The sequence below is a fragment of the Protopterus annectens genome, chromosome 12.part0 (genome assembly GCF_019279795.1).
Source record: "Protopterus annectens isolate FY-2018-M chromosome 12.part0, PAN1.0, whole genome shotgun sequence".
Classification (NCBI taxonomy): domain Eukaryota; kingdom Metazoa; phylum Chordata; order Ceratodontiformes; family Protopteridae; genus Protopterus; species Protopterus annectens.
The window spans coordinates 1,570,505,149-1,570,649,327 of NC_056746.1; positions in this window are offsets into that span (position 1 = coordinate 1,570,505,149).

A 144,179-nucleotide genomic window follows, 5' to 3' on the forward strand; every position below is an offset into this window, starting at 1 on the left:
ATCATATTCATCTGAAAGATTTGAATTAAGAAACAATCACTGCGGGAAAAGCCTCTAGTAACCTTAATATGAATTAAGAAACAATCACTGCGGCAAAAGCCTCTAGTAACCTTAATATGAATTAAAAAACAATCACTGCTGGAAAAGCCTCTAGTAACCTTAATAGATGAGCTGGATGAGGCTGCACACACAAACCTTTTATAATCTATCATTGGTGATAGTATGGAATAAGGTCTTGAAGAAGTTTATAATCTAGCCTTGGTGATAGTATGGAATAAGGTCTTGAAGAAGTTTATAATCTATCCTTGGTGATAGTATGGAATAAGGTCTTGAAGAAGTTTATAATCTAGCCTTGGTGATAGTATGGAATAAGGTCTTGAAGAAGTTTATAATCTAGCCTTGGTGATAGTATGGAATAAGGTCTTGAAGAAGTTTATAATCTATCCTTGGTGATAGTATGGAATAAGGTCTTGAAGAAGTTTATAATCTAGCCTTGGTGATAGTATGGAATAAGATCTTGAAGAAGTTTATAATCTATCCTTGGTGATAGTATGGAATAAGGTCTTGAAGAAGTTTATAATTTAGCCTTGGTGATAGTATGGAATAAGGACTTGAAGAAGTTTATAATCTATCCTTGGTGATAGTATGGAATAAGGTCTTGAAGAAGTTTATAATCTATCCTTGGTGATAGTATGGAATAAGGTCTTGAAGAAGTTTATAATCTAGCCTTGGTGATAGTATGGAATAAGGTCTTGAAGAAGTTTATAATCTAGCCTTGGTGATAGTATGGAATAAGGTCTTGAAGAAGTTTATAATCTATCTTTGGTGATAGTATGGAATAAGGTCTTGAAGAAGTTTATAATCTATCCTTGGTGATAGTATGGAATAAGGTCTTGAAGAAGTTTATAATCTATCCTTGGTGATAGTATGGAATAAGGTCTTGAAGAAGTTTATAATCTAGCCTTGGTGATAGTATGGAATAAGGTCTTGAAGAAGTTTATAATCTATCCTTGGTGATAGTATGGAATAAGGTCTTGAAGAAGTTTATATGGAATAAGGTCTTGAAGAAGTTTATAATCTATCCTTGGTGATAGTATGGAATAAGGTCTTGAAGAAGTTTATAATCTATCCTTGGTGATAGTATGGAATAAGGTCTTGAAGAAGTTTATAATCTATCCTGTGATAGTATGGAATAAGGTCTTGAAGAAGTTTATAATCTATCCTTGGTGATAGTATGGAATAAGGTCTTGAAGAAGTTTATAATCTAGCCTTGGTGATAGTATGGAATAAGGTCTTGAAGAAGTTTATAATCTATCCTTGGTGATAGTATGGAATAAGGTCTTGAAGAAGTTTATAATCTAGCCTTGGTGATAGTATGGAATAAGGTCTTGAAGAAGTTTATAATCTATCCTTGGTGATAGTATGGAATAAGGTCTTGAAGAAGTTTATAATCTAGCCTTGGTGATAGTATGGAATAAGGACTTGAAGAAGTTTATAATCTATCCTTGGTGATAGTATGGAATAAGGTCTTGAAGAAGTTTATAATCTATCCTTGGTGATAGTATGGAATAAGGTCTTGAAGAAGTTTATAATCTAGCCTTGGTGATAGTATGGAATAAGGTCTTGAAGAAGTTTATAATCTAGCCTTGGTGATAGTATGGAATAAGGTCTTGAAGAAGTTTATAATCTATCTTTGGTGATAGTATGGGATAAGGTGTTGAAGACGTTTATAATCTAGCCTTGGTGATAGTATGGAATAAGGTCTTGAAGAAGTTTATAATCTATCCTTGGTGATAGTATGGAATAAGGTCTTGAAGAAGTTTATAATCTATCCTTGGTGATAGTATGGAATAAGGTCTTGAAGAAGTTTATAATCTATCCTTGGTGATAGTATGGAATAAGGTCTTGAAGAAGTTTATAATCTATCCTTGGTGATAGTATGGAATAAGGTCTTGAAGAAGTTTATAATCTAGCCTTGGTGATAGTATGGAATAAGGTCTTGAAGAAGTTTATAATCTATCCTTGGTGATAGTATGGAATAAAGTCTTGAAGAAGTTTATAATCTATCCTTGGTGATAGTATGGAATAAGGTCTTGAATAAGTTTATAATCTATCCTTGGTGATAGTATGGAATAAGGTCTTGAAGAAGTTTATAACCTAGCCTTGGTGATAGTATGGAATAAGGTCTTGAAGAAGTTTATAATCTATCCTTAGTAATAGTATGGAATAAGGTCTTGAAGAAGTTTATAATCTATCCTTGGTGATAGTATGGAATAAGGTCTTGAAGAAGTTTATAATCTAGCCTTGGTGATAGTATGAAATAAGGTCTTGAAGAAGTTTATAATCTATCCTTGGTGATAGTATGAAATAAGGTCTTGAAGAAGCTGACCTAGCGGTCACAAATCTGGGAGACTTCTTTATCAACCAACAAAGTTAGATTAGGCAATTTGACCAGTTTAATAGGAAACTTAGCAGTTAGCACTTGCAAAGTAACTGCAGGAGCAACATCATCTAAGTTTTGTTTTTTTCTTGGAATTAGGATCAAGACAGGAGTGGATGTACCACTCAGGCCTATACTTAAGTGACAGGCAAGGTCAACTGCTTCAGTTTCAAACATTCCATTGATGTGAAAGAGTTGTCAGTCCTGGCAAAGGGTTTTCTCCGTAAGAAAACATTTTTCAATTTTGTATGGTCCTGAAGAGTATTTGACTTAAACCATTGACAACAGTTTCAATTAGAAATATTGTGCTCCTATCTAAAACAAATGAGGCATTCAGTTTCTTTGCCTGACCTTTGGAGGAATTTTTTTCCCACACTTGTATTTTTTGAAACCAACAAGATCTGTAATAGTCACAAATCATGGGGACAGGAAGCTTAATACAATAACAACAGTAAAACCTTTTAAAATCTACAAAATATCAAAAAGAAGTTGAAAGAACAATGGCAAAAGTGTCAGGAAAAGGAGAAGTGATAGATCTCCTGCAATCTAGGAAGGAATACAGAAGGAATAAGGAAAAAAGTGTAAATAAAGCATTGTCTGATATGAAATTGATACCAGATGTGTAAACAAGACTTTTACAAAGTAACAAAGGTAACTTAGAGACCTAGTATATGAAAGTTTTACCATAAATATATTTTTCTAGCCTGGGGTTAGTTCTCTGGTGTGATTGGTCTCCTGAGTGATAAAACAGATCTTGAGTGGAAGGTCCTAAGGCAGAGCTTTACTGCTAAAGAGGAAGGATTGATTAGTCTGGAAAAGTTTTAAATGTTGAGCTGCCTAATGCCTGACTGCATTAATTCTCAGTTAAAATGATGGACCTCCTCATGCTAGACCCATGGCTGTTTTGAACAAATTGGGGCTGTTATGAGCAATATAATTTTGTCCAACTTTGCTTTTAGAAATAATACCTGAATTATAGGAATTGGAAAATAAAGCATGCATCTGCTCATCTGCATTTCATTCCAAGGAAACAAGTAAGCAGTCAGGCTCCATGGCTTTGCATGTAGAATTAGAGAACAGAACTCTTGAACCTGATCATTCAGATGAATTGGACAGCAAATAACTCCACTTATGGCTTACTCCAGAGAGTCAGAGATAGACAGTTTGAAGAAAAATATATGTTCCATTGCCATTCATTTGCTAGGAAATCTGTCTGCTGAGATTCTGAACACAAATTGTGATATTCTTGTAAACAGGCTCCTATTAGAAATAAATTGTTTTGTATAACCCACTGCTATATCTACAGAGCATGTATGCAAAGCTTCTGGTAAGACTTTAACCAGCTGTTTTCTAAAGTCTGTTGCTATATCACGTTACACAGTGGTGTATGCAGTGATCTTAAGAGGGTTTTGCTGAAAAGTGTCCAAAAAGTTTCCCATGTGCTTAAAGTTAATCTCATGTCCTTCATACAGAATAAAATACTTTTTTCCTTTGGAGACCAGAGGCTCATACTAACAGATTTATGAAACTGGCTTGCACACAGATCAGAAGAATGTACTGTCAAGTGCTGTTAAAAAGTTTGAGGAAGCAATGCTATATCTCATTGTCAAATTGCAAGGATTTCCCCACCAAATAAATTTCTTCTTTACTGAGAACCAGTTGCCTGGTTCTAGATATTCTTATTTTAATTACTACTTTTATTTAAACAGGTAAATGGAATGGATCACAGCTGCCCTCCCTTCAGCAGTGACCTAGATACAATAACAAATAAAAGTGAATATAAGTAGTTCTTTTTAAGAGGGCCAATGAGGTATGATTAGTATATAGGAAACCATTTGAACCAGTGCTCTGCGGTACTGTCCCACTATTATCTCTTCTCCCTGGCCATGTAGAAGGAAAACTTTCACCTGTGATCAATGCTGTATACTACATTTAAGGAGCACACTGCATTCTATGGCAAGATATAAGACTTATTGTAGTTTATGATTATCCCAAGAGTTTTAAATAGGTTTATAGTCACTAATATTTCTGGCAGCATCAGGCATTGAATTTGTGTCACAAGTAAACATTCAAATAAATAAGAAAAATGGTTTTGAGTTGTTTCCTCAAGTTGCAAACTCTAGAGCTAATTAAATGTATTGTAAATTCTTCTGGAACTTTGAGGGTCCAAATGGCAAAATTGCAAAATGGAGCAAAAACCTGGTAATTAGATTCTCAAACACTTCCTATGAAGAGATCTGTCTAATTGAGATGCAAAGGTCGGCATAATCCACCTTCGGTGCTGACATAAAGGAGTATTATTGTTCTTTAAAAGGCAGTCCAGTCATAATGTTACATCTGATCATCTTTGTAACTACAAACTTAGCAATACTTGAAAGCTTCAGCACTAGTCTCCAATTATTCTCCTTTTTGGGAACTAGAAAAAAATCAGGAATAAAAGCATTGTTCTTTTTGGTTTTGAGGAGTCCACTGTAGTGCCTTTTTAATAAAAGCTATCTGGCTAAGCTTGAAGTACCCCTCCCCCCAATGATCAGAATTAATGTAACAGAAGGTAGACTAAAAACTTTATGGAATAATCTTATGCAACTGCGTTAACAGCCTAGTAGTCTGTAGTGTTCATCTGTCAAGTTGTGTTGCAGAGCTGAAACCTGACTAGTAAGGGAATTGGTGAAGCTGGAGTAATCATAATAACAGTTTTGAGTTTACTGGGATTTTCTTTCCAGCTGTTGCTATAGTGTCTATCATTGGAAAGTAATAGGGGATGAGGATGCAGTCTGTTTCTTTTAAAATAATCTCTGTCTTACAATTTACTGCATCCAATACCTGTGTTTTCTAAGCAAGCACACATCTGCTGGTTTGTTAAATAAAGGGCCTGTAATAATTAGAGTATCCAGAACTGGTGACTTTAAATCTTTTAGATTAGACTGAGTTTTGAGCTATGCATGGCATGTAAGAATTACAGGATATAAGAGAGACTTAAGCTGTAGTCTGGAAGTATCCACATAATCATAACTGGACTTTTGCATATGGACTTCATTTTTTCCTGAAGAAGTCAGTTTTCCCATTTTTCTTTAACATCATATATGGAAGAGTTTGAGTATTCTCATCACTTATAAATGGATGAGATCTAGTATACAATCATATAAGTAAGATAATTTATTCCCCCAACTGACAGATCAGAAGTAAAATCTCTTGCAATATGTATTTAATACTGTAGATTCCCTGACAAATTGTAAGGTATAGTTCTTTTCTGATATTGGCTAGTATTCGATGAAATCTTGACAATGTCAGCTTTGAGATTATTGAACAAATCTATTCTGTATGTTGGTATCTTATGCAACCTCTCTGCATTTTTAGGAAAGAATATATTAGTGTCAGGATGCAATGACTCTACCTCTAATACGTTCTGAAATATTTAATTGTGCAGTGGCCTATTTGCTTTCTTTTAGTCTCATCACTTTACTATATTTTATCCTCACCAATAAGAGATCTCAACTAGGCCAACATAAATTCATTTCTGTCATTAACTGCCCTCTAAATTTAATATCATCAGGGAGATCCTGATAATTGCAAAGATGTATCATCATCATCGTCAATACCTGGATGGAGGGGAATCAGATTGCATCATCCAGATCTCCTACTATTCCTCTGCTCAGACAAAAAAAGGGGTATTTACCTTTTCAAGTTTCTTATTTATTGATTGATTAATTCACTGACTGGTTTCCATTTGTTAACCAAGATAGTCCAATTGGGCAGAAGTAAATTTAGAGCAACTGATAAAAGTTTGCACATTAATTAAGAAATTGATAAATGAAAAGAAAATATAAATGTATTTACTTAATATGATGAGATAAGAATAGATTTTATTAATAATTTAATGTATACAAAATATATGATATTTGGAGCCAAAATATAAAATTTGGTAAATTATCCCTAGTCTCAGTTTTAATTAGACTAATTTATTTATCATGAATTAATCTTAATATTGTAAGAAAATCATCTAGAGTTGGTGGATCTGCTAATGACTATTTCTCAGTAATTACTTTTCTAGCACAAGTTAAAACAATCCATAATAATGGAAATTGACATTTGTAATCATTAAAGAAATATAATTGTTATAAAGAATCATGTGTTTAGCAAGATAAACAATTTCTGACCATATCATTTGAGTAAAACCTTTAATTTCTTTCCAAAAAATCAGAGTGTTTTGATCAACAACATGTTGTTATTTTTAATAATTGTGTTCAACTTATTTGGTGTAAAGAATGTTCTATGAATAGCTTTCCATGTATACATTTTCCAGAAAGGAGATATAGAATTGGGGGATATAACTTTCTTAAAAGATTCTCTACTTATGTTAACAGTTCAAGATATTAAACACTTTTTTCTGTCAAAGCTACATACAGTAAAACTTTCACAGTCAATTGATCTGCCTAAAGTCCTACAGTATTTGTGTAAAGTTGTTTGCGATAATAGGAAAACAAATGTATTCATCCCATTTATATAATATTCTTTTTTAATATAAATTTGATTTAAATGATACATTTTGGATTTTTTTTATATCAAGGTGATTATGATTTATTTGATAATTCAAAGATATATTTGACTCATGATGCCATAACTATGATTTTGCATTAGAATAAGGATATTTCAGTGGGAAGAAGAGTAAATGCTGGTAGGTAGGAGAAGGTAGGGCAAATGTGGAAGGTAAGGACAGGTAGAAAAGTGTAAGTAGGTGTAGAGGACGGTTAGGCTAGAGGATAATGGGAAACAGTATAACAAAACAGGGAGAAGGGAGGAAAGTAGGAGAAGGTATAGAGGGTGGTTAGAGGATAAAGGGAAACAGTATAAGAGGATGGGGAGAAGTAAGTGTTAGCTAATTTAGAGGTTCAGAGCATTAGCTTAACAGAGGGTATTTAGGGACTGAAATGTGTGTTTGGAGAAATATAAAGTATAGCGAGTTAGTAAAGAGAGGATGTAAGTGGCACTTGACAACCCTGGAGCAGTAAGTTAGAAAAGACAGAGATAGGTATAAGATGGGTATTGATAGTGTAGAGATTTCCATAGTATCATTGATGACAGAATACAGTATACTACTTCAAGCTGTAGGGGTTAGAAGAGATCAGGTAGTATAGCATAATAATGAGTTGTGTTAATCTAATACAGTAACTACAGATAAAAGTACTGCCTTTTTCAGCACTGTCATCGACAACTTATGCAGCACCTGTATCAATCCAGACCTTAAAGCTGTGATTTTGTCTTCTCTTGTATTTCTTTAATGTACACACTTATGAAGTATCCTATAACAATGAATGTGAACAAAATCAAATTCTTTGAAAATGTAGGCTTAGACATTTCTTTATTAATCTCTGAAATTAGGCACTCTAGATTCTGCACAGGTTTAGTTAGTTGTGCATGTACATCAGAGTCAGCTGTTGAATTTTAAAAGAAGCCTGTATTGGCATAGCTATTCCCTTTTTGGATACCTTTGTGACTTACTTTGAGATCTAGTAGTAGAAGCCATGAAAGGTGCAGCTGCTTCCTTAAAAGTGGAAGAAGGCACACATTTTTTGTGCTTCCCTGTCAATGCTTCTTTTACCTAAAATTTCACAGTTTTCATCTACTTTTCATTCAGTAGAAAGGGGATTTTATTATATCTCTTTGTCAAAAGAGGGTAGGGACCTTAACAGTATTTTTTCTTACTTCACGAAAGTTTTTTTTTTTTGAATTTTGTAACTTGTTATCAATTAAATATGAGGTTATTGCTTCAAGTCTTCCTAAGCTTATAGAGTTATTAAGTTTTGGACAATGTTCACAGGTCTCAGTATCATGGTGTTGCCCCACATGAAATACGCAGTTAACAGCTTCTTAGTACAGAGGAGTAAGGTCATTATGTGTTAAGAAGCTGTTGCTTATAATCCAAAGTTTGATTCCATCAACTACCACTTTTCCTGCTGTGGGGACCATAGCAAGTCACTTAGCTAGACAGTGCTCTAGAGCAACTGGAAAACTGAAATAGGCTCCTCGGTGATCTCCTGGACCATATGCCATATGCCTAGCAACTACCTATGAGCCTACAAACAAGAAAATCTTTAGGGCTATTTTCACATACTTGCACATTTACTTATCAGTTTAGATGGAGAAGACTTCCCAACAGATAAGAAACATTATAGAGATTTTGGTCATAAATATATCTTAAACAATGTGAAAAACTGCTATAATAAGGCCAAATGTCTGACAAATGCCCCCCACAACAGACAGGCTAAGAGTTTCAAATCAGAGAGAGGAGCTGATATAGACATATACCCATTGTACTTAAAATTTTGTGGCACATGACAAGCTAGGATAAGAAAAATATGGTACCATCAGTATCTCTTTTAATGATGAAACTTTTCAGTGAAATTCAGCTTCAAAAATCACTACATGCTGTGGTTGAAGAGGGGTGCAAGCCTTATATGCCATCCATGGTGGAAGCTTTGACCACCATAGTCTCCTTATTCAATATAACCTTCTCTGAGATTGTACAACCAGAGAGCAGGTTAGGTAACTTCACTGAAGTAATCTGCCACTGACCTGGGTTTTCCAGAACTTTTGAATATATATATATATATATATATATATATATATATATATATATATATATATATATATATCTAGACACACACACAACTCACCTGCATAGAAGAACTATGCAGTTTATAGATTAATGGTTGGAATCATGTAGCTTTGCTGGTGAGTCAACCCAAATTGTTAGAATTCATAAGAAATAAATGGGGCAGATCTACCAACAATGGTAGTAACAAAATACCCCTAAGTGGGTAGAGGGCAGGAATTACTAATGATACTACGGAAAAAGTAAGCAAGTACAAGGGTGAGAGAAGAATCAGATTTTGTATAAAGTAGCAGACTAAGAAACGTAAATGTAAAATAGAGGAAAAAACAGAAACAAATAACAATAAAGTACTTAACTAAAGTCACTCGCGAGCACAGGGAAAAAACATGTCTCGCTAGAAGTGCCAAATGAGATCTGAGGCAATTGAGGGAGGTGCATTGTGGGTTAGGCAGTTGCTCCAGAGCTTTTGTGTTCGCCACAAGCTTTCAGATGGTCAAGTTGGATCCAAGGATTGGATCTGAGCCCAAAGGTTGAGGATAGAATGAAAATTGACCAAATCAGATTAATTAACTCACAAACATTCTAATGTCTCACTGGAACATTTCATGACCTACATTCAAATGCTATTGTGGCAAACAAGATCTGAGGTATGTAAGATGACTAGGGCATTATGGGTAACAGGAAAAACTCGAGAGTTTCAGTCTTCTACGATCTGGAAGAAGTGGCTGAGTTTGATCTGAGGACAAGATTTGAAGTCAACAGTTCCAACAATTGAGGAATGAATGAAAATGACCACATCAGATTAAATAATTTCAAATAACTTTTAACAACTTTTTAACACAGAAGTAAAAAAGTGATGCTGCCTTTTAAAAGTAATTAAAAGTCATATGACAGTCATTAAAAGCTCTTTTTTTCTTGCTTTAAAATGAATATTTTACAATAAAAGTACAGTTCCTTACATAAAAAGTAAAGTAGAATGTTTTCCCTAAAGATTACAGTTTAGTTGACTGTCAATCGGTGGCAGGAACACTTTGATGGGCTTGGAGCCCAAACCTGTCTTTTAGTCAGCTCAACTAAAGCTGACTAACAGTTTGGGAGTGTGGAAAGTGTCAGGACAATTAGTAGGATAGAACCCATACAGCTTAGGCTGCTGCAGCACTGAGCCATATGAAGAACATCTATACAGTTTTACACTAGATATGCAACACTTACCAAGAGAGGTTCTTTCTTGCTATCATTCTTGTAAGATCATTGACATAAACTGAATGGCAAAGTTGAGGCAGCCTTACCTATGCAGGCATCTTCTGTAACAATCACATCTAGAAAGTGTTTGTGAATGTGGATATATACAGTCCAATTTGGCCCAAACCAGTAGTGAGGTCAAGCAGTTACATAGGAATGAATTGTTGAAGTACAATATTAACAAAATGACCCCTAATCAACCTATCAGGTTTATAACCAGCTATGGACATAATACTTCTAGTTTCCTTGATTTGGTACAACAACACTGGGACATTTTGCTTGCTGATAAACGTCTGAATGACCTTTTAGGTGCCAGATGTCATTTTTCTTTTAGAAAAGGTTAAAACACTAGGCAGGCACTTTAATCATTACAAATGTAAGGTGCCATTAGATGGCAGTAAAGCTGTTGGATGTTTTCCATGTGGCCACTTTCATTTTGTAAACATATATTCCAAACCAAAGAATTTACCACTAAAAATACATCTCATATGTTTCATATTAATATATTTGGAAATTGTAGCATGGTTTGGGTAGTTTATTTGGTTGTGTGTACTTGTTAAGCCTTTTATATAGGTCAAGCCTCTAGACCTATTAGGCTTCGTATGTCTGAACATTTTAGTAATATAAGGAATAAATGTCCTACTAATGCACTATTTAAACATACTATCAGACACCCATCTGCTCAATTGCAGTTTACTATTATCAATAGGGTTTCTGGTAATAAAAGTTGCAAAGCTGGTTGGCATAATATATTAAACAAAAAGGAAAAGGCATGGATTGTGAGACTGGGTGGTCTTTTTCCACCTGGTTTAAATGAACACTTATAAACATTTTTTTGATTGGCTGATTGTGTTAATTGGTAATGCCTTATAAATATGGGGCTGTGTATTGCAGTCTGTGTTATGCACTGAAAAAGGCTTTTAGCTGAAACCGGTCTGTGGACTGTTATTTGACTTTTATTTAAGCCTTTTTTCCTCTCACACATGTGCTGACCCTGTTTGTTTTTTGGTTGCATTCAAGTTTTGGCCCTGTGCACTTGCTATCCCTGCAAAGGTTTTGGTTTTTGCAGAAAAAACAGAGGCAATATCACATTGGCTTTCACTGTGGTCATGATGTAGGAGAAAACAGAATGCTTCAATATTACAGCCTTCTACAGTTAGTTCAGGTTACTGAAATTGGTTTTGGCTAATAATCTCTTGCTGAACTCTATAACAGTCATCACTGTGGCTGACACAAGAAGAAAAGAAGTGACTGATAGCAACACGGGGATCATTCATACAGTGCAACCAAGTCTTGAATAGCAGTGCGCGTAGTATATCTAACCGAGCACAACTTTCCTATAATGCTGCTACTTGCACTGATCTAGCCTCTTTAGCTCAGAATTCCTGAAAATTTCTATTGTTTCAGCATTTTTATAAAGTCAGACCACAGAATCTGTAACTGTTGCCCTGTGATGCCAAAAACATAAGCATTCTGTACTCAGTCAGAAGACAAGAGAAAGTAACAACAGCTTTGTGAAGTAAGCCAGCACTTTCTTCTTCTACAGCTCAGAAAAAATGTTCTTTCAAGCAATATAAAGTGAATAAACATATAGACACACAAACATGCACACACACAAACACACACACACACACACACACACACACACACACACACACACACACACACACACACACACACACACACACACACATAAACATGATGGCAGGAAACTGCAGCTTAGTATGCATTTTTCCACCTCAGCCATCCTGTGAGTTGAATACATGGTATATGTGCCAGCAGGTGATGTCAAACACCAGACCAGATATGCTGCTTTCAGATGTCAACGGTATTTTAAAACTAAGTAAAGGTGAGCAGTGAAGTTGTCTGCTTTGTATGACTGCATCATACTTCACTTTCTAATCCATTTATTAAATATACATTTCAGAAATATGCATAAATTATTTAGAAAATACAGTGTCCCTGCATTTGTTACAGACTGTAACATAAAATATATTTAAAATTAATTTTATTGCATGTTGTTTGCAGAAGAACCTGCTCTGCCTACTGATAGAATTAGTGTAGTACCGCAATATTTTCTGTATTTCTTTCCCAACCATGCCTCTCAACTGTGCATATTTTTGTGTCATATTTTTTGGTCTGTTCCTCATAAAGTTTATGGTTTTCTGGCAAATCACTGAGGATTGAAATCACTAAATAATGACATGCATTTGAGTTTCAGACATCATTTCTTTTGGAAAATGCATGCTAACACAAAATCCTGTATTCAAGCAACTTTTTAAGTTTATAAGAGCAATATTTAAAATTTGTCTCTGTTTCTGGACCTTTGCCCATTATTGTAGGTTTTATCCAGATTTCTTGTGCTAAGAGGTTGAGAGGTATGCTCTTGACACAGATTTTTCTGCCATGTTCATAAGAAACCCTTGAAATATTCCAAATGGATCCAATATCAGAAATTGAAATCAGATTACTGTCCAAGATGCCAGATTAGTCAGAATCTTTAAAAGATTTGTCTGCAGAAACTGCAGGTGAAATCACTACAAGTATTATTTTCTGTAGGGAGCAGCCATGTGCACCCTTATAATGGGTAGTTTGCCACCCTTGCTTATATATACAACATGGGAAAAATAAAACAACAGGTAGTGATGACCTCTATGCAAACACATTCTTCAAGATAAAGATTTGATTACTTTGACTTCTCTTGTGTCCTTGTAGGTAGCAAACTACATCTGACTATGGAGATCTCCTGTTCCATCTACTTCAAAACATGATCTGGGGAGGGGGCGGAGCCTGAATGGCCATCTGAAGGCAGCACATTTTTGGAGCTCAATAAACTAGTATTAAATTCAGGAAATTATATATATATTTTTTCTAACAAAACTACTATAAATACTTAGTTAATAGTCTAAAGTAACTAATTACAAATTTTGGTGGATTTATACAATAAATTTTCTGTCAAAATACTCAGGAGTCTTTACACAGCAACTGAAGAGATGAGTAACTTGAAGAACACTCACTCTGATTTGACACTAAAAAAGGAACTTCAAATGGTGACTACCACATTACAAGAATTATCTATAAAAATGGATGATTTCAAAGTTAATCTACAAAATCTAAAAGTGAATTCTCAGAAACAAACAGAAGTTTTCAAGGAAATACTTCACCAGCATCAGTCAACGATAACATCCATTAAACGTCGTTATCTGACATAGATGGAAGACTTAAGGAAGAGGAGACACAAACAGAGTTTCTCTTGAAACAAAATACCTGGCTCTCCAACAAGGTAGATGAACTAGAGAATAGGGAGAGAAGATCAAACATCAGGATTTTTGGTCTACCTGAGAATACAGAGGGAAAGGACATTATTTCTTTCTTAAACTCATGGATACCAGAGGTTCTAAATCTTAAAGAAGGCTTTTAATTTGGCATAGAAAGGGCACATCGTGCTTTGGGAAATAAAATTTCAGCATCATCCTCTTCATCTATCTCTGTGCCACCAAGATCAATTATAATAAAATGTTTATCTTTTATCGATAAAGAACAGGTGTTAAAAACAGCATGGAGGAAAAGTCCTATGAAATATAATCAAAATCTAATAAGATTTGACAATGACTACACCACCAAAGTACTGGAACAGAGGAAAAAGGTGTGGCCACTAATAAAAATTCTAAAACAGAATAACATCAAAGCTCAAATAGCCTTCCCTGCAAAAATAAGGATACAGCACCTAAGTGAGATGAGAACCTTCAACACCCTGGAAGAAGCCTTTCAATTTATCAAAAATAACAACATCATAACCATCTCAGAAGATATGGAATGAGCATCCCCATCCCTGAAGAGAACCACTGATAAAAATAATTGGTCTGATGTCAAAAATAAGAAGCAGATAACTGAAAATATATTACCCACTTATGTGAAATCTCTCAAAGTATCAACTGAAAACTAATTACTAACAGCCTTTTAAATGGACTTAATGTGTTTCATAACATTCAGTTTCATACACATATATATTACTTGAGTAAAAGAAAAAGGTATGTTCTTATATTACTTCATGCAAAATTTACAATTCATAGCTATATACTACAAAAATTTCTATTTCTAACATTTTCTTCCCTTTCTTCTTGTCATACGTCTCTTTATATTTCTTCACATATAGATATCTAATTATATAGCTAATTAAAGTTTCCTCCTTTCTGTCTATAAGGATATGTTATTAATAAATATATTCTGTAGTTAAATTTACAAGTCAGTATTTCTTCAATTACAGAGTATTATTTCATAGCTCTGTAATATTTAATGTGCTGATTCCATGCTTTTATGTATATATAGTTGTTTGTTTTATTGGTATTGGAACACTAATAGTTGTTTCCTTGACTGCGTTGTGCCATAATCACTAAATGAAATTCCTTGGTAGAGCTGAAATGGTGCACTGATGTTGCAATGTCCTTGAACGTTATTACAGTTAAATATATGGTTATATTGTAAGCTTTCCACTCCAAAGTAAGAGAGAACTGTAATATAAATGCTATTATCCCACTAACGTACAGTAGATTGGTCTTTACCCGTCTTGGAAAAAAAAAAGTTCTGAATGTTTATATTATGAAAAGGTGGTTGTTCTTGGCCCTACCCACATTAAGGTGAAGCAGTGATTGAAATGAAGCTCGGATATTCATTTTTTGTCCACTGATGAGAGATTTCCGGTTATGCTCGATTAAATGGGGTTTCCGTGGTCTGTTGCGGCTATAAGTAAAGGTCCCTAGCTGTATTGTTAGTCGGGTAAGTCTAATACACAACAGAATATAATATGCTAGGTTTTGCTGATGTGTAATATGCTGAGCACTTCTATAGGAGAGTTACATAGATGAGGAATTAGTGCTGTTCATCTAGGAAGCTCTGTATGTTGGCAGGGAGAAAGAGAGGAGATTAGTGGCTTATTATTAAGTTTCATTGTTGACTGAATGCTGGAACATGAGGTTACTGGGTCTTAATTTCTGAAGGGAACATTGTTTGGTTGAATGGTGTGTACAGAGCCTGATGTGGAGACTTTCGATGGTGCTTTTCTTGGCTTACTTTGAATGATAAGTTGGCAGAAAGTGAATTGTTAGTGAAAAACGAGCTTCTAACAGTAAACTATTTGAGCGAGGAAACAGTCCTCAAGAATGCAATAAGAAGCATTTAGGTCTGTAGCTCTCACGAGCTATGTATTTAGTTATTTGTATACTTTAGTCGGATGTTTATTGTAGTCATAGCAACATGCGAGAGTTGCTCTGATTGGCTAGCAGCATGTGCATTCTTTAAAGAAGCAGGAACGTAAGTATTTAATAGAAACGAACTGAGTAGCTTTTTCTGTTTTGACCTATCATTTGAGAACATGATCCCAACACAGTTTGTCTGAAGTGTTTTAATAGAGTAAAATAATAAAACAATCTAACTATGCAGTATTTCAGAAACACATAATTTTATTATATACAAAATGTTATGTTCTACTGCTATGAGAGTAAATCTGCAAATACATCCTCAGGAAATTTTTACTTACATAACTTTAATATCTGTTATTATAATAAGAACAAGGATTACACATATGATATTGATTATTATTTAGTCACTTTAATATGATGAAGAATAAATACAAATGTTTGTCTGTTTGACTAAGATATGATAATCATCTGAAATAGATATTGTTTGCTACAAGCTTTCTGACAGAGGTTTTAAGTAAATTGTGTGCTTTTTTGAAATACTTTACTATATATATTTGAATAACTATATTGTTTTAAACAATTTCAGGAAATTTAATATTCATTATAGGTATTTATGTTTATATGATTAGTTAGTATTAATATATATTTGACTACATATAAACAAATTCTTCTGTTGCTGAATGTGAAAACACATAATAGTAAATTATTTGACTCCTTTACTATTTAAGAATGTATATATGGAGCTCCAGTGAATGGAAAAAGGAAGTTAGAGGGATAGTCCACCAGATGTATCCATCTGATGGACTAGGAATGTATTCTATTCCATGGTGGGCAGGTTTTAATGTACAAACTAGTTTAATGTAAATGTTTTTCTTTAGACTTTAAGACATTAATTAGTTTTGCCAAGCCTGACTTATTTCTATTGATTAGGTTAGAATTAACATCTTACACTGAGAAAGATGGATATTTACAAATTAATATATTTTTTACTTTATGTAGAGGAGATGGTTTCAGGAAAAATATAATGACTCCTCAAATACTTCTTTAAAATAACTAGGCATGGATATCTCTTTACTATCTTTAAATATAAATGGTTTAAATAGTCCTAATAAACAATCTAACTTATTAAGATATCTAAAGGTAAATAGTCCCCACTTAATTTTTTTACAGGAAACGCATTTTAAAATCAATGATAATTTTAGATGGAATCCAAGTGATTATAAAACCCTAGCATGCTCTAAATTTAAAACTAAGAAAAGGGGAGTAACTATATTATGGATAAACAATTCACTAAATCCTGAAATAATACATAAATATGTTGATAATAATGGGCTTATAGCGATAGTCATAGTGAAGTTTAATAATAGGTTGTGGACATTAGTTAACTTATACTGGTTTCCTGGTATTGGGATAGGAACAGTTAACAAACATTTAGATCAAATCATAAACACTTCTAAAGGGAATCGAATAATAGGAGGGGATTTTAATTGTATAACTGACACTTCTGATACTACCAATAAAAAAATCTCCATGTTTATCAGCTATCGCAAAACTACTAAAAAAATGGACTGAGTCATTAAAATTGATAGATACCTTTAATGCTATTGATAATAACTCCCTGTTATTCTCTCATCAAGACTATAGGTTTGGCACTCAAACCAGAACAGATAAACTATTTATATCACAAGACCTTCAAACCAAAATTACTTATTTCTCAATAATTCCATGTCCTCTATCAGATCACAATTCATTAGTTCTAAAATTACAAGTAGATTTTAAACTACTGACATTCCTTTCTAGAATTCCTTCATACATTACCAAAATCAAAGAATTTAAACAATGGTTAGTGAATTAACTTAATTTGTTTTTAGATATAAGCTACAATTCAGACGTAAATATAGTAATGGTCCAGGATTCACTAAAAGCTTATATTTATGGAAAAGCGATTGGTTGGTATAAAAATAAACTCAAAGAATGGGAATCTGAACTGCAAGAATTACAAAGGAAACTCACATTATATAAATCCAAAAAGCACTTTAATTTAATTGAGAATAAGAAGACAATAGAAGAATTAGACAAAATATATAATGATATATTAAATCATAAAACCAATTTAGCCATAGAAAGGTTAAAATAAATTATTATGCTACTTCTCCAAAACACCTACATAACTTGTCTGTTAGAGTTAAAATACAATCTAAAGCTAATTATATTGTTAATATTTTACACGAAGAAAAGCACAAGAAAGTCTCGGAAATAGGAGATATTTTAGACGCTTTCAGATGACATTACAGTAACCATTATAAAGATAAATATAATACAATAGACCATTCCATTTTAGGAAATATGATCTCTAATATTAAATCTATCCCTGATAGTTTACAAAGGAACTTACAAAAACCCATAACACTCAAAGAGATCATGGATAAAATCAAAGATAGTAAATCTGGTAAATCTCCTGGAATGGATGGATTAATTTCAGAAATGTACAAGTTATTTCCCAAAAACATAATCACCTTGCTGCATAAAACATTAATTGAAATCCAAGCCCATGCAATTATCCCCCCTTCATGGAAATACTCTTTAATTATACCCATTCTAAAAGAAAACAAGGATGCTAGTCTTTGCAGTTCATATAGGCCAATATCACTACTAAATAATGATTATAAAATATTTATGTCCATCCTAGTAAATAGAATAAAAAATCAATTAAATGAAATAATCAATAATGATCAAACTGGATTTATTCAGAATAGACAGGCACATGACAACATTAAAAGAATATTGACTTCAATAGATTATCTAAATAAAGAAAATATAGAAACCTTGATAATAGGACTTGATATTGAAAAAGTATTTGATTCCTTAAATTGGGACTATCTAATTAAAATTCTAGAAGCATATGCATTCCCTCTTCCCTTTATTACATTTATTAAAAAAGTCTATGAAAATAACAGCATATGTTAAAATAGGACTGTTTACTTCAGAACCTATAAAAGTTTTGAGAGGAACTAAACAAGGATGCCCGATGTCACCCATTTTATTTGAATTGACTATTGAACTATTGGGTATATTAATACGAAATAACCCAAAGATAAAACGAATAAATATATTTGATCAATATAACTCTAAGATCATGCTTTTTGCTGATGATGTACTTCTTACTCTATTGAACTCAAAAGAGGTCTTAGATGAACTAGATATTGTCTTAAAGAAATTTTATAAGATTTCAGGTCTTTGCTGCAATAACCAAAAATCTAAATTTTTATTATTAAATAAAAAAGGGGACATACAAGTAGACAAGAACAGTATCATAGGAACACAAGTTACAACAATAAAATACTTAGGGATACATTTGTATGACAATATACAAAATATAATGAAATTTAATTATAAAAGGATTATTGACATAATAGATTCTCTAATGAATAAATATAATAACTTATTCTTAGTGTTTGAAGACAGACTTCAACTGATTAAAATGGTTCTTCTCCCTAAAATCTGCTATATAGTACAAGCTACTTTGTTAATTCCTGAGAGATCCTATCTTAAGAAAATAACATCAATACTGCTAAGGTTCTTTTGTTATCCTAAAAGAAACAGAATTGCTTATGTGCATCATATAAGACAATGGGATCAGGGAGGAATAAGTTTCCCAGACATTGAATCATATATAAGAGCTACATTACTCAAAACTGTGATTGAATGGATTAACCCTAGTTATACATCCAATTGGAAATTAATATATACAACTATTGTATTAAATGAAAACAAACTTGCTAAAAATACTAATTTTATAAATAAGAATAATATACTATGGTATTCATTGTGTTTAAATATACAGTATAATTTATCTAAACTAACAAAGTCATATTTAATAAATCATTTATTCGATCACTTTAGAAAGTTTATAAATATGAACATGGAATTAAAGACTTGGTTCCCAACATTAATTCCCTTCAGCATTACTAAAAATTTTCCAGATAGAATCCATAGTGACGTATTCATCCATTGGGAACACGAAAAACTAATTTGTTGGCTCCACTACATTAAAATTCAAAAAGTCTTGGATATACAATATATGATGTCAGCTTATAATTTAAATCCTCATGAATGGCTAATGCTTCAGAATATACTGAATTTCTCCAAGGATCTATGTAGGATAATAAATAATTCATCATTCTCTACTACACCTAAATTTATAAGTAGAATATTTGAACTTATATATAATAATGAAATTATGAAGATTGGAACTTCTTACTTATATAATTTAATAACAAACTACAAAACATTACCCAAAACAACATATTGGCAATTTATTACTAGAGGATATTCGATTCAATTAACCCCAGAATATAAATCAAATATACTACTCTCAGTAAAATTAACTTCTAGTTCTCAGTATTGGAGAATATTTACCTGGAAATTCCTACATAGATCCTTCTTAACTCCTAATAAAATTTTAAAAATCAATCCTATTAACAATGGAGTATGCTGGAGATGTCAACAGTTTGATAAAGCTGATTGGTCTCATATGTTTATGAATGTATAAAAATTAAACCCTTTTGGGAAAATATTAATAATTTTTTGCAGGCGATCTATACAGATAAATTTGTCTTGACCAAAGCTTTGATTTTACTGAATATGTATGAAGATATCTTTCTAAATAAAGCTAATCTTTGTGTTCTATGGGCAATATTAGCTATAGCTAGAAAGTGCATGACAAAGAGATGGAAGTCTACCACAGTACCAGGAAGAGAAGAATGTTTATGTTTATTGAAGAAGTCGGCTTTAATGGAAGTGGAAACCAAAGAGTTAAGATTGTTTCCAGTGCCATTAACTAATAATCCTTGGAGAAAAGTATTGTCATTAATTGATACTTTACAAATGGACCTAACCTCCTCTTAAAAAAAAATAAATTCTTAAGTTAAATTTAATTATTTTGTTTAACTTGTTATCTTTCATTTATATGTCAGGCTGTATGTAAATATGTATATAGTTAATTCAATAGTTATTATGATTCTACATTGTAAAAGTATTTATTATTGCTGGTTGCTAATCAAAATAAAAATTCTTTGAGTAAAAAAAAACATGATCTGGGTTGTTTGCTCCAAATGAGTCACATGTGTTCCCTTAAGATGAAGTTTTACCCAGTAAGTAGGCTTTATTTGGAGTGTGCTTACAGGTTCTCCAGAAATATTTTCACAACTAGTTTACTGTTTAGGTGCACTGCATACTCTGAGTGCACTGTATGTTTTAGATAATTAGTTCAGAAGACACTATTTTGGACATATTTCTACAGACTTTTTGGAAGATTGTTTTCACCCTGTTTCTCAAATACCTATGGAGCTGTATTAGTGAACTAATATGCTGTAAGTTTGACTGAAGAATTACATTGAAACCCAGTATAACAGACATTACATATAAAAATGCATACAACTATTTCAGGCACAGGCATTTGCGTTCTTCTAACGTCCCAGTATACATCATTCCCATTAAAAGTGCCCAGCTTGTTCTTTAAAATATCTGAACTGGATTTTGCTTTAATATAATTTGGTAGTTTATTGGTAGTTTAGTCCATGCATCAGCTGCTCTCCCACAGAACCAATTACTACACCTCTCATTCCTAAGTAATAGCCTACATAAGCTGTTTGATGACTCTGTACTACTTTTTGATAACCACCAAACATTCTCAGAGTTAGTTGTCTCTAAATGCCCTATATACTTGAATAATGCCTCCTATTACATATATATATGAGACATGTACAAGTTCAGATATTTTAATATTTTGTATTAACATAAATTTTCACACCTGTGGATGCCTTTGGTATATTTCTGCTGTACTCTTTCCAATTTACTTGTGCTTGTTTTCTTATAAGGTTTCCATACTCTAGACTGGGTCTATGCAAACAATGATTTTATCATTTCTTATTTCCCAGACTTTAGTTTTATAACTATCACTAAAAAATTAGTTGATATTATAATAAGACACTTAAAACTGTATCTACCCATATACCCAGATCCTTAAATTAATCTACAGTTTCAATCATTGTGTTTTGCATTAAATATTCACCTTAATCTATACCTCCCATTTCTTTTATGCTTAATTGTTGATGTATTTATCAGCATATTATTCTCCTGTGCCCAAATGGTCAGTCTAGTCAAGTTATTTTGTAGACAATCCATATCTATAAAAGATGAAATTAGTTTACACATTTTGAAGTTATCTGCATATAGACTGTAGAACACCTCAGCTGAAAAAGATAGATTTTTAAAATCCTGCTAAACAAGTGTGGTATTCCAAGAGAGCACTGTGGGACACCCTGATTGTAACCTAGATTTTCACCTGTCCAGGTGTTATATGATACTTGCCACATCCTATTTATAAACCATGCAGATATCAATCTTATCAAGACTGCATCAATACCTAGTTGTACTAATATATTGATTAGTGTTCTGTGTGACCTTACCAAAGACTAAATTTAAGTCTGCATAAATTACATCACAGAACAATTTTTCATTTACTGTTATTATATTATAGAACATCATGTTACAGGTGGTTATAGATCTATTTTCAACATATACATGTTGATATATGGCTTCAAAACCCAACCATTCCAATTCTGACAATAGTTTGTCTAAAATAAACGTCTGCCATTATTTTTCCACAACAAGAAAGTAAACTTTTGGGTCATTAGATAACGCTGAGCTTGCCCTATTCCCTTTCCTTAAAAATGTATTTATCAAGTGAGTATGTCTCCAGTCTTGGGAAACATCCCCAGACTTAAGTGATATAGTGAATAACAGATATAAGGGCACTGTAAGTTCATGCAGAAGTGTTCTTGGGTCAGTATTACTAATTCTTTCTTCTTCTTCTTTTGCTTTATTTGACTCTAGTTTGCATAGTTCTTTTTTTCAATATAATCTAATGTCAGTATCTGAAGTTATCTGAATGTTATTAGCACAATTTATCACCCTCTTTGTGGAGCCAAGCTGTACTGCATAAGATTGTGTAAATATATCTATAATCTGTTGTGTTTGAGAATAAATTTTAGAATCTACCCCCATTTTATTAATTTGTATGCCTTTACTCCTACCACACCTTATGTATCTATAAAATATTTTCCTATTATGCTCAATACTATTTACATCAATTTTCTTCATTTTTTTCTGATCTTGTCAAACACTATGCCCCAGTTCCAAAAGACTTGCTCTAGTGTTTTGGAATCTGGTCCCTGTTTATAGATAGGCCTTACACCAAAGTAAGTCAATTGCACTGACAGCAGGTTTTTTGGAATCAGGGCAGACTTACACTGAGAGCAGCTCTTTTAGAATTTGGCCCTGTGTTTAGTTGGTGGGTCCAGTTTGTTTATTCCAACTTTCAAAGTTACAGTTCAACCTCATTTCCATTTCTTATATTTTTTCTCTCTCTTCTTAATTAAATAGCTTTTTTATTTTTTTGCAATCAAACTATTTCCTTTTAAAATGTGTCACATTCCTTCTGCAATTTGTTCTGTATCACTTCAATTAGTTTTACATAGTGACTGTCTTGCAGTGGTAAAACTTGATGGTCATTTCTTAGGAACACAAAGTCTTGTATGTTCTATTCCCTGGTAGGTTTGTTTACAATTTTCAGTAATTGTTGTTCCTGAACAAATGCTGTAAGTAATTTTACTTACAAATGTTGTTGAATCAATATTATTCCTGTCATGTTTCTGGTAAATTTCAGCCCCCAGCTATTAGCTATTATTTTCCCTCCCATGTTTCATATGCAATAAATACATGAATTCCTCTAGGTCACCAGCACTTGACTTTGGTGGTCTGTTCACTCCAATGATTCTTAATGGTTCCAGAGTTGTCTTTGTCACAGTTCCACAGTCTACAGTACTGGTATTATCACTGAACATGTAATAATCAATGTGTCATAACAATCTGCAGTCCCTATCACAACTCTACCTGATTGTTTTGTTAGAATATCTGTTACAGTAAAACATTTATACTCTGACAGAACTGGTTTACAGTTATTGTTCTTTAACCGTGTTTTCCAAACAATAACATCAGTCTTGTAAAAATGTAGTATGTTTTATTACCAGTGCTCCTAGCATTAACAAACAGCACATACATCAAAGTCTGCTATCTCTGAACTTATTTCTGACTTGGCAAACCTCCTGTCTTGTGTTAGTCAAATACTGCAATGTATCTACTGCAAAAATTCTCTTTCCTTGTCTTGACAATTGGACTCCATCTTGTCTAAATACAACTGTGCCCAGGATTAGGTTTGGATGTTCTTCACATTATCACTTTTTTAAATGCGCTATTTTTTCATGTAGGTATTTACTCAAAAAAATCCTTTAATTTACACTGACTTGACTGTCCTTTCTATCTGTGTTTTGTGAAAACTATGTCCTAACACCTGTATGAGCTCTGCTATTTGAGAGGGGTGTAAGTTCCCTACTAACTTTCAGAGTCCTTAAATATGCGATCATTTGTACCTAGATGAATAAACAAATGCTCCATACTTCCTTACGTTAAGGTATCCTCTCTGCAAATGTCATTATCATTTTCTCTAATAATTGAATGTCTAATTATTATTATATAATTTTGACCAGCTTTGAAGAATCTTCCACTTCTAATTCAGTAATGTCTGCTCTATCAATTGTTACAAAGGAATGATCTTCATCACAATTACAAAGGAATGATCTTCATCGCCATTAGACTTATACTGTTTTCACTGCTTATTTCATTTGCAAGCATGCAATTCTCATCCAGCTGGCTTTGTACTTCCACAACATTAACCATGTTGTCAACTTTGGTCTTCCTCCTCTTTTTTCTTAAAGTAATGTTCTTTAATACTTCCAAGTTCAATTTTCATTTCTTCCTTTTCACCAGACTCTGCCTCTTTTTTCGACCTCCTGTGCTGGAAAAACAATGCTATTTTCTGTAAAGCTACTGTTTTGTGATTGAACAATTTTATCATTCCCTGCAATCTGTGTGTTACATAAAAAAATCAATATAGTTTTTTAGCTTATATTCTTTTTGCATTATGGACATTAATCAATTTATTTTTCTTCCTAGTTATGTGTTGTAAACCTATCCCTTTCTTTCTTTTTCATTTTTGTTCAAATTGCTGAAAACTTGTATTCTGTATTCCAAAGTTGTCATCAGTAGAATTCAGTGACCTATACTGGACACTTCCTTTTCTAATATTTATATCACCAGGGCAGTCATTAATATATGTAACAACAATTTTCCAAGCCAAGTGCAATCATTCTCAGTAAGTCTAGATTTACTTCTACTAATAGTAAGCAAATAACCAGCTTTTCACGTAAGGAACACAAATCTCCAATGTTATCAGGTGTTACCTTTACATACATAGTACACTGGGGTAGATAATTATGCTTTAGTAAATTACTAATGGCATACTCGTTTAAGGAATAAATTCTCACCTACAAATGATAAAAAAAATTAAAAGATAAATCTAAATCAGTGACCACATAATTCAAAGTAATTAAAACAATTAATAATTTAAGTCAAAATGTATGAGGAAATCTCACAAACAATATTAAACCAAGTGCAATGCAAGCTAGACAATATTTATGTTACTTAATGATAAATTACTTATTTCTATATTTGATTTTGTGATTTTGCAGTTTAAATATTGTAATTTTATAACATTTTAATAAAAAGCTTTATACAAAAAAAAATAGGTACATTATACAAGTGGAAGTACGTAATATATAAAGTAGTCACTCTGACCTACAGCACCAGTTAATCATAAACCAATACCAATTGGTATCAAGATAAATGATAGTGTCCTCTGTACAGTCTGTGTAAATTTATAGCACTCTACACCCCCTAGAATGGCCAAAGTTTGCCTGTATACAATTGATCCCTTTCTTTCAACAGTGAAAATCAGAGAAAAAAAAAAACAAAAAAACAAAAATCAAAATAAATCTTCCTGTCTACAATCTAACCCTTTTTCTAACAAACAGTGAAAATCAGAGGAAAAAATAAAATATCAATCAAGATAAGTCTTCTCTTACGAAGCAGTTGGACAATAAATCACAAACCAACACTGGATGGTTTCAGATATACTCTAGACATTGGCCCCAACAAGTTTTGCTCTCTAGCTGGAAGGACTCCAAAATTGGGGCTTATACTCCCATACCAAACACCACCCAGCCTCTATTTTCAGCAAATCAAAAATGCAGGTAAATGATACCATTTTAAATTAAGCAGTGAAGAATCAGTGCATTCCTTTCTTATAATAATCTTGCTTCCACTTTCATTTTTCAATACATTCTGTACACCACAAGCTATTGTCCAAACAAAAAATGCTGACACACACAGAAAACAACTCAAAATGAATTCACTATAAACAATAAATATCTTTCTATTATTATGTCACCAAACTATAACATTGGATAGAAATAGCATAAACAAACCATCAAAACAATCTGACTAGGCTATTTCTGACCCTTGTACACACACACACACACACACACACACACACACACACACACACACACACACACACACACACACACACACACACACAAACATTATTGTTTAAGATGAAATATTTGCTCTTAGCAGAAATCTCTAAGAATTTTAGGTGTGTGTATGTGTATCTGTCTAGAATCAGCTTACATTGTATAAGGGGAAGCACTTCATAAAGTAGTCACCCTGGCCTACTGTACCATTTACCTTGATTTATCTAAATTTATCTTGATTTATATTTTACTTTTTTCATCTGAATTTTACTGTTACAATGTGGTGTGACAGCATTTTATTGTGACTGGCACAAATGGTATGGTAGGTCAAAGTGACTACTTTATGAATGACTTCCCTTTATACAGCATTAGCTGATTGTACACAGACATACCCCCTCAATGTCCTAGATGTCACTACTAAAATTCATCTTAAGCAATAATGCCTACAAATAACTATGCCCAAACATGTTTTGCACAGCAAGCCACAACCTCACCCAAAGAAATTATCTGGTAACATCTCCCACTCTTACTACTGGAAGAATAACTTCCTACTAATATGTAACTTTAATCATCAAAGCCTTTGTAATAAGATAATTAATGTTAATGCATGAGTACAATACTGTACCACAGACTTTTAAACCCAAAAGAAGTGGGGCGAAAACCCTGCATTGCAGATCAAGAATCCTCTCTTGAGTTACACTATTTACACCCTTAAAGACTCCTTAAACACTCTAGAGGTGCAACTGTACAGCATGAAGGCAATCTATGTGAAGCACCAAACAGTTACCACTTACAGCAAATAAAACAACATCATTATCTCAATAAAAATTACATTTTTAAACTACTAAAATACTATGCCTTTCCAACCTTAATACTATGCTCAGGGAGTAGAATTTTTTATACTGGCAGTACAGCAGCACATACTCTGAGTTTATACTACAAAGTGGCTTGAATGCACATAGAAGAAAGAATACAGACCCATAATTGCATACAGATTTGAGCCCATATGGTTGAAAACAGCAAAGCAAAGCAATCAAAAAAGGAATTGCTCTTTGACAGGATACACCCTTCAGTATTTTAAAATATAAACGTTGCTTGTTCTGTGTCAGACAGTACGAATTATTATTTTTTTGCTTCTTTCATCTGGGCAGCTGAAAAAAAATGAACAACACTCTATTGTGTAAGTTAGAAACTGCAAGAATTCCCAGTGATATATTTGAGGAAAAGTACAGTTGCGTAAATCCTACTTACCTGTAATAGTAGATGTTCAAACTTGACACTGACTCAGTAGCATATAGGTTCTGTGCCTGCACAAACCTGTGCTGGCAGCTTTCCAGAGATCTGAATCCCCTTCTCTGATTCTCTGTGGCAAAGAATTGGCTAACCCCCCCCCCCCCATTAGAGGAAGCCTAATCCCTGTCACAAAAGTCAGCTTTTCACATTTTTAGTGCTAAGTAGGAAGAGCCAGAACAAGTAAGAATTGACAGAAATTAACCAATTCACAACCAGAAAACACCAACACAAATAACCAAAGCCAACCAGGAATGCAACAAGGTTGGATACCATCAAACTATATGCAAAATAAGAGGATGATGGGTTGGTGCTGCCACTGAGGCAGTGTGAAATTCGGCTATCTATTCTTTCAGGTGCATAGGACTTACACAACTGTACTGTGTTCATCCTTTTTACTGACTCAGTGCTATATGGGTAGATTTCCAAGGTTGCCCTACCTGGGAAGGGAAAGGATAAAGATCCAGCAGCTCTTGGAGAATGGTCCTTGCAAAACCTGCTCTGGAACCTGATAAAGAATCTAATTTGGAATGTTTTGTAAAGAAATGAACAGAGGACCAGGCTGTTCTCTAGAATGTTTCTAGAGTCTACTCCGTTCCAATATGTCACCAAATAGGACAAGGATCTAGTGGAATGTGACTTAACATTGCCTGCAATAGACTTACCATTTATTTACCATGGTAGTAACAAAGAAAACACAATAGAAAATGACAACCAATGAGCGACCATTTACTGAGAGACAAGTTGACACTTCTTTGCTTCAGAATGGAAAATAAACAGCTATTCAGTTTTCCTGAAAGGTTTAGTTCTGTCAAGGTAGTACCTGAGCTGCCTGGGCAAATCCAGAATATGCAAAATCTTCTCTCCTTTGTTTTAGGTTCCAGAAAGAAAACTGGGAGATTGATGGCACAATTCAGGTTAAATTCAGAAACAACTTCTGACATGAAAGAAGGATTAGTGCATAGAATAACCCTGTCCTTGTGGAAATCAGATAAGGCTGGCCCACTATCAGGGCTTGCAGCTCAGAGACATCCACTGCAGATGTCAAAGCAATAAGCAAAACAGTTTTCCAAGTGATGAACTTCAAATCAGTCTGAAAAGCAAGTTCAAAAGGAGATAAGGTCAATTAATTAATTTATTTATTTTATTTTACATTTGTAAACCGGGAAAGTCCAACTGGGTACAGGTCCATTTTCAGTGGAGGCCTGGGAAGAAAAGCTTCAAATGTACAAAAACAAGTGTAAATACAGTGAAATTATTATAGTGAGTTATCACAAAACTGAGATTTGTTTAACGATATGTACACACAGGTACATGTTTTTCTCACATACACACAGCAAAGGTTGGAAGCAAGTAGCTGAGAAAGAAATAGTTAAAGATTTCATCTGAAAAAGGAAAACACATATATTAAAGGTGGTTATCATACATGGTGTAGTGTTAACTTTAAATCTTTCCAGTAGATGGGTGATACAAGAATTTTAAACAGTTAGAGAGTCAGAGTTTTATTCCTGTAATGAGGTTCTCATTTATGAATTATGTTTGAGTGGGGGTTAGTCAGAGTTTGTACAGGGACAAAGCCACTGCATTTTTATGGATTTCCTAAGGGATTTTTTGAATTGGGATAAGGAGGGGTCAGTGGTGAGTTCAGCAGGAAGTAGGTTCCAGTTTTTACCAGCAGAGTTGGAGAATAGTGATTCACCAGCTGAATTGTTGGTTTTAACAGTTTGCACTAGCAATTTTTTGGAAGAGCGAAGGGATTTTAGGTTACTGTAGGGGGTAATAATATTTTTCAGTATGGGTGTACTGTCTGGTTGGTAGAGGATTTTGTGAACAACTATTAGTTGGTTATATTGCAGTTGATAGGGTAGTTCAAGCCAGTCTAACAATTGAAGGTTAAGGCAGTGATGGGTTCTATAAGCTGATCCTGTGGCAAATCTGGCAATGTTATTGTAGCATATAGTTAATTTATTGAGGTTTGCTTTGCTTAGGTTTACGAAGATGGGTGAGGCATAAAGAAGGGCTGATAGCAGATGTGTACGGGCAATAACAGTTTTAGCAGATGGGGTTAGGAATGCTTTATTCCTGTATAAAGAGCCTAATTTTTTATTAACTGTTTTAATAGTTTTGTCTATGTGAGCATCAAACTTGAGGTTGTTGTTGATGATCACTCCCAGTAGTTTAGTACTAGGTTCTGGGGAAATGATGGTATTTACACAGAAGAAGGACACTGATAACACTGACTGGCACTGTTCTGTTATTACAGAAGGAGGGTTTAGTATATACACTTATACTGATACTTGTTTTAATGCTGCCTATGTTAAACTTTTTAAGAAGGGTTTTAGATTTGTCCCTTCATTTAAATTAGATGTTGGTAGAATTTTGATTAATTTAAAACTTTACACTAGAGCACTTAACCTTAAGCTGTTTTTTGTTAACAACAAATGTAACCAGAGAGACAATACTAGTTTTACTCTAAAAAGGAGTAGTACTTTTATACCCCACAGAACCCAATGATTTATTTGTTTGAGAGATTATGTGAAACACAAATCAGAAGAATATTAAAGAATGAAAAAATGACTTCTGATAATTTGACTTCCACTGAAAAATTTTGTCTTAAGGAATTAACTTCTACCGACAAATATAGGGTAATGAAACCCGATAAAGGGGGTGGGGTTGTTATTATGAGCAAAACAGACTATTTGAACAAAATGACAATAATGTTGAGTGGCAATACGATGTATGAAAAAGTGTCAAAACATGAAATGGAAAGGGCATATGTTAAGGTGGATTGGTATCTATATGAATTTTTGATGGATGGAGTCATCACCAAAGATGAATATCATTTTTTATTAGTGGAACATCCAATGACGCCATCCATTTTTGGTATCCCCAAAATCCATAAGGACATACACAATCCACCCTTTAGGTCCATAGTCTCTGCCAGGGGTTCAAAGACTGAAGCCATTGCTGCTTATATAGATTTGCATTGTAAGGGAACTTTAAAACATCTGCCTCATATATTAAAAGATTCCTGGCATTGTCTAGAAAAAGCTAGAGAACATTTTGTTGATATTGAAGATGATATGACAATGGTAACTATTGATGTTGTCAACCTATTCACAGTGATTCCTCATGACTTAGGTCTTGAAATGTTTGAGATAAGTTTGCTGAAATTTAGTGAGTCTAATAAGGCTAAATGCAAATTGTTACGTGAACTGATGGCTATTGTACTTGAAAACAATTTTATGTTTATTAATGGTGAATATTATAAACAAAGTACAGGTGTGGCCATGGGGGCTAGATGCGCCCCATTTATGCCAATTTGGTGTTAGCCTTATGGGAAACACAAAGTGTTTTTACTTCTAGTTTCTGGCCTAACATTGCCCTTTACTTAAGGTACCTGGACGACATTCTTATTTTTTGGAAGGGCAACAGAGAAATGCTTATTGAGTTTGAAAATTTTCTAAAAACGACATCTAGTTTTTTGAATTTCACTTTTAAGATATTTGACAACAATTGTGAGTATTTAGATATTTTATTCTATAAAAACATGGGCAAGTTAGAATCAAGTATTTTAGGAAAAAACTCATTCCAATTCTTTTTTACATTTTGATAGTTGCCATCCCTATTACCAGAAAAAGAATTTAGTAAAGGGACAGATGGTCAGATTTTCTAGAATTATTAGTGAAGACATTAATTTTTACAATGAGATTAAAATATTATCAGATATGTTTCTGGATAGAGGTTATCCATTAGAATTAATTGTTAAAGTTAGTGAAGAGATTTATATTAAAAGACATCAAATATACAAACCTATATTAAAGTATGGTTTTGACAACAGTATATCTAGGACTAATAACACTACTAGAAATGACACCTTTATTATACCATTTAATGATATATCACCCAGGATAGTTAATATAGTACATGAGACCTGGATAAGTATTCTCCAGAATAACGGTGACCTTATTGATAATTTAGGGACTGGGCCCAAGGTCACTTATAGTAGGGGATGAATCTTAAAGAACATTTTGAGGCAGTTAATAATAAGAATATGTTCAACACATCTTCGATGAGCAAATGTGGGGCATGCCATACTTGTAAATTTATTAATGATGGACCATATGTTGCGGTACAAAATTTTGGCAAAACAATTAGATGCCCAGGTCATTGTAATTGCAACACAAAAATGGTGGTGTACCTAGCTATATGTTCATCATGCCCAGCCTTTTATGTTGGCAAAACGATAAGGAAACTTCAAGAAGGGATAGTGGAACATGTTAGAGACATTAAAAAACAGAAAAATACTAGTTCTCTTTATATGCATAGTCTAAGATGCCAGAATTTTAAGAGATTTTTATTCTTTGTTATTGACAGAATTGTATACTACAATAATAACAAAGGTGGTGATGACAACACCTTACTTGAGGCTAAAGAATGTTTATGGCAATTACAGCTAAATGCAAGTTCTAGCCGTGGTATTAATGAACATATTTCTATATCAAGTATACTAAAGTACAAGTCTCAATTTATTTGATCTTGTATGTATTAGGTTAACATCTGATAATTTAATGTTTTAAATATTTTGTATAACAATATGAATTTTAATGTTAGGAAATTTTTTAATGAATGATTTTATGCTGGATTGTATAACAATTGTTTATATTTAATAATTATTTAGATTTATACTATTATCTAGATATTTATATATGTATTTTTACTTTTATTTTTCGGTATTACATATACATAGTTTTTGACAAGAAGGTTTTATTACATTTACAAATTAACAAGTTTGCACAAGTCCTGGCTGTTTATGTTCATTTTTGCTGATTGTACCTTTAAGAATTTTTAGCTGTGTAGGTAATAATTTGTTTAATTGTTTAATTGTTCAATTATCTAATTTACATAAGGATTTAAAAAGAGGTTCAACAGAAGGATTGTCAGTTGGGGGCATTGTTTGAGTTTTGTAGGCTGGTATGGGTGTTATTTGTGGGGCTGATAATAACAGGTGGGGTTGGACCTGGGTTAGGGTGGATGTCACAATCCACTATGAGGTTAAGTAGTAATCTAATAGCAAGTTTCTGGAGTTTTAATAAGAGTTTGTGGTAGTATTTAGTTCTAGGATTAATATATGAAGCACGAATGGGATGTTGAGTTTTTTCATTAGAAGAGTTTGATGAGAGGTGGGGTAGAGGTTGGTTAGAACTCTGTGGCTGATTAGTAGCATTGGTTTAGGTCCTAGGGTAGTGGGTGTCAGGGAGGGGTTGGTATTCATAGGCTGTAAGAAGATAGAGAATTATAAGTGGGGATATTAGGCAGTAAATAGGCTTTGAATTTGAAGATTTATTAAAAGTATGTGGAGGCATTGTAGGGGTATTTGAGTAATGCTTGTTTAAAATAGAGGTGGGGTGTTTATAATTATCATATAGTGAGAGACTGGAGAGAGTTGGAGTAATAGGGTCCTGTGAGTGATTGGTTAATGCTGATTGATTCTGATGAGTGGGAGTGGTGTCAGATAAGGGGGAGTGGCAAGGCGATAATAAGTGTAGGACACCTGGGGACGGGTGGGAATTGGGGGCAGGGTAGGGGAGCAGAGTGAGCCCACAGGGCGAATGGAGTGGGTAGAGCCAAAAGAAGAAGATTGAAGAGAACAATCAGTGGAGTGTTGAAGTCTGAAGGTAAGTGTGTTGAGATATATAATAAGGTAAGAGGCTTAAAAAATAAGTGGTTAACAAAGAGATTAAGGTTGTTATTGTTCTCTCTCACACTGTGGTCCCAGTATAACCATAGAAATATTTTCTTATATCAATCGCTCTGCTATAATCCCACTTATTTTTTAAGCCTCTTACCTTATTATATATGTGTCTATCCCTTCCTCCACCTTGAACCCTTAACCAGAACTGTGTTAGGGGGATTCGATGAAGAAGAGTTAAAGGGATTTAGAGACCTAAAGCTAATAGTATACAGCCACCTAGTAGGCAGGTGGGGCACTTGGATGCACTAATAGTATGGCGTCACCTAGAGGGCAGTGGGCAACTTGCATGCAAGCACACTACTGGGGATTCCTATGAAGCAAGGCAGAAAAGCTAATTCAAAAGATGGTGCCTTTCTACATCAGACTTTTTGATACCTCTGTAATTAAGCAGAAGTAGGTGGGGAGATGTGTGGGTTCAAGGTGGAGGAAGGGATAGACACAAACTAATGCAAGGTTGAGAGTCAGAAAAACTGGACTAAGCCAGCTGCTAAAAAGAAAACAGAAAAACCAAGCTAAGTTAATTGCAGGTCAGTGTGGTGCAGTATTTACCTAATAACTACAAATGTTATACTACTAATCTAGTACAGAGAGGGTAAAAAGACCACCACTTCTGCAGGGAAAAACAAAAGAAGTATGGGCTGTAGGTGCATAGGTAAACCTTTTCCAAGAGAAAGTAGTTTTAAGTAATTGACCTAAGAGTACTATAGGAAGAGAGAAATGGGGGGGGGCAATAGTGTGCACACGTACAGTGAAAGGGGAAACAGCTATCAGTTTGGAGGACAGATTAAATACAACTCTAACATACACTAGTGTAGCTGAAAGCACTTTAGTGTTCCACTGACACAGGGTCTAATAGTGCAGGACAATGAGACAGCCTTGGGTTGATTAGAGGTTGGCCAAGACACAGGATGTAACTTTTGCTGAGGGGACTGGAAGTAAAAAGGAAAAGGAGGTAAATATTAGGTCTGAAGTTTTAAAACACTCTGATTACCAAGTAACTGAGATAGAGAATGCAGGGGTGGATCGGCATACCTTATAAGAAACAGCACAATTCTATGAACAACACAAAATGCAAGGATAGCAGAGAAAAAAAGGTAACTGCAGTTGATACCAAGCTATTATAACATACACTACACTATTATGTATTGTTATAAAGGTTATGAAGACAAAAATAGTAACTACTAAGCTGCTACACACTGTTTAGCATTCTCCACTAAACGTTAGGAACAACAGTGGTATGCTACAGAAACACAAGTAACTTCTAAGATGCTACACACAATTTAACATTCTGCACTAAAAGTCAGTAATCAGTGGTGTGCTACAGAAACAAGTAACTACTAAGAAAACAAGTAACTACTAAGATGCTACACACAATGTAACATTCTGCACTAAAAGTCAGTAATCAGTGGTGTGCTACAGAAACAAGTAACTACTAAGATGCTACATTCTCCAGCTAACAGTCAGAACTAACAGTGATGCTATTCAGATACACAGAGTCAGTTGTATCCCTCGGAGGTTACAATAACTTCTACTCTAATTGCCAAACAGGTTACTGATCTAAAAGTACACATAGCAGGTGACACTATTCACATTATTGAATAAAGCAGCTTTTTACCTGTTATTTAAGTTATTTATGTTATTTAATTTGTTTCAATAACAAAATGTTGACATTCCGAAGAGGAGAAATTTGCTTTACTTTCAAAGGGGTTTCAAGTGCAACACCCCTTTCATAAATTGTTTGACCACAAAAAGAATGGAAGGGGGATCCATGGACAGGCAAGCTGAGATGGCAGCAAGACCCACCTTGACAGATGCATGAGATAAGCTATTGTTATATAGCTCACATAAATATTTCAAAACCATAGGGGAATACACCATACAAGAACCTTTGATATCATAAAGGCACCCCCTAGTAAACCTATTCTACTTGTAAGCATAAGATTTTCTAGTTGCAGGTTTTCTTGCACACTTTAATACCTGTTGTAAATCCTCAAGAAACAAGTGCTTAAACGATATCAAGACAGAATCATCTAGGGTGTCAGTAGCAATTTCTCCAAGTTGGGTTGCACCAGTTGCCCCTGACACTAACTAAGCAGATCCAGAGTATGAGGAAGCTTGTGGCAATTGCCCTTGGCCAATTCCTTTAAAAGGAAGAATTAACTTTGCCAAGGCAAAAAGGGGGTCAACACAATGATCCTTGATAATACTTTATGAATCTTCAGAAATACATTGGTTATCAGTGGAAAGGGTAAAAATGCATAAAATAACAATCCTGTCCAAGGGAATGAGAGCACTTCAGTTTTCCAAGCATGATTGCAAGGATGTCTCCAAAAGAATTTTTCCAACTGTCTGTTTTGAAAGGAGATGAACAGAACTACTTGAAGTGTTCCCCATATCTGGACCAAATCCAGGAAGACCACTGCTGGGTTCAACAATATTTTTAAGTACAACGGAATCTTTCTCCTGTGAAGTCTGGCCAGTGGTGTCATGAGGATCATTAATGCCATGAGGCCTAAAACAATGAGAAACTCTCTTGCAGAGGAAGCTTCTGGAAGAGAGAGAAATGCTCTGAACAGTTAGGACTTTCTCTTGTGGTAGAAAGGTCATATTTTTGTCAGGAAGATAACTTTTTGTGAGAGTGTGAGGGAAGATTTTTGAAGGTTCATTTTGAAGTGGGGAGCAATTGGAATGTGATGATAAGCATCTTTCAGATGTAAAGTCAAACTGAAACAATGGTCCAGAATAAGGGGTAGCACTTTCTGCAGGTTAAGCATTCTGAATTTTGGTACTTTCAGAAAGGTATTTAGGTATGACAAATCTAACAATGGTCTCCAGAATGGGTTCTTTTTGGGCACCAAAAAGATTCTGGTGTAAAATCCTTGCCCTTTTTGTGGTCCAGGAACTAGTTCTATAATCCCAGCCTGCAACATGCGAAGAAATACTGGGCAGAACAGATGTGACCGGTCTGGCAGACACATGCAGGATTTCCCTGAAGGAAGGAGGATTTTCTGTCCACTTCCAAAAGTATCTTCACTGCCTTATTCTCAACACCCACTTCTCTGAGACTATCTGTGGCCAGGCTGTTGGGGTGAGTGAAAGCCTTGGGGAAGGGGAAAGAGGAGGAGGGATAGGAGGAAGGAATGTAATGCCCTGAGTCGTGGCATAATCATTCTTTAGCAGTGAAATGGTCTTTTTTTGTGGAAAGGAAGCCGTTTTATTTGGTGTGGAGGCATTATCCTCCAGCTATTTCCTCTTGGTACCCTGACTCTTGCTAGGCTGGGATTTTTATTTGTCCTGCCCTTTGAAGTTGGACCCCTTGTAAAAGGGGAAACCTGGGAATATGGAAAATTCTATACACCCCATGCATCAATTTACCTCTCTCATCCCATTGTTTGAAAATCTGGGTAGCAGCAGGAGCAAACACAAATTCAAAACTTAAAGGAGTATTCAAAATCTCATTTTAAAATTCACAGAAAAATTCTGGTTATGCAACCAAGCATACCTTCTCAATACAACAGAAGCAGCTGCATTTCTAGAAAGAATGTCTACACCTACCGAGACACTCCTCAATGCATGTTTTAAAACCTGAGACACTTTAGAAACAATGCCATTCATGTAACAGTTCTGTACAGCAGGCAAAGATACTGCAAGGTGATCCAAACTGTAACTACATTGGAAAATAAATGTCAGCACAAAACCCTGATAATTTAAAATTCGAAACAGTAAATTACTAGACTGAACCAACTTTTTTCCCTGACATTCTAACCACTTGTCAATTTTATCCAGGGGTGTAGGGTTAGAAGAAGCCAAAGTCCTCTTTTTCAGAGTGTGGAGCTGGAGAAACAGCAGCTGGTTCAGCTGACAAAGGAGAAAAGAGAGCTGCATGAGCAGAGTACGCCTTGTATCTCCTCATAGTTTTTTTAGGAACCAGTTCACTAGGCAAAGAGGGTTTGCATACAGTTTTATAGACATCTTCTAAGGCCAGAAACAGGAAAAACATTTGGAATCTCATCCTCAATAAGATCATAAATTCTGCCAGTCTCTGGCATAGCTCCAGATTGCTTTCAGTCAAATACATCTCCAAACCTATGGAAAGCTGAACACTTGCTTAGGATTTTAACCTGTTCACCTTTCAAGGAATTAGATTAGATGGACTCAGAATGTTTACTACTGTCTGCCTCAGAGTCACCATTAAAATCTGCAGCACTAGACTGATCTCCAGAGAAGGTAGCCCCACAATTCTGAATAGGAGCATAGTCTCTTAAGATTAGCTGACTGCAAAACACTCTTATCAAAGGAAACTACATCAGCCCTTTACATGATAATAACCTGATTGTCTTTCACATGGTGATTTTCTGTTTCTTCTTACTATGAACAACACTAGAAGACAAAATATTTGGGGACAATGTATTATGTCTGGTGAGAGATCTCTTATCCAGGATCTCTCCTGCACCTAAAGAGTTTGTTTCTCACATTACTGGTAATGGAACAGCCCTGGTGGGATGTGTCTGTCCACCATACCGTAAAGGGCTTTGATGGGGGTCACATCAGAGGGTGATGGGGAAAAAGGTAAGAGGTCTGCAGGTTGGCTTAAGGCAACAACAGATTCACAAAGCATAGGCTGAAGCTTGTTTTGGCTGAGCATTTTTTCTTTCTAGGTGCAACTCGATTTGATGGGGGTGGGGTGGGGGCATCAGTATCAGGATCCATCAAGTCAGGGAAAAAAAACAGCCAGAATAATACACTGACACTATTAAGAGCTGAATAAGGACAGCAATAATGGAAAATATAAACTATGTCCCCATTCAGTAAATAAGTCTAAATTGCATAAACTTTAGTAGAAACCATATAAATTATGTTAAGCCTTGTTCTACAATTTATACAGTGTAGTAAACAACAACATACACAGTCACAAGTAAAATTCCATTTTTCCAAATAGTGACAAAAAATTTAATATATGCCCTTACATCAAATAGAAACCTTTTAAAACTGCATAGAAACATTTACTTAGAGATTCCTTTGTCAAAAAAGAAACTATTTCCATAGGAAATGCAAATAATTTGCAGTAAAATCACTATTTAATGATAAAAATTGCAGTATTAAATCAGTAGTAAATAACATGTATATGAAGAGACAAGTGAAAAAATGCTATTTTTTTTCATGTCAGAACTTCCAAATGAAGCAGATAAACAACAGAAGCAAGAAGCCTAGTATTCAATTGATATCGTGGAACTTAGAAAAGCCCTATAACTGCTTAAAAGCAGTATTACGTATACAAACAACCACTAGTAAGTTAGAATTCTGAAAGGAATTAGTAGTAACAATTAGCAAGAATATTAAAATTAAAAGCTAACACACATACACACACAAACAATATATACACACATACATACACACAAACAATATATATATATATATATATATATATTTTTTTTTTTTAAATAAAAAACTTCTTTCAGCCTGAGAAAAGAACTGAGCTGAAATGGTGTTGAGTGCTTTCGTTCTTTATTAGTGTCAAGAACTTCTTCACAAAAAACTGTAATGAGTGAGTACACACTATATGTGTGTGTGTGTGTGTGTGTGTGTGTGTGTGTGTGTGTGTGTGTGTGTGCGTGCGTGCGTGCGTGTGTGTGTGTGTGTGTGTGTGTGTGTGTGTTTTTGTGTGTGCGTATATTTAATAAAACAGAAATAAATGAAAAGCATATAATAATAAAGAGGAAGGGAAGATCCCAAAGGGATGTTATCTGGAAGATGTAATCCATCAGTGCAGGCTGCTGAGAAGATCCAGTTGTGTGATTCTTACAGCTGGTAGTAAAAGACTGAACAACTGACTTTCTCCCCTAAAGGGAGGGGCTTACCCAATCCCCTGTATTAGAGAATCAGAGGAGGTGATTCTAAGCTCTAGAAAGCTGCCAGTGTGGGTTTGTGCAGACACAGGACCAATATGCTGGTAAGGCAGTATAAGTCATGAACATCTATGAACTCACCTGACTGGTTACCATTAGTTATTATTCTAATAAAATGTGTCTGAGGCACACAGTCACTAAGGAGCCACACACAAGGAAAAAATAACATTAATAATGAGTGAACAAGCGCTTTTGTCCTGCTACAATACAGAACTTCTTCAGAGTAAAACAGTTAAAACATTCACAAATCAGTTTAAATACCATCTCTCATAAAAAAGGCACCAGAAAAGTTTAAAGAAATGTAGGCTCCCCAAACAAGAATCCAAAGTACATATCATATAAGTATCACTTACACCAGCTTGAAGAAATCATGTTCCAAAACTCAATATTAACATAGTAAAAATAGTATATATGTGTGTACAACTGTACGAATAGAAAGGGAGGTATATACACATCGTTTTTCACTCTACAGACAATTTAATAAGCATATTAGAAAACTTGAATCATTTTCTCATGAGGTGATAGATCGGTGTACCCCATTCATTACTACATACATCATATTACTGATAATGTTGAATACCTAAAAGTTATAATTATGCCTAAAGATATATATATATATATATATATATATATATATATATATATATATATATATATATATGCTTGTATAATTTTTATAATTTAGATGCTCTACTTTTTAAAAAGGGTTTGATGGAAACATGATTGTTTAACCCTGGGCTAGTAGAAGCATTTAATCTAAGCTGCCAGCATGTCTCCCTACAATAAAGCCAATTTTACCAATCACTCCCCCCGGGATCCATGTTAACCTGTTCTAAAATGCCAAATAGGAACACTGTGTATGTGGGTTGTATTAAAGAATGTTTAAACAAAGCAGTGCTGTTTATTTTTTCCCTAATGCTGTGCATGTGTTTGTAAATACACTTACCTAAAGATCTCTCCATCTTACCAACATAGAAACATGGACAATCCTTACACATGGCCAAATAAAAATCCCTCTGCTGTTACAATTACCTTTTAAAAAAAATTACTTTGAATACTGTTAACTAAAATGATGTTCTCTTTTTTATAAATATACTTACAATAGGCACAGCTACCACACTTTTGAGTTCAAATATTTCTTCTAGTTTCTCTTACCCTACAACCTCTTTGAATGTTTGCTTAAGATTTTTTCCTGTTTTAAAAATGAACTTAGGGCTCGTTCCCAATTTTTCAGTCATCTCGGAGTTAAACCTTAACATCTTCCAGTTGTTTGTGACCACATTCTTCACCATATTAGAAGCGTAATTATATTCTAACACTAAAGCTCTCTTAAAGTCCTGGTTTGGGTCTTTCTCCCTGGTAGCCGTTATCTTTAATTTATTTCCTAAAAGTGGTAGAAATTTTGTCCCCCAACCTGTAATGACCTCCTGTGCAACTTCAACCACTAAACTTTCTGGGTATCCTCTTTCTATAAATAAAGTAGATATATATTTCACCTCTTCCAAAAAATCATCAATCTTGGAGGTCATCCTCGCCGTCCTAACCATCTGACCTTTCACTATACTTTTTCAGTGTTTGAACAGATGTGCACTGGAATATGGCAAATAAGAGTTACTAAATGTAGGTTTCCTGCATATCCTAGAATTTAAATTCCCCTTTATAATGTCAGCTGTTGCATCCAAATAATCAATTTCTGTACTGTTGTAGTAGTATGTAAACTTAAAAAAATTGTGGCAGCATTCAAATATTCAACAAATGTTACAATGGAGTTTTCTGGTCCTTCCCATATGACAAAAATGTCATCCAAAAACCTCCTGTATCGTTTAATATATTTCCAAAATTCCAATCTAAATACGTCTTACTTCCCAGTGTAAAAGAACCAAATTTGCATATAAGGGGGTACAAGCTTCCCCTATAACATCTCTCCTAATCTGCTTGAAAGTCTCCCCTTCAGAATATACAAAGTTGTTCTCCAAAACCACTCTCATAAGGTCAACAAAAAAGTTCAGGTCTTTTCCTTCCAAAAATCCCATACTGATTAGAGCATCCAGAAAAAAGTCCAACCCTTCTTCCATCGGTATACACGAGAATAAGTCAATAACATCTATGGTTAAAAAACAAATTTTCCCAGTACACATCTCAGGAGTGAGGCTCCCTAAAAAATCCCAAGAATCTTTCACTAGATGTAAAGACTTTCCAGTTGTATGTTTTAAAGAGCGGTCCAAAATGGCTGCTATTTAATGTGTCTTTGAACCTTCACCAGCTACAGTAGGTCTATATGGGGGGGGGGGTTGGAATCTATGGTTGGTATTTATGAATCTTTAGGATGCCAAAAAAGGATGGTATCCTATGTTTTTCAATTTTCAAAAATTCACACATTTTAGGGGTGATCCTATTCTCTAACATAAGGTTTTCTAAGAAAAGATAGATTTTTCTATACGCAATGTTAATCTCATTTTTAAAAACTGAGACATAAGTTTGAGTATCTTGTAGAATCTGCAACATTTTATAGGAATAATCAATGGCATCCACCAAAACCATACCCCCACCTTTGTCTGGTTTCATAATTAGCAACTCTGTATTATGTACCAACTCATTTAAAACATCCCTTTCCTCTTTAGTCAAGTTGTACTTTCTATAATATTTCTTTTTGTAATATTTATTACCAGCTTGATTAAAGGAAAATGAATATAGGTCTGACATACACATGGCCTCAAATACTTGTAGAGCTAGATGCAAAGGTGGATTAAAAGTACTTAATTTCCTAAAAGGAATTTCCAAATGGGTATTTGGTTGATCAAATAACATTGCCAAATTCAATTTCCTAATAAACAATTTTAATTTGATTAATGTGTCATAGATATCAAACTGACCCATAGGTACAAACTTAAACCCTTTCTCAAAAAGTGAAAAATATTCAATATTTACATCAATTTTACATAAATTAAAAATGTGAAAATCTTTGTATGTGTGGATCACTCCATTAATCACTAAGACTACATCTTTGTTTTCCTCTATCTCTTGGCTTGTCCTTTCCCCTTCACTTTGGAGGTCGAAAAATCCAAGTCGTTATTGTCACTTAAATCTCCCTCCACACCCCCTTCAGGTAGCTCTATAATGTCCAACCCAACCTTTGGATTTAAGGGATCGGGGTTGTTCAACCCTAAAGGCTCTTTATTACACATGAAATGCCCATCACTCTTTTCCCCTACCTGTACATTGCCACTCTCATTGGAAACCAGTGAGCCTGCTTTTTCCAAGTTGTTAGCTCGTCTGTTAACTCTTCTCCATTTAAATAAATAAATAAGCTTTGTTCTCCTTATATTGTTTACCATCTCTAAAAATCTATTTCTGATTCCTGCTAACAATTTCTTCACATCTCCTGTCTGTTCTAACAAAGGCATGCTCGTGTATGTCTTTATAGTAATCAAAAAGCAAGTCAGTTTTAATTAACCTGTTTAGGGTTTCTGCCTCCCGCAATAATACCTCAACCTTTCTTTTACCATAGTTAATTGTAAGTTTCATAATTTCAAAACTAAAAGTGTCAGAAACATTGTTAAAATATTTTATCGTTTCCACATCATAAGAAAAAACGGTACTTTTCCATTATCGGGGCAACACTTTCAATGTGAGTGTTCAGCTGAAATCCAGAACCTTGACATGTCTATCGACCACATGTGTGTAAAAAATATTTGCCTTAAAAAAAATTTTCTAAGCAAAAAATGAAGTTATCTGGGTAAACTGTCCACATGGCTAGTTAACGGATGTGTCTTGCTACTGGATTTCAGCTGAGCGAACGTGTTGAAAGTGCTGCGAGAAATGCTAAAAAAAGTAAATAAATGCAGCAAACGTGGAAATCGTGGGCTTTCTTCATTTTTATTTCTGTAGCATATTCAATCATTATAATTGCCCTACCAGAAAGGAAAAATGAATGATCTCCCTGTACAGTGTCATCTTACTGTTAATGTCCTGTGTACAATACCCAAGTCACGAGGTGATTGGCTATCACAGGCAACACCTCCGTGCAAAGCGCCTGTCAGTCCCTTCCCCCACATTCATCTTGCCGGGCTGTCCTGAAAATAACATTAAGTATGACACAGAAAAGAAGGAAAATAAGGGACACTTAGCCCCCCAAAAAAGAAAAATTTTCACTGTAAAGTTGAGCCATTCACACTTTGAGACAATGCTTTAAAGTGTTCCCTTGTATATGACATGGTGTTTTTATTGGTAATTTGCTCCTGCTGTTGCTGAGCCCTGAATGCCGTGTATTGTCAGGTCTGTAAGGAGTTACTACAAAAATCATTTAAACTGGATAAAAGTTAAAGAGGAAAGATGTGACTTCAACATTTTTGAGACACGTGAACATGAACACCTAAGAGATGAACAGCTGAAAGATATGTAAATAGAATAGTATCGGAGCTTAGCAACCACTTTGAAGGTGTTGCCCCCGATAATGAAAAAGTACTGAAAAACCATTAGAATATTTACATATACGCAATCCTTGTGGGACAATTCATCTTTTTAAATATTCCTCCAAGTACATAATGTCCAAATTTACACTTTTTATTTTAAATAAAATATTTTCCAAGTCTCTAATAATGTCCTTTAAAGATTTCATCTGAACAAATTGTTCGTTACTGTGCACGTATTTGTTTTGTAAAGTCCCTCTTTGAAAAATGTCTTTCCTGTTGAAGTTATTAGCCCATTCATCAATATCATTAAAATTAGATTTTTAATTACCATTCCCATTCTCAAACTCCCTCGCATTGCGGTCAACAAGAAAAGAAACAGTACCTGTGTTTGAAGGGAGGTGTGCAGAGTCTATATTTTATGAGGATTAAAAACACCTCTCACATCTCCTGGGTTTGAATTAGAACCAAACGTCCCAGAAGAAAACAACTGGCTCCCTTGTAGGCCATGAAACAAGAGTTCTCTGATGGATCCATCCTCTGAAACACCAGCGGTCTTATTCACTTCATCCTCGGTCATTAGTGGGGCTGAAAAAGCACCCTGTCCACAGGGAATTGAACTTCCTGTTTGTGTAAAAAGCTCTACCAATCAGGAGAGGTCTCCTTTTAAGCTGTTAACTTCTGAGCTTAATTCAGCAAAAGCCTTAAGGATTCCAGGGTCATTGGAACTGGAAATAGAGTAGTCTGGTTGACTTACTCCTTTGAATCCCTGCTGAGCTGCTATCAGAAAACTGTTTGCCCATTCCCAAACAAAATACCGAGCTGTAAACCAGAGAATAACCACTGTAACAGCACCAATAACCAATACAATGTGGCTGAGTCACACAGTCACTAAGGAGCCACACGCAAGGAAAAAATAACTTTAATAATGAGTGAGCAAGCGCTTTTGTCCTGCTACAATACAGGACTTCTTCAGAGTAAAACAGTTAAAACATTCACAAATCAGTTTAAATACCCTCTCTCATAAAAAAGGTGTCAGAAAAGTTTAAAGAAACATATGCCTCCCCCCCAAAAAAGAATCCAAAGTACATATCACATAAATATTACTTAAGTAAACACCAACTTGAAGAAATCATGTTCTAAAACTCAATATTAACATAGTAAAAATAGTTTATATGTGTGAATAACTGTGTGAATAGAAAGGGAGGTATATACACTTCATTTTTCACTCTACAGACAATTTAATAAGCATATTAGAAAGCTTGAATCCTTTTCTCATGAGGTGATAGATCGGTGTACCTCATTCATTACTACATACATCATATTACTGATAACGTTGAATACCTAAAAATTATAATTATGCCTAAAGGTATATGTAGAGATATTGAATATTATTTGTATACTAATTGTTTGCATTGTAGTAATTCTTATATTTCTTTAAATATCTAATATCGAAGCAGAAAGGCAGTAAACAAGGCAGTCGTTCAATCCAAACTATTTAACAGTTAGGTTAGCACTTTCGTGCCTTTCAAGGCACTTCATCAGACATTTTGAAAACTAAAACCATTACAACTTAAAAACCATCATGGTGGTAACATCACCAACTCCCTGATGATGGTTTTTAAATTGTAATGGTTTTAGTTTTCAAAATGTCTGATGAAGTGCTTTGAAAGGCAAGAAAGCACTAACCTACCTGTTAATAGTTTGGATTAAACGACTGCCTTGTTTGCTGTCTTTCTGCTTGGATATTAGATATTGGATCTGTACAGTTCCATGCAGTTTTGCAGAGGCGCTTAATTCCCGGTGTTTTGAGGAGTGTTTGCTGGATTTCTCTAAATATCTCATCAAGTGACACAGACTGAACTGCATAGCCTAATTTGAAAGCTCACAACTATATGACAAAAATGTTGCTGGCAGTATGTGCGTTGCTTGAACAGTTACCAAGATATTGTAAACAGTTCGTACAATATTACAAAACTGATATTACTGTTTAAGACCTACAATTGAATGAATGCAACCACTGTAAAGATTAGTGCTGAACAGCTTGTCATTTACAGTTTTCTAGTAACACTTACAGTTCTAGAGACATGAACATTTGTTTGAACTATAAGAGCCGGGTGGGTGCACATGAGACTGCTCATGGTGAAGGACAAGTCTCTAATGGCTCCTTGCTTAATGCACAGCAAAAGATCATTTTATTGCCAAATGACACTTCAATATTAACATTAAAAACCAAAGCAAATCCTTGCACCAGACAGACAGTATAAACCACACTAATAACTAAAAATAAAATACTGTAACATAAACAGAGCTGCAACCAAAACTAAAATGATAATTATTTTATGGAGATATTTAATACGAATCAAAGTCAGGACTTCATCAGAATAAAATACCAAAATAGAAGTCAAGTACTAATAAAAATTGCATGATCAAAGAAAGCTAGCTGCTAACTACTTAAAAACACATTACAACAATAAAATATAAACATGTTACAACAGTGGAAAAAGTAAAAAAAACAGTGGAAAATAAAGCTTGTGTATATTTAATATCTATGCATAAAAATGCTTGTTCTAGAAACTGCTAGAAGCAAAGAATAAGTAATTACAACTTTGCAGCACACATTTTAGTACCCCGGGCTACTTTACAGTTTTATTTTTGGTTATTAACTTTAAAAAGCTACATAAGACCATCCAAGTTATGATAGTAATTTAATTTATGTACCTTGGAGCGCCCAGTGGGCCACTTTTGGGAAGCAGAACTGGCGCTGCGGGATGAACCGAACGCTGGGTTAAGGAAGAAATATGTAAAGGATTTGTTTTCGTGCATACCTAAAGCGGATGGGGTGACTTGATTTAAACAGTCTGAATAAATACAGTCAATTACAGTGGGACAAGATCGATATACTTTTCAAAGACCTTACCAAAGCTTTCAGTCTTATTGACCAACTCTTGCTCCTTCACTCCTTCCAAGAAACTGAAGTTAGCTCCAACTCTGTCACCTAGTTAACAAGATTTCTAAACAAACAGGTATTTCAGAGTTAAAATAATCTCATGCCTATCACCTGAAGCACTTTACCGAAGGAGGGCCCCAGGGTTCCACACTCACCCCACTGTTGATTTTAGTCTATATTAACAGACTACCCCTAACATTCCTAATTTTCCCATCACTCTTTATGCAGATGACATGGTTATCCTTGGTTCAAGTCCCTCACATTCAACTATTCAAACCTAGCTTCAGTCTGACTTCCACTCCCTTACATCTTGGTTAAACAACCATAAGCCACTCATAAACACATCAATATCAAAAAGCATGATGTTTAGAACCTCACAAAAGCTGAAAAATCTCCTAAAAATCTCAGTATCGCAGATCTCCCTAGTGCCCCAGTAAAAACAGTCATGTCCTTTAAATATTTGAGTTTACAACTGGGTCTTTCACTTAACTTCCATAACCACACTGAAAACGACAGGAAAAGTCCAATTCTCTTTGATTCTGGTCCTAGAAAATATCTCTTCTCTCCAGACCAGCTACAGCTGCAATATGCAAAGGAGATCCCCTTGCTCAGCTTGAATACAGGCTCCCCATTACAGTCATGACCTCTAAAATACTCATACACTGTACAGTCTATTGAAAATAAAATCTACCAAATCATTTCCAACTCTCCCCTTAAGGAACACCACTGCACAACCTCTCCAAAGACAGATGGCTCCAAGACTTCTACAGAGCTGGGCTATTCCTATGGTCTCTTCTTTTCAAACTACTTCATTTAGAGGCCTTCCTGCCTCTTGCTGCCAACCTCCATAATAAAACCACTCCCTACAAGCTCCTCAGCCTCTCCCAATTAACTGCCACACTGCAGATTCTCCAAGCCATGCCGCACTGTACCACCCACTCCTGCTCCTTTCTTGCAATCCATCCCCATTCAAGTAAAAGACTTCTCTTTCTCCACTTTCAAAGCACAACCAAAAAAGGACACCTCCATCAAAAATCTGATGGCAAGCACTTTTCCACTGAACACATCACCGACACCCCACCCCTCCAAATACTCTTACTTCAACTCACTGTTCTCTCCTGCTGCTTACATCCCATATATATACTACTAACATGTATCCACATTTATTTTTCTACTCTAACAATATTTGCTCATTGTTTCAACTGTCATCAGGCTTCTCTACATTCTGTGATTACTCCATGTTTGTGAAATAGTTATGTTTTATTTATTTTTATTTATTTATTTATTTTTTATTTATTTTACATTTGTTGACCGGGCTAGTCTAGCTGGATATATGTCCATTTTCAGTAGAGGCCCTAGGAGATAAGCTCCAACAGTTCAAATAAGGTTCACATCTACAGCAGTACATATTTAAAATGCAAATACATTCACCGTAAAGAAAAAAAAAAAAACATTTTAGGTAGTCACACATTTATAAAGTATAAAAAAAATGCAAAATATTTGACTAGACTTAGTACAATTACTAATGAAGTTACAATTAAATGTTCAGAAAGAATAATAGCTAAAAAGTACAGTATAAATGTAGATAAAAGGAAGATAAAAAGAAAGTAAAATGGAGTAGCAGTTGAGTAATACATCTAGTAGTAAAACATGTCACTTTTTTGAGAATACAGTAATAAGTAAGACTATGATGGAGCGATAGAATAGTAGTTGTTAAGATGAAATTATTGCAGAGATGAGAAGGTAAGGTTGAATCAAGTAACAAGAGCATGTTGGTCAGTCAGATTTAGTACAGGGGCACATCCAATGTGTTTTGAGGAAGAGCTTAAGTTTATTTTTGAACAGAGTAATAGAGGGAAGTGTGGAAAGTTCGGAGGGAAGTAGATTCCAGGTTTTTCCAACAGTATTAGAGAAGAGAGAGTCTCCAGCTCTATTGTTTGATTTATTAATATTTACAAGAAGTTTTTGTGAAGATCTTAGAGACTTTAGGTTATAGTAGGGGTAAATAAGGTTAGATAGGATGGGTGTCTTGGCAGGTTGATAAAGTATTTTATGGGCAATGGTAAGTTGATTACATTTCAGCTGCTGCTGTAATTCAAGCCACCCTAGATGCTTTAGATTAATACAGCGGTGTGTTCTGTAAGGGTTACCTGTGGCAAATATGGCTATATTATTGTAGGAGTTTTCTAGTTGCTTAAGGTTATTTTTCGACAGATTAGTAAATATGGGTGAGGCATAAAGAAGGGTAGAGATTAGATGGGTGTGGGCAATAGTTATTTTAGTTTCAAGAGTGAGGAAGGGTTTGATCCTATAAAGAGAGCCTATTTTTTTATTAGTACTTTGCAAAGTGTTGTTGATATGGGTGTCAAAGTTAAGGTTGTTGTCTATGGTGATACTTAGCAGTTTGGTAGTAAGATCTTGGGATATAAGAGTACCATTATTGGATGTTACAGTGAAGTCTATTGGGGGAGATTTACTGGTAGGTGTAAAAAGGAGAAGTTTAGTTTTTATAGGGTTTAGTAGGAGACAGCATTTTGTAAACCATAGTTCTACAGAGTTAAATACGTCTTGTGTATGGGAGTGAAGTTCAGATACAGAAGTGGCTGAGCATATAAGTGTAGAGTCATCCGCGTATTGTACACATGTAACTTGCGGAACTACTTGATGAAGGTCATTGATGAATATAGAAAACAGGAGGGGACCCAGTATGGACCCTTGAGGGACACCAATATTAACAGGTAGATGGGTAGAAAGAATGGTGTTCCAGAGCACAGCTTGATGCCTGTCATTTAAGTAGGACTGAAACCATTTTATAGCTAGTATGTCAAGTGACAGAGATTTGAGAATGTTTATGAGTATATTGTGATTTACCATGTCGAAAGCCTTGGACAGGTCAATGAAAAGTGCAGAGGAAAGCATGTTAAGGTTACAGTTTTTGTTGATGGTATCTATAAAGGAGAGGAGGGCAGTAGTAGTGCTATGGGAAGGTCTGAAACCATGTTGGGAGTTGGAAAGCAGGTTATGATGGAGAAGGTGGTCTAGCAATTGCCTGTGGATACATCTTTCCATAATCTTAGATAAAGGAGAAAGTAGGGCTATGGGTCGATAGTTGGAGAGTTCAGTGGAGTCTCCCCCCTTATGAAGGGGAATAATATGAGAGACTTTCCAGAGTTTGGGGATGTATCCCTCAGTAATGGTTCTATTGATGAGAATGGAGATGGGGTAAGCAATAGATTTAGTTGCTAACTGTAAGTATTCTGCGGGTAGTTGGTCAGCAGAGGGAGTGCATGGTTTGAGTTTCCAGATAAGGGTGAGAATGAATGCTGTTGGGACAGGTTGGAAGAGAAGTGGAGGTGGTGGGTTAGTGCCAGAATTAGATATAGTTACGTTTTGAGGAGAGAGCTGACTGGCAAGAGTTTGAATTGCTTTGGTGAAAAAGGTATTAAAGGCATTAGCAATTTGTTTGGGATTGTCCTTGTCAGTGCCTTGTGGGTTAGGTGTGATAGATTGACAAGGATGTAATAATTGATTAATACTTGCCTAGAACTTTTGTGATTTATTATGGTGGGTCTGTTGAGATTGTAGGTACTAGTTTTGTTTATCGGACAGTATAACTTTTTTGTTTCATTTCTCAGTTGTTTGTAGTTTTGAAGGTCAGCAGGATTTTTAGTTAAGTGTGATTTATTTCAGTATTTATTTCTGAGATGGATTTTTTGCTTAGTTTCCCTAGAAAACCAAGGAGCAGATTTATTTCTTATCATAATAGAGTGGGTAGGAGCATGGTGTTTGAGTATGGCTAGGAAATTAGCATTAAAGTAATCAATAGCTTCATCTAGAGGAAGGTGGTTTAAGGGGGACCAATTACATGCTCCAAGTTCACTTAGGAATAGATCCAAGTTGAAGTTTTTCTTGGTTCCAATTGTCCTAAATATGGGTTGAATGGGTGGATTGGTTTTGAGCCTGATAATGTAGGTTAGTGAGTGGTCGCTTACGTCATCAGGGAGGGTTACGGATTCATAAATCTGGGGTTGATTATTAATGAGTATCCAATCTAAGGTGCTTTCTTTCTTATTAGTCTTGTTTATTCTAGTAGGGGAGGTAATAGTGTGCGTAAATCCATAAAGATTAATATGGCTAGTAGGGTACTTGTTGTTGTAACATTTCCAATCAATGTTAAAATCACCTAAGATTATGGTTTCTTGGGGAAAGTTTTGAGATAACCAACAAAGGATGTTTTCGATGGTAGTAATGTTATTGCCTGGAGGAACATAGATGCAGATAATATAGATAGATTTGACTGAGTTTAGCTGAAGCTTGGTAATAAGTATCTCAGCATTTGAGTCCTGAGGAGGTCTTTGGTTGAAGATGGTTATTTGAAAATCAGATTTGAATAGAACTGCTACTCCACCACCTTTCTTGGCTACACAATCAAGACTTAGGATGCTGTAACCAGGTGGGATACCTTCATTGTCTTTAGTTACAGGTTTTAACCAAGTTTCTGTTATACAAATAATATCAAAGGAGTAGAGTTCCAAGAGAGCATGGAGTTGTGTTATTTTATTATTAATGCTACGTATGTTGAGGTGAGCTATTAAGAGTGAGTTGGGTGTTTTTTTAAGTAGGTGGATGGCAGAAGGGTTTGGGGTTGATGAGATCAGTGGTAGTGGAGGTGTTAGGACCAGGGTCTGGGTGAATATCTCCATCCTTTAGGGAGATGAGTAGTGTTAAATATCTAGTGTTAGTATATTTACTGAGAAGAAATGGATATCTCCTGTTATTAGGGAAGTTATATCTAATGTGGATTGTCCTATGGTATTTAGGTAGTAGATAGCTGAGTGTGGAAGTAATGTTGAAATGGTCAGTGTGAGAGGCTAGTGAAGAAGAGGTAGATTGTTTAGTAGGGTAGAGAAATTGTGAATATATTGGGTGCTCATAGGAGGTTAGCAGGTATGCTAGAGTTAAAGGAGATAGAAGTGTGAGTATGAGTATCTTCTGTAAGAGGACTAGGGTGAAGGGTTTATTCATTGCCATGGTAGATATAAATTATTACTATAGGTACAGAGGTAAAGTAGGTGTGGTAAGGAAAGGCAAAAAGGGTGTGGTGGGAGAGATATAAAGTGGTAGAAGAGAGGTGGAAAAATAGAGAAGATTGTTTAATGGAACTGTGATGGTGATTGGTGAAATGGAGAAGGGGTGTGGTTTGATAGGTATAAGCGTAGGACCACTGGGGGTGGGTGGGATTTGGGGGTAGGGTAGGGGAGTGGAGTGAGCCCACAGGGCAAACGGAGTGGGTTGAGACAACTAAAGGAGAAGCTGGAGAAGGAACCATCAGAAATGCAGGTAGCTAGAGGTAAGTAAGGTAGGACATGAGTGGGAAAGGTCTGAAATAATACAGGAGTCTAACAAACATAAGATACAGGAGGGTAGATACTGTTTCAGCACAAGGTGAGTAAGAGGAGTAGCAGGTCAAGACCTTAAGGAATATAGTGAAGTTACAGAGGTAAAACAGGGAGAGAGGCAGTGAAAATTTGATAGGATGAGGATGAAGAAAGATAATAAGTAAGAAAATATAGTGAAGTTACAGAGATAAAACAGAGAGAGAGAGGCAGTGAATAATGGATAGGAGAAGGGTGCCACCTAGTGGGCAAATCTAGTATTGTAGGAAAGTATGTGAGGGGACTAACTGGTGAAGAACTGTGGAAGATGAGATAGTAAGAGAGGGTTATTGTAAGTGAAGAGGTATATTGGCTGTTGGGTAGATAGAAGGGAGGGGTAAAGGCTGCTGGTTGCTCAAGCTCGTAGCAAACTTTGGAGCCCTGATGCAAATAGTAGACAGAGGACTACTGTACAAGTGGGACTAAGCCCATAACATAATTTCTTCCTTCCTTGATAGAGTGCGCAGAGAAAAAGAGGCAGGTAGATGAGGCCACTGGAGTTTGGATAGGGTTCTTTTATCACCGGGTAGGTTGTGGCTATAGCAGGATCAGGACAATGTTGAGCTGGGTACTTTGGGGAGAAAGGGAGACAAATGTAGAGGAGAGAACAGAGTTAACATTCAGCAAGTTTCTAGGCAGTAAAGCTAGCAGTAATAAAATAAAACATTTACATTCAGACACAGTTAATAATAAAGTTAAATGCAATTCTTATAGGCATTCTAAGCATGTGCCTAACAAATTAATAGGAATAGCATACAAGCTAGGTGCAATAGAACTAAAATTAAGTGAATAAGGTCAACAATAAAGCATATTCAGGCATTGGCTATAAGTAATAGTGTAACATAAAATGCTAAGGTACAATGGATTTTCTTTCCTTTTATCAAATAATAGTTGTCTTGCTGGAGACCAGATTAAAAATCCCCAGAAAGAGGTAGGATGAAGGTTGGGGGCAGACCCAGAGTCAAACCTTAATATAAAGGCAAGAAGGGAGTCACCATCATCTTAAGTAAACAAGTAAAGGAGAGATATAGGCTTATGCACGTTCAAGCTAGAACCACAATGTTGGTACAATTGCAAGCAGCCGTTCCAGGCTGTAATCAGGTAAAATAAACGCCCACAGCACACTCAGGCTAGTTTCATATGTGAGGCACTTTTACATCTAGCCGTACCAGGCTGTGAGCATGTAATAGAGATTTCCAGAGTGCTTTGATTAACTCCACATGGGTGGCATAGTTGCAATTAGCCGTATCGGCTAGAATAGCACTAAAAACACTTGAAACTGGACAATGCACCAATATATCACTAATTAAATTGCAGGAACAAGTGTTTGCTTGCAAGGCAAAATAGTTTAAAACCCAACAGAATGCTCAGACTAGCTCCACGTGGGTGGCACAGTTTCCATTAGCTAGAATAGTGCTGAAAACACTTGAAATTGGACAATGCACCAATATATCAGTAATTAAATTGCAGGAACAAGTGTTTGCTTGCAAGGCAAAATAGTCTAAAATCCAACAGAATGCTCAGACCAGCTCCACGTGGGTGGCGTAGTTTCCACTAGCCGTGTAGGCTACAATCACAGTACTAACGTGGAGTAGGACAAACCACCGACTTATCAGTTATAGAATGCAGGAATAGTTGTAAGCGTGCTATTAACAGAAGGAGAGACAACTGCTACAACTAGGCATTCAGGTTATCACCTCCATAGTTCATCTGTTAAAGCAAACACGCTAGGTGAATGGGCACCGAATTACTAAACAGTTTCAGCAAAAGGAGAGTAGACCCAGGTATTACAATCAGGTTAAAGGACATGGGGCTAAGAGGTAGCTTATATTTAAGGCTTCACATGGGTCGCATAAACGATAACCAATTACATTCTTTGTTTAACAGTAACATAAGATATAATAGTTTTAACAGTGGCTGAGTGAGAAGAAAACCACCATGTAACCTTTACCATTTTCTCAAATATAAAAAACAGGAACAACAAGGCGAAGTATTAATTCTTTTGTGAATTTTTTCATCCAGGCTCTGCCTGCAAATTGTGAAAAGTATGCTACTCAGATAAACAAACAAACAAACTAATAAAATAATAGTACAGACAATTCTAAAAATTCTGACAATAAAGAAATATTGCATCCTGGCCAAATATACAATTCCAACCTCTCTCCAAACAACAAACCAGTTGAAACTGCCATATCAGTGTTTCCACATTCACTTTAAAACCAGTCCCTACAGCCTATATAAAATTAGTCTTAAGCAACCAGAAACTATGGTCCACATCTGCATATAACCTGCTAAGTGCCTATTTTAAACTGGCAGCTAATAGTATTGCCTATCCAGGATTCCCATGTCCCATCCCTTTAGAAAGAAATCTCACATCATCCTTCTCCACAAAGGTGATACTTCTACAGATATTACAAACTTTAGACCCAAAGATATCTTATCCAAACCCTGACAAAAATGTAAGAGAAATGTTTTCAAAAGTAACTATTAAAATATCTCACTCAGGAAAAAACTCCTAACCCCCAATGCAACATGGTTTCCTTCCATCTGATAATACCCAATACTGCACTTTCTAGCCTTCACAGATACTGTCAACAAAGCCAGGGAGAGAGGTAAACTACCATCCACCGTCTTCCTAGACCTATCAAATACCTTTGATACAGTTTGTCATAGCAAATTCCTATTTCAGATGTCCTCAGATAAGATTATCACCATCTACCCTCCAATGGTTCAAAAGCTACTTGAGTGATAGATGTCAAACAGTGAAACAGCACTCCACAAGTCTCCATCCTTAGCCCCTCCTCTTTAATTTCTCACCAGTACACTCCACACATCTGCCCAACAAGGTTTGATAATATAGTACTCAGATGGCTCCACACTCATATGTTCATCTGACAATCTAGCACATCTCCAACAAACCACTCAAGAAGCTTTCACAGCTACAGAAAAATGGCTCTATGACTCGCAACTCAGGCTCAACCCGAAGAAAAACAAGCTATTAGGTTTCTTCCCCAAATCACTTTCTCATGAAAACCTAATTTCAAAATACTCTCTCATAATAATATTGTTATCAAAGTCACCTCTCACACTAGACACTAGGAGCGATAGTGGATGACAACCTTAAATTTGACCTGCATATACAAAACTGAAGAAAACAAACCACCAAAAACTAAGCATGCCCTACAGAGCCCAAATCGTCCTCACTACCACTGCTAGACATACAATTAGCCTATGCCTACCACCCTCCTTCCTTCCTTCCTTCCTTCCCTTCTCTGTGGTACTGCCATCCTCACAAACCTCAAGGCCACTAAAGGCAACACGAATAATGTTATAAAGTTACTAAAACTATCAAATTCCCCTTAACAAACCCACATTTACATAGCACTAAAATGTCCAATGATTAGAGCTATCCTACCATTCAACATACACACAGCTACTTTCCACTTACAAAGTCATGCATTACCCCTCCACATGTCCTGCACTAAATACAACTCTGTACAACTATGGCCCTAATCAAATACTACAGTACAACGGCCAAAAACCTCTTACTGTATGTAAAGTGACCATGTCCATCAGATATAGGTTATACTCTCACTCTGTCACTAATTCATGAAACTCTATACCCATATCAGTTAGGCCAACTCTTTCCCTTCAATCATTCAATGCTAATCTAAAAGACTTTCTATTTAATACATGGCTCTGTTTCTGCTCTAGAACAGGATAACACAAGTACTGTTTTAATAAAAAACACATTTTTCTAACTACACTCTACCCCCCCCCCATTCTCACTCACTCTTCCCTCTGCTCAACCCTTCCTTGTTAACTTCACTCTGTCCTCCATTATCACTCACCCCTCCCTACACTCACCCTCCCCTTATTCTATTTTTGCATTCTAATCTCTCTTCCTCTCAGTCATCTCTCCTAACCTCTCCCCATCTTCTTTTCTCTTTTATCTTCCCATATTCCCTGCCTTTATAACTCTCTCAATTGCCCTTTCTCTCTTTTTTGACTTCTCTGTTCTCTCTTCTGGCTTTATTTTCCCCCTGCCAGATGTAACTTTATACATTATCCCAACACATCATATAGTTATTGTGCATATCAAAAGAATGTTTGTTGTAGACAAGGTTAAATTTTAATTATTTATCATGCAATTACTGTACATACCAAAGCTGTGCTCCTATACTATACTGTTTATTTCTTAGCCAATGTTAAATTTCATTGATATGTACTCATGTATATTTCTCTGATATCGTTATTGCATAGCGTTTGGAGCTTTTCTGCTTGGGCCCCCACTGGAAATGGGCAACAACCATTTGGACTTTACAAGTAAACAAATGTTAAATAATAAATAAGTATATAAATAAATTAAATAAGTAAGTGAGTAAATAAATAAATAAAATGAACAGTAAAAACAGAGCCTCAAACTGCCCCAAACATCTAAGTTTTAGATGCTTGTACTACAATGACAGGAATCCAATTCTGAGACATGCTACGGAAAAGGGAGCAATCTCCAGATGACAGGCTACTAGGAGAAGGTAACACCTGACAACAGTGCTTCCCTTTATGTCAAAAGAAAATGTACATTTGTATAAGTAAACTTATCACAACAGTAGGTGTTCAAATGATTACTACCCTTATAGCCTAAACTATATGGGTTATATCCCACACAGGATATAACAGACAGACAGCTTTCAAAGCTTAAAGAGGACCTTAAATACACCTAAAGTATTTCCCAGTTTGAGCTGAGCAGAAAAGAAAACAGTAGTTTTGTCACCAAACCCTTCAGAGCTTGCATGCCAACTCAGATAGAGTGGTTAGAGCACTGAAACAATCAAAATTAAAAGAATAAAGTTAGGAATCCTGGAAATAAAAAGATACCAAAATAAGGGGGAAATACAGAGGGTGTGGCTACTGCAGCAGCAATCATTTGAACATTTACTGTATTTATTGTTATGTCAAGTTTACTTACCGAGCTATACTATGTTCTTCATATTGATCATGCTGCAGTAGTCTTTGCTATATGGGCAGATTACAATAGTTTAGACTAAATGGGAGGAGTAAGGATGATTGTCCATGAGTCCCTGCAGAATAGTATGAGGAAAGACAGTCCTGCACCTGAAGAAGGAATCCAATTTATTTTGTTTTGAAAAAGTATGAATAGACGACTAGAATACTTCTAGAAGCCATCCCTTTCCAAAAAGTCATTGAAGAAGCCAAGACCCTGGTAGAATGAGCTTTGACCTATCCTGGAATTAACTTGTTCTGCAGGGTATAACAAAAGATAATAGTATGAAACAACCATTTGGAAATAGCCTGTTTTAACACAGGCTGTCCTTTCTTTTTACCTTCACAAGAAATAAATGAATGATCAGAGTTCATAAAAGATTTTGTTCTGTCAAGGTAGACCTGAGCTGTCTGTGGACCTTGCAACTCAGATTATTCTTACAGAACCTCAAGTCAGCCTGATAAGCTGGTTTATATGCAGCAAGAGTTACTTTTTCCAAAACAAAATTATGATCCCAAGGAGAAGCCACCTATTTCTAGAAGGCTTGATATGCAATACCCTTTTCAAAAATATTTTCACATGAGAGTCCATTGAAAGATGGGTCTCCATGGACAGACATGATAAAATGGTTGACAAATGAACCCTGAAATGCCAGAGAATGTAACTCACACAAATAATACAGAACCACAGAGCCCAAAACATAGACTGATCTCCAAGCCTCATGGACCCACAAATGAGCAGAAAACAGATAATAAAATAAAATAACTTTATTGAGCAAATGTAATAAATACCAGTTAAGTGCTTTCGTCCTCGAGGGACTTCATCAGAACTGGATATAAGCCTTCCCCAACATCAATAAATAATGGTAGGAAATGGTCACATGGCTTCATCAAACATTTAAATACTTAATTAACAATCAAGAAGAGAAGTAACAAGTACATATACCTTAAAGCAAACCTGTGTGTTCCAAGTAACCAAGACTTACATTACTTATTCAAGTAATCTTTTCCTTACATACAGTGAAACTTTTTTTCAAAAGGATATGTAAACTGTTAAATATGAAAAACATTTTATCAATCACGCAAACATAATACAAATAAAATTAAAATTATAATGAAATAAGATCATTGTAGTGTTATAACTTAGCAGCTTAAAGCTTTAATGCACTCTGCAAGGAAATAGTGTCATTCATTTCTGGGGGATTCACTTATATTTAATCTCAACTGCCACAAAAGTTCTTTGTCTGTTCCCAGGGACCACCCCTGGGGTTAGGCACTACTTGTTCTACCACAAAAATTAGAATGTTTTATTGCTTTTGGAGACTAATCTGTGTCTGTACACATCATTAGAATCATTTTTGGCATTGATATCATAAAGGTGTTTTTGCATTCTGGCCTTGAGTGTTCGTTCAGTTTTGCCAATATAAAAACTGAAACAATGGTCACAGAATGCGCAGTACAAAACACCCTCGGTATTACAGTTGTAATAAGAATTAAACTTAATCTTATATCTTACACTGCTTACAAAAAATTTGTTCCCCTCATAAGTAAACCTGCATTGCTACTAAGACAGCATTTAAAATAAGCATTATCCACATGCAAGTTTTTGAACTTAGTCAACTTATTTTCGAAGAGTTCAAGTGAAGAATCAAAAGTCTTACTGTATGAACCAGCTTGAATGAGAAATAACAACTCATGGTTCAATGCTGTAAAATGAAAGTTTTGTGCCATATTGCCAGCTCCCACTGAACACACATCAGACCCAGAGGCTCATAAATCTCAAATTCTGGTAGCTGTTCGTGCTTCAGACTCTTCCCTTGGAGCATTACCAGAATTTACTTCCCTAGTCTTGTGCCACAGATGTATAGCTAGGGCATGCATTGGAACCAGCAAAGTTGTTGGATGGCAAGGACAGTTACAACAGCAAGAATGAAGTACAAGATATGAAAATAGTTTCCTTATGAAGTTTGGTCAAGAAAGTGAGATTATTATGCCACTTATACACAGGCACTGGGAAATAATTTTACATGAGAAGCTACTAAGAGACAAGTTAGGTCGTAAGCCAACTTTTATTTGTTCAAGAAATCTTAACATCAAAGAGAGGCTTGAAAGGGGTGCTAGGAGTACCACGAGGAATAGGAATTTGGTTAGGGTTGGTACTGGTAGATGTGGTGCCTGTCCACAATGCAGATTTATTTATGAGGGGGAAGTGAATTCTTTGTAAGCAGTGTTAGATACAAGATTAAGTTTAATTCTTATTACAACTGTAATATCGAGGATGTTTTGTACTGCGCATTCTGTGACCATTGTTTCAGTTTTTACATTGGCAAAACTGAAAGAAAACTCAAGGCCAGAATGTAAGAACACCTTTATGATATTAATGCCAGAAAGGATTTTAATGATGTGTACAGACACAAATTAGTCTGCAAAAACAATAAAACATTCTATTTTTTGTGGTAGAGCAAGTAGAGCCTAACCCTGGTGTGGTCCCTGGGAACAGACTTTAGAGTACGGAGAACTTTTGTAGCAGTTGAGATTAAATGCAAGTGAACCCCCAGGATTGAATGACACTATTTCCTTGGAGAGTGTATTAAAGCTTTGAGCTGCTAAGTTATAACACCACAATGATTTTATTTCATTACAGTTTTTATTTTACCTGTATTGTGTTTATATGATTGATATTTTTTATATTTAACAGTTTACATATGCTTTTTTAAAAAAAAATCACTCTGTGTACAGAAAATATTACTTGAATAAGTAATACAAGTCTTGGTTACTTGGAACACAAAGGTTTGCTTTAAGCTATGTTCTATGTACTTTTCTTCTTGATTGTTAATTAAATAATTAAATGTTTGATGAAGTCATGTGACCATTTCCTACCCTTATTTAATGATGTGGGGGAAGGCTTATATTCAGTTTTGATGAAGTCCCTTGTGGATGAAAGCACTTAACTGGTATTGATTACATTAAGTCAATAAAGTTATTTTATTATCTGTTTTCCACTTGTTTGTGGCTCTGTGAGGCTTGGAGGTCAGTCTATGTTCTGGTTTCAGTTTTATACACTGCATTGGCTATTCCTGTTTTATCAGTTCATAGATCCCTAGAGACACTAGCCCTGAATGGGTGCTGGTTATTGCACTGACAACAGCTACAAAATCATTTTCCTTTTACTAATTAATGATTTTCTAGTAGCAGGTTTTCTTGCCTACTTTAGTACCTCCTGCATGTTCCCAGAAAATAGGCTAAAGGGTATTAATTTTCTGTCATCAAGGCAGTTTGGGGCTGGGATGTACCAAACACTCCTGGTCCTGTGTGATTAGGTCTAGTCTGTGAGGAAATCTGTGATAATTACCCTTGGCTATTTCCAAAAGAAGGGAGAACCATTGTTGTCTGGGCTAGAAGGGAGTCACCACAGTGATCATTAGAGAGTCCATCTGTTTCTTCAGAATGAACCTGGATATTAGTGGAAAGTGTGGAAAGGCATAAAGAAACTTTCCTTTCCAAGGAAAACAAAAAGCATCTATTTTCAATGCTTTTGAGCAAGGAGTCCTGAAACAGAATTTTGTCAATTGACTGTTGTGATTGGAAGCAAAAATATCTATTTGAGGTTTTCCCCTTAACTGGATCAATTCCTGGAAGACCACTGATTCCATTTCCATGCATGAAGGCCTGTTCTGGGCCTGTTCAGCTTTTGTGCCACACAGTTTTGCTCTGCTGTAATGTAAGATATATTAAAGTTATGTGCTCACCATCACTATGCATCTGTGTTGCTCTTTTCATTCTTCCTCAATGTATGGGTTACAGATCTGACCTTGGATCTGATTCGGTCACATATCACAGACTTATGGATCCAACTCTTGAGCTCCTGCCTCTGCCCATAATGCCCCAGCCATTCTACAGTACCTCAGATCTTGTTTGCTGCCATCTCACACAAACATGGATTCTCTGTCAGGAACTTATTGTTAGACTTTTGAGAATTGTGAGTAGTTTTTCTACTTCAATAACATTATCTTCTATAGTTCTATAGTCTTTGCTATCTTCCCTCTATGTTTTTCAGGTTTATCAGGTTTTCCTCCATTAGATCTTCTTTCTAACTATCATTTCTACCTTTGTTGGTAGTCTTGTAAGTTCCATTGTTGGTACCTATCTCTTTTTACTTTGCCTTTCTACCCTTTTTAACAGTATCCTTCCTATCATTGCTGGTAGCTTTTCTGTTAAAAAACATTGCTGTTATATATTTTCTTTTTTTTTCTCTACTTAGGTAATTATGGCTCAGAAACCAACTGGCTTCAGAAATGCACTTCCTCTGGGCACAGAATTCCAAATTCTGATGCCCACAGAGAGTACGTTTATTGTCTTGGAGTGACACATCTTTCCACTGATTGTTGTATTTGTGCCCCGTTCAACTCTAGAGCAATTTCTGCTACGAGAAACAAACTGGTTCTTAAGCGACTGCTGCCTCCATCTTCCTTTTCTCTTTCAGGAGCTCAAACTCCCAGTAAACACTCTAAGACTTATTTGGAGCCTCCTAAAAAGATCCAAAGAACTTCGGCTCTGACTTCTTTAGATCGTAAAAGAAAAGCATCGGATCCTAAATCCTCAGATCTGACTGTCATATTGGTAAAGTCTTATAAACAGCTCTCAGATCAAAAGACCTCAGATTTGACTATTTTATCTTAGTCTCCACAAACTCACTCACTAGGGTTCACAGTTGATCCAGTCTCCCCTCAGTTCCATCCCCCCTTTCTTCAAACTATGCTGAGGAGAGAATCGAGGCCACAATTCACTACCTCATCCATGAGATCCTCCAGAAGTCTTTCTGAGGCCTATATGGATAGGATGATGAAGAAATTCTTCAGAGCTCAGATTCAGATGGGGTTACTTTGGCTTAGTCTCACAGTGGATCCATGAACTTTCCCTCCACCATCCACGCAGTCATATCTCCTTCTCCAATCCATCCTAAGGCTTTGGAGCCCTCAGATCTGTAAGTCCCAAGAGAGTTGGTGTTGGATCCGAACACAACCAGGTCTTTGACTCCTACAGTCTCCCTGACTGGTTCTGCACCTACTCCTTCAGATCTGGATGAGTCCAAGCTCTGAAGTGTCAGTGTTAGATCTAAGGGAACAGGGTCAATTCCAATGTTGTTGGAGCCATCCTTGCCTCTTAGAGCTTTGACACTAAATAGCTCAGGCCCTGCTCCCTCCTTGAGGCACAGATTAGGGCAGGGTTGACACTTGGCTGCTTTGGAGGTTTCAGCCCCAATGTGGCCAGTCAGAGCTTCTCCCAGTTCATTTGCTTTCAAGGTAGTGGAGAGGGCTTTCTGTCTCTCCCAAGAGATCTGATCTCAGTCTCTTCCCTGGATCCTATACCTATCCCTCCAGTGGGTCTGAGCTCTGATCCCATCAAACTCTATTCAACTGAGACAGCCGGTACCAACTAGAGTCCAGACAGCTTCCCTACAGGAAATCCTCCTCTCTTCAGATACCTACTCAGAGCATCACACTGAGGAGGTTCCCCAAAAGAGAGCATACAAAATGAGACATATAAATTTCCCCCATGGAATGTCTCACAGAGAATACTGACTTTGAGCAAGGGGAAGGTTCCCCCAGATCTCCACCAGATGACATCTTATTTTGAGACATTCCAGAAATACTTCTCCAGAGGTGTCAGTCATTCTGGAAGCTTTAAATTCTTGTCCATCTACATCTTGGGTGACTCCCCTGGCAGATGAGTTTATTGACCTAGTCTCTCATCAGGCATGGAAGGAATAGGACACTGTTGAACCAATTCACCTATGCCCAGATAAAATTTTGGCAATGCTGAAGGACAGAACGTATTGGAGCAGAGGAGTCACTCTTGATGCTATGGCTGTGGCAGCAGCCACAAAATGGAACTAGCTGAACAGAGCTCCTCTGTCTGTCCCCCAATCAAGAGCCAATGATGATGGGAAGATTTGGGAAGTGCATATTTGTTTCAGCAACTGTTGCTCTGAGGTCCTTGAATTATTTAGTGCAGTTTGCAAGGCTGCAGAGGAATTTGACCAAGGAGCTCTCCAAATCCGTCTTGGAGTCTATGTGTGTAGAAAATTATAGGAGATCATCTACACAACTGGCCACTCTATTATCAATTTTTATTGTCCATGAGGTTAATATCCCATGCTGTGGAGGGTAACTTATGGGCTGCCGGTTTAGACATTGCCATTAGGAGGCACTCCTGGATGCAGTTATGCAATTTTGCAAATCCTTTCAAGTCTTCTTTCATCAATGCTTCTTTTGATGGTACATCCTTGTTTGTCCCTTTTGCCAAAGAAATGCCTTCTCACGGAGAACATGAAGAAAAGACCCTGACTGCCATAGGGATTTGCTTTTCTACCCCTCAACGACCCTTTTCACAGAATCAAAGAGGGGGCAAGGAAATAGGGTTCTGTAAATCCCAGGGATTTTTCCAGGATTCATGTGGGAGCAACTCCTCCAGTGGTAGAGAGGGGTGTTCAAGTGGAAGACACCATTCTTGTGGCCGAGGAGGCCCATAAAACCAGGGTTTGTGAGATTCCTTTCTGGATAGACCCTTTCAGCACTCCTGAAGGGTTGCCTGACTGCTCATCTCTGAAGGCAGTTGAGGGGCACTTGTCTTTGCACCCAGATGTCTGGGCTTCTAAAACAAAAGATTTTTGGATACTAAAAATAATATCCAGAGGTTATTTCATACCAATTTTCCAGATTCCCCCCCCCCGTCAAAAGAAGAAAGCTTCCAAATGTCCCACCCAGTCAGATAGAAGCTTCAGCTCAAGAGATTCAAATGCTGCTGGAAAAATGAGTCATCGAGGAGGTTCACCAGACCAAAGAGGATTTGAAACTTACTCAAGGTTCTTTTTAGTGCCAAGGAAGACAGGAGACCTGAGACCAATTTTGGACCTGAGCAATCTGAACCAATTTGTGAAGAAGTCAAAGTTCTGAATGGACATAACTCAGTCCATCCTGCCCTTTTTGTGCAAGGATGATTGAATGTGCTCAATAGATCTTCAGGGCATGTATATCATGTTAAGATGAAAAGATGCTCCCAATGATATCTGCATTTTTGGCTGGGGGTTAGTCACTATCAGTTCACAGCCCTGCCCTTTGGTCACAGCACAGCCCTCAGGGTGTTTGCCAAGTGTATGGCAGTACACTTGAGACTGCTTGGATTCTGAGTGTTTCCATATTTAGATGATTGACTCCTCATTACCTCAACCAGGCATCTCTTAGAACAGTCCAGGACCTATTTGCTCCAACTTTGTCAAAGACTAGGCAATGAGTGTGTGGCAGTGGGTGATCTCATCAAAATGCTTTCTTATGGTAACATATTTCAGGGGAATCCAACGACTAGTTGACAAACTCAGCAGGTCCATTTTATTACCTCATAAGTGGTCTCTCAAACAATCAGTGGCGGAGATTTTCTATCACTGGGGCTAACCTTTCTGCGATTTCTTTGTTTATCCTCACAAGTGCAGCAGAAATTTTGCTCTAATCCTCCCTCAGGGACAGTCACCAAGAAATGCTCTAGTCCATGTTTGGCCCTCTGGTCTACTTTATGCCTATCCCCTGATACCTCTGAATCCAATATTCTTACAGAAAGCATATTGGTTGAAGAGTTCAGTTATCCTCATTGCCCCCTTCTGGCCTCACCAAGTGTGGTTCTTCTTTCTTTGCACTTATTTTCAATATCCACCACTGGACCCCAGTCCAGACATCTCTTGCACCTCTCAGGGATGAAGCATACCAATATTCCAGGCATCAGACTAACTGCATGATTTGTCCAATTCCATTAATAGCTAGACAGCCCAGGCTTTCCTCCCTGGTTTCACATATACTTTTATATTCCCAGAAAGCTTCTGTAAGGAAGATCTACAAAAGTAAATGGAAAAGATTTTCAATGTGGGATCTTAAGAAGGAAATTGACCCTTTTACTGCTCCTATTTCTTCAGTTCTAGAATTCTTAGCCTCTCTTTTTTAGGACAGTGGTAGTTTCTCCACAATCAAAGTACAATTAGCAGCAATATCAAATTTCCATTCAGGAAAACGGCTTCTTCTTTAGCTTCTTCCAAATTGTGCAAGGCTTTTTTAAAAGATACCTTCTTACTCATGCCCCCAGTGAGAGATACTTCTCCTCCTTGGGATTTAACAGTTGTGCTTCAGGGGTTCACACAAAACCTTTTAAATCTTTAGCCAAAAGTGATTAAAAGTTTTTGGGTTGGAAAACAGCATCTGTATGGAGAATTTCAGAACTCCAGGCTCTGTCATCCAAACCCCCTTACATTGTGTTTCACAAAGACAGAGCTACCTTATGAACCAACCCATCCATCTAACCAAAAGTAGCCTCTGAAATGAATATCAATCAAACAATTCATTTGTTTGTTTTCTTCCCTAATTTTTTCAAATAGGGGAGAGTACATGTCACATCTTTTAGATGTACATAGACAACTACATTTTCATCTACACAGGACGCAGAATTTCAGGAAATCTGAACAGGTGTTTGTTTCATTCTCGATGAACTGACTGGGATCACTGGATTCTAAAGTTACTCTGGCAAAATAGATTACTGATTGCATTTCTTTTGTATATACTCAGCAAAGCCTCTCCCTATCAAAGCCTTCTAAGGCTCATTCAACTCCATGGCCACTTATTTTGCCTTCTGGTCTAGAACTTCCATTGATTATATTTGAGCAGCAGCTATCTGGTCTAATTCTCATACCTTTATTATGCATTAAAAACTAGATTTGACTTCTAGAAGCAGGCCTGCTTTTGGTTCAGCAGTTTTCCAGAATATTCTTCTATGAGGGCCATCCAAGATTTACGTATCTGGGTACTCTTTCCCATACGTTGAGGAAGAATGAAAAGAACAACATCAAATCTGTAGAGTAAGACTGTGCTGAAAATATATATTCCTGGTTACCATGGCTACTCTGCACAGAGGGTATGATCTGGTTCTCCTTTGTTTGTTTATGTACAACATCACTGTGGTGTTGTCTGTAAACACTTGTAATGGTCCATTGGACCGTAGATAATTGTGACTGTTGACAGCATTGATAAGTGCAAACATCTCTTTTACATTCATGCATTTTTTTTCTTTTTTGTTCCAAAGACCCTGCACTTTTATTACCATAGACACTTCTCCCCAAGCAAAGTCTGAGGCTTATGTTTTTTCAGACTGTGTTGGAAATGGCACTGAAGAAAGGAAATCCAGATGCTGGTATATTTGGTGTCTCCATCAAAGAATTTCCCTTTTCACAACCCCCAAAACTGGAATCTGTAATGTCGAGGGGTGTTGATGTCGCGATCATGCAGACTTTAGATAGTATTACATTTTTCTCATATGTACTCCTGCCAAAGTAATCGTGAGAATTATAGATGCCATGAGAACTTTAGTGTTACATTTTTCTCATGCAGAGTCTTGCCAGAGGAATCATGAGAATTATAGATGCCATGAGACCCCAAACCCTGAGAAATTCTCAGGCTGAGACAGAAGTCTGGGTGGAAAAACTCAGGAATAAATCTAGATACAGATCTTTTTCCTATGGAAGAAAAGTCCATTGAACTGAGGTATCTACCAGACATACACAAGAAATAATCCTATGAAAAGGAATTAAAGAAGGCTTTTGTATCTTCTTCTGGAACCCCAGTCTGTGTAGGAGATCATTCATCCAAGTGAGAGATTCCTGACATTTTGAAAAAATTCTGAAAAAATAAGCAAGCTGTCTTAATAAGGAAAAATATGAATACCTTGCAATCTGCAGTAGGTTACATCTACCATAACAGTAGATGTTCAAATGATTACTGCTGCAGCTTCCAAAGCTTCAGGGCACCTTCCATGTGACAAACCCAGCTGAGCTGCCTGAAAAGCACAGGTTTGAATGCTAAGTCCTTCAGAGCACTCATACCAGCTGAGAGAGGGAGACTGAGCCCTTAGATGACACAACGAGGAGTAAAAATAATATATATATATATGTGTGTGTGTGTGTGTGTGTGTGTGTGTGTGTGTGTGTGTGTGTGTGTGTGTGTATATATATATATATATATATATATATATATATATATATATATATATATATATATATATATATATATATATATATATATATATACACACACACACACACACACACACACACACACACACACACACACACACACACCCTGACATAATTGAAAAAACAAAGGATGATGGAGGTAGGGACTAGCTGCTGCAGCAGTCATTATTCAAATATCTGCAGATATGGTACGTTTACTTACACAGCTGTACTATGTTCATCATATTGATCACTGCTGCAATAGCCTTAGCTTCATGGGTAGATTACCCTAGCTTGCAAAATTTGGGAGGTGGAAGAGGAAGTGTTCAAGAGTTCCTGGATACTGGTCTTAGCAAAGCCTGATATAGACCTAGAGAAGGAAACAAGCTTGCAGTGCTTTCTAAAATTATGTACTGGGGACCACGTAGCAGCTTCTGGAATATTTCTAGAATCCAGCAATTTTCAAAAAGCCATAGATGAAGCTATGGTCCTAATAGAGTGAACCTTGACCTTGCCCCTGAAGAGTTTTGTTGAGGTGAGAATAGCAAAAGGTAATAGCCTGAGAAAACCATTTGGAAAAATTCTTAGTTTAGACACTGGCTGACCTTTCTTCTTCTTACCTTCACAATAAATGAACAATCTGAAACAGTTTGTTCTATCAAGATAGTATCTGAGTCACCTGTGGCATTCTGACATACTGAGTATCCTTTCTCCATCATTTTGGCTTCAGGAAAGAAAACAGGGAAATGGATAGCTTTTGCTTAAAGTAACCTCATTTACCACTTTAGGATTAAAAGCAGAATTAATTTTTCAAAGAAGCCCTGTCTTTGCAGAAAATGAGATAGGACTGACTCACCATAACAGCTTGCAACTCAAGCACTCTTCTTGCAGAGAGTAGAGCAATCAGTAAAACAGTTTTCCATGTTAAGAACCTCAAGTCAGCCAGACGAGCCGCTTCAAAAGGATGAAGTGTTAGCTTGTCTAACACAAATTTAAGATCCAAAGGAGGAGCCATCAGTTTTCTTGGAGGTCTCCTATGCAAAAGAAACTGCTTTCAAAAACATTTTCACATGAGAATGCATTGAACATGCTGAAATAGCCAATGAATGAACCTTGGTGAAGGAGTAAGAAAGGACAAAGGATAGTAAGTCACGCAAATACCATAAACCCAGAGCAACACTAGCCCTGAATGGGTACTGGTTATGTTACTGGCAACAACAAGACATCCGTTCTCATTTTCTAATACATGATTTTCTAGTAGCAGGTTTCCTTGCACATCCTCAGTAAACAGGTATCTAAAGGGAATTAAGACGTTATCATCCGGGCAGTCACTTGAAGTTCATTGGGGTTGAGATGTATCAAACAGCCCTGTTCTTGTGTGAGTAGGTGCATTCTGTGAGGATGTTTGGGGTAATTGACCCCAGGTATTTCCAAAAGAAAGGGAAACCACTGTTGTCTTGGCCAGAAGAGAATCACCACAATGATCTTGGAGGATTCCTTCTAAATCTTCAGAAGTACCATGGATTTTAGTAGAAGGGGTGGAAAAGCATCCAAGAACATTCTTGTCCAAGGAATGGAAAAGGCATCTGTCTTTCAGGTTTTCTTGCATGGAGTCCTGGAGCACAATTCTACCAGCTGATTGTTCAGAAAAAAGGTAAAGAGGTCTAACTGAGGAACTCCCCACAGACAGATCAAATCTTGTAAGACTCTCTGATATAGTTTCCATTTGTGAGGGTCTGTCTTTATCCTGCTCAGCTTGTCTGCCACACAATTTGGTCTGATGGGATGTAGAACGCTGGTAGGATGAAATTGCGCTGTAAAGCTATATCGCAAGCCAACATGGCTAGCCTGCAATGGGGAGGTAAGACCTGGTTCCTCCTTGCTTGTTGACGTACCACATGACTGTGGTATTTTCTGCAACAACTTGAGGAGGCCCAGAGGACAAAACATGATACAGGGAGTTGAGTGCCTTGATTACAACAAGCATCTCTTTATATGTATATACTCACATTTGTCCTTGGTGTCTTCAACACCACACCCATTTATCCCTTCTGTTACTGCTCCCCACGAAAAGTCTGATGCGTCTATGGTGACTGACTGATTTGGATTGGGGAGGGGAGAAGGGGACATCTTGATTTAGGGATATTTGCTATCACCACCAAGTGATTTCTCTTCTGATAAATCCCAAAACTGGGATTTGAAAAGATATTGGGTGTTGGTGGTGGGGCCTAAGAGATGTCAGATATCATTGTATCTTTCTCATTTGGAGTTTTTCCAAGATTATCATGAGAATCATAGGTTCCCTATTAGAAGACTGAAGACATATTCTTTCAAATGCGTCTTGGTTGAACTCAAAAGCCTGAAACAGCAAAATATCGAAGCGGCTTTTAAGCAAATTCTTTCCCTGGGAAAGAATTTGCTTGGCCGCTTCGTTACTTTCCCATTTTTGACACTGTGTCTCGGAGTTGGTATATTTAAGTAGGGGAGGTGTGGGGGGCAAAGCCCCCTACTTAATGTAATGTTTAAAGTGTTTTATTTATTTATTTATTTTTGTTGGAACAGAGATTTTTTTTCCCTAGGAAAAAAAAAATCGCTGTTCTGACAGTTCGAAATTGTAAGCTTTCACTTACATAGGGTTGATTAATCACCGTTTGCTTTTTTAAGCATTCAGTGATCTAATATAGACCTGAATCATAGATGCCATGAAATCCAAAATCCTGAGGTATTCCCTTGTAGAGACAAAAGTCTGAGTGGAAAACCTTAGACACAGATATATAGAACTAGATAGAGATCTATTTTCTCTATGGAAGAAAAGCTCTTTAAACTGAGGTGTCTAGGAGACACCCAAGGAATAAAATTTTGTGAAGTAGTTGAATGTTCTGTTGGAATCTCATTTTGTGTACGAGATCTCTCATTCATGTGAAAGATTTCTGACACTTTGAAAAGCACAACAAAGCTAAGCAAGTTATCAAAATATGGAAAAATATAGATATCTTGCAGCATGCAATGAGCTATAACTGGAGCTAGGCACTTTGTGAACACTCTTGGCGCAGTGGATAGTCCAAAGGGTAAGGCAGATAACTGACAATATGATCCAGACATACAAAACCTTAATAAATCCCTGAAATCAGGATGGATATGAATGTGATGATAAGCTTCTCTTAAATCTAGTGTTACCAGAAAACATAAATGAGGAAGAAGAGGTAACAGTATGTGAAGTGACAACATTTTAAATTTGTGCACTATCACAAATTTGTTTAGGAAGGAAAGATCAAGAATTGGTCTCCAAGTATTTTCTTTTTTGGCACCAAAAAGCATCCTTTAATAAAAACATTTCACAAACAAGGAAAAAGGAACTGGCTCTTTTCCTCACTGAGGCAACATATGTTGAAGGATTGGGGGGGGGGGGGTAGAGTGGTTTGGTGGATGAACAATTAACCTCAGAAAGGAGTAATTTCCTCCCACTGCCATCTGTATCCTTGATGAAGGATCTTCAGAACCCATTTGTCTGAAACTGTCTGTTGTCAAAGACAGAAGGGAAGATTCAGACTTTATGGAGGGGAAAAGGAACTGCCAGGGTATGTGTGTGTGTGTGTGTGTGTGTGTGTGTGTGTGTGTGTGTGTGTGTGTGTGTGTGTGTGTGTGTGTGTGTGTGTGTGTGTGTGTGTGTGTGTGTGTGTGTGTGTCAGGGGGTGTTCCCTTAAATAGTCATTCTGACTTGCTGGACTGTAATTTGTTTTGGGAAGTCCTATCTTCTTTTTGGAACCCCTTGCCATTGTGTCTGTTTACCAGAATTTTACTGAGATTGTGTTTATTATCAAAATTGAACAAGGCATCAGAGATTCCCTGGAAAATTTGGAAAAGAAGGACTAAATAATTTGAGAGATTCCATGTATCAGTTCACCCATCTCATTACACTTTTTGATAACCTGTGAAGCAGAGAAACCAACCAAAAAAACAAAAACAAAAAAAAACTAAATCGCTACCCAAAGAGAGATTTAAAATCTCAGAACACAGCCAGGCAAACCTCCTCTAAGCAGTACCAGAGGCCATAGCCCTGGAAAAAGTATTAACAAAGTTATGCAAACACTTTAAACAGTGAGTTGTGACCTGTGATATGGAAGAAACTAAACAATTTAAAGCAGATTTTTCTTCACAAGAAAAAAAAAACTGCAGATAAAACATTCATCATACTTTCATAATTAATAGGAATAAACTGGAACCTGACAATCCAAAATTCTGAAAATCAGAGTTACAGAAGCATACCATCTTTTCCCATACTTATCAAATACTTTCCCATCTTTGTCAAAAACTGTGGGATTGGCATTAACTACATGATTAACAGCAGTAAGATTAACGAAAGCTATAGCTGCTGGGTCAGGTTTGGGATGAGTGTATAAAACTTAAAAGACTGAGGAACTTTATACAATCTATCTGCCTTTTAGGGGTAGCAGTCTTACTATCAGAAAAAATGGAGGTAGTGACACACACATTCTCCAATGTGGACATGACACCACTAGGGGAATGTGTGAAGATTCTGGAAATTCCTTCTGTTAACAGCTCATAGTATTTAATTAGAGAGTGAGAAACCTTGTCTCCCACTGAAAACACTGGCATGTGATTGAAATAGTCTCAAAGAAGGAAACCACCCCCCAACAGAGAAAGTTTGAAATTGAGCTCTTGTCTTCAGTCTGAATCAGAAATCTGAGGAGAAAACTCAATATCTCTCCCTTCATCCTCATCTCTATATTCAGATTACTGAACCTTTTCATGAAATGAGGTATCCTCTTTCTTTTACCGGAAACTATGTTACAAGAAGAATTAATAGCCTGAACTAAATCCTGAGCAGACCCAGTACAGTACAGTACTCCTCTCTAAGGAAATCTGAGGAGGAGTGGATACATGTGTAGTTTTCTGTTTCTTTTTGACAGGAAATATGGGACCAGCAGTGTTATTAATGACGGAAGCAGCTTCCCTTAGGATGGGCACAACATGCTGACAAAACAGGGAAGCCTTCCCTGTTTCCTCTCCTGGGACTACAAGAGTGGCTCTCCTTTGTCAACTAAGGGGACCCCGACCTCTGCACAGGATGTGGCCAACCACCAATCCATAGTGGCTGTAGATGCTACACCACAGGGATTCAGAGTAAACGATGACTGGTGTGAGGCACAACAAATGACCACAGTAGAGTCACCCAACTATGGCTGTGACAAATTACTAGCCTGTAGTCATGGCAAAGGCTGTTTGCATAACTTTTTCTATTTTGGGCTGGAAGAAGGACCGACCATGAGACTGACAGATTGTTCAATAGTGAATCCAAAAATTGTGCCTCTTTCCCAGGGAAAATAAGCAGCAAATGACAATAAAAACATAGGGAGGAATTTAATAAAGCCTACACAGTCTTTTTACCATGTAGGTGTCGTGCCACACTGCTTACACGAAAGTAAGCAGATTTGCAATCCAGTAAGCACTGCTAGGCGGCACGCATGCACGCACCAATTCAAAAAGTTCCATGGCATGCTAAACCCTTCATAAGCAGGTGAATCTTATGCAAATGAGGGAGGTGGAGTGATCCAGCAAGCAAATAGGCAGCCCTGCAGACCCTGCGTCAGTGTCCATAGTGTACATGGAAAATTTCTGTTTACAGGAACGTAGACAGTCAAAAGGGACTGTAAAAATGTAGATAGATGGACAGAAATGGCATACCACACACAGATATGAGTGAAATTATCCTTTGTGTGTCTCAAAACAGAAAATATGTTAAAATATATTTTTTTATTTATCTGGGCATGTTTGCAGACCATGTTGCAGTGTGCAAACATGTCTTAAAAAAAACGTGGAAATAACAAAATTAATATTATGAGACAGAAATGTATTACAGGACCCTGCATGTAGTATCTACAATGGTGCATTGGTGCTGTTGCTAACATGGTAGGGCTTAGAAGCATGTAGTTTCCAGGTTGTGAGCATGGATCCCTATGCAAATGAGATGGAGCTATTGAATAGCATAATGGGGTAATCGTGTCTGTATATCTCCTCTGTGTAGGCAGAAAACCATGTTGCTGTCCACACAGGAGGTAGCTGACATCAGGAGAGGGTGTGTCCAATAACTACTAAGCTGACTGGAGCTTAGCTGCACCTGTTTGTGCAGCATGCCACTGTGCTAAGCGTGGAAGTCTAGGGTGGGTGTGCACTGACTTTTAAGCTTTGTTTACCTACGGGGTGCATACTTCCGCATGGTTGTGTGGCACTCTGCTGTGTTGAGCATAGAAATCTGGGGGGGGGGGGTGTCCACTGACAGCTAAGCTTTGTTTACCTACAGTGCGCATATTTTCACAGTGCACCACATTGCTGAGTGTATCTAAAAGGAAATGATGTATTAATTAGTTTTTACCCTTGTTTAACTTAAACTAGGGCCATTAAATGATGTTAATGATATACTAGGCAGGTGCAATGCATCATAGGTAGCCAATCACTCAGGCACCACCTACAGTAGCACACTATAAAGTATGCATACATCCTACAATCTGATTTTCCCCGATGCTCTGCACCATTGTAGTACAGATGTGGGAATTTTAACTGGGAACACTAGGGGCTGCTGCAGGTCTGCTACATTTGTTATGTGGTAGATGCTGAAGTCAATGCTGCTGCTGACAAAAGGCCCTGGCGAGAAGAAGAAGAGTGTTCACGCCCAGGGTAACCTTCCAGGAGCTACATGAACTGGAGATTGTAGAGTGCTACAGGGTGGACAGGGACATACTACAAGAACTCACTGAGCTCTGATGCCCTCAACTCAGACCCAGAGCCAACAGAGGGGAACCCATCCCAGTGGAAACAAAGGTATGTGTAGCCCTTAGGATAATAACCACAGGTACCTTCCAGAGACCAACTGGGGACATGATGGGTGTCTTACAGGCATCAGCATCTAGGGTACTCCACCAGTTCCTGGACGCCATGCTACCACATCCCAGTGAGCACATTTATTTTCCCTTCACCCCTGAGGTGAGAGCCAGCAATATGGAACACTTCTACCATGTAGCACACTATCCATAGGTAATGGGTGCCATAGATTGCACTCATGTACACATCAAGGCATCACCCAGTGAGGAGGGTAGACTCTACATCAACCACAAGGGGTATCACTCCATCAACTGCCAAGTCATGTGCAATGCCCAGACAGACATAGGTAAGCAGGTGGTGTAATGTATAATGTTGTCAATGCACGTATGGACAGGGCACATTGCAACTGTTCATAGGTTCGCATATGTAACTGCAAACAGCCACATATGGCCATACTGGTAACTGTACACACATAGCTAGGACAAAAACAATTCTCACTGCTAGGATACTAGATGAACGTAACAGTATGAAGCAAAATCACTCTGCAAGCCATAGATAATGTTCAACACAAGCCTAGTTTGTGTAATGCACAAGTACTGTGCCTGCAATCACATATACAACAGACTTAATCTGTGGCACATGAGATAAGTACTGTGATCTGTAGTGTATAAGACTAGCTACACCTGCAAATGGTTATGCACTTTTTGGGCCTGTAACTTGCTGCTGGCTTCCAAACTGCCCTCTTCTGCAAGGCCTGATGATGTCAGCCACCTTAAGACTACCAGCTGACAGTTTAATAGCAGGCATAAGCCATGGTGCATGCAATAAGTACTGTGAGCTATAGTGTATAAGACTAGATAGGTAGAGGTTCTAATCTCACTCCAGCCCACTCGGTGCATGCGTATATATATATCCATATGCCATGACCTTGGCAAACTAGACATAGGTAGGTTTTACAGTGTTTTATTTGTAGTGGGTAATGTGGCCCTCTAAAGGACTGACCACAACAAGGCCTGCTTATGACATCAAGCATAATATGTCCTAAACTGATAGTACTAGCAGACATGAGGTGTGTTGCGTGCAACACTTACTGTGAACTGTAGCATGTACCATCACACAGGTAAGTGTTCACATCTACATATAGCCAACATGTAATACGTGTGTGCCTTGGCGTACCCTGTACACAGTGACTGGAAGTGGTGCTACCCTCAATATAGCCATGTTTTGTGTGTGAGCCTGTTAGAACATTATACATCATGCTATGGAACCATAGGATGTTTGAATTGAACTAGAATAATGGCCATACAACCCTCACAATTATAGACATCATCATACCTGTAGTTAAAGGATCAGCACATATTGCCACAATCCAAGAGGGACACAGGCAGATGCCCTGTGCTGAGATGATGGTCACCCAGCCAGACAGATGGCATGTGTTGAGGTGCACTGAGGTGCTCTTTGTGCCATTAGGCAGGGTCATGTTCCAAGAGTGTGCTTCAGTCTGCTAGACAAACCTCTCCCACAAGCATTAAGTACAAATTTCAAATACTAGGTTAATGTCCATACACTGAGTCATCCATCTACTATGCTACACAGCCAATAAAACATCATACAACTTAAGGTGCACAAATGTATGTGGTGTACTCATGACAAATACCAGCATACAGTATCTGTCAGTAACCATTACAAGTGGCATGGCAAACCAAAACTGCATTACACAAGTACATGTTAACTAATATAGTCACCCTCTGCATCAGACACATAGCTTCATTTCCCTGCATCAATGGCGAGGATGACAGGGATGTGGCACAGGTATCATCACTTGCACAGGGTGTTGTGTGGGGGTGCAGTAGGCCTAGGCTGGCCCAAACAGTAGACAGCATGTGTGCATGAGTCAGGAGGCTAACATATAAGATGGACCATGGAGAGGTGCTGTGTGTGTCTGTTGGTGACCTGCATGTGACAGTAGTGTGTGTATGAGTGCATGTACACAGACAAGCTCAGTGCTAGCACTACATGTGTGTATGTTGGACAACTTTGGACCGTATGTGGTAGAGTGACAGTTCACTGTCTATGGCCACGGACATGGGAACTGGCTTGGCCAGGAATTGCACTGGCACCTCCATGCCCAAGGTCAGAAGTGGTGCTAGTACCTGATGGTGACTGCTGTCTGCTGGGACTGTGTCCCCCATGGGACTGCCCAGGACCATGAGCCCATGCCCTGCCACATCATATTGTGGACAACACACTCTCCTCAGTAGCACTGGATGTACTGCCACTATGGGAGCGTGAGTGTGCACGGCCATGTGGACTCTCAGCAGATGGGGTTGCTGACCTACATTCATCGGTCTGATGCTCAACTGCAACCCCAAGTTCCAGCACAGATAATGTGCGATCCAAGACATACACTGTCTCAGCCCACTATCTGTCCACTGCATCAGTGAACCAATCCAGGGTGTCACCAATGCGGTGGAGGCAGCCATGGATGTCAGACTGTGCTGCATCCATAACCATAAGTATACATCTGGTGATCCACTCAGAATGTGCCTGTGCCTCCATGATGACTCGAAACATGCACCGAGTGACCAGTGATGTGACACCTGCAACAGGTGGTGGATGGACAGCAGGCCTTCTACAAGCACCTCTGTCAATCTGCCTGTGTGGGACCTCACCAGCTCTCTGGCTATGGCCAGTGTTTACACTCACTGGAGCCATAGTTGCCACACTCTCCTGTTCAATGTCCCCACCCTCTGACTGTCCAATATCTGTGGCCTCCAGGGATGGGGTATGTGTGGGCATATAGACTGTGTGCATCAACAATGGGGGCAGAAGAGGGATGTTTACCTCTGGAACAGATTCAGCCTCTGAGACCCCCACCTGTGCCTCAATGTGGCCACCATCATCATCAGAGACATTGACATCAGTTTGTGTAGGGGACAGACACCAACCCCCACGGTCCCTTACAATAAGAAAGAAAAAAGCAGTACATTAATACCTGCATTATTATGTATGTAGAGTCTCCAAGACTCATAACAATGAAGACCCACAACTGGATTAGGGGTCAAGCAACTTTCTTCTCCTCTGTCGTTCACAAAACACTTCCTCGGAACAAAATTCAAATTCAACCCAGGACCTTTATAACAATCACTTGAAGTAAATCAAGTAAAACATACATAATTCATGAAAGACAACAAAAGGGGAACACATTACAGGATCATATATGTGGATGTACACTAGCCGCTGTGATGCAGTGATTAGGGTTGTCGCCTCACAGCAAGAGGTTCTCCCGTTCAATTCTTGGCTGGAGCGCCTTCTGTGTAGAGTCTGCATGTCCTCCCCATGGTCGAGGGACGTTAAAGACATGCAGGTAGGTGCGAGCGTGAATGGGCATGCCTTCATTGAAGGTTGGGCATCGGGCTGGCAACTCAGCACCATATATATCCACTGCCAATCATGAGTGGACCGGAGTTCCACTCTGGTGACCCCTAACCGGGAAAAGCCGAAAGTCTATATGTGGATGTACACTATGTACAGATACTGCAAGGCCAAACTGGCTGGCATTAACCACTGCTTGCTCACACATGTCATACTCCATGGTGTGCAAACAAACAAAGTGTGTGGATACAACTGAGATAGTAGTAATAGTCAGGTATTCCCGTGTGTGCCATGTCAGATACTGCTGTATTATCATGCACCCAACACTCAGGTCTACTGTGGTGTGTCCCCTATGGGCAACCCCTCAATAATATGTCATATGAACAATACCACATGAATATCAGAGTGCTATTACAACCATTATAAAGGGACAATCCAATGAGACCAGTGTGCCACAATGACAAAAGACAATGCACCCTTGAAGATTTGTACATCCTGTGTAGGTGTAAGACAGCAGAAGGTCACTGACATGTCATTATCACATGTCTAAGCCAGGCTTAATTCTGTAATCACAATTCTCCATAAGTCTATTCATCCATCTGCAACCTGTTGTACACAAAGACATTTACATACCTGTTGGAGTGCAGTACTCCTCTGTTGATATGTGGTGATAGTATAGTTGTCACAGTCACGTGCTCTGTGTGAGGAAGGTCTTATGCAGAATGGTTCCCCATAGCCAGCTACTTGCCTTTTAAACATGCTTCCCAGCAGTAGGTGATTACCTCTAAACCAATATGTGGTTCTGAAATGCTAATTGCAGCCAAAACTGCTGATTTGCACTATCATCAGCCAATGACATGGAACCACTGTAGAATATATAAGGCCTTCATGTAGATTAACGCCCCTTTCTGATATGTTGTGCTGGACATTACTGGCATGAGGAGACTACATCGTTGCAGAGGGTAGGTCTGCAGCAGACACCTTTGCATAGAGATGGGTGTGCTACAGGCTGCAGCTACTGCTGCAGATATTAGACTGAAAGAGAGAGTGTGAAGACTTTGGAGGACAACAAGCTGTAGGAGTAATTGTGTGAGCTGTGTCAGCCTAGTTGTAGAGCCAGGACCAGACTGAGAGTGCCCTCTACACTCCAATGAAGGCTTGTGTTTAAGGTAAGTATGTTAGGCAACAGTATCAATAACAGAGTACTAGGCAACATGTTTGGTGTGTCCTTGAGCAAGATGGGGTATATACATATGGGTCTATGTGACTTGGTCGACAGTTCATATGATCGACTGTTTATTCGGTCGACAGTTCATTTGATCGACAAGCATTTGCCCCCTTCCCCAATGTTGTGTGACCCTGGAGTTGATATATATAGTTAGGGGGGGGGCACAGCCCCCCACATTGGAGGGTGTGGGGGGTGAAGCCCCCCACCTAAAATGCTTGTCGATCAAATGAACTGTCGACCAAATAAACAGTCGATCATATGAACTGTCGACCAAGTCATATAGACCCATACATTGTGTGTGTGTGTGTGTGTGTGTGTGTTTGTGTGTGTGTGTGTGTGTGTGTGTGTGTGTGTGAATATGTCCACCATTTGGTCATCTGCCAGGCCATGTATTACAGTCTGGTAGTAATCTGCAGTATGTATGAGGGCAGTCCTTGTTACAAGCAGGGACTTCAAATTTGTATGTTCGTTATTCAGCTGTGGTGATCTGCACTGTGACTCTGAAAGGATTGTGTGGTGTACTCTGATATTAGTGGCCCTTATTTGCAGTACCTGAGTTGACATTCTCTGCGAATGCATATTACTGCATGACGTGACAATTTCTGCACATATACATTTGCTATAGGGATATTTGAAGTGTGTTCCTACCTGCAGGCCTTTGACTTCCATCAGTTAAAAGCAGTCAATTCATTTGACATGCATTGTGTGGATAAAGAGGTGCATTGCTGCACCTGAGTCCCAGAAACACTCCTATGTTTTCCATGTAGTTTTATTCAAGTTTGTGTGGCACATGACACAGCACAGCTACTCTAAAATACTCTAAGTGACTGCAACTTGCAATTACTATGTCTTTTTTTAAAGCACCTATTTTAAGTAAGAGTTGCGTGGCATGGCAGATTAACACTGATCTACAGGTGCAATGGTCTAGGGTTCAAAACATGGGTCAAGTGTTTATTTGTAAATGTGTAATAGAATTTTAAAGACACATATTATCAATATAGCTCTATTTAGCTGAGCTTAGCAAAGCTGAGCGATGAGGCGTGCCATGCAGCATCGGGCTAAAAAAATATAAAGAAAAGAAAAATGGGAAGATAGGACAGTGGTGAAATGGGATGCAAGCAGGGGGAAAAACATAGTGAAAGGCAGGTAGGGATGTGCAGAATGGGTGTAGGAAAGAGCCATAGCTATCCTTTTCTTGCAGAGCAACAAGTGTGCACTGTATGTACATGGATTTGAACTCTCAGCCACAGAGTGAGGGGTGAGGACAACATAACGGGTTCCTATTACATTGTCAAATCCTTGAAACTTCGAACTGAGAACATTGAACTCAGATGTTCGTAGTTTCAAGAATTTGAACGTAAAAAAATAAATAAATAAATAAACCTAAAACCTACCTAACTGTTGCAAGCAGGGGGGCAAGCCCTTCTGCCCCCCCCACACCCCCCGCTCTTTCAATATACCAACTCCGAGATCGCAATACAGTGAGGAAAGGGAAGATTTCCCTTTACCGCACTGTAGTGTGATCTCGGAGTTGGTATATTTAAAGATAAGGGGATGGGGGTGCAGGGGGGCTTGCCCTGCTTGCAAGACTTTATTCTGTGTTTTTTGTTTTTATTTATTTTTTTTTAGTGTTATTGAAGTTCTGACACTTCGAACATAAGGGTTCAACCTTATGGTATTCGAAGTTTCAGAACTTCGATAACGTAATAGGAACCCCAAAATAACTGTGTTGCCAAGCCAATTGGACCAAATTACTTGTGTCCAGTGGACATGTGGGTGAAAGGGAGAGCTATATATTGGGCAATATTTTTGGGGGGGCAGGTGCCCATTTCTTTTTTAAGGTGTGAGTGGAATGTTGGGGAAGGGAGATAGGTATGTGTGGGGTAGGTAAGATAGGTAGGTGAGGATGCATTTGCAGACAGACGAGACAGCAGACAGGGGTGGTGTATGACACATAAGGGGGGTGAACATCTTGGAGAGGGAGGGTGATGTGGAATCCAAGTCCCATGTGCCTCCAGATGGCAGCATTGTGACTCACATCCCCACCCATGAGACTGTCGGCATTGCTCCTTCACTGCCTGAGGGTGGCAGTGCTAGTGAATAGGCACTGGGGCAAGGATTCCCCACCAGGTCAGCCAGTATGCCCTCAATCCAGCGCAGGCAGTGGTCAAACCCATGGTAGACTATCCTGCGCAACAAGACCAGCAGCTCATCCCGGGTGACAACACCCCCTTCACCACCATTCCCAGAGGAACGGTACTACCTGATGTTGCAGGTAGTGCAGGGGCAGTAGAAGGGGCACTACCAGTCTGGGTCCCAGATGAGCTGGGACCCATGGCCGGTTGAGGCAAAGTAGCAGGATCAGTCGGAACCGGCCTACCTTGACGTGAGTGATAATTGAGGTATAGCAATAAGTTGAGGTTAGTTATGAACAAATCATTGTTAGTATTAACTGCAGAGAACATCCTTTTAAATAACCCAGATACATAGCAATCTATATTATGTGTGACACAACATGAAATAACAGAACAGTCAGTATGTTAACAGCATGCCAGTAACAGTTAAAACATAAGGGCTTCCACACGGATATTTTAACAATATATACTAATATGAAATCATAATATATAACAATAATAAACCACATTTCTCAAAATGTAGTTATTGTAACAAAATATGTTAGTAGTAAACCATAATAATAAATTACAATAAGAAATACATGAAGATAATGAGTAGGGAGAGAGGAAAAAACAGTCCATTAGTGACATTGCAGATTATGTCCCTGAAAAGCAGTACTAATATTTACTCTGCAGGTGTGTATTGTCAGTTTTGTGTACAGTGACTACAAGTCTCCTATAGGTGATGTAGCACATACATACCACTCAAGCTGTTTGCATGGGACAGTATGGGCCAAGCAATAACAAATGCAGGTACACAACTAGACAGAACAAATGCACATCATGTGGATGTATATAACTACCAAGGTGTTCTGTAGGTGGATTTGGTAATACTTCGCATTTCAGGTAATCATTTCTGTGGTAATCCTGTGACAGATGGATTATGCAATATTAAGCATAGTACGAGAAATTGTGACAGTTGAGAGGCATGTTTGTGTACAGTACATAAATTAGACAGTTGTCATACCTTAGTTGCCTGGCATGGGAATAGAACCCAAATAGCTGTGACTGCAAGGGGCATCTGCAAATAATGTAATAACTGACTGCAGCAACATAGTACGGACATGCAAGAAATATAGAGATACTGGAAGTAGACAGATTTATTTATGAATCAACAATGCTGGTGAACACATTATTTTTATTGATTTTAAAACTCTGAAATCTAAACACAATATCTGCTCATAACATGGGCTACCTCGTTCATATACCTTTTGTTCATGGGGAGAGAGAAAAAGTGAGCATTATATGACTGCTAGTGGTCTAGAGATAACCTGGAACCATACTATGAGTTGAGCAATACAAGTTACAGGACATTCTTTTTGCATGCTAGAACTATTACAGTGGAATAATTGACTGTATTGACAGTAAAGCACACATGCATGGAATACAACCATAAGGCATATATTAATACAGCTTTATTTTAGTATCAAAACTGCAGGTGAACACTTTTTATTGGTATTGCTTTGAAATATTTGTGAAGTCCACACACCATATCTGCTAATAACATGGGCCACCTCACCCATATACCTTTTGTTCATGGGGTGGGGGAAATTGAGAGCATTATGTGACTGGTAATGGCCTAGAGAAAACCTTGACCCATACTATGGGTTTAACCATACATGTTACATGACATTCTTTTTGCATTCTAGACCTATTACAGGGTTAAAATTGACTGCACTGACAGCAGAACAAACATGCATGGAATACAACTCAAAACAGCTTTATTTTAGTATCAACAATGCTGGTGAACATTTTTGTTTTGTTATTGCTTTAAAATATCTGCAAAGTACACACACAGTATCTGTCCATGGAGTGGGCTACCTCACCCACATACCTTTATTACCTGAAGTAGGAGGAACAGAGAGCATTTTGTGACCGATATTGGCCTACAGACAGCCTTGGACAGTACTACAAGTTAAGCAATACAGTTTGCAGGCCATTAGTTTGGCATTCTACAGCTATTACAGTGTTATCAATGCTGTATCAATGCATACAGCTCTACAACAATGGTTATAACAACACAATCCTGTTGAACACCATTTTGCTTACTGTTATTGGTATTATTTATTGTTTCTTGAACTTCAGTTGTTATTGTTCATGTATTCCACTACAACTCTAATTGTCTATTTATTGCACTACAGTTTTTCTTGTGTATACTTTATTGCAGTAAATGCATTACTCTTTCTCACTTATTGCACTATAGTTAGCATACTAAATCTGTACTTACCATGTTCAAGCTGCACCCTGGCCAGGCACCCGCCATGGGACTCGACATTGGAATCCCTCTCAGCTGCAGCTGTTGGGAGAGAAGCACACCATTATGCATACCAGTTTTTCAGACATTCAGCTTGCATTTTGGTAAGACAGAGGAAGACATACTTACATATTTGTGGGGCATTCTCATCTCTAGCTTCTTGGAACCAGGTGTGCAAGGTTCCCCTCTTTCTCCTTTTCAGGTCTTCATAATGGTGACAACACTGCTCAACTGTGCGGTGGGATACCAGTAACACTGGTGAGTTCTCTGGCCAAATGGTCCCAGGCCTCTACCTTACATTCTGAGCCCCAAAATCCACCCTGTATCAGCTGAGGTGCATGGTTTTGTACCAGGAGCCCAACCATGACTCTGGACTCCTGCATATCCCACTTCTGCACCCAAAAGCACACACTTTTGCCAGCACTGCCTGCAATACCAGCAGTTAATTGAACTCTAATGAATGATGCAGAATTCCCGCCTATTGGACTTAATATAGGCTGTTTTCCTGCCCTTACACATCATTGAGCAACATTAAAAAAGCACTGCATTGCTTAGCACCACACAAACCAACTAAGCAGTGCTGGGCAGAGAGAAAACTCACAGAACCATGGTTTTAGTGAAGTTTAGCACTGCACAAACATTGGTAGCTGTTAACATGTTTATGCACTGCTTAGCATGAATAAGCAGTGCTTAGCAGAGTGCAGCAGTGCCAAATTTCACAAGACTTTTACTAAATTATAGAAAAATAGTACATTCATTTACAGACATATTCTGCCTGTCATGGACTCGAGCCCAGGATCTACTATGCACAGGGCTATAACTCTACTCATGTAGCTAGTTGGATGTTATAAAAACTGGTATACCTTCACATATACTTCTAGGCTACCTGTTAACATTGCTGAGCATTGTGCAGCTTCACAGAAAAATGCTTAAACACACCTATACATAAATAATTAATTACATTTCTATTTTTAGATGTCTGGTAGGTGTCGGCTATGTATGTATAAGCTCCGCTCAGCTCTGCTGCTCTCCATGCTGCACAAATGGCAATTAAAAAAAAGAAAAAGAAAAAAAATATATATATAAAAATGTAATTATCATAATTAATTACATCCGGTTTCTATTTTTAGATGTCTGTCAGGTGTCAGCTGTCTATATGTGAGCACAGCTTAGCATTGCTGTGCTCCATGCCACCCCTCATAAACATGAAGAAAATAAATTATAATAAAAATGATATATTATACATTTGACATACTTCACAACATTACAACAGTGGTTGGGAGCATTACAGGGAGCCTCACACTCATTTGCAGCCATGGGTAGCCACTAAACCTCTCCCTACACTGATTCAATATCCTTGTTCCTCGACTCTCCCTCGGCAGCGCGCCATCTTTAATATGCATGGTGCACTGCCAAGGGGGTACCGTGGCTGTGTACACAGATATATTCCATGTAGGCTCTACACAGTGCCTACACGGATTTTATTAAATCATGGGAATAGTCTTTAAATGCCCCTTTTTTCAAGGACAAACAGCAAAAGTACTTTAAAACACTTTACCAGCCCTACAAAGTAAAATAAACACAAGTTATCCACATAAAAAGTTTTTTTCAGTTACCTTAAACAACTTTTGAACTGTCAGGGGGAAAATAGCACTTCCATTAAAAATACAGTACAGTCTCATGATAGTCTGTTAAAACAAAAACTCTTACCTTTAAAATAACTTTCCTGAAGTAGAAAGTATCAATAATAAAATTATTAAATGGAAGTTTTTTTTCCTCAAAAAGTACTTATCTGCCCAACAAAGTGTCAGCACAAGCCAACTGTCGATCTGCAGTGATCAGTATGATGAACAACTAAAGCTACAGGCTCCAGCTGCTTGGTCAGGTTTGGGACAAGTGTAAAAAAACTTGCCCTCAGGAATGGGCCCAACATTCTGATAAAGGAGGGAAGTCTTTCCTGTTTCCTTTCCCTGAACCAGCAAGAGTGCCTCTTTCTTGCCCATTTGGAAACCCAAAAGCTGGTCCATATTGGCTGTGGGTGCTAGACCACAGAGATTTGGGTAAAAGATGAATGGTCTGTGGAACCAGTTCTGGCCACAGCAGTCACCTACCTGCATCTTAGGCAAAATGATAGTTTGCTGTGGTGGCAAAGTTTGTTTGATTAACTTTTTTCTTTTTGTGGTTGGAAGAAAGACTAATTATAGGACCATTAGACTGCTCCATGGTTAAGATGAAAATGGTGTTTCTTTCCCAAAGAAAACAAACAGAATAAGCCAGTAAAAATTTAAAGTCACATTTTTCACACAAAAACACAGTAAAAAAGCACATTAAAACACTTTCCAGCCTCAGAAAGTAAAATAAACACAATTTCTCCTCAGAAAATACTTTTCAACTACTTTAAACAATGTTTAAACTGACAGGAAAAAAAGACAGGAAAAAAGTGAGTTCCCATTTAAAAGTACAGTTAAGTCTCATGATAGTCTGTTAAAATATAAACTTCTAGCTTAAAAACAACTTTCCAAAGCAGGAAAGTACAATAAAAGAGCGCATTTTTAATATGGAAGTTTTCCCCAAAGGGAACTTATCTGCCTTGGCCAAGCAAAGGAACAGCACAAGCTAAACCAAAAGCCTGCAAAAGAGCATTTTTTTCAATGCTAGGAAAGCCCTTTCAGGTGTTGTACCCAACCTTGTCTTTTCAGTCAGCTTAACTTGAGATGACTAACAGCTTTTATGCATGGAAGGTGCCCTGAAGCTTTGGTAGCTGGCCGGCTGTTATATCCTTATAACCAATGTAGCTAAGGATACTGCAGCACTACTCAACATCCCCTCTTGGGGAGGGAGTCCTGAAAGGTCTTCACTGCTAGCAGGACTGCCCTCATCTCCAAGATGTTGATGTGAAACCTGTAGAATGCCATTGACCATGTGCTTAGACCAAGCTTCTTTTTGAAATCCCTCGACCCCTAACCCCAGAAGGGAGGTGTCCATGGTTGCAGTGGTTATCAGGAGTCAAAAAGTCAACTCCAGGTCAAACACCAAAGAATGGTCTCTGGGCTGAGACCAAAAGTGGTCCAGCGGGATCAGTGCTTTACCACAATTAACAAATTGTATGAATAAATATAAATAAATGTGATGTCTGCTTATTTGTTTGAGTCATATGGAGAATTGAAGGGGTTGATGCAATACTGACCTTTGTACAAAGAGGGTCCACTGCAACACTTTCATGTAGTATTTTGCCTGAGGTACCAGTGTAATGGAAGCAGCCATCAATCCCAGTAGATAGAGAATTAGCCTTGCAGGGGGATTTGAAGAAGGCAGGACCTCAGAAGCTTGATGACAGAGAGACAAAACTCTTGAGTCCAGATGTTTGGCAATTTAGGATATCATGTCCAGGTAGAACCCTATGAATTCTGTTGCTGGAGTTGGTGCAGTGCTCTGAATTAGAAATGACCACCCCCCCAATTGAAAGCACAGAAATCTCCTGGCCTACCTTGCTATATTGACATGGTGGTAAACATCCTGGAGGTCTAATGAGCACTTCTAGTCATCCTTCCTTAGAAGAGGCAGAATGGACTGTACCATGACCTTCTGGAAATTTGTCTGTTTCACAAACTGGTTTAGGTGACTGAGGCCCAGAATAGGCCTGAGGTCTTGGTTATTTTTGGAACCAAAAAGAATCTTGAATATACTTTGGATCTGTGCTGATCTGGTGGGACCTCCCACATGACTTGTTTTTCTAGCAGCTTTAAAACTACTTCTGCTGTCAAACTCCTCTGACTGGGTGGAATGTCAAGAATTCTCTTTTTGCATGTTGGGGGAAAAGCAAAGGGAATAATGTAGTCTCTGGTGGTAATCCACTACACCTAAGAATCTTGAGTGATGACTAGCCAAGCATGGGAATACAGAGATAAGCACCTCCAACTGTCTCCAGACAGCAGCAGTTGGGTGACATTCATTGCATAAAGGGACCTCAGAACTCTTGATTCTGCCCCTTGGATGACATCCACTGAAATTATTCCCCCTCTTCTTCAAACAGTTTTGTAACCAAAAGTGTCCTAGGAAAAATTCTGAGATTTATGAAACCACAGTTTCTAAAATGTTTTGTGTGTGTGTGTGTGTGTGTGTGTGTGTGTGTGTGTGTGTGTGTGTGTGTGTGTGTGTGTGTGTGTGTGTGTGTGTGTGTGCACATGTGCATCTGTGTCTGTGTGTGTAAAAAAGTATACTTATGGGGTGCAGAGTTTTGCTCTTCTGCTCACTACAGGTGAGCGTATCTTTGAGCTTCAGACCAAAGAGTGTTAAACCATTTAAGGTAGCATTGATGAAGGATGTCTTGAAGCTCTCTTTAAAATCACAGTGATGCATCCAGGTATTCCAGGGAATAGCAATGCCACTGCATATTGCTCTCAAAGTGCCATCCATTGCATCGGAGGATAAATAGCTGTGATTCTACAGTTTTCTGTACATCAGCAAAGAAATTGCCTGAGAGGGAGTTGAAAAGTTCCTTAGCCAAGTACCTCTGGAATTTAGTCATGTGAGCTAGACAGATAGTGAGATAGATGTTAGCAAACATCAGTGAAGAATAAGTCCACTTTTCAAATTTGTCCAATGCCCTGGATTCCCTATTAGGGGCATGGACAGAGATGCTGTCTTCAAGAAGCTCTCTTTTAGTGTCTGCTGCTGCCACCATGGTATCTACAGGGAGGCCATTGTTCCAGTGCAGCCTCTTTCTAGGAGACTCAAGAATTGTAAGTGGTTTTCTGGAGATCAGCTCCACCATGCCAGGTTCCTTCCAAGCCCATTGTGAGACCAAATCAATAAGCTCATCAGTGGGTGGGACTACCCAGGAAGTAGATGAGCCAGGCCCAAAAGCAAGTATGAATACTGACTCCTCTTGGGAGGGGGGACATCAGAAGACTAACACCCTATTTTCTTCTTCAATTTGATGATATTTCTAAAGGCGATGTCTTCCAGGGTGGACATTGGGGACCTCTCCCCTTCTGTGAAGTCAGTATCTTCAGTAAGTGACTCGAGATGAGTCTATTTGCCTCCTTTTGCAAGAACATTTTCTGCAGCTTTCTTTGGTGGGAGACTCTGGAGGAGGCTTGGAATTGGAGAGGAAGCTTGTCAAGAGAGGACCCTCAAGGTTAATCGAGGTCAACTGTCCCTGTCAAATAGGATGCATGGAAGGTACTGCCAGATTTTAAGGAGGTCAGAGCGGTAACAAGTGCATGTGAGGAGACTACTGTCTAGATCTGGAGAGGACCCTCTCAAATGCTATAAAGATAAAGATAAGACTGGCACCAAGAAAGACATCCTAGGATAACAAAGACCCTAAGGGAAAAATGTCCCCAGCCACAAACTCAACTTGGCTCTGAAACTGACAATGGAACTGAGCTGTCTGAGGCTGAAGCACATAAAGTTAGAGATGGTTCCAATAACTTTGGAGTTGAGTTCAACTCCCGTACTTCATCCCATACCCCTCAACTCTGAGACTCTTCACTATCCAACTGCACTGTAGTCAAAATGATAAGGGAAACTGTTGGGAGTCTAAGCAGAACACACTTTAGGCTCTGACAAAGTTTTTTTTTTTAATTTTATTTATTTATTACATTTGTTAACTGGGAAATAGTCCAACTGGGCCAATGGCCCGTTTTCAGTGGAGACCCAGGGAGAAAAGCTCCAGAAGACAGTACATCATTTACATTTGATATTAAAGACAAGGACAGATATTAAAAACAATGCACTTAGTTACAAACAAGAACATATTCAGGTACTGATTTGAACATAAACTACAAACAAAAGTGTTACTTAAACTACATATTATACAATTGAAAGTTAAATAAGAAAACTTTGTAGGATTGTACAGGCTTGAGATTACAGAGACCAACAGTGCAAAATAATGAATACAGAGTATTTCCTGAATACATCCTCTACAAGTTGATGCTTGACAAGTAATGTGGGGTTTTACAGGCTTGAAAATTACAGTGTCTAGTGGTACACAATTATGAATACAGTGTATTCCAAGTGATGCCAAAAAGTAGTAGGATACTTGGCACTATAGGCTCTGGACCCACAAGGTGGACTAGAGAAGGTGTAACCAAAAAGGGTGTTGCTTAGGCCAGACCCAGACACCTTTGTGGAGAAAGCACTTGGAGGACCCCCCCATCTGAATCTGAGTCTGAAGAAATTTCCTCAACTACTGAAACAATGGCAGTGTTTAAACTTATCTCTCTCCTTTCGGTATATGAGTCTTATGAATTATTTTTCCGAACCCATAGAGAATCAGTTAAAAAGAGAAGTAATTAAACTCTATGAAGAACTGGTTGACATGATTGAAAATAATGTTCATTCTGCATTACTAAGTGACACATAAGATAAGATCTCTATCTTTGCACTGAACTTAATAGAAATTAAAAAAAGAAAGTTTGTGTGTGACTTCCATGATTTCCAAAGAGGTGATGTGTTTACTTGGCCAAATTCAAGATGAGTATTGAATGAATAAAAAACCTCCCAATGTCAGATCAATTGGGAGCAACTTTAACAAAACACTGAACATAGGAAGCAAGGGCTTCATCAGACTGGCTACAAATGAGGAACATAAAACTACCAACAAATCTTCTAAAGAATCATATAAGCTGAATGATACCTCAAATACCCCTTCATATACATCAACAAAAAACACAGAAACCATAGTGGATGTTGAAATTGTTAGTGCACTAGATCCTTTGGATTTTACAATTTTTCAACAGAATTTTCACAATCAACTGGACCACTTCCCCCTACCTCTGAAATGAAAATGAAACCTGAGTCAATGTGGATGAAAAAGAAGCAACACCATGGAGGTAAAGTGAATGAAACTAGTATAGTACAAAAAATAAATAATATTTTGTTTAACTTATCCAATTATCAGTTAAATGATTATGAGCTCCAAGTTTTAAGCAAAGGTCTTACATTTGTACCAGCAGCTAATAATGAAATTTCAAACGTTTTAAGAGAATTTAAACTGTTTATTAGGAAATTAAATTTAAGAATTGCCTTTCAACAAATGCCTAATTCTTCATTCAAGGAATATCATAGAAACAGTAGATATATTCCTATAGTAAATAATGTTATACTGGGATATGAAAAGATGATTGAAAAGGATTTGTATGAACTTTATTATTCTAATTTTAGAAACAAAGGAGCTTTTCATAACTTAAGTAAAAAAGAATATGATGCTATACAATTGCTTTGTGCTAATGAAAATATAATTATTACGCCTGATGATAAGGGGGGAGGGGCTGTTGCTCTGGACAAGCTTTGCTATTTTAATTCTATGTTAGCATTGTTGAATTCATCTATTTGTGTATTACAATGGAAAATGTTAAAAGAATACATAATAATGTAAGTGAGCAAATTTTGCACGAGTGAACAAAACCATATTTCAAAAGATGTGCTTGAGTACTTGCATGTTGAGACAGCAATTGTCCCCATTATTAATGGGATACCAAAATTACACAAGTTCCAAGTAACCCACCATTACGTCCAACAGTATCATTGAGGGGATGGATTATGGAACTCCTTTCTTAAGTACCTAGAAGGTCAGTTGAAACAGGTTCTAGTTACATCTACTACTATTGTTAAGGACAGCACAGAATTTTTAGAACAACTCTTGGAATGGACAAACTTGCTATATTGTTACCCTTGAAGTAGATTTGTTATTCACATGTATTCCTAATAAAGAAAGTATTGATATGATGAGAGAATAATGTCAGAGATAGTCTTTAACAAACAATGTTTTTTCCTATCTCAGCATAAAATATATAAGCAAGAAAATGGTGTTGCCGTGGGTACACCCATGGCAAACATATATGCCAACATAGTTACGAGTTCTTGGGGAAACTAAAACATTGCTATCATCATTTGAAAACTGATTATTCTAAGAATGTGGTGTTCTATAAAAGATTTCTGGATGACTTTTTCCTGTTATGGGACGGTCTAATCAACATGTTAGATGAAATTGTTTCATATTTACAATCTCCAGCATCCTTTTTGAGATTTAAGAAAAATGCACAATACAGTGGAAAAACTTTTTAGATATTACATTAAAGAAGAACATGAAAGGTGGGTGTCAAAGGAAAAAACTTCAAAGACCAATACACATAAGGTTCAGTTAAGGCACTTTTAATTGACTTGCCACAAGGAGACAAAAACATGCAAATACAAGGATTTGTGTAACTACTAACAGTAAGTATGTTCATTCTTATACTGTTTTACAAGACATGGCCTTCTAAGCTGACGTAATCAAACACAACTTTCAGTATTGTTCTACAGCAGATGTTACTCAGATATTCTGCTGACATGACTAGATTTGTGAGAAACTTTTGAGAAAAACAACCTGGCCTTGGTGACCATTAATCTGTTTACAAGCATCTATTGTACAGTGTTACATTTCAAAGTACATTTCTAATCCAGATACAAGCAAATGCTGATTGCAGTTCATATTTTCAAGCAGGCTTTGTACTAATTATCTGTAACTTCTACAGCTGTGTATTTTCTCATAGCACAGCGGAACTTCTGGTCTAAGTTTCATACAAGTAGTATTGTTCTATTCATTATTTTCCTAACGCAAGCAGAAATCACCTGCTTCTCAGTAAATTTCCAAGGCACAAGCAAGATTTTAGCTAACAATACAAGGTCAGAAAGCAACTGCAGTTTGTACAGATTTATGCAGTATGAAATAGAATAAATAACCCTTTTCAAGCTCTAAATGCACTAAGCATATTGCTAATACACACATTAATACATATTTTTCTAACATTTCCCCCCTATTAATACTTTTATTCTACTTTCAAAATAAGCATAAACAGTTTGTTTTCTTTTCCTAACCTCTTCCACTCAGGATTTGTAGTTAAGAGAGTCATTCAGTTTAAACTTATGAAAGCATTTTTTAGTCTTTTAACAGTTCTTCAAACTCAGTACTTTGATATAAGGTTTCAGAAACTGAAATGTCTATAAGGTCTTTAATCAGTCTTTTCATGCGTGGGGATACCACAACAAACACATACTCCCAGTAGGAGCATACCTACACAAATGGCAATCAGGATGTTCATTAGGATGGTACCCCACCCCCAAACCATTTCTGGAAAAAGTCCGTCAGTGGGTTTGGGCCTGGTTTGGTCATAGCCGACACTTGCTGAATTACCTCAAGATGATTGTCTATCTCGTGTTTATGGTCAGGAACATATGAACAGCATTCTTCTTGGATTAAAGCACAAGTACCACCTCTCGCCGCTAGGGTGAAGTCGAGAGCCATGTGGTTTTGGAGCACTACAGTTCTCATAGCATTCAGTTCATCAGTCACCAATTCAAGAGCAGAAAAAGTTGCGTTGCTCATTACATCGAGAAGTTTTGACAGTTTTCTCAGCTCCTAGATCGATTTCACTGCTCCATATGCTGATGATATGCCTGCCCACGATATAACGCTATCACTCAAGTCCATGTGTGTCAGTCCTTTGCCTAGAGAGTGATGGTCTTTCCAACACGCATCGATTTGTCCCACTGGATTTACAGGTTTCTTGACGACTTCCCAGACATTTCATATTTTTCCATGAGGCAAAACTGCAGTGTTTCGTATGGCCGGAACCAGGTAACCCAAAAAACAACTGCCGGACCAGTTCTCAGGTAACCATTCATATGCCTTTCTGCCACACACAAAATAACAGTCCTCTACTTTAGTAGTAACCTTACTATGAATATACACTCGCCCTGCATGAAACATTTTTCTATCAATTGTAGACAGCTGTTTATAAAGAACAGAATTATGTTTTACTTCATCAAGTGTTTTGTGCATCAATCCAAGAAATTAATCATAGTTTGTATTACAATAAAGATCTACATTGTTGCCTTTAGTGTAACATTTATAAGGAACAGTCACATTGCAATTGCTCCAACCCACCTGAACAGTATCATTTTTATAAAAACACACAGTTCCCTTTTGTGGAACAGACAAGTGCAATGCTATTTTATCTTGTGATGTAATAGTTGAGGTATCATAAATCAAGTTCTCCCAGGTCTCATTGACCCCTAGGGGGACCGTAGTCATTAATAACACCCCCCCGTATGCTGTCGGCAAAGCTGTGCAAATCCAGCAATTTGAAACATTGAAAGTCTCAGCATACACATATTTAATTGCCTGGTAAGTGTTAAAGTTTGGATGCCAGTTTATGTGTAATGCTTCACGTTTATTCAGTTCAGTCTGTGTGGGTGGGAAAAGAAAAGGCCACAACAAAAAGATTATTGTCACTAATGCAGTTAACAGGATGATTATGCAATACTTCTGAGGAAAGGGTTGTTCTGCATTCCTGTTTCTTCTGGATTCTATAATTTTTGCTCTTGACATGCAACAAGATTTTTGTCCAGTTTAAAGTTTTTAACTAATTTACAGTGCATCAGGTGGATCCAGGAGGCACGCTCCATGATTTTGACTGCAGTAGGTGTTGACAAAAGCACTTGATATGGACCTTCCCACTTCAGAGATGCCCAATTCTTCTTCTTAACTATCTTCAGCCAGATCCACGCTCCAGGGGGCACTGCCACTTCTGATGGTCTGGTTCATTCTTTATCTGAAACAGAATTTAGCTGCAGCAAATGTTTAGAATTTAAGAGGTTTTGCATATACTCAGCTAATGTACTGTCAGCTTCCTGGTCTGCGGGCATGAGAAATTTCCACTGAGGTATATAGTAAGCCCTTCCAAAGAGTTTTTCAAAAGGAGTCAATCCTTTTGCATTCAGAACAGTTCTCATGCTCAACAGTGCCAGGGGCAGACAGTACACCCTGTTTCTCTGTGTTTCTGTTATTAATTTTCTTAGCTTACTCTTTAAAATCCCATTATGCCTCTCTACTAGCCCTGCTGATTGTGGGTGATACGCACAATGATTTTTTAGAGAAATACCAAAATGTCTACTTAACTGCTGTATGGTCTGATTTACGAAGTGTGTGCCGTTTTCACTGTAGATCCTTTCCGGAATGCCGAATCTAGGGATGATTTCTTTAACAAGAACTTTGGCCACAGTCGTAGCATCTGGATTTTTAGTCGGAAAGGCTTCCACCCATCTGGAAAACATATCTACAATGACAAGACAATACTTCTTATTTTCACATTTATTCAACTCTATGAAATCCATACAGATAGTATGAAATGGATATGGTGGTGTAGAGAAACTCCCTTGCTTGGGCTTTAACACCCCTTGTGCATGATGTTTATTACAGATGTGGCATAACGAACAAAATTTTTTAGAGTAGTTTGTAAATCCGTGTGTCGTGAACACTTGGTTCACCAGCTGTACCATCCCCCCTGTTGAGACATGGCACTGCCCATGGCTCAACAAAGCTGCATATCTAAACAAATTAGACGACAATATCGGTTTTCCTTCTTTAGAGATGTACAGCCCCTTTTTGAGAATTGCTCCTCGTTTTACCCATCTTTGTTTTTCAGTTTGCATAGTAAGTGTCTGCATTGTCTTTAACATTTCTAAGTCTAAAATCTCAGAGGGTTGTAGTTCCTCATTCAAAAGAAATACTTCTGAAGCTGCCTGCTTTGCAGCTGTATCAGCTCTCGCATTACCTTTTGAAATCCTGTCCTGTTGCTTGGTATGAGCTGTGCATTTACAAATAGCTACTTTCTGAGGTAACTGAATAGATTCTAAAAAATCTAAAATAAACTGTGCATGATTGATTGGTTTGCCAGTAGATGTTATCATTCCTCGATTTTTCCACTGTTGCGCAAAAACATGTACAGTAGAAAAAGCATACTGGCTGTCAGTAAAAATGTTCACACATTTACCCTTTGCTAAGGTACATGCCCGTGTCAAGGCAATCAATTTTGCTGCCTGTGTAGATAAGTTGTGTGGTAAAGATTTTGCTTCTATAATGTCTGTGTCAGAAACTACTGCATATCCTACTAGGTTCTGTCCTGCAGGACCCCTTTTGCATGAGCCATCCACGTAGTATGTCACCTCGGCATCTTCCAAGGGAACATCTGTAAGATCTTTTCTAGGCAGTGTCTTTTGCTCAATCACCTGCAGGCAGCTGTGTGGTGTGCCATCTGCAGGGGTTGGGAGCAAGGTAGAAGGGTTCAAAGTCGTACATCGTTCAATTGTCATATGAGGTTGGCTCAACAATATAGTCATACAGGAAAGATGCCTAGCAGGGGAAAGATATGCTACCTTCTCTTGCAGTAAAATAATCGCGACTGCATGAGGCACTCTCAATGTGAGAGGGTGGAACAACACTACTGAGGCTGAAGCCTGTACTGCCATTGCAGCTGCAACTACTGCTTGTACACAGTGAGGTAAAGACCGTGCCACTGGGTCCAGTTGTGATGAATAATAAGCAATAGGGCGTTGCTTGTCCCCATGCTGCTGTGTTAACACTGATGTCATATAACCTTGCTTACAATCTACAGTTTGGAAAAAATGTTTATGATAGTTTAGTAATCCCAAAACTAATGAGGACGCTATTAATTGTTTTAGTTTGCAGAAAGCAGATTCTGCTTCTGGTGTCCATTGTAATAAATCCTGTGCTGTCATAGGCTTTTTATAAATCAGGTTAGTCAACGGTGCAGATTCCAAGGCATAGTTTGGAATCCAACTCCGACAAAAATTAGTCGTACCCAGGAAGGACATCATTTCCTTCTTGGTAGTGGGTTTTGGTGCTTGCAAAATCGCTATTTTTCTGTCCTCATCTAATGTCCTACCTTCCTTGGATATTACATATCCTAGGTATTTAACTTGTTTTTTCCAAAGCTGCAGTTTATGTTTGCTTACTTTATGTCCTTCAGTGGCTAAAACTTGTAATAGCACTATGGTATCTTCTTTACAAACTTGCTGGGTGGGGGACGCCAGCAGGATATCGTCAACATAAAGCAAAATCTGACTACCTCTTGGTGGGGTAAATCCCACCAAGTTGCTTGCCATTTCTTGTGAGAATATTGTTGGACTTTCACAATACCCCTGTGGTAGTCGCGTATATGTATACCTTTTCCCCTGAAATGTGAATGCAAACCAATGCTGGCTGCCAGGGTGTATCGGTATTGAAAAGAACGCATTGCTGATATCTACCACAGAAAAATATTTCTGTTGAGGTTTTAAATCATTCAACAGGGTGTGTGGGTCTGGCACCGTAGGTGCCCTTGGCATTACTGCGTCATTTACAACTTGTAAATCTTGGACCATACGCCACTCTCCATTCGCTTTCTTAACAGGAAATAAGGGTGTGTTACATGGTGAATCAGGAGATTCCACCAGCACCCCTTCCTTAAGTAAAGCTGCTATAATAGGTTTGATTCCTACCTCTACATCTTTTCTTAAGGGATACTGTCTCTTTTGTAGTCTAAATGCTGACTTTGGCGTAATAGTAACTGGTTCTGTTGTACGAATAAGTCCTATATCTGATTTTCCTGTTGACCAGAGATTTTCTGGTATATTCTGTAAGGCATTTTCTTTCTCCTTCAATAGGAGTGCCAATCAGCTGTCCCTGCTAGACTGCAAGTGTACAGCTGGGTGGGTCTGAGTTATCCAGTTCAGCTTCTGCATTTGTATTCCCTGTTCTGACAGTTCTAACTCTGTCTGTTTTTCCCATCTAATGACTTTTTCTCCTAAGTCTACCCATTTTACATTCTTGTCCTTAGTTAAGCTAACATGTGGTAATCGATTAGATTTATAGAGTGCAAAAAACTCCTGGTGCAATGAACAGCTGGCTACACTGTTCCCTTCTGTGTCCCAGTACAGATTACTTAATATCAATGTTTGCACGATTTCTAAACAATTCTTGCTCATATTCCTTATCAGGTCCTGGTATATTACAATAATACAGAGTACAGTGCAACAAATGCTGTTTATCAATGTCAAGGGAGGGGAATTTGCTGATGGCTACGTTCATCAACTCTTCGGTCACCGCCCCTGGACCAGTCGTAACCAAGTCCTGGCTGTACCAATAAAACATTTCACCCTCCAATTGCACTGCAAAGGTATCAATTTGTCGCTGTGCTTCCATACCCTGCATAGTCGGAACTACTACTAAACCAAATAGCTGCATAAGGTATCTGCCCAAGAGGTTTACTGGGCATTTTGCAGATACAACAATTTTACTTTTCTGGGTCAATCCTGAAACAGGATCAGTTATCACAATATCATGGGAGAGGGGCTCTCGATACAGCTGTCCATTAGCTGCTTTCACTAATATGTAATCAGGTGACTCTGAATTCTCTGGCAGTTTGGAGGGATGTACCAGGGTCCATGATGCCCGTGAGTCACACAAGAATCTGACTTCCCTCGATTCTACCAGGAGTGTAACTTCTGGTTTCGTGTCTGCTAAATAGAGCTCTACGCTCAATAAAGCCAAATCCAATATTTCATTTTCTTCACTATCCGTGACTTCTTGCACTTCCTCTATTTCTTCTGTCACATTCTCTACTCCCTCTATCACATACTCATTTGTCCTGTCTCTGCTATCCCCTTCTAGTGATTCCTGACTATTATATAGTCAGTCTTCACCCTCCTTATCCTCCGTGGTTGCCTTCTTATTTTTCTTGCAATCCCTTGCCAAGTGTCCCTTCTTACCGCATTTAAAACATTCACCCCTTTTCTTTCACCCTTCAAAGTCCTCTGATCATTGATCAGATTGTTTGTTTTCCTGGGCATTTCTCTTGCCCTTTTTCCCAGACTGTATTACATATACTTCTGCTCCATCTTCTACAGAAAATACTTGGGCTTTCTTTTTCTTTTTGCTATTAAAATGCCTTTCGGCATGCCTAGCATATTCAAGCAATGACTGTAACCTGCTTGTACGATGATCTACCATGTGTTTTGTAATAAAACTGCTTATGGGTGCAATACTGCCTTTCAAAAATGCATTCTTTAACTACTGCTCATATGGGGAATCGTGTGTCTGATCTTCAGGAACCTGCATTCCACAATGGTTATTAAAACATTCTAATAGTCTGGCATAATATCAGTCAATAGCTTCACCTTCCTGTTGGATGCATTGATTAATGCAAGTCCAGTCTGCCCTAGGCTTCCATTTCTCAGAGATTTGGTCTGTAAGACCTTTCACTCTGTTGTCTAACTCTGCCCTGTATGTGGGAGGGGCTTGAGCGCAACGTCACAGGGATTCCAGTCGCCACTAATCATGTGCCAATCTAGTCCCACAATTTGTCTGACTACTTTTTCTACCTCTTCTCCATTTAAATTATAACTCAGCCTCATTCCTTGCAAATCTTCTAAGAACTTTCTAAAATTAACTTTTGGATGGGGAATTCCCTCAGTGGCTTTCCGGATGTCTTCTGGAGTCCAGGGTCTATACACTAGAATAGTTGGGTCCTGACCTTCTTGCCCTGCCTGAGGATTAGGCACTTCTATAAGTGGGCATATTTCTTCTTCACTCATAAATCATGAATTTCTACCCATTTGATATAACTCAATGTCCCCTTTTGAGTTTCCTGCCCGTGTTCCAGACCTGGTCTCAACGGGATCTCTAATAAACGGTTTCGCTTTTGTAGTTTCTCTACTTACAGTGACAGCAGGAAATCGCAGGGGTGGACTAACTTGTTCACTTGCCTCATATTCTGGTAAGGGAGGTGGAGGGGCTGACGCTAATACTAAGTTATTGTCCTCCTTATCTAAAAACATTGCTTTTGAATTATTACTCTTTTGTTCCCTTCGGTTTACTTCCTCAATCCACCTGTGTGCCTGAGGAATTCCTAATTGACGTTGCTTTTTTACCCGACCTCTAGAATCGGTTTTAAGCTGTTTGACAAGTTTGACAAGTGAGGATTTCTCTAGTTTACCATCAAATTCATACTTATTAACCCATTTTGAGTAGTATTTAATATTATCAGCACGCTGTGACTGCATGTATTTCGCGTCTTCGGTTAACAGCGGATTTTGGGATCGTTTTGTACAATTATTATCCATTTTGTCCTACCCTTTTAATCGTTATGTAACTCCTTATTTTTAATGTGGTACCACAGATGTTTTTATAGTCTCTTCAGAATGACTGCCTACCTGCTCTGTTTCCCTGATCTATGACAAGACAGTAATCTTTCTGTCCCTGACTTATAAATAAAAATCTTAACAGAACAAATACAAATCTAGCCCCTGACCTAAAACAGAAAATGAAGGTAGATTCACCTTACCTGAGCCTTCATGATTGATCACCTGGTTCAAGTAAACCCATCCTTCAGTCGCAGATCAGAAAGTGGCTGGCCTCTTTTGTACGACAATTCAGTCGGAGGGCTTTTCAAATAAGAAGAACTGATATGGTTTCTTCCCCGTACGGTTTCAAGCCACCTGGCCTGTGATCTGAGGCGAAGTGAGGGTTTCTGGTCCGAAGGACCAATCTGTCAAAGGAAAAAAACTTCAAAGACAAAAGGCACTTTTAATTGACTTGCCACAAGGAGACAAAAACATGCAAATACAAGGATTTGTCTAACTACTAACAGGAAGTATGTTCATTCTTATACTATTTTACAAGACATGGCCTTCTAAGCTGACGTAATCAAACACAACTTTCAGTATTGTTCTACAGCAGATGTTACTCGGATTTTCTGCTGACATGACTAGATTTGTGAGAAACTTTTGAGAAAAATAACCTGGCCTTGGTGACCATTAATCCATTTACACGCGTCTATTGTACAGTGTTACATTTCAAGGTACTTTTCTAATTCAGATACAAGCAAATGCTGATTGCAGTTCATATTTTCAAGCAGGCTTTGTACTAATTATCTGTAACTTCTACAGCTGTGTATTTTCTCATAGCACAGCGGAACTTCTTGTCTAAGTTTCATACAAGTAGTATTGTTCTATTCATTATTTTCCTAATGCAAGCAGAAATCACCTGCTTCTCAGTAAATTTCCAAGGCACAAGCAAGATTTTAACTAACAATACAAGGTCAGAAAGCAACTGCAGTTTGTACAGATTTATAGAATAAATGTGTTAACCCTTTTCAAGCTCTAAATGCACTAAGCATATTGCTAATACACACATTAATACATATTTTTCTAACAGTGAGCTAGAAACTACATTATATTTAAAAACAGTAAAAAGGTGTACATAATTAACTAAGAACAGTATGCAGCCACAGTTCATGTTTGACTGCATTGTTAGGAACCAAATGGCACATATAAGTAAATGAAATACATAGGACAAGGCTCTGAAAATAGTTAGAACTAGTAGTAAAGGATTTTTGTAATAACGGTTGTAATAGAGAAGCACTGCAACAATGTTAAGAATAGTATTTTAAAAGACAGAAACACAGCCTTTCAACCTATTTTTTCACATACCAAGAAAAAATTAAATGAAGTTGTAAAGAAGAAACCTAAGGAGACTAGCTGCAGATATATTCTTATGGGTCTACTTCAGAAGATTGAAAAGCCAAAAGACTGAACCTCAAAAGACTGAAAATTCAAAATACTGAATGATGGAATTTGCCCCATTTCCACTATTTTGTGATCTTGGAGTTATATATAGTTATAGTTAGCAGGGTGTGTGGGTGGGAGCACAGTCCCCCACATGAGGGGTACAGGGAGACTTGTCCCAGCATTTAAAATGTGTTCAGTATTTTGAATTTTCAGTCTTTTGAGATTCAGTATTTTGGTTTGTCAGTCTTCTGAAGTAGATTTCAGTCTTTTAGGATTCAATCTTTTGGTTTGTCAGTCTTCTGAAGTAGACACGTTCTTACATATGACTATTGGACTAGAAATATTAAACAAATTATCAAGAAATATTGGCCAGTGTTGTCTCAAGTTCCAGAACTGAAAGAGATTTATGAATCATGCCCTGCATTTAGCTACAAAAGAGATGCTACATTAAAAAATAGACTTTGTTATAAAGAACAAGTGAAACTGACAGGACCAATAATCAATAAAAAAGGGACATACATGTGTAATAAAAGTTCTTTTTGTTAAGTACGTATACACGGAGAAAACATTTATGCATCGAGTAACAGGTAATATATTTTATATACAAACATATAATTGTGATAGTAGGGACATAGCATACATGGCTAAGTGTTGCAGGTGTCCTGCCTTTTATCTATAAAAAAAAAAAAAAAAAAAAAAACAACCAGAAATTCAAAGAAAGACCCCAGGATTCATGAAGCTTGCGCCAGGTGCAGGTGTAGCGTCGGTGATCTAACACCAAATATGACCACCGAGCGATTCAGGTGTGAGCTGTTTCCACATGCACTACCTGCGTACGCTACACCTGCACAGCTCCCAGTGCCTGTATGCTAATCACCCCATGAGCAGCAGTGTAGCATGCAAATGAAGGTATATAGTGATTCAGGAAGTGGTGCAGGCATAGTATAAGCATGCAGAAATGTAAACCGAAAAAAATGGTTTACATTTTTCAAACATAAAATCGGAGTCATGACAGCGGACCAAACTCATCTATTATACTGTTAATATATGCCAATGGCTAAATATGTAGCCATTGGCATAAAACAACATGCACAAAATATAGGTTCATAGGTTCATAGGTTGGTACTGGGCTATCTGCATGAAGCCATATATTAGCCCAGCCACGTTGTGCGGTATTCACCGCCCCTTTAGTAGTTCCCTAGACCCTTGTACTAGCAGCTAGTACCCTAGGCCCCTATCTAGTAGTGCTGTTGGTGTGATCCCCGGTGTGAACTTTCTGTTACCCATCCACTCATCAAGGTTCCTCTTGAAGAGTGATAGTGAGGGGATCTGTCTTATGTAGATCGGGACCCTGTTCCATAGTAAGGGAAGTCTCTGCGAAGGGAATCTATCCCTCCAGCATGTACTATTCATTGTTGTGTTGAGGTTTATATCCCTAGAGAGTGTAGCTCGAGTAGATTTGGTTTTGCTAAGATGAAGCATGTTCAACAATTCTGGGTACAATATGAAAAAGAACATTTATTATTATGCCCACACTAACGAGAAATTAAAGCGCAGGGCATCAGTGTGCAAAGGGGATTGCAAGGAATATAAAAAAATATAGAATAAAACTGCAATGAAACACATATCATGATTTCCCCATAATAGTCAATGGCAGGCATGCTACACCATACTCATGGCGCAAGGGTTGCTAAGGGGCAGTGACAGTGTTATGCACAGTAGCTAGGAATTAGTAGGCAATGCCATGCAAATGAGAGGAGTAATAGTGAATTGCAGACTCCCCGCTGGTGTAAGGATGCACAAAACAGTGTAGCATTATAACACCAAGGCGAGCCCTTGAGATAAAAATTACATCAAGAGAGGGGTGTGTCGTCATTGCTGTAAGCACATTGGAGCATTGCTAAACTGGTTTGCCCCTAGCTAGTTAAAGCTGCAGGATAGGGGTGTGTCGAATTGTTCACAGCTATGCTTAGTGGAGAGTACACAAGGTAACTGAGTATGCATGTGAACAGAGATGAAAACACGTGTAAACCCAGTAAACGGGTATGCGCATTGTGCATTACAGCTGAAACGGGAAGGATATAGGAAAGAAATAAGGAAATGCTGCAGCAGTGAAACTGGAGTACAAATGGCTAATTAACACTTAGGAGCCTACAGTGGGCCATTGACAACAGCAAACAAGGCTGTAAGCAGCTACCTGCAGAACAGGGAAGGGGAGGGGCTGTACTGCAAAGAAAACAGCAAAGTGTCAAAGCAGAACAAAGGCGAGCGATATGCAGTATATCAGCTACAAGGCACAATTCGCCATGACTGGGTAGGGAATGCACAAAACAAGAAAGATGGCAGGTGTATGCATGCCTGATAATAGGAGGGGATTGTGGTCTAAAAGTTATTTAAAGGGCAACAGAGTAATCAAGGCAGGCAAGTAGATCTCGACAGTAAAGGCCCCACACTTGCAGTACTCATTGCAAAACCCATAATTAAGATATGCAGCAGCTGGAATAGTTCATACACACCCACATACATCAGCAGCATCCATAGAACAATACTATAAAGTTTGAAAGCACCTCACACACATGTGTGTATTCCCATGCACCCTGTACCAGTGGTGTATACAGACGGGGAACTTTTATTATGTACATGTTAGGGGCTGCCATAGCTTTGATCCATCAGCATGTGTTGAGACTGAAGGTGGTGTGGAGGACGATGCACATGACCACCGCAGGCACCAGAGGAGGAGGAGAGTGTTCAGACCCAGGCTAACTTACCAGGGGCAACATGATCTGGAAATAGTAGAGCATTACAGGGTGGACAGGGACACCCAACAGCATCTTGTGGAGCTGTGCCGGCCATGCCTCACAGCCAGAACAAACAGAGGGGAACCCATCCCAGTGGATATGAAGGTATGTGTAAGCCTGAGAATACTAACTACAGGTACCTTTCAAAGACCAACTAAGGATATCATGGGGATCTCACAGGCATCAGCATCCAGGGTACTACACCAGTCCCTGGATGCCATGTTACCACATGCCAGTGGGTACATATACTTCCCCCGAACACAGGAGGAGTTGGTCAGCAACATGCATCTCTTCCATGTGGCAGAATACCCGGAGGTACTGGGTGCAATAGACTGCACGCACATACACATCAAGCCACCACCGGGTGAGCAGGGAAGGTGCTACATATACTGCAAGGGATACCTCTCCATCAACTGCCAAGTCATGTGCAATGCCCAGGGGATTATCATGGATGTGTGTGCTGGCAGCCCTGGAAGCTATCACAACTCCCACATTTGGCATGCCTCACAGCTGTATCAATTAAGGGGACATCCCAAATGGCCACCTGGTGGGGGATGCTGGCTATGGACTGGAACCGTGGATGATGACTCCCATCAGAAATGCACACACACCCATGCAGGAACACCATAATGAGGCACACGCACAAACCAGAATCATCATAGAGTGTGTGTTTGGGATGCTTAAATCATGGTTCTGTTGCTTGGACATATCTGATGGAGCCTTGCAGTACTCTCCAGGCACGTGTGCCCACATCTTCATAGTGTGTGCCATGCTACACAATATGGTCCTACGGAAACAGCTGCAGAAGGGGCAGAATGGTGAAGGCCCTCACAGCCCACCACCATTGCCAAGGGCCCTATAGGCACAGAGGTACTCAGACCACGAACACCCTGAGTCAGCCCCAGTAGGCAGACAGAGGCGTGCCCAGTATGCCCATGTCTTGGCAAAGAGGGAATGTACAGCACACACACTGACAGTGTAGGCACCTAGGGACTGACACCCTTCTCCACCTGCACACACAGTAAAAATGGATGACACACACACAAGACTACCTGTAAATTGACATGTATAGGCAGTCTACTGTGTGCATCCAACATGGGCAGCCCTCAGCTATTGCACACACAACAGCCAGTGGCACAAGGTAAGCCAACACCTGAACAGTAAACTAAGCTAACCGCATATGCAGATACTGTATGTATAGATTCATAGGCAGGTACTCGGCCAACTGCCAGAGGCCATTCATAAGCCCAGCCAAAATGTGTCAGCATTTCCCACCCCATTGAGTCATTAACCATCCCTATGTGGAGCAGAGCCGATGGCGGGATCCCTGGGGTGCATCTACCGTTCCCCATCTACCCTTCAAGGTTTCTCTTGCAGAGTGTTAGTGAGGGGCTCTGTAAAATGTCGATAGGGATGTTGTTCCAAAGTATGGGAGTGTCTGTGACAGGAAGCAATCCTTCCAGCATCTTCCGGTTATTGTTGTGGCAAGGTCAGCTCACTACAGTGTGTGGCTCACTGTGACATGGATTCCCATAGGTGGAGCATATCCATCAAGCCAGAGGTCAACATGGCTGTGTTGGTCAGTGGAGATCATCTCTGGGTAAATGAGGTGCCACTGAGTAAAGCAGGAGTGTATCCAGTCCGGCTACATAGGTCATATGTTGGAGGCCAGTATTCCCCTTGATGAGGTACATTTGCGGACCCCCCAGCTGTTGGACGTGTAGTCTGAGGTACATCCCACATGGATCATTATACCCTATGATGGGACTGATGAGTGTTGAGTAAAGGGGCACTATAACCCCAGTATGTCTAGATGGGAATCCTTTAATAGTCAGATGGCCTACATAGAAGGATGTCCTAACGACTGTGGAGTTATGATTGTCACAGGGGAGATCACTATCTACCTTAGTCCCCAGATACCCCATTACCTCATTTGTATTAAAGAGGCCGCCACTCATGTGTTAATATGTGGGTGCCAATTCCACTATGGAATGACCATGCAGTTAGTGGCACTTGGCTAGAGGCCGTGTCAGTGACACCCTGTGACATTCTCTGTGAGGCCCCCTGAGGGATGTCCCTGTCAGCTGGACTATCAGTCATGGCTCCCAGTTTGCAGTCATTGCCAAACATGTTATGCCGTAGTCCACCTGTATTTGCCTGTACATCTGAGACGTATATGCCAAACAGTAGGGCTCCCAGGACTGAGTCCTGTGGGACACCAATCATGACTGTTCAAGAGTTGGACCTGGAGACCGCTAGTCGTACCATGTGGGTTGTGTGTGTGTAAGCCTGTTGGCAACCCAACCTGTGATGTATGAGTGAATGTACAGGCTGGTGTGTTTATCAAAAATACCTGAGTGGGGCATGGTGTCAAAAACCTTGGTGATGTCCAGGTAGTATGTGTGAACCACTTCCCCTGTCATCTAACATCTTGGTGACTGTATGTAAAGTGTAAAACAGGTTCAGTAGGCATGAACTGCAGTCAACCAAGCTGACCTGGGTTGGGTCACGTGTCCGACGGTTACCAATGTCATTGTTAATGAGTGCCATGAGGATGTGAACAATACCATTGCAGACCAGGCTAGTCAGGCTTATGGGGTGGTAGTTACCATGGTCAGTTGTGATTTCCCCGTGATGGAGTGGAATAACCATTGCCATGCGCCATTGTATGGGCATGTAGCCTGTGGAGAGGCTGAGGTAGGAATGCATAATTAGGTGGGGGGCAGGTTGTCATGTACAGTTTGCAAGATGCAGTCTGGGTCAACATCTGCCTCCACTGATGCTGTGTTCTGCTGTTAGAGAGGGCCATTTCCACCTGTGTGTCTCTGATGGTTGGGATACTGTACATTACGGGTAGTGTTATGGGCTCTTTAGGGGGTTAAGTATGCACCGCATGTATCTGCAAGGATGTTGGCAATATCAGTAGGGTCAGCATATTCTGTGCTATATTTCACTGCCACAGTGCGAATCTGAGTGTCACCACGTAGATCCTTGACATAGCCAAAGAAGGCTTTGTGGTTATCTTTCAAATCATTGCATATTCTCCTGCTGATGTTAACCTTGGATGATGTCATGAGAGACCTACGTATCATACTAATAGTGGTCACAGATGTCAGCCCTTTGTGGCATTTGCTGTGTGCCTGGAACACTGCCCTACATCTGTAGTATAGCCTGTTTATTACAGAGGTCCACCAGAGGTCCTTGTCTAGGAGGAGTGAGTCTTGGTTTACCAGTGATGGCACAATCCATACATCTGTGTAGGTGCCTATAGACTGCATTTTTAAAACTGTCTGTATCTGGAGCAGTGTTTCTCCTTAGTGTGGGGGCTGTGAAACCCCCACCTCTGTCACTAGTAGTGTAAATGTAGCTGTAAGAAAGGTATACATTGTGGTATCCATGGGTGGGAGAGATGCTAGGGTGTGGAAACAGTGAATAGTTCATGGTCAGATCTAACCAGTGACCGGTAAACCTCCACTGTGGTGCACCTGTTGCCCATGTTGGTGATGACCACATCTATGGCTTCCACCCCACGTTAGGAAGGTTACCACCTGATACAGGGCATATGAGGTGATACATTCCAGGAAGCGCTGGTCCTGGAAGTGAGTACTGGAGTACGTGTCCCAGTTAATGGTATGGTAGTTGACATCGACCAATGCCAGGGTGTGTGCTAGGACTGTTGTGTTCTCCATTGTATCCAGGTAGGTGGAGTGGAGGTCCTGGGTCATGGAGGGTGATCTGTAGCAGGCCACATTCAACATTGTTGTTGTGGCTGATGTTAGCTGCACATGGATGATCACAGAGGTATCATGCTGCCCCACTAACCTGGAGGTGTAGGTATCCCTGATAAATATGGATACAGCTCCTTCATGTCTGTCAGTCCATGTTCCGTGACTGAAATGTGTGGTATGGGTTGTAGTCTGGTAGTGCTGGTGTGCTATCAGGAACCTTAAGACAGATTGCAGTTAATGCACAGATGTTGATGTTGTCCATCCTGAGGAGTGTTGTGAGTGCATGAATATTGTGATCACAACCCCTGGTGTTGAGTAGCATAAACCACATTGAATCTGCTATTGTGATGTTTACAGAGCTGGTATTCACCTTTGTGTCTCTCCTAAATAAGGCACCATGTGGGCGCCAATAGCCTTGGCCAGTATTCCAAAGTGTAAGGCAGACACATTGGCCGGTATTGTACAATTGCATGCATGTTCCCCATCTGTGCTTGATTGTCATCTCCCCTGTAGGTAACCTAGTGATAAGCAATAGAAATCCTTAACCTTATACAAGTCTTATAGCTTCCAAAATAGGCATTTGGAGTGACTAAGTATCAGTGTTCTGTATGTATGTGCTGTACTCAACTGTTCCCTGACTACATGGTGAGTTCACACTGTATATTGTGATCTGAAGACCTGTTTATTCGCATATTATGGCTGCGATGGCCTGCACGTTAGATGTGCACAGATAGCTTACTATCTATCTGCCCAAAGGCAATTAGAAGCATAGCAACAGTGTGTTGGCCTTCCCCACACCACTGATGAAGTAACTGAGCCTCTGTCAAACATAGCCAATGAAGCAAATCCAGACAGAGTTGCAGGAAGCTGTGGAAGACTGGGGTTGTGGAGGGTGATAGGGGCACTTGCTGATCTAAAGAGGGCATGTTAATGTGGCAATTCAACACCATGCAATTCCCCCAACAGGTCTTGCAGCTATCAAACTGGACAGGCTCACCCACCCTCTGGCTGCATGGTTCTGAGAAACATGATCCCAGGGGTGTATAGTCTATTACACATTCACACAACAAGGTTTCCCTTGAAGTGTGTCAGTGAGGGGCTATGCCTAATGTAGTTAGGAATGTAATGTATTGTCTCATGGTACATTTGTTAAATGTTATGTCATGAGTACGTGAAGCTCAGTGAGTTAGGGGGCTACCACCCTTTGCTTAGCCTAGCTTACACATAGAAAGCATCTAAATAGGAAATAGGTGGAAGCAACGTTAATGTCAACAGTGTAATGGTTACAGCATCCGCATAGTATCTGTGCATTCGAGGTTACAATCCCGATAAATGCCGGGATGTTAATCATGTGCAAAAGTATACCTTAACCACAGCTTGTAGATATAGGTAGTAATCGTCTGTATAATAAACATTCGAATCACCCATATAAATCCATGTGTGCAGGAGAGTACAGTCAACAGAGAATGTAATGTCGTGACAGCACATAGAGAGAAGTGATGTCACTGACAGGTATATATCTGGAGTAGTTAGCGGATGTGGCCATGTTTGCGCGCACAGGTTATATGTCACAACATTTGTTTATCTGTGTTTAACCGCTGCTATAATGTCACACAGACACTGTTAAACATGCCTACAACTGGGTAAATGAGCCTTACTCTGCACTAAAAACATTCATAAAGCATCACGGGTGTCGAACCCTGGACCATGCACACTATAGGCATGGGACGTACCACTAAGCCATCCAAGGTGTACACACCTTTCATGGTTCTGAAACTACACCTTATACCATATGCATTTCACTGTAATGATCACAAATGGGACAGTGGCCTTGTGAACATATGTACAGTACATGTAATGTACTATCATTTGTGAACCAATACATTCCAGTCTAGAGATGCATTACTGTTACAAACTAATACAATATATATATCTATATATATATATATATATATATATATATATATATATATATATATATATATATATATATATAGATAGATATATGTCAGTGATGTCTGCACACATATATATATGTGTGTGTATATATATATATATATATATATATATGGGCTCCATACAGATTCCCGAAAACATTTTTCACCAAATGATTATCGGTGGGGCATATTAACGTGAAAGTGCTTTTCACTGAAAAAGCACTTTCATGTAAGTATGCCTGTTCCGGAGATCGCACTGTGGTGCGGGTAAGGGAAAATCCCCTTTTCCCCACTGTAGTGTGATCTCGGAGTGAGCATATTAAAGTAGGGCAGTGTGGGGGGTGCAGGGGCAATGTAGATTTTATTTTTTTTAATGCACTTTAACGAAAGCGCATTTTGGTGAAAAGCGCTTTCATTAAAGTGTGTTCAGTGATAATGGAGTCAGCCTTTTGCACTTTCGTGCAAAAGTCCTAGATCTATATATATATATATATATATATATATATATATATATATATATTATACAGTTACAGCAATATCCATATATATAAGCATCTATGAACGCACTTCGTGACACAGAACCACTCCAAAGGAATTGGAGTGTACACAAAACACATGTAGCTCTGGTATCATAACAATTAATATTAACCTAAGTCACCATAGAAGGGGTGGTTGTTGTGTATGTGAAGATTGGGGTGGGGGAGGAATGATAGGTAATGCAATCATGCCTCAAGGAGGGCCTGGATCGGATGTCCAATAAGTGAACTGGAGGGGCATACATGGAGTATGGGGACAATATAAAAAGGACACAAAGCAAGAACCATTCTCATTCATAACACACCCTGTCATGTCACATTGCAAAACCTACTTTTGTAAACATATGAACATTAACATGTATCAGACAAATGTACACCAGCTGATTGTCACATATGTTGTCAGTAGTGAGGAATGTCTGTAGTACAATGTATATTCTCAACACCATAACATTTGTGCATATCTCAGATGCCATAGTGGTAAGGTCAGTGACTGTGGTGTTGATTGTTTCTAGGTTCAAGACCTGCAAGGGCTATTAGGTTATTATGAGGGCCAGAATAAGGCCTTTTGGATGCAGGTGGATTAAAGCACTCTTAAGTGGTTGTAAGCAGGTTTCCACGTGTTTGTGCGATGGTGAGTGGCGCTGCTACACGGTAAACGGAGAAGTGCTTCACACTTCTGACCTTTGCTTAACGTCGCGCAGACCACAGGCAAACCTGGTCACAACCGCATAAATGTGCGTTATTCACACTTTCACCACCAGTGCCTACTCTGAGAGGTAAAATGATAACACCTTCCAGGAGTAAAACCCTCACCCATATACTCCATCCTCCAATTAACCTAACACTAAGCTACCTGGGATGTACCTACCCCAGATGTGTATGAAGACAGGTTAAAACACAAAAGGGAGGAATGTGTTGAAATAGGACAACCCGCCATGTATCCAATTATAGGCATACGCTCATATATATATATATATATATATATATATATATATATATATATATATATATATATCTAGAGAGAGAGAGAGAAAGAGAGAGATACATAGAGACATGTCGATATATACAGGTCTACATATATATGTAGATTTATAGATAGGTTAGAAACATCAACACATCTATGGAGGTACAGATAAACGTACGCAATAATGTATATATCTATATACATATACACACACAAACACACAAACACATATATATATATATATATATATATATATATATATATATATATATATATATATATATACACACACACACACATACATACATGTCTGTAGACAGCATCTGAAGTGGTCACATCTGAGTATAAAATGGACCATAGTAGTCACACATTCGGACCCCCCTCAAACAATATGAACATAACATAGGAAGAGTATATGCCAATATGTTATTACAAATATGTTCTATGGACACAGTCACCAGCATAACTGCATTGACTGCAAATATCCATGACAGAATTACACAGACAGCTTTCAGTTTGCAAATCTTTATTACATTCCGATGTATTGCTAAAAGGATTCAAGGACTAGCAGTACCTGCATGCTATACAGGAAGCATTTAATAGTGCCTTAATGAATCTGCCTGCAATTACCATAGTATTAGTCCACTAAGGGATAGGTATTCACATAGGGAAAGAACACCTACACACATATAGATATTGTATAAAAGGGGTTCCTACACACCTGCATGTGCTATGTACACCCACCAACATCTACCCCACAACCGAAATAATTACATCAATACATACTGTCATACCGTAACCAATTATGCAACTGCTGTACAACATCTGCTGAAACCTTAACATACCTGGACACAGACACACTAACATGGCCTTATGTGAAATAGATGCCGTTATACAATTGAGTAGCTGCTGATGTAACAGGGTTTGTATGAACTAATCCCATTTCAGAGGGTTAAAAGATCCGTACACCAGGAAGTTTTACAGAGTACTGATTATAAGCACAGTATGATAGACAGTAACACCAAACGAAATATGTCTGGTAAGCACACTATACACCCCCTAACATTATATGCATAGCTATGCAGCCTTGAGCTGGTCAAACAACCTGGCCAGACTGGCACATATGCAGAAGTATTAGGTACAGACAAACCCTGCACAAATAGCAATGTTCAGAAATATAACAGCAGTACTCACATTTAGACCAACTCCTCCAGACATTACACACAATATATTACTGTTTATCTAAATACAGCTGTTGCAATGGATTCCAAAAAAACCTCCACGCTGTCTTCATCACAAGTAAGGCAAAGGGACAATGCCCAAGTGGAGTACTCAGTTATACTCCACTGTAGCCATGGTATTGGCTAAGGCAGTAGCAGCGCAGCTGATGTGCATGTAATCAGCTACTTAGGAACACCAGTTTGCCATCAGGATAGCACATGTTACTGATCTGTAACTATAAAAGGTTGCCTTGTCACACATTCAAGCTATCTGTATCTACCTGTAGGACAGTACAAAACATGGAAATAAGAAATGAAAATGAGTAGCACACTACTTAACAACGCCTCCGATTAAGAAGACGGTATGTATAACATGAGTATGTTTGTGTATGTAGTATCTGTACTGTAAGAATTACAGTGTAATTAATGCATATAGTGGAAATAGCTAACTTGTAGTGATGTATTGTTGAGCAGTAGTAATGCTTGTAGTATTCTATGTGTGTACTGCTGTAAGTCACATGGCACACTCCACATACACCACAAGGGATGCTATGGGCTTTGAGCCCACCATTTTGCTTTCATCCGCTGTCAGAGTCAGGAGTGGTCCAACAAGTATGTGCTATAACAGAGGATAGTATATGTTGTTATATTATAACAGTTGACATATGTATGGGAGTATAAGCAAGATGAACATGTGAAAGGTGGGCTTACAGTGCAAATATGGCATGCATTGTGCGATATTGTGCCAATAACTGTGTAATGTGCAGGTGTCTAGGCAGATCTGTATTCTATTCTACATAGCAGTTCTGATATGTTATGCAAACAGTAGTTATGTCTATTGGCAATTGCAATACTCAATGACAGGATACATAGCATTAGTAATCATCTGACAGGTTAGCAGCATGATAGCAAAGATAATTGGAAGAGCCAGGTAACTATCCATGCACATAACACATGTAATATCCAACTTGCTCCTATAGTTTGCAAGCAATAACAGCTGTGCATGTATACATGTTATGCAAATGTGTAGTGACCTTTGTTACAGGGCTGGGCCAAATGGCTATGTGCACACCTACATAGAGTGGATATTAACAGTACAGACACACTGGTTGAACTACCAGGTTTGTGTAGCCCAACCTCTCATTGCCAACCTAACAGCCACCTGCACATACTGTATGCAAAGTAGTGCACAGCACTGGTAATGAAACAGGTTGCACATCATTTTAACTCCAGTGCAACATCTACAGTAGGAGTGTAAGATGTAGGAGACAGCTGCCCATGTGTAATAGCCGCATCATAGGTGATGGCTCACATTATCTGATTATATCCTGATCATGTTGATAGTGACATCAGAGCCTATTGATACATGACTCAGTTTGGGGAGTGGGTGTCTGTGCCCAACAGAGCTCATAGTCCTGGTGGATATGTGAGTATACATCCAGGGAAGGAAACAGACCTGTAGACACATGCATCATCTGTAATCAACTAACAGGATGTGATGTGCTCCTCAGAGGAAGTTCACTGCCAAGGGTAGCTACACTGTTTCCGTAATAGCCAGTGTTGTCATGTCCATAACACAAATAATTACATGTGAGCATCACTGTCTGTAACATCTTCATAGGCAATACGTAAACTAAAGACAGTAGTTGGTACTTGTAGTACTGACTGCTCATACAGGCATGTCCACTAGTCAGCTACTGGTGTCTCCTAATGTGAGCTTTGTGTATGCGGCCATCCTGGGGGAATGTAATCTTTATGCCATGTACACTGTCAGACACACCTAACACCACGCCCCACACATTGTCTGGAATGCAGCTACAGGGGTAAGCTGGATGGCAGCCCAGTTTACAGCCATGACTGGACTGGACAGTCATGAGGTGTAGGTTAACACATGCAGCTCATCAACACAACCAGCACATACCCTTACCAGAACACAGTAAGGACACCCACACACACTTCTGGTAATCACACACATTCACAAATGCATCTAAGTATCTGGCCGAACAAGTGACCCCCCCCAAGCAGGAAGAGATAGACACCGATATACACAAACTGTATGACATAGTATTGCATAATTGTGCCACACTTCTGAACACATGATTGGAAACATGCCCAACAGTACTCATTTGTGAGTGCAAACCCTAGTACTGTGTTACACACCGACCTATACGAGTGCATACATACTGTCATCTGCCTGTCTGACATGATTAGCCACATACTCATACAATGAGACCACCTATTGATATATACACATAGCTCTGGCATATTCCATGTTGTTGCGCAGGACCTGTGATGCAGTAGCCTGGACAGCAGGGAAACACATGTAGGAACTGTTAGGTCTTGTAGGCCATGCAGGTATGTGCCAAGGCCTTGGTAGCATTCCACCACTGGCTAGAATGATACTGCAGTGCAGGGACAAAAGGATTGTATTCCACAATTGTGTAGTGTAATGGTGCATGTCACAGGGTATCCAGTATCTGTCATCAGCCTAGGGCTCATGCTTCCCTTATAGTGCATCCATCATGCACGGTTCAGGTGAGGGTCCACTGCTGTTACAGGGACAGCCAAGCAATACACTGCGGGTCTCACTACACAATGATATATGTCAGAAACACTATACAGATGTACATATTTCAATCCCTAACATGGAGAACATATCTGTGCAGTGGCTGAGACAAGTTTCAATGCTCCGGAGAGCACATCTGCATGACCATGTAATAACTCATACCTCACCTTTTGCCTATTATCGTTTATTGGAGCACACGGGCTGTAGGTGTGTCCATATGCCTGAAGGATATGTACACCCCCACGCTAATTGCACTTGCATAACATCAGATGCATTATGTTGAGCAACTACCTTTGTGCCACAGTGGAATTCAAAAAGCACCTTGAGACAGATCACCCACCAGGCCGTGAACTTCCCAACTGCCATAATGTGCTGTAATGGGGAAGAATAGGTCTGAGACAGAACCATACTATTGGCTACTCTTAACTATTCCATTAAGAACTGTGAAGACTCCTCATGTACCAACACCTGCGCTCAATGCATGTTGTATTCCATCGACCCCACTGACCTGGATCACAGGAGTCACACAAACAGGGCTAACAGTATGCTACACATAGTTAGTCTCCAATGCCAATGTTATGTTCCCTAAGAGCAAAGCGGTGAGTGCCATGGCACCCATGCAGATGGACAATGATTGTGCAAATGCTGAATACTACACAAATGAAACCTAAGCAGTCACATATGTGCAGTGATTGTGCCATTGAAACAGAACGAGGAGTCAACCCAACACAAACAAGTAGGCAAACTGGTGGGACCATGCTTTAAACTGTACCACAGAAGGTAGTAACTTTTGCAAGAGTGAACACACATGAGTGTAGGTGATCCCTGTTCAGCCTCAATAAGATGCAGATACACCATAGGAAATCATGCAACGCTACCATGAAACCAATCAACCACATATTATGAGGCCAAGCATAGAGCATTCTATAGCTGTGTCATTAATCGTAATGGCAACAACAAGACCTGCCATGCTGCACAGCACTATGGCATGGGAAGTACTGCACCTACAGAAATAGCACCCATCCATCCTGATAGGGCCTTGGAGAACCTAAACCCACTCCCACCTCCCCCACCCCCAACAGGTACCCTTTGTAATATATCCATGTACACTACAGGGCCCCTGTACTAACGACTATGCAGGTACAAGCTGCACTCTCTAATACCATACATACAGCTTTTATGGGACCTGTCAACATCGCAGGGTGTATCCTACACAAATGTAAGAACATTCAGCTATCCACATATTCATCATGTTCAATCATAGCTCCGTGTCAAGCTGTGTACACACCGAATGGTGCACAGCAACAGTCATCACACCCCACAAAGGGGGAGACACCATTGATAATGGGACATAGTGCACAACTACCCTGCTGAGTCTGGTCTGTATGGCTATGAACCGTGGTCAATGTAATTGATGTACTTGGTACAGATGTAGATGACAGTAGGGTTGATTGGCACTGCATATCATGACCTTGCCAGGTCGTACAATACCATCAGCCATACTGTGTTCCAGCTACACTCAGTAAACTAGGTTCATAGGTTCATAGATAGGTACTAGGCTATCAGCCCAAGGGCCTATGTAAGCCTAGCCGACAAGGTTCCCTGGCTTATGCCACACAAGAAAGTTATTTTCCTTTGACATTGTCGAGCAGACACAGAAGTGATCCCCGGGGTGTATTTCCTATTTCCCATCCACTCATCAAGATTTTTCTTGAAGAGTGCTAATGAAGAACTTTGCTTGACATAGATGCGTAACCTGTTTCAGAGTATGAGAAGTCTCTGGGACAAGAATCTATCCCTCCAGCATGTCCTGTGTATTGTGGTGACAATGTTTAGGTCCCTAGAGTGTGTAGCTTGGAGGGATTGGGATTTCTTTAGGTGTAGCATGTCCAACAGCTCAGGGTTTGACATAGCTTTATATGTTAGGCAGAGATCACCTCAGAGTAGGTGTTATGCTACGGAGTAAAGCTAGAGTTTTTTGAGGAGGTCAGTGTAGGGCATTTGCTTGAGGCCAGTAATCCTCTTTGTGAGGTACTTCTGTGGCCTTTCCCGTTGCTGCAGATGTCTTGTGTGGTACATTGCAAAAGGGGAATTGTACTCTATAATGGGTCTAATGAGTGTTGAGTAGAGGGGAGCAATGACCTCTTTTTTCCTGGATGAGAACCCTTTTGTGATGAGGTGTGCCATGTAGAAGGACCTCCTGACTACTGTGGTGATGTGACTATCAAACGAGAGACTACAGTCCACCTGGGTCCCAAGGTCTCTTATCACACATTTGGTGTTAAGTAGATTTATGCCTATGTGGTAGTTCCTGGATACATAGTTTTTACCAAAGGGACTGACACTGCACTTTTTGGCATTGAGCTTGAGGCCATGGCTCTGACACCAGGCATCTGTCTCAGCGAGGCCCTTCTGTAGGATGTCCACATCATTTGGGGACTTGACTACGGCTCTTAGTTTGCAGTCATCTGTGAACTTCATTAGCCAGAGGCCTTCTGTGTTAGCTTGTACTTCAGAGAAGTAGATACCAAACAGGAGAGGTCCCAGGATGGAACCCTGTGGTACTCCTCTTGTCACTGCTTTGAGGTCAGATTTGGAGTCTGCAACTTTTACAGTGTGGGTTCTGTCAGAGAGCCAGTTGGCAACCCATCTTGCGACATAGGGATTTATACCTAGTTTAGTGAGTTTAGCTATAATTCCAGAATGGGGGATGGTGTTGAAAGCCTCAGCGAGGTCAAGATAGGCTGTGTTAACCAACTTACCCTCATCTACTACTTTGGTGACTGCCTCAAAGAAGTTGATCAGGTTCAGGAGGCATGATCTGCCTTTCACAAACCCGAACTGGGTGAGATCCAGAGTTTGTAGGTTACCAATGTCTTTGTTTATGAGTTCCATGATGGTACGTTCCATGGCTTTGCAGACCAGGCTCATCAGGGTAATAGGTCGATAGTTCCTGGGATCAGTTGTGGCTCCCCCTTTGTGGAGTGGGATAACTGTTGCTGTGCACCATTCAGTGGGCACAAAGCCTGATGCGAGGCTATTATTGAACATGGTGCTTAAGTGGAGAGCCAGTTCATTCTGAAGTTCATGTAAAACACAGCCTGGGATGTTGTCCGGTCCCATGGATGCTGTGTTTTTGGCTTTAGAGAGCGCAGCTTTTACCTGCTTAGTTGTGATTACAGAGACTCTGCATTCTCCCTGTATAGACATGGGCCCTTTAGGGGGTGAGGGGAGGGGGGGTCAAGTTAGCACTGAATGTGTCTGCCAGGATGTTGGCAATATCAGTTGGTTCTGTAATTTTCATGCCTTTGTGCTGTAACTCAGAGCAGATCTGGATGTTGCCATCGAGATTCTTGACATAGCTATAGAATGCTTTGTGGTTGTCCTTAGAATTAGTGGAGATTTTGTTTTCATAGCTAGTTTTGGAGGATATTATAAGGGATCTCAGCTTCTTATTGAGGCTGACCAGGGAGCTCCTCCACTCATGGGATTCTACTCTCTTTTGCAACAGTTTCTTCCTTCTGTTGTACAGTTTGTTTATGGCAGGGGAACACCAGATTGGCTTCCTGTTTTGGAGGATAGCATCTTGGTTCTGTTTGGGATAGCACGATCCATGCACTCGTGTAAGTGCTTATAGAGTGCATTTGTGTGGGATTCAGCAGTTGTAACTGTACTGTCCATCTGCATGGGTGTCATGAAGTTCACCACTTCTGTCTTAAGAAGCATGAAGTTGGCTTTGGAGAAATTCTTTACCGTGGTTTCCTTAATGGGGGGTGGGGGCGGGATGTGGATATCAAGGGTGATTAGCTTATGGTCGGATCAGACCAATGAGGAGTTGACTTCAGGTGTGGAACACCGGTCACTCATGTTGGTAATGAATAGGTCTAGGATATTGTTGGCCCTGGTGGGGGTGTGGATAAATTGATCCAGGGCATTGGAGTTTATGAATTTCAGAAAGCATTGAGTTGGTACACGAGTAGTTTTCCCAGTTAATGGTGGGGTAGTTGAAGTCTCCTATTATTAGGGTGTTTGGTTGAACCCTAATATTTTCCAGTACATCAAGAAAAGAGGAGTGGGAATCCTGGGGCATAGTGGGGGATCTGTAGCAAGCTACAGTTTGGATTGCAGTTTTGCCCAGAGTGAGTTGCACTTGGATAACCTCAGATGCATTATGTTGAGCAACTAGCCTGGAGGTGTGGCTATCCTTAATGAATATGGACACACCTCTGCCTTTGGTGTTTCGGTCCAGGTTACATGGCCAAAAAGTGTGGTATGAGTTATAGCCTGGTAGTGCAGGGGTGCTCTCTGGAGCCTTGAACCAGGTCTCAGTCACTGCACAGATATCGATGTTCTCCATTTTAAGGAGTGCCTCGAGTGAGTGCATTTTGAGATTTAGACTTCTAGCAGTGAGTAGAATTACCCTCAATTTTTGCTTGCCTGTTCCTGTTACAGTGGTGAATTTGTTATTTGAACCTTGCCTAAAAAAGGCACTATAGGGGCAGCAAGAGCCTTAACCAGTATCCGGAATCCCAGGGAGGACAGGTGCAGGCCATCTGTGGCAAAGCATTGTGGTCTGTCGACCATGTCATCCCAAGCAGACAGATACTGGATCCCCTTAGAATGACACCAGAAGCTTAGCCAATTGTTGAAATCAATAATTTTGTCCTTGTACTGTGGTATAATTCGGGGCTATGGCAGAATGCTACTCAGGGCTAGGGCCATACCTGCCTGGGCTACAAGATCGGAGAGCTCTTCCATGTCTCTTTTCATGTAGTCCAGAGAGATACGTCTCAGGGCATTCACACCAACATGGACAATGACAGAGTCATATTTGTACTTGTTGTGGAGTGACCTGAGTGCATGAGTTATGTGGCGAATCCTGGCACCTGACAGACAGCTGACAGTAACCTTCTCCTTGTTTAGCCTGGTGAGTGGGACATCAGTGTACCTGACTATAGAGTCACCTATGACTAGTGTGTTGGGTACGTTATTTTGCCTTATTGGCTGTGGTTGAGTGGCACACTGAGTCTGTGGGCTATGTGTCATTTGGGTTGTGTTGGAGGATGGAGGTTGCTTGCGTTTCTGCTTTGGAGGTCTCTGTTGCTTAGACAGATTATTATTGAGAGCCTCCGCGAATGTTTTTGTGTTACTATGTGTGGATTTTGGTGGTGTAGATTTAGTGAAACTATGTGATGAGTGTGGTGTGTTGCAAATGTTTACCTTCTCCTCATGACTGTCAAGTTCAGTCTTGGCTGGAGAGAGCTTTATCTCCAGTCTGACTAGATAGGTGCATCTCTCACAGGTTGTAGTGTTTGGTGGTAGGAGGAGAGGGTTGTCTGTGTACATGAGGCAATTTCTACATTGCCTAAAGATGCCAAGATTCATCAGAGAGACAGAACATGCCTGAATAAAAAACTATTTTTCCTCTAGATAAGAGAGGAAAGTGAGTACAAGAGCTGTTTTTCTCTAAGAAAGTGAGAAAACTATGTACAAAAACTGTTTTCCTCCAGGTAATGAGAAAGATTGAGTGCTATAATAATTAATAGCTTATTTAGTGCTTACAAGTTCTGAACAAGTGCTGAGCATAAATAAGCAAATTTAAATGACAAAACTAAGAAACTGTATCTGCACTAGACGCATTACAGGACAGAAACAAGTGCAAATGCAGGCTTTCAAATCAGAAAGTTGAGAGAGATGGAAGAGATTGCCCAAACGGCCAGTAACTACAATTTCTGGGCCAGAACCACTCCTTATGTGGTAGACAGGTTACCTAGTGGTTACCACTTCCACTGATAAGCTAGAAGGCTTTGCTCCAACACAGAAAGGCTTGGGGGGCTCAGACGCTTACATACAGTCCTGGATACAGCAAATCTGTATTTGGAACACTAGTTACAGGAAAGGTAGGAAGCAGGCTTACATTTATTTATTTTTTTACAGAAAAGTAGCAGAAACAGTAGTAAAAACAATTCACATGCAGTGCAAGCTAGCACACTTGAGTATGTAGCAATATTAGACCAATTACAGTTTAAAAAATGCAATTAAATTAAAAAGGACTAAAAACAAGTGCAGAAAGAGTTTATTATGTAAAATGTGGTAAAGAGATGGGACTGGGGGAGTGTCCCAGATCAAATCTACAGTGGCCCGGGCAACTGCAAAAGCCACCAAATTTAAACTACAAACCAAAAATAGGGAGAGTGGGTAGGATAAACAAGTTTCAACAGAGATCTAAGCAACAACTAACAGTACAAACTCTAAAACCAAAAACATATACTCACCTCTGTATATTTGCAGATCAGTCTGTCAAAACAGGGAGAAAACAGTTTCAACAGAGATATAAGCAACAATTAACAAACTCTATATCCTAAATAAATATACTCAGCTCTGTATATTTGCAGATAGTCTGGAAGGCAGTCTCTTAGAACACAGGTTCTAGCAATTAATATACCTATATCACAGGAGTGTTTGGCAACTGGACCGCTGGCAGAACCCACACTTTAGAGGGTGTCCGACAAATACACGCACATTAAACCAGTGCCAGCTATAGTAATACAGGGGTAATTCCTGGTACTCTTTGGTATCTATACCACATAGACTAACACAGAAGGCATCAGCCTATTGATGTCTGCAAATCACTATTAACTAGGAGCAATAGTCGACTCATTGTGTGCTAGATTCAACATACAGAAGGGCCTTAGTGTGTCAGATGTGTGGTGTGTGATATATGGCCGCAGTCTGACAGCTAAGTATTGCATTGCCATCCCCTATGTTACAAACCCTGTACCCATTAACTACCACCTAGGCAGCGGTCAACATAATGGCAACTGTGTGTATGAGATACAGATGGACAGTACTTCCCTTTGATAGTTATGTCACCACAAAAGACAGGTAGCCGTATGTGGCACCCCTAATCCTGACAGGGTGTCATCCAGGAATAAAGAGATAATTGCTCAGCCATACTCAACTCCCATATGGCCCATAATAGATCACATATATCTTTTAAGGGTTAATGCCCATGTTTACATGGCATACACTGGCCTTCACAATCCCTAGCTGCACTATGTAGCATGCAGCCTACCCTGAATAAAGCCATGTCCAACCCACAGATGTTGGACATGGTACACTTAACACATCCTGATCCCAAATAAACACATACGTCATGGACATCTACCTGTCTAGTACAAGGAACACAACATGCCTGACAGATCCCTGTCCCATACACTTAACATAGTCTTGCCATACTTTGCATCCCTGTCCAGTGGAGCTGCACATCACCCCTCTCTGTGACATAGTGTGATGACCACATGCCAAATATACCAGTAACCATGTGTATCTGTTCTGTGGCACTGCTTGAACTGGCCACTGAATATTACCTGTCTGTTGCCTACAGCTAGGTAACCTGTCTGCCTAGGCCCAGGGCATATAGCCTACCACATCACTATGACCATACATGCCATAGTTGATACCCAACCCTGAAAATACCATCAGGCTAGCTATTGTCCCATGTGTTACACATGCACAACACAGGCAATACATGGCAGGATGCTACACAGATGTACAGTGCCATGTAGATGTATATGGCAAAACACATACATGCTTGCAAGTTTGCAGGGTCACAGGTCATGTCCCTAACGGCTATGTATGACTATATATGTGGCATATACACAGCATTAAGGTCGATTGCATTAATGTAAACACATCCAGGCATGTGCTGATAGGTAAAGACACCACTACAGGTAAACAGACATGCCCACGTCAAGACAACATCCACATGGTGTATGAGCAATGTCATCACATGACACACACATATATGGCAAACACATCACATCATCAGTAGGTGTCAAATGTGTGTGACTTATACATGTCAGTTGTGTTCGTGTCATGTAGATCTACAAAGACGTATTTGTAAACTTAATAAATGTGATACACATGTATGCTCAGCTGTACTGCTGTACTTCTCTGTGAGTTACTGTGATCTGTCTCCATCGTTATGTCTTCCAAGTATGCCCTGTATCCGCCTGCCGCCATGCAGCCGCTTGGAGGATGAGGTCCTCGTCCCATACCTCCTCGACAACTACATGGTGCTCTTCAGCTATGTACCACAGGAAGCACAGCAGCGGGATGCCCTGTGGGAGGAACTCTGCAGGAGGGTAAATGATGTTGGCAGTCACAATTGCACCTATCAGCAGGTGTGCCGATACTGCACTGACCAGATAAGACTGGCGAAACAATGTGCCAATGCAATCACCAGGGAACAAGGTGCAACAGGTGGGATGCCACTCACCCAGTACCCTCTCACATGTACCGAGGAGCAACTGGCCAACTTGGGGACACCTGCAGGCCTCCATCCATAAGCGTTAGCTGGTATTGTGGAGGTGGGTGTCTCTCAACCACTGAGCCTGGAGTTGACTGGTAAGTCACTAATGCACATAAAACACAACCATATATCACATAGTTACATGTGTTACTGTACAATATATAATATAACATCATATGCAAGGCATGTATACAAACATGCCACATACAATAGTTTGCCACTCTATGTATGCACAGATGTGCATACTCCATAGGATAGTGTATTGTACTGGCTTATGTGCTAACATAGACATTGCACCCTGTAGCTACCACACAGGTGTGGATAAGCTTACTGCTGTGACACCCCTGTTTAGGTACCCCTGGCATTTTGCAGCGACAACAGCCTGTGTCAGGTGATATTGTTATTACTTACCAGGCTTGATACTGCACGGAACATATTAATTGCATGCTATCTGCCATAACATACATACACATAATGTATGGTGGTCCTGGTAATGGACACTGGTCAGACCTGCAATGCATCACACTGTTTACCTATGTGAAACAATTGGAGTCTATTTGAAAAACATACACTAAACCTTCCAAACTGTCATTGCCAGATGTGTGGACAACAGTGAATACAATGATGGAGGTGTGTTCCACTGTATGGACAGGTACTACATATCAGCATTACACATATTGGGAATATGAACAGTACTGTACAGAGAGCATATATGTGCACACATACTTAATATGTTGGAGCTGGAGTACGGCCGGCCCACAGGATACACCCTTGTGGTTTATACCCTTGCTATGAATGTCACACACTGTCATGTGCTATCAGACATGTCCATAACATGTAGTGGGCTGACTGCAACACTGGTCAACTATCCCATGAAACAAGTCTCACATCCCATACATATCACCCTTTGTCTGCATAACCCTGTCCTCAGTGGAGCATATGATATCTATGGGTGTATGTCATATGGGATAACACTGACATGTGAAAGACAATGGCCATCACAACCATTGGACTGCACATGTGCACACACAGGTTCATAGGTTGGTACTAGGCTATAGGCCCTAGGGCCTATACAAGCCTAGCCATAACAATTCCTTGGGTATTTCTTCCCACAACATTTACTTCTCTCGACTCCTGTCTAGCAGGGCAACTGACATGATCCCTGGGGTGAATTTCCTATCTCCCATACAATCATCAAGGTTCCTTTTGAAGAGGGCCAAGGAGGCGGTCTGCTTGACGTGTATGGGCAGTCTATTCCAGAGTATGGGGAGTCTCTGGGTCAGGAACCTATCCCTCCAACATGTTTTGTTCATTGTGATGACAAGGTTCATTGTGATGACAAGGTTTAGATCCCTGGAGCATGTGGCTATGAGGGATTGGGATTTCTTTAAGTGGAGCATGTCCAACAGCACAGGGTTTGATATGGCCTTGCATGTTAAGCAGAGATTGCCTCTGAGTAGACGATATGCCACAGAGTATAGCTGGAGTTTTTTTAGAATGTCAGCATATGGCATCTGCTTTAGGCCTGTGATTCTTTTAGTGAGGTATTTCTGTGGCCTTTCCAGCTGTTGCAGATGTCTTGTGAGGTATATACCAAATGGGGCATTATACTCTATAATGGGTCTAATGAGGGATGAGTACAGTGGGACAATGACCTCCTTTTTTCTGGATGAAAAGCCCTTAGTGATGAGGTATGCCACATAGAAGAATTTCCTGACTGTTGTGGTGATGTGGTTATTGAAAGTGAGACCACTGTCCACCTGTGTCCCTAAGTCTCTCATCACACATTCAATGTTTAGTGGACTGCCACCTATGTGGTAATTCATGGGTACATGTTTTTATCCAAAGGGGACAACTATGCATTTCTTGGCATTAAACTTGAGCCCATGGCTCTGGCACTAGGCATCTGTTTACGTAAGGCCCTTTTGTAGAATATCCACATCATTTGGGGATTCAATAATGGCTCCCAGTTTTCAGTCATCTGCGAATGTTGTTAGCCAGAGACCCTTAGTGCTGGCCTGTACTTCAGAGAAGTAGATGCCAAACAAGAGTGGTCCCAGGACTGAACCCTGAGGTACTCCATTTGTCACTTGTCTGGAGCTGAATTTGGAGTCAGCTACTTTTACAGTCTGGGTTCTATCAGTAAGCCAGTTGGCAACCCATCAAGTGACGTAGGGATTTATGCCCAGCTTAGTAAGTTTATCTATGATTCCAGAGTGGGGGATGGTGTTGAAGGCCTTGGTGAGGTCCAGTTAGGCTGTGTGGACCACCTTACCCTTGTCCAAAGCTCTGGGGACTGATTCGAAGAACTCAATCAGATTCAGGAGACTAGATCGGCCATTCACAAACCCAAACTGGGTGGGGTCCAGTGTTTGAAGGTTGCCAATGTCTTTGTTTATAAGTTCCATGATAATGTGTTCCATGGCCTTGAAGATCAGGCTTGTCAGACTGATGGGACGGTAGTTCCGGGGATCCAAGATGGATCCCCCCCTTGTGGAGTGGGATAACTGTAGCTGTGCGTCACTCAGTGGGCATGAAGCCTGAGGTGAGGCTATGATTAAACATGACACTTAGGTGAGGTGCCAGTTCATTTTGTAGTTCATGTAGTACACAGCCTGAGATGTCGTCTGGTCCCATGGATGCTGTATTCTTAGCTTTGGAGAGTGCGGTTTTTACCTGTGTGACCGTGATTATCAGAATTTGGAAATCTTTTGGTATTGAGATGGGCCCTTTAAGGGGTGAGAGGGGGTGAAGTTGGCACTAAATCGATCTGCTAGGATATTGGCAATATCCTTGGGATCAGTGTATTTAATGCCATTCTGTTGTAGCTCAGAGCAGATCTGAGCATAGCCATTTAGATTCTTGACATAACTATAGAATATCTTGTGGTTGCCTTTGGAATCTTTGGCAATTTTATTTTCATAACTAGCTTTTAAGGATTTTATGAGGGATCTCAGCTTCTTACTGAGGCTGGTGAGGGACTTTTTTGCATCCTGGGATTTTCCTCTTTTCTGCAACAGTTTCTGCCTTCTGTTGTATAGTTTGTTAGCAGGGGACCACCACATTGGCTTCCTTTTTTTGGAGAAAAGCATCTTGGTTCTATTTGGGATGGCACGATTCATGTACGAGTGGATGCGCTCATACAGTGCCTTAGTGTAGGATTCCACAGTCGAACTTTCAGATCCCGTCTGCGTGGGTGTCATGAAGTTTGTCACTTCTGACTTCAGTAGCATGAAGTTGGCTTTGGAGAAGTTTTTTTAAGGAGGTTTCCTTACTGGGGGGTGGCAGTGGGATGTGGATGTCAAGGATGATTTGCTTACGGTCAGACCTGACCAACGAGTGGGTGACCACTGGTGTGGAGCATCTATCTCCCACATTGGTAATGACTAGGTCTAGGATATTGGAGCCCCTGGTGGGACAATGGATTAGTTGATCCAGGGCATTGGAATTTATGAATTCCAAGAACCGTTGGGAAAAGGAGTTGGTACCCGAGTAGTTTTCCCAGTTAATGGCAGGGTAGTTCAAATCACCCAGTATTAGGGTGTTTGGTTGTATCTTAATATTTTCCAGTATGTTTAGAAAGGTGTAGTGAGAATCTTGGGGCATGGTGGGGGATCTGTAGCAAGCTACAATTTGGAATGCAGTCTTACCTAGTGTTAGTTGCACCTGGGGAATTTCAGATGCATTGTGTTGGGCAACTAGCCTGGAGGTGTGAATATCCTTGGTGAATATGTACACTCCTCCACCTTTAATGTTTTGGTCTTGGTTTTGTGGCCAAAACGTGTGGTAAGAGTTGTAACCTGGTATTGCAGGGGTGCTCTCTGGAGCCTTGAACCAGGTCTCAGTTACTGCACAGATATCGATGTTCTCCATTTTTAGGAGTGCCTCGAGAGAGTGCATTTTGAGATTTAGACTTCTAGCATTGAGTAGCATTACCTTCAGATTGTGCATGCTTGTATCTGTTACAGTGGTGGTTTTATCCTTTGAACCTTGCCTAAAAAAGGCACTATAGGGGTGGCAAGAGCTTTAGCCAGTAACCTGAATCCCAGGGATGACAGGTGCAGACCATCTCTGGCAAAGCATTGTGGTTTGTCGATCATGTCTTCCCAGGCAGACAGATACTGGACCCCCTTTGAATGACACCAGAAGCTTAGCCAGTTGTTGAAGTCAATCATTTTGTCCTTATACTGTGGTGTCATTCTGGCAAAGGCCAGATGCTACTCAGGGACAGGGTCATACCTGCTTGGGCCACATGATCCAAGAGCTCTTTCATGTCTCTTTTCATGTAGTCCAGGGAGGTACATCTCAAGTCATTCACTCCAGCAAGGGCAATGACAGAGTCATATTTGTACTTGTTGTGGAGTGACTTGAGTGCATGCGTTATGTGGCGGATCCTGTCACCCGACAGGCAGCTAAATGTAATTTTCTCCTTGTTCAGCCTGGTGAGTGGGGCATCAGTGTGCCTGACTGTAGAGTCACCTATGACTAAAGTGTTGGGTACATTGTCTTGCCTTAGGGGCTGTTGTTGGGTGGCACACTGATGTTGTGAGCTATATGTCACTTTGGTTGTGACTGGTGTTTGTTTGCGTTTCAGCTTTGGAGGTCCTTGTTGCTTGGGCAGGTTAATGTTAAGGGCCTCCGCATATCTGGGTTTAGTGTTGCTATGTGTGGGTGTTGATGGTTGGGTTTTGAAGGGCTATGAGTTGCTTGAGGTGTAGTGTAGGTGTTAACCTTCTCCTCTTGACTGTCTAGCACAATCTTGGCTGGAGAGAGCTTTGCTTCCAGTTTGGCGATGGAAGTGCATCTCTCGCAGGTTGTAGTGTTGGGTGGTAGGAGGAAAGGTTTGTCTGTGTACATGAGGCAGTTGCCGCATTTCCCCAGTATGCCCAGATACACCAGGTGGACAGGAAAAATCACCGGAAGCTGACCCTTGGACATGCCTGTTTAGGTGCTTTTTGTAAAGTATAAGAGCTGTTTTCTCTTACCTTTGCAAGGTACTTTGCAATTATAGGCTGTTTAGTGCCTACAATTAATTTCTCCTTATTGACAAGGAGAGCTGAGTATTTGTATCAGTTTCAGGCTTCCTAATGCTTTCCAGCAGGTTCTAGAGCAAATGCTAGTCACAGGAGTTCAGATTTTAGTGCTACTACTGAGAAACCAGCTAGTTCTAAGGGAAAATTTGAAGAACATACTTTCTGGCACCTGGAATAGTTTATCTGTAGCCTCGCAGTGCTGCACAATGCAAAAAATGTGCAAACACACGCGTTTTTAAGCCATAAAATTGAGAGGGATAGAAATCAGCCCAAAAAGGCAAATAAAATTACAATTCCAGAGCTGGAAACCACTTCTCTAGTGTTAGGCAGTACAATGCACACCATTCCCACTGGTAAGCAGTAGGACTTCCCTCTACCACAGCAAGGTCTGGATAGCTCTGAACACAGAAAATAAAGTCCTGAGACAAGCAAAGCCTGGGATATGAACTGGCTAGGAAAGGTGGGAAACGAGCAAACAAGATAGTATTTTTTTTGTTAAAACAGGCTAAACAATGCAATAATACAGTAAATAAACACAGAAAAGGCTAACACACTTGAGTGTGTAGTCCTAAACAGTAAATGCAATTAAAACTCTACAAAATTAGCAATTTAAAACTTTTTAAATGAAGCAAGGCAAGTGCACAACTGAAAAACGATTTAAGAGGCAGTAATACGGCAGAATAAGTAGCTAGTCTACATATACAGAGAAGTCTATATATACAGAAAAGCAGTTAAAACACACAAACAATTCAGATGCAGTGCAACCTAGAGCACTTGAGTTGTAGCAATATTAAGGCAATTACAGTTATAATAAATGTTCTAAAATATACTCTATATCTCCAAAATATTTGAGAAGCACAGTCAGAACACAAGGAAATTCAGGCAATTTTTTTTTTTTTGAAAGGGAAAAAGGAGAAACAGAAGGCTTTCTCAGATGTTCTCTCTGTATTAGGTAGAATGAGCTAATGACACTAGACTGGGAGGAGTGTCCCAGATCAAATTTACAGTAGGGGCGGGCAACTGCAAAGCCACCAAGTATAACACCAAGACACAAACAGGGAGGGAGGGTGGGGACCAATACTAAAGCTATTAGCCTACACTCTTTAGACAGGAAACACTACACAAAGCCAAAGTTTTTAAACAGATAAAGGAGCAAAGAGACTCTACAGAATGATTTTAACTGCAAACAAATCAGTTACCCGTGCAGATTAGTTAATAGGAATGGAATGCACTAAAAACTATGCAGCAGGCAATAAAAAGTGCTATATATAAATTGCTAGAAACAATAATCAGTATAAATAATCCAAAAAAAAGAGGATACTTATGTATCTCAGATCAGAGTTGTAGTCAACGTCCCTCCTCCACCCTGCTCAGTGTGTATAGACAGAAATCCCCTCAAAGTTAGGTCTTAAATACCAGAAGATATAACCTTAGACAACTTTTTTTTTTAAAAAAGCACAAAAGAACCAGCCCCCACTAGCCAGCAGCCAGTTAACACAATCTAGCGAAGGTAAAGAAAGGCTTCTGCTAATTCAAGATGGCCTGTTCATGTGCTTTGAACAAACACTGTAGAGACAAACAGGCCCAGAGCCAGCAAATCTGAACTAGGACAATACTAAAGCTATTAACCTACACTCTTTAGACAGGAAACACTACACAAAGCCAATGTTTTTAAACAGATAAAGGAGCAAAGAGACTCTACAGAATGCTTTTAACTGCAAACAAATCAGTTACCCGTGCAGATTAGTTAATAGGAATGAAATGCACTAAAAACTATGCAGCAGGCAATAAAAAGTGCTATATATAAATTGCTAGAAACAATAATCAGTATAAATAATCCAAAAAAACAGGATACTTATATATCTCAGATCAGAGTTGTAGTCAACGCCCCTACTCCACCCTGCTCAGTGTGTATAGACATAAATCCCCTCAAAGTTAGGGCTTAAATACCAGAAGATATAACCTTAGACAACTTTTTTTTAAAAAAAGCACAAAAGAACCAGCCCCCACTAGCCAGCAGCCAATTATTAACACAATCTAACCAAGGTAAAGAAAGGCTTCTGCTAATTCAAGATGGCCTGTTCATGTGCTTTGAACAAACACTGTAGAGACAAACAGGCTCAGAGCCAGCAAATCTGAACTAGGACAATACTAAAGCTATTAGCCTACACTCTTTAGACAGTAAACACAACAGAAAGCCAAAGTTTTTAAACAGATAAAGGAGCAAAGAGACTCTACAGAATGCTTTTAACTACAAACAAATCAGTTACCCCATGCAGATTAGTTAATAGCAATAAAATGCACTAAAAACTATGCATCAGGCAATAAAAAGTGCTATATATAAATTGCTAGAAACAATCTTCTTCTTCTTCTTTTGGCTTTTCCCGGTTAGGGGTTGCCACAGCAGATCACCTGTCTGCTCATGATTAGCAGTGGAGTTTTACGGTGTCGAGTTGCCAGCCTGTCACCCAACCTTCCACAGAAGGCACACACATGCACACACTCACGCCTAGGGCCAATTTAGAGTGTCCAATCCACCTACAGCATGTCTTTGGGATGTGGAAGGAAACTGGAGCACCTGGTGGAAACCCACATGACCACAGGGAGGACATGCAGACTCCGCACAGAAAGCACCCCAGCCAAGAATTGAACTGGAGAACCTCTTACTGTGAGGTGGCAATGCTAACCGCTGGACCACCGAGGCCGACTAAATTGCTAGAAACAATAATCAGTATAAATAATCCAAAATAACCAGGATACTTATATACCTCAGATCAGAGTTGTAGTCAATGCCCCTCCTCCACTCTTCTCAGTGTGTATAGACAGAAATCCTCTCAAAGTTGGGGCTTAAAAACCAGAAGATACAACCTTAGACAACCTTTCTTTTTAAAAAAAGCACAAAATGTCTACACTCAGCTCAGGGGTAGACGGAATAATGTTGAACAGACATGCACTGCTTTGGGGAGATATGCAAGCTAGGGCTCAGGCAAACATAGTATGCAGTCGACATACCCTACTGCTCATGTCCTCACACATAGGGGCGGTGGCCAACACAAAGTATCAGTGGCAGATGTACAAAAGTCGGCGATAGTCCGTTAACATGTGGTGTATGTTGCACACACCATGGCAGTGCAGTGCAACGGTGCAAAGTGCATACATTGTGTTACAGGTATGGGGCATAGGCTACTAACACAAAGGGTGTATTACAGGTATGTATGCTAACCACCACTATAATTATGTAAGGTGCATTCCATCTGCTATACCACATGCATGCTGTTGTGTGCAACTCAGGGATGTATGATTACCACTATAATTGCCAAAGCTGAAACTATAATTGTCTATGCTGAATGCCATCTGCCATATCACATGCATGTAGCATGTGTGTCTGTGTGTGTCTGTGTCTGTCGGTCTGTCTGTCTTTGTGTGTCTGTGTCTGTGTGTCTCTGTGTCTGTCTCTGTGTCTGTGTCTGTGTGTGTCTCTGTGTGTGTGTCTGTGTGTGTCTCTGTGTGTCTGTGTGTGTCTCTGTGTGTGTCCGTGTGTCTCTGTGTGTGTGTGTCTGTGTGTGTGTGCGTGTGTGCGTGTGTGCGTGTGTGCGTGTGTCTCGGTGTGTGTGTCTGGTATAACTTGTAATGTACAGTTCTTGTCTTCCCCTCACATGTGTTGATGTAGGTGTGTTGCCCTCCTGCGGTCCACCTGATGTTAGTGTCACCACAGACTCTAGCAGTGCTGATGATAGTATGATTGAGGCACAGGCAGGCTTGTCAGGGGCTGAATCTGTGCCATTGATTGCCATTCCACCAGTCTCCCCCTCATCCTCGCACACAGTTCCCCTGCCTGCACATACCCCATCACCACCGGCCATAGAGGAAGGACATTTGGCGGGTTTTAGCATGGAACAGGGAAGTGTAGTGACTATGGGAGGTTTGCCTGCATACCATGCTCCCAGTCAACAGGCAGGTGATGTCCCACACAGGCATGTGCCCAGTGCTGTTCGTAGGACCACTGGCCAACATGCCCCTGCAGGACCAAACACATCAGCTGGTGTCACTAGACACATGTTTTGGGCTGAAATGGAGGCACAGGCACATGCTGAATGGCACAACAGAGACAGTCTGAGGCTTCAGAGGGCTGCTGTCCGTGCATTAACCAACAACATCCAGGCACTTGCAAATGCTCACCATCATCATGCAGATGTTATGGATAGATGACTGGGTGACATTATGGGAGTCCTTGACCGTGGCATGTCAATCCTTGAGTGTGGAATGTCTTTGCTGGAAAATCTGGTGGGAGTGAGGCATCGGGCATGTAGACATAGGCCAGCTACATCACCTGTTGAAAGTCGACGTGAACATGCTACTGCACATGTCCCCTCCCATAGTAGCGGTAGCAGTAGCAGTGCTACTGGTGCTGTGCAGTCCACACCAGGATGCAGCAGGCTACATGCACATGGTCCTGGACGGTCCCAAGAGGGACACGATTCCAGTTGACATGTGTCATCAGATGGTACTCAATCTAGAGCTCTGCCTGGTAGTGCCCGTGCAACCCCCGGCAGGCGCAGGTCATGTTGCCGTGGAACTGTGACACCTGACTTGTACAGTCTGCAGTTGTCAATATTACCCCTGTGTAGGCCAGCTTCATGCCAGACTTGTGTGCATGCATACACACACACTGGAAACAAATGTAGGGTACCTCAACACACACACGCATAACATCCACAAATGCCCAGTGATATCACAGGCCCTAACACACATGCATGATGTCATCCGATGGCACAGCCTAGGCCTCTGGCAAACATTATCACCCTTTGCATATGATGATGCCTGTGCTGCATCCCTATCATCCACACCATCAGTGCAGGGGCATGTTCATATGGGCGGTCTGATGCACAGGGTGAACATACTAGGTAAACAATTGTAAGATAATATTGTTGAATAGCATTGGCAGGCAACAGACGTAACATGTATTGCAGTTTTTGAATGCATTTCGTACATTTGACAGCATGTATCATGTATAACAACACTAACACCGTGTTGATCCTGATGTTCTGCCTTCCTCTTTCAGGTGTACTTGCATGTGCTGGAGGATGATGGTGTATGCGGGAGTCCCATATGTACATGTTGACTATCCACAGGTCAGTATGACAATATCTGCATGCACTTTGTAGCTTCCACATCACAGTTATATTCAACCATGTTTTAATTATGTTTACTGTTCTAATGATCCAAGTGCATGATAGCTGTGTAGTAAGCTACTGTGTTCAGAGCCATCGCATCCAGAGTGGGTGACATCACAGGTATAGTTACCTGGAGCGTGGAGTGGGTAAAAGTGTGGTATGCTGGATGACAACTGTAAAGGCCGGTGGAAATAGTGGCATCACATTGGGAAGCAGTAATACCCACTGCCATGACAGCATGCAAACACAGACACACCCACACACTCAGGGAGTTCAGACACAGTAACACACAGTGTTTGGATGTCAACCTCTGCCTATGTGCATATCATCATTATAGTACTACGCAATTACAAGACACACCACGGAGATTACACATGTACAGACAGTTGGAATGTCCTAAGATTGAGGACATCGACAGGGATACTAAAGTGCAGTGAGTGTATGTGGGGAGGGGGGTCCATCAGTAGGCTATGTAACAACAGGTCACACCCCAGGGCGTACATGTTAACAGGCGTTTTTTATGCCCATCTACGATTGATGTTATCAACAGGCATGCTACACTGCTTTGAGTGGATGGGGGGAAGGGGCATTAACATTCCACTATGGTAACATACAGCCTCACTCCAGGTACCGGACAGCCATACACACACACACACATACACACACACACACACACACACACACACACACACACACACACACACACACACACACACACACACACACACGCACACACACACACCAGCATTCACAAAGATATACACCTATGTCACACACATACAGATACATTACAATTGTGTGGTTCAACCACCTGCCTATGGCTTTCTTTCTACACTTCACTCTGTACCGGTGTTTCCAACAGTGTTCAGGAGAGTGATACATGTGGGATGTATTCCCAACCATATGTGACATATATGGACACACACCCACACGTGCCAGTACTGTGAATCAAACACATGGCTATCTCATGATAGGTACTACAGCAGTACAGCATTATCACATCCGGTACAATGCTTACTGACTCTTTCCTATGACAACTGTGCTGATATCTGCAAAATATATGCACACGGGAGGTATTACTGTTACAGGTGTCATGGGGTTTGCCTTTGGTGTCACCCTTACAGCATTCTACATTGTCTGTCTTCCACTTCAATTAACAAACCTGACCTTAGCAGGTACACAGGTTATTGTAGGTCTGTTTGTAACACACCAGTGAGCTGTCCTCAGTAATCAGTCATCTGCAAAGAAGCCCCACCACTTAGTAGTCATGTCCAAACATCTGTCCATACCTCATGTATGGCTTACTGTACTTAGAGCATATCACCATATACAGCTGGCAATGTTGAGGCTGTATTGCAACAGCATGATATACTAAGACAACAGTCACCTTCAGACATCAGACACTGCACACACATGGAATCTACACAAACAGCAATACATGTACACATATGCAGTCCACATCAGTATGTGCAATAGCAGGTCAAGAGGAAACATTCCACACCTTCCCCACGCTATGTGTGAAACATAACTGAGCATCTCTGGCTTGTAAACATCTCACCCCTGCATGTACTGTCTATTGTGGTCCTAAGGCTAATGTCCAGACAGCACACAGCATGCATGGCTTGCAATTGTTGACATAGGGTATTTGTAGGAGCTGTGGCCACACATGGCTGTACATGTCATGAACATATCACCTGTGACTACTCGGGAACATACAGTGCACAGCTGGATTTCCCTGAGTCTGTCAATACAGGCCTTGTGTAGGTCCTATGGTCCTGTTATTTGGGTATGTTTGTAGGCATTGCATTTGGTGGAAATGTCTAAAGACATACATGCCACATGGGGTGTTGCATGATATGATAGGTGTCATGGGTGACCAGTAGAGAGGGGATATTACTTCTGTCAACATAGATATTGAACGTAATGTACTGTTATCATCCTATTTGCCATGTGCATGTGTGTAATGGCTGTAGCCACCTGTATGTAGAAAGGTAAATGAAAGCTATGGTAATGTGATATATGTTGTATGAGTGTGGGATGTACATATCCAGGGCAGGTACGGTTAGGTCATATCCAACCATGAGAGTGTTGGTTACTGGTGTACAGCAACAGTCGACCGTGTTAATGCTGACAACATCCGAGGGGCCCTGGTTTGTGTACAACTGAGCAGGTTACAAACAGTAGTATTATTGCATTGCATAACATATTATGCAGCTATGTCTGTACATGGGTACATTGCACAGTTGATGTAGGCCTAGGTAAAGTCCACCAATTGAGGGTTATCTGGTGGTCTACCATACTATGTCATACCACATATGGATGTGTGTTGGTAGTCTGGGAAAAAGGTGGTGGATGTATATGTGGATACAACCTAGGATGCTGCATTTGCCACTGTCACCTGTACCTGACTCATATGTGATGCGTTATGTCAGAGTAGTGGTCCGTACATGTGAGTAACCTTTATGAATATGTGTACACCACCTCCTGGTATGGTCCATACCACTGTTATGGCCCACAAGTCTGGATCTGAGTTATATGGTGGTAGTGCAATTGTGCACTACAGAGCCTTCAGCCAGGTGTTCCTCACAGATGTCGGTATTCCCCATTGTAGGTTCTACATTGATCTAATGGATTACTAAAGCCACACATCTAGCATGGGTTAGCATAGGCATCTAATGCAATTGTCATGTAGGTGTCGGGTGTTACTTCTGTGTGTAGGACATTTGCCTTGGAATGCGGCTATATGGGTAAATGCGACCTAGGTATTATCTACACACATGTGTAACATAGATGCATTTGCTCTGTGTTGAAGGCTCGTCGTACGGTCATGACAGGCTGGAATGGCAGACACTGGATGACCTCATAATAACAGAAGGACATTGGCTCATTGTTCTGGTATAGCAGTTGCCACCTGTACCATGACATCACTGCCTGTGGCATTCATGTGCTTGGCAGCAAATGCCCCATGTAAGGTGATGGATAGCGGCAGAACTTGTGTATATGACCAATGGGAGATATGCTTAGGGTAGTGGTCCTGGTAATAATGACAACTACTACCACAGCCGGGAGAGGTCATTTTGTCACCTGCACCTCAGTACCATTACATAAGGTGGCTCACACATTATGCTTGCACATGCCACTGTTCCACATATAATGCCACTGTCCACAACCTGCTATCAATGCATGCCTTTCAGGGCAGCAAGGTGTGTGACACATGCTGTAGGTAGCATCTGCTTGTGCGACCCAGGTAACCTATTGACTGTCATGTCCACACATGCATGAATGTGTATACGTAACATATATATGTAAGTATGCCATGTACATGTATGCATGTGTATCACACAGCACAGACACAGATATATCATTTACAGGCCACATACAGGTATCAGGTAGTAAACCAGTATGATGTACATATATACTGACAGGTAAGATGTACCTAGCTGTTAACCTATGTGTTTACAATAGGAGTTCATTACAATGTGTGCAGTACATGTAAGTGTTTAAGCATGCACACTGTGGCCTTCAGTGTTTAGAATCGGAGTGCATCCCAAACAGCCTTGTGCTACTAAGTGTATGAGTGCACCCACTGTCACCTTGTGTAATTTGAGTCAGTGCATCCAACAAGCCCTTTGTTACTAAGTGTATGGGCATGCCCAGTTAAACCTTGTGTAGTTGTAGTCATAGTGCATCCTAGACGGCCCTGTGCTACTAAGTGTATGAGCATGCCCACTGTAACCCTGTATAGTGATACTAGTTGTCTATTCCGCAGATGGCCATACTCCGGTTCAGGTTCCTGTTGTGCTACAACTGTACCTCTCAGGCCTATCTGCAGATGGTGTGTCTTGTTTGTGCATACATGCGTGTTTGTGTGTGTGACTACCCTGTAGCCAGGCATACACATGTGTAATGTCTTTTAGCACACCACGGTAACCAACTGTGGTGACCAGTGTCTATAAAGTATTACATAGTTAGGAATGGTAAAAAATACACGGTCATGCAGGACTACAGTTGGGTATGTTATTTTCCTGTGCCACTGTCGAGCAGTGACACAGAAGTGGTTGCCGTGGTGTAGGTAAATACCCATCATTCCCCCAACCTAACTCCACAATCCCTAGGGTAGATTACAATAGCCATCATTCCCCACCCCAAACTCCATAAACAAAACAACCATCCCTTCTCTGGTGAACTGCTTATGATTTAAATGTTATGACATAGGTGATGCCTCTGTTTTGTGTACACATCAGTTCCTTTGGAACCCTTCTGTGTCACAAAGGGTGTTCAGACATGTGTATATATATATATATATATATATATATATATATATATATATATATATATATACATATATATGTATATATATATATATATATATATATATATATATATATTTATGGCTATGGCTGTGTCTGTGTATATGCATATATGTATATATATATATATATATATATATATATATATATATATATATATATATATATGTGTGTGTGTGTGTGTGTGTGTGTGTGTGTGTGTGTGTGTGTGTGTGTGTGTGTGTGTGTGTGTGTATATATACTTACTTATGACAGTTGTACCGATGTAGACTTTTCTCTGTTGTTTCACAGAGTACAGTACATTTAAGGGTACTGTACATATGTACACAAAGGGACTGACCCATTTGTTTTCAGTACTGTGGAATACCTGTGGTAGGATGTGCATTATAGACTCCATGCAACATGTGTACAAGCCAGATGGCTTAGTGGTACGTCCAGTGACCTCAGTGTACATGGTCTAGGGTTTAGGACCCCCAAGCCTTGCTTATACTGTCAATTAGGACTGCATAAGACACTTTTAAGCAGTTGTAAGCAGGTGTAAATTTATTGTCATGACAGTAAGCAGCAGGTACATGCAGGTAACCGACATGTACGACCCGCAGTACACTTGGAATGCCCTTCTTTGGCAATCTTGCTGATGTCACTCACCTACGAATGAACCTCTGGCACTGTTGTAACCCAATAATCTCCATGACACGTGCTGTAACTGTGTAATGCTGTAGTGTGTTAATCTAGTTTGGTAGGTGTTCTAATCCCAGACAGGTCAACTGTGTGTGTGTCTGCCTGCCTGCCTGAAAATGTAGTGATGCTTTTAGAGTATTTACAACCCACATGGCCACCTTTGGCAATCCTGCTGATGTCACCCTCCTAGACATACACCTCTAGGAGTGTTGTAACCCAGTATTCCCTGTAGTGTGTGCTGTAACTGCGTATTGCTGTAGTGCAATAAACTAGTTAGGTAGGAGTTCTATTCCAAGAGAGTCCAACTGTTTGTGTGTCTCTGTCTGTCTGAGGCAAAAACAATGCTTTTTAGAGTATGCACACTCTGTACAATTCACATGACCACATTTGGCAATCCTGCTGATGTCACCCACCTAGAAATACACCTCTAGGAGTGCTGTAACCCAGTATTCTCCGTAGCCCATGCTGTAACTGCGTATTGCTGTAGTGTGATAAACTAGTTAGAGATTCTATTCCGAGAGAGTCCAACTGTTTGTGTGTGTGTGTGTATCTCTGTCTGCCTGAGCCAAAAACAATGCTTTTTAGAGTATGCACACTCTGTACAATTCACATGACCACCTTTGGCAATCCTGTTGATGTCATCCATCTAAGAATACACCTCTAGGACTGCTGTAACCCAGTATTCTCCATAGTGCGTGCTGTAATTGCGTATTGCTGTAGTGTTAGTTAGGTAGGGATCCGATTCCACGACATGGCAGGTGTGTGTGTGTGTGTGTGTGTGTGTGTGTGTGTGTGCGTGTGTGCGTGTGTGTGTGTGTGTGTGTGTGTGTGTGTGTGTGTGTGTGTGTGTGTGTGTGTGTGTGTGTGTGTGTGTGTACACATCCATTAGGTGCATATATATATATATATATATGTACTTATGACAGTTGTACCGATGTAGACTTGTCTCTGTTGTTTCACAGAGTACAGTACATTCAAGGGTACTGTACATATGTACACAAAGGGACTGACCCATTTGTTTTCAGTACTGTGAAATACCTGTGGTAGGATGTGCATTATAGACTCCATGCAACATGTGTACAAGCCAGATGGCTTAGTGGTGCGTCCAGTGACCTCAGTGTACATGGTTCAGGGTTCAGGACCTCCAAGCCTTGTTGATACTGTCAATTTGGACTGCATAAAACACTTTTAAGCAGTTGTAAGCAGGTGTAAATGTGTTGTCGTGACAGTAAGCAGCGGGTACACGCAGGTAACAGACATGTACGACACGCAGTACACTTGGAATGCCCTTCTTTGGCAATCTTGCTGATGTCACTCACCTACGAATGAACCTCTGGTACTGTTGTAACCCAATAATCTCCATGACACGTGCTGTAACTGTGTAATGCTGTAGTGTGTTAATCTAGTTTGGTAGGTGTTCTAATCCCAGACAGGTCAACTGTGTGTGTGTGTGTCTGCCTGCCTGAAAAAGTAGTGATGCTTTTAGAGTATTTACAACCCACATGGCCACCTGCGGCAATCCTGCTGATGCCACCCTCCTAGACATACACCTCTAGGAGTGTTGTAACCCAGAGTATTCTCCGTAGTGTGTGCTGTAACTGCGTATTGCTGTAGTGCAATAAACTAGTTAGGTAGGAGTTCTATTCCAAGAGAGTCCAACTGTTTGTGTGTCCCTGTCTGTCTGAGAAAAAACAATGCTTTTTAGAGTATGCACACTCTATACAATTCACATGACCACATTTGGCAATCCTGCTGATGTCACCCACCTAGGAATACACCTCTAGGAGTGCTGTAACCCAGTATTCTCTGTAGCCCATGCTGTAAATGCGTATTGCTGTAGTGTGATAAACTAGTTAGGTAGGGAATTCTATTCTGAGAGAGTCCAACTGTTTGTGTGTGTGTGTATCTCTGTCTGCCTGAGCCAAAAACAATGCTTTTTAGGGTATGCACACTCTGTACAATTCACATGACCACCTTTGGCAACCCTGTTGATGTCACCCACCTAAGAATACACCTCTATGACTGCTGTAACCCAGTATTCTCCATAGCGCGTGCTGTAACTGCGTATTGCTGTAGTGTTAGTTAGGTAGGGGTCCTATTCCAAGACATGGCAGGTGTGTGTGTGTGTGTGTGTGTGTGTGTGTGTGTGTGTGTGTGTGTGTGTGTGTGTGTGCGTGTGTGTGTGTGTGTGTGTGTGTGTGTGTGTGTTTGGCTGTCAGAGCCTGTGTGGAGGTAGCTGTGTGTGTCTAACCAGTGGACATGTTGGGAAGTGGATTTTGCAGTTTTCCTATTTGGCATCCATCTTATGTCACAATGCCCACCTCATGAGGACTACAGCTGTCAGTCAGTCATGGGACTGTGTTGGCAAGCTATACCCCTACATCTGGCAAAAGGCCTGGTGAACAAAGTATGCAACACTACTAGTACCCGGAATATGTCCTGAACCCATGTTTCATACACAGACACACTTGCCTAGAATATCCCGCTATGTTGCTAGTACCCTGCACATTGATGACAGATAGTAGGCATGGTGTGATTGCAATGGGCTGCAGAGGACATGGCATCCTGTACAGCAGTACAATAGGCACATAATTGCGGATAATGTGCCTTCACTATGTTCCCCACTGGATGCCTGCAACATACGTGGTGCCATCAAATGTGATCCACAGAGGCCATACAATGCCATACACATGTGCCCTGTATGGACCGATGCCACTGACATCATGCTATCAATGCAGGTGCATGGTCAACCTGCTGATTATAAGCAGGTTCTGCCACACAAGGCCAGTATTGGCATATCGGAGGATAACAGTCTGTGTACACAACATGTGCCGGTCAAACCAAGTACACCTGTACATGTCACTGTACATTATTGTGGGACATGCACATCCCAGGCAATGTCCATGTCAGGGACTATCAAACACAGACATAGCATGCATTGCAAAGCTATGGCCATACACAATGGTATCCAGGATGTCAGGGCGGTTCATACAATACTCATCTGTGTGGGACATTGCAGACACTACACCCCTGTACCACACTGCACACCATTGTCAGGTGGTGTGATGCCAAGGATTACCCCTCACACAGCCTTGTACAGCCATCTTGCACAGCCGACCACTACACACCCATGAAGCAATGCACACATGCATGTCAGTACTGGCACCTTGTGTCTGCATGTGGGTATGTTGCTCCCAACCACAGTCACTCCCAGTATAACTCCCATTGGCATACCAACAGATGTCAAACATGTTCACATGCCCTAGCCCATAAAACCTCCAGATATCCCATGTGGTGCATGTAGTACCTGTGCATTACTGCAGTGTGGCAAACTATGTAGTTAGGATGTGTATTTGTGGGCCTGGCAAAGAGTGACAATGTGAGTCCATTAGAGAATGTGGTTGTGTTGACAATGACATCCGTTCATGTGGACAGCCATGTGTGCTACACCTAATGTATGTCTACTATATCTCTGTTGCAGATATCGCTCACCAGCACACATATGGGTTCCTACAGCACACCAACATGTCAGCTTTGTGGCACATGGAGTAACTGCATGCACTTGTAATAGTAATGACTAGTCGGTCAGGGGTCTGACCCCTGTACTGGTAGGTGTGTGACAGACGATGCTTAGGTTTTAGTCTCCAAGCCCTTCTCTGATGTACTTTGCCTCTGTCTGTCCCTCCCACACACTCTCTGGTGGATGTGGAGATGTACATCTGCTCAGGAGCAGCTTGTACAATGTAAGTGATGGTCATGATCAGGTGATGGCCTCTGCACCTTTTGCAGTCCTCCTCTAGCTGATTGCATGTGGAACAGCTGTGATGATGTTCCCATAGCCTTTTGCATGAAAAACACAGTACAATATCCAGGGACATCATGTTGGTGTTTGCCCATGAGAGTCGCTGTGAGTGGTACCTGGATCTAGTGTTTGGAAACGGCATCACAGATGATATCTGGATGTTCCTCAAACAACATACACAGTGGGGAAATAGACTACAGACAGGAGGGTGATGTGCCAGACATGACAACAGCACATAGGTGTAGCTATGCTTCATTGAGACTACTGCCTGTTTAACAAGTTGTGTGTGGTAATGGCTATTCTGCATGTTTTACAACTGACAAGACAGTGCTCTGTTCATGAGGGACCCCCATCTGTAGGGCCAACTGTGGACTGTTCAGTGTGTGGAACCAATTGTTTCCTGTGTTACTCACTGAACACACATCTGAGAACAGCAGGAGCATAGTGTGAGGATTGCAGCCAGTACATGGTGATAGTGATGTGTTACTGCCATCGCATCCCTGACTGGACATATGTCACATGGAACAGTGGTATGACAGACACTGTCTAGGGTTCCAGTGACATGCCAATAATGGGCCACTGTTCATAGCTGCAGTCACACATCTTCTACACTTTGTACAGATGTCATGCAGTATATATGCATGTGTTATGCTCCCTCTGCAAATGTATACCATCTGTTGTGTTGGTTTGATGGTCATATCTATGCATGCTGTTGTAAGTAATCCTGAATGCTATTGACTATTAGTAAGTCATATCTGTGTTTAAACTGCAACACCATAGGCTATATGGGTTTGGCGGTCCCAGCAGAACCTCCTGTCCCACTTCAATTGGCCATGGCACCGGGCACCAGCACATCTGGGGCCCAGCCTTGGACCTCCAACTCTGTTGGCTCTACACCACCTTCTGGTGGTGCCACCACTGAGGATGGGGCTTGTCCCCCTGGGAGCAAGTCCAGACAGGAACATGTCCGCTGTCATACAGTCCCGGACATGGTGTGTAGGGGGCTTAGTGGGCTCAATAAGGGGTTTCAAGGCCAGATACACCAGCTCGCAGAGTGTTGCATTTACAGGGTGAGGCTGCCCCTCCTAGACAGCCCCCAGCACTGCCACCTTTGCAGCTGTTTTGGTGCAGTGGTAGCTGCCTGTGGCTGGGGACCTCCGTCCCACTGTTTACATCTGGGGGCTCATGGGCTTGTGAATGCCGAACACCCTTCCCTGTCTGAGGTGTATCCCCCCACATGTGTCATATACCGACCCTGTATGCTATGTTGTCTGCCATCCTACCCTACCTATCATCCACGGGCATACCTACTCTCCTTCCCCCACATCCCACTCTCACCCTATGGAAACATAAGGCCAATTGTTTTCTAGAACAACATTTTCCCCATACATAGCTGTCCATTTCACACACGTGTCCACTGGACACATGTAACCCTTTTAATATGCATCACAACATACTCCTGTTGTCCTCACCCAGGTTCTCAGGTGCACAATCCTAGTATGTACATGACTCCTAAATGTTCCAGGTACACGTGATGTGGATGACTCCATTGTACACACAACACTACCGGTCCCTCTATGGTTACCCCATTTACCTTTATCATGATGATGATGTCATACACAGCACCTTGCAAGAGTACTGTTTTCACATAATGATTGGACAGGAACTGTTGTGTTAATGTAAATAACATGCACAGAGTGATGTATACGGTCAATGTACAAATGTTTGCGTGTATGAATGACACATGTCTGTTTGGGGGAGTCTTGATATTACATAGGACAACACCACTACATAATACAGGCATCACTGGTGTTTCCCTTTTCATTCATTTGTAATGCTTTGTTGTCACATGGTATGTTCCAGATATATCTCTATATATGTATGTACCTATATGCTGGACATAAACACTCACACATACATCTACATGATGGAATACATTTCCTATACAGTTGAATGACTGTGCTGGATGCTATGCTTGTGATAAGGTCCGATGTCTGTATATCTGCCATGGCTTATTGGTAAATCACATTAGCTGTATGTGCAGGGTCCTGGTTTCGAGCCTTGCAGAGGCCATTTATTTTGTTGCAGGGCAGAATAAGGCCATTGGATACGGAGTGATTAAGGCACATTAAAGCAGTTGTGAGCAGGTGTGCATGGGTTTGTGCGGTGCTAAGCAATGCTAACCTCTGGTTACAGTTTCTTACACGCAGTTAGCCTCTACATTGCTTTACCAGTGTAATACTCATATACTGGCGGCCAAACAGGCTTACACCCACTTGCTTCCACACATGCAAATGCACTGCATTTGGTGGATGCATCTGACACTCACACTCCTGGGAGGGAGTGAGGACTATGATATTACCTTGTGATGACTATTACATTGGAATACATGCCTACAGTATCAGGAGTGGCTGCCCATTAGGCAGTGGCATGCCATTCGACAATATGGAATCTGTGGCCTGTCCAGGGTTTGATTCATATTATTGGTGTGTTCCTCTTACAATTTGCACCCATCTGGCTAATACATGGGAACTGAGACTCTTCAATACAATCAGGTAAATGGGTTTAGGAACCCACATCCTTCAGTCAAGTCATGCTACTGCATACATAATATTCTATCATCTTTCTAAGGTTGTCAGTGGAATATGTGCTTTCTGTCCCTATCAGACCTCTCATACAATTGGGGAAAATACAAACTGAATCAGGGACATGGCATAACAACATCAGGGACACATTTAAATTATTTGTGCTATTAACCTGACACATTGACAGACTCAGAGCATATGTATTCATACACATTTTTTGCAGTAAATGATGTTTATGACTCTTAATTGTTGTCATTATCCATAACGTGTAATGCACCACCTTTCCTTAGAATGTCACTTGTTTTAGGAGGGTTTAAGCGAGACAGAGTTAGAAACTGAGTCTTAATCATGTACGTCCCTGGAAATCAGGGACAGTTCAAGGGTGTGGTCCCTATTTGTTCCCCCAGTGGTTTATGGCCTGTCCAGTGGATGTGCTCTTAGGGTTTGGCAGGTATGGGCGTCAGCTATGCCCATTTCAGAATA